The following is a 142268-nucleotide window of genomic DNA, read 5'->3' on the forward strand; positions in this document are numbered from 1 at the left end:
GTACATTTTGGCTCTCCATCGGGGAAAGGTCAAGAACCCCTCATAATCACCACGATCGAAGCCAAAGATAATCACCAACCTCCGCTCGACGATCCTCACTGCTCCAAGCCATCTAGGTGGCGGCAACCACTAAGAGTAACAAGCAAATCCCATAGCGAAACACGAACACCAAGTGCCTCTAGATGCAAACACTCAAGCAATGCACTTGGATTCTCTCCCAATCTCACAAAGATATTGAATCTATGATGGAGATGAGTGGGAGAGCTTTGGCTAAGCTCACAAGGTTGCTATGTCAATGCAAATGGCCAAGAGCGTGAGCTAGAGCTGGTCATGGGGCTTAAATAGAAGCTCCCACAAAATAGAGCCATTGTACCCGTTCACTAGGCACTGCTCGGGGTGACCGGACGCTCCGGTCATATCGACCGGACGCACCCTGCCAGTGTTCGGTCAATGGATGGCTGCCACATCACCCCTCTCTTCAAATACTGAGCGCCCGATCCCAACGGTCAAGTGATGACCGGACGCAGCACAGTGCCACGATCGGATGCATGACCCTAGCGTTCGGTCACTTCCAGTAAGGTTCCAGCTGTGATCGGACTCGTCAGTTACATCATGACCGAACATAGGACCCCAGCGTCTGGTCATTTCTAGTAAGCCTCCACTCGCGACCGGACGCGTTCGATCAAGCCCGACCGGACTCACCCAGTGTCCGGTCACACACTGTCTCCTCTGTGTACTGCCATGTTAGGAGGACCGAACGCACTCATCCAGCGTCCGGTCACAAAGTGACCCAGCGTCCGGTCACTCTGTGAAATCCTGTCTTTTCTGTATAGGGCGCCGGTGGCACCATTGGACTGTCTGCACTCTACGGGTGGACACTCCGCTGGTGAAGTTTCTTACCCTTGCTCAAATGTGCCAACCACCAAGTGTATCACCTTGTGCATATGTGTGTTAGCATATATTCATAAAACATTTTCAAGGGTGTTAGCATTCCACTAGATCCTAAATGCATATGCAATTAGTTAGAGCATCTAGTGGCACTTTGATAACCGTATTTTGATATGAGTTTCACCCCTCTTAATAGTATGGCTATCGATTCCTAAATATGATCACACTCACTAAGTGTCTTGATCACCAAAACAAAAATGGCTCCTACCACTTATATCTTTGCCTTGAGCCTTTTGTTTTTCTCTTTCTTCTTTTCAAGTCCAAGCACTTGATCATCACCGTGGCATTGCCATCATCATGTCATGATCTTCATTTGCTTCACCACTTGGAATGTGCTACCTATCTCATGATCACTTGAGAAACTAGGTTAGCACTTAGGGTTTCATCAATTCACCAAAACCAAACTAGAGCTTTCAACGGTCCACCGCTTCACCGGGATGTTCCGTCAAATCACAAATTTTGAGAAATTGATTTAGAGATAAGGGTTTTGGCATTGAGGCCATTCTTCATGTCCTTGAGGTGGATTAACACCCGTAGAGAGATTAAAGATGTTGATTAGCATCCTTCTTTCTCAGAGCATCTTCTCGAATTTGACCGTTGGTTGACCATGTTTGACTTTTAGTTGACTTCGGTTGACTTGGAGGATTTGATAAGGTTAATTAGCGAATTTGGAGTCCTTGTCCTAGTAGAGAGCACTAGGAATCCTTCGTATAGAATGATAAAGCGATCCTTAGGAGTTTGAGAGACCGTGCCAGGTTATAAAGGAGGTTCTAGTAAAAAGTTTTAGTTGGAACGACTTCGGGTCATGATAGACGTCAAGAATGCGACTCCTCTTCGTGAGGCACACCTGGCGGACGACTGCCTCAAGTTGGGAGCAACAGGGCACCGCGTTGGTGAGGCCGAGACGCAAGCGATGCGCCACGGTGTTCTTGCTGCTGGCGACGACGCCGTCAAGAACCAAACCAACACCGTCCTGTAACAACAATATAACTAGAACCGTCTTCAGGCGGAGAACTATATAGCTAGGAACCGTCTTTAGGCGGGGAACCAACGAATAACTGAATTGTAAACTCTAAACTTTATCTGAATATCGTCTATGATATTCCTTATTCTCGTTGTTCTTATCTGAAATTCCCTTTTCCACTAAGCCATCCGTCCACTAAGCAACCCGTTAGGTTCTAAACCCTGACGCTTCTCCATACTGAGAGTCCAATGGTAGAGGATTAGCTGCCCAGCGGTGGGCGAATCTTCAAGAAAGCCGTCATGGCTGTAGAGGAGGAGAAGCTACACCGAGCATCAAGGTCGCGTAGCGGGATGCCATACCCGCCCCTCCTCTCTGTGGCATTCAGACAGGCGTTGCGGATTCGCACCATCACACATCACCAGGCCGTGCTCAATCTCAGCGATGCTCTAGGGGTGTGCATTCTCTACGTCGTCAATCCTCCGAGCACAGAGTAGGAAGCGGGCGATGATGCCGTCAAGAACTAGGCGTAGCAGGCCATCATGCCAGTGAGTCCAACGCGCAAGCGATTCTCCCCGGCGTTCTTGATACCGGCTATTCTTGCGTACCACATCTCCGCCGGTCTTACTTGGGTTGTCAGAATTTCGATTTGGATTGTGCGAAATAATGGCAGACACAATTTTATAACATTAGGTGTACATAACGTTTTTAATTTATTTATAGCTATATCTAATAAATAAATGTTCATAAAATATATGACATTATAAATATTTTTAACAACTCGTTAATACGTATGACTTATGTACATTCATATATAGTGTCCAGTAGAAACATGACAATCTTGGCATACTAAAAATAAAATAAATAAGGTGACTCTCACGACGACTCTCTATTATTTATGGTGACTTGATATGAATATGAGTTGAACACACCTATTTATAACTTCTCATGGTTATTATAGTATTGCAAAAAAATTCTATATTTTTTCTTGATACTTATCCATTTCTTAGATATTTTTTACTCTACAAGATTATCTAGACCTAGAGTACTCTCTCCGTCTAGAAAAAAAACGTAATTCTAGCTTTAAACCTGGACACGACGCGTGTCCAGATTCAAAGCTAGAAGTGTTTTTTTTTTCTGAACGGAGGGAGTATTCTAGTTTTCACTATTAAACAACACAAATATATCTCATGTATGCTCACCATTCTAGAAAGTTCCACAAATATGTATTCTAGTTTGGCTATTAAATGAACTCAAATGAAAAAACTGTTAACAACAAAGTTTTAAATCTTGTCAAGTACTACAACTTTGGTATATAATGTATCTAGCTCCATTAGAGATAGTTTGAAACATTCAAAAAAATGAGTCTCAAAACATATGAATTTTAAACACATATTTGAGACTCTAGATGACTTTAAATAAAAAACTTGTCAATATCAAACATGTAGATCAGGTCGGCCACTAGAACTTTGATATTAACTATGTGAACATTTGAGTACATGCAGAAACAAAAAGCACGAGGATTGTCGCATTATCAATCAGCCTCCAAGTCTTGATCCTTACATGAACGAATTAGGTCTCCATGCTCATGTGACACTACTGCACAATGTTTAACGGAGGCGAACGGATTTTATTAATAGAGGCGGGCATCCCAGCCGCCTACAAACAGAGGCCTATGTTAATAGATACCTATGAAGGCGGTTGGCAGTTGCTTTGCTCGCTCACCTCCGTTAATCCCATTAACCAAGGCGGGCGCCTTAACATGCTTGCCTCCGTGACTTTGGAGAGCCGAACCACGGACTGCTATTCAACAGCAACACCTCTCTACCACTATACCACACAACCATTTATGATTATATATAACATGCTATATTTTTATATCAATATTTCATAACCTTATATTGGATATTTTGGCTACTAAATGAACTCAAATGAAAAAATTGTTAACAACAAAGTTTTAAATCTTGTCAAGTACTACAACTTTGGTATATCTAACTCCATCGGAGATAGTTTGAAAAAATTTAAAAATTGAGTCTCAAAACATATGAATTTCAAACACATATTTAAGACTCTAGATGACTTTAAATCAAAAACTTATCAATACTCCTATCAAACATGTAGATCAGGTCGGCCACTAGAACTTTGATATTAACTATGTGAACATTTGAGATTGTTTACGAATTCTTAATTTTAAATTTCAAAATCTATAACCTTGAACCCATATTTTGGACTCTAAACATCTTCAAATTAAAAACGTTTCAACTATAAAGTTGTAGATTCTGTTGAGAACTATAACTTTTGTATAGACCATGTCAACATCCGAGAATGTTTGATAATTTTAAATTTCAAATTTTAAAATCTGTGCACTTACAATAATATTTTGGATCCTAAACAGTTTTAATTCAAAAACTTTTCAACTGCAAAGTTGTAGATCTTGTCGAGAGCTACAATTTTAATATAAAGTTTGTCTTCATCCAAATTCATATAAAAAATTTATGAATTGTTATTTTTTGTTACAATAATTAACTAAGGTGGATGTCTTATACGTAAATTGATTTACGGAGGCGGACGCTTGGAACGTCCGTCTTTGAAAATAATCGATTAACGGAGGTGGATGTCTTAAATTGTCCGCCTTGATTAATGGATTAACGGTTATGGCGACCGCCTCCGTTAATATAGCATTAACGGAGGCGGACGCCTTATGCTACGTGCCTCTGTAAGCATTAACTGAGACGGGTGCTCGGCTGGCGGCCCTGCCACCGGAGGCGGACGCCAAGCCCGCCCGCTTTGGATAATAAAATCTTTTCTGTACTGGTGTGATTGATCAATCATTCAATTGGGTCAGTGAGAGATTTCATCTTTTAGATCAACACATGGCATCGATTCCGTAGTAAACTATATTTGTATAAAAATTGTTCCTACTTGCAAAGGGAATAATATAGTGATTTATCATACATTTGACCTTCTAGCTGCATCATTTTTCTAAAGCGGAAGCGGAACATGCATGGGCTGGTAAGATTCCTGCAGGCACATGACATGTATTCGACCTGCTAAAACTTGCTTAAATTTTAGTTGGTCACGTTGGGAAATACCAGGCGGACAAAAGATGCACACGTACAGAGCACTCCGTTAGCCTCTGCATCTCTGACTACTCAGAGAGCACGGCTAATAATAGATCTAACTGTAGACTTTATTCTATTGTCATATCATCTCATGCCAATAACTTAATAGCCAAATTAGTTACTCATATAATAGTTGGCTATAAATTTGTAATGTATCATTAATACTTGACTCACATCTTTCTTTTCATTCTCTATCCAACGGCCTGTTCGCTTGCTCGTAAACGATCGTAAATTTCCAGCCGGGAACAGTGTTTTTCTCTCACACCAAACCAGACAGCAGTAAATAATCCACGATACGATACGGCCTCCCGAACAGGCTGCAAGTTTGTTGAAGCCATGTGCTGTGCTGTAAATTTGCAGCTTGCATCTCGTTTCTCCCGCCAACATAGCACAAAATCAAACCTACAGCATGTTTGTTTCGGCTTATATGATCGTGGATTATAAGCTACAACAGTATTTTTCTTTCACACCAAACCAGCCAGCAGTACTTCTGGCTTATGTCCACGATCGTTTCAGCCGAAACGAACAGACTGCTAATCAGTAGTGTCGGTGTTTCGGAACCGGGGGTCCCTCAACCAACGAGTGAATTTGTGCTGCGTGCCCCTAATCCCGGATGGTGATGCAAAGAGACACAAGGTTTATACTGGTTCGGGCAATCGAGGCCCTACGTCCAGTCTTAGAGATCGGTCTTGTATTCCTTGCACCGGAGTGCTTGTGATAGGGGGTTACAAGCTAGGCGAGAGAGGGGGATAGCCCCAGGTCTCAGCGAGGGTGGTGCGGGCTGCTTGAGACGTTGTTCCCAAGCAGCGTAGAGGTGTGTCGTTCTATCGGTGTGTTCGTTCTCCTTTTTCTCCCCTAGAAATGGCCCTGGCTACCTCCTTTTATAGTCACAAGGAGGGAGTCAGAGGTACATGAAAAAGCTACTATTTGCTGACGTATTCCGCACGTATTCCGCTCCCTGGAGCAGCATGGCGTCGTGGGAGTTCCCGTCGACGTCTAGTCAGTATGGTCTTTAATGCTGGCGACATGCTGCGCTCCTGTACTTCTGTTGACTTGGTGAAGCGCCGAGGTCTGGTGGCTGCTGTAGTAGGCTGTGCCGAGACCTGCCGTGCTGAGGCCGAGACCTACCGTGCTGAGGCCGAGACCTACCGTGCCGAGGCCTACCGTGCTGAGGCCTGCTGTGCCGAGGCCTTTAGCAGGTGGCAATGTGAGGCCTGGGCGGCCATCGTCGATAGGATTTAGGCGGAACAGTGCGGAACGTGCGTATACAGGATACGGTACCATGCATTGTCAGTAAGGGATGGTAAAAAGGCGACTTGACCGTTGTCCTGTCGCTCCTGTCGCGGCGTACTGCCGATCGTGGCTTACGTAGTGGGGGCAGCTGGGCGCATTAATTGGATGCGATAGCCTGCCAGAGTGACTTTTGAGGCGGAGGCGACGAGGTTGCGGAACGAGCCCAGCCTCGGGCGAGGCGGAACATGGCCAGTTCGCCCGAGGCCCTACCGGGAGCCTCGGGCGAGGCGGAACTCGGTTAGTTCGTCCGAGGCCTATCGGGGGTCTCGAGCGGGGCGGAGCGGTCGGTTTGCTGGTCCCGAGGTCACAGGAACCCGGTTCTGACTCCCCACGTCGTGTTCGTCCTCGGTGCAGGAGTTTAGGCAGCACAGTAGCCGGTAACCCCTGCACAGTCCCGTCGTGGATGGCAGGATGCTGACGTGACGGACGTCTGGTCTGCCACTTCGCTGTACTGTGCCGTCGTGTGTTTTGTCGGAGTGGTCGAGCGCCTTGACGGGACGTGCGGAAGTGTCACGCTGGTCATACTCGGTCTTGTGCGTCGTGGGACTCCAGTACGGCTTGATGCAGGACATGGCGGGCGACGTGCTGGTTGTCGTGAAATGACGTCGTAGGGAGCAGCAGCTCTGCCGATGCCGAGGCCGAGCCATCGTGGGGGGCTCGGTGGTCATGGACCCTTAGGCTGCCGAGCTCGTGAAGCAAACTGTCGAGGCCTTGGTGGAGTTATTGGCCCTGGGTACTGATTCCGAGGCCACAGTAGCCCAGATGTGGCTCCCCACGCTGCATTGTCCTCGGTGCAGGAGTTGGCAGCATAGTGAGGTATGGGCGTTACGGTGGTTAGTACAGTGGCGGGTAACCCCTGCCCAGTCCTGCCTCCTGTCCCATCGGCCATTCTGCTGTACTGGGCCGGGCGTGCGGCTGTTGTCAGGGACAGCAGCCGGCTGAGTTGATGTGACACGACGTTTTGTCAGAGGGACGGGAGGAGGAAGAGGCAGCGGAGTGCTGCCGAGCCCGCCTCGCGCGAGACGGAGGATCGGTGGCCCAGCCGAGGCCTGCGACGAGAGAGGGGGTCGGCCGAGGCCTTTGGTAGGGGGTCGCCCGAGGTCAGCGGCGAGGGGGCCTCGGGCGAGTCGGAGAATCGGCCGAGGCCAGCAGCGTTTAGCTGGTCTCGATTTTTACGAAGTCTAAGCAGTCGTTTTTTGGATCTTGCTTAGGGTACCCCTTCTCACGGTATCCGACAAGTAGTATTAGTATAATTTTTTTTACGAGGAGTCCATAATTTTCTTAAACAAATGTTGAAGTAGTACCCAGGGTTGTGGGATTTACATGATGTCAAATGCCAAAATCCAACGAAATGGGTGATTTTTGGATTACATTGACTTTTGCTTTTGTTGACCAGTCAAAAATTCAGGTTTTAATGAGTTTTGGTTGAAATGTCCAAAATGTAACCGGGAGGCAAGACGAGGAACCAATTGATTAGGATTTGCTATGCTTGTATCTTTTATACCAACGGCGGAATTTGTGAGATTGTTTAGACTTTGGGTTTGACTGAGAGTTCAAACAGACCCATATCTTTTAACCGTTCTTCGGCCCTCACAGATATACACGGACCAAATTGAATACACATCGCTAGTACTTCCTCCGTTCTAAATTATAATTTATTTAGACCTTTTTTATTGCTATATATTTAGATATATGTTATGTCTAGATATATAACAAAAATTATTTAAAAAAATTAAAAGAACTTATAATTTGTAACGAGGGTGAGTACACGTCATCTTTTAGGGGCAGGGGCACCCACTATCAGGCCCGCTAGGCGTCGGTACCAAAGCATGCAAGTGATCTACACATTTGAGCAAAAAAGTCCATTGCTAGTAGTAACTCATTTTGAGCAAATGGAAGGTGTGGTTTTCTTTTCTCATTTCTTGGTTAATTACGTTCTTCTCTCAGTTCTCAAGCTTACCATCTGCATGCATGCCATTTTGATTTCGTTCACATTATATTCGATCAAGGCCTGATCTCTTGCTAGCTGCAGGCGTGCACGGTGTCTGCTACGGCTGGCTCGGCGACAACCTGCCGTCGCACGCGGACGTGGTGCAGCTCTACAAGTCCCACAACATCCACGCCATGCGCATCTACTCCCCGGACCACGGCGCCCTGGCCGCGCTCCGCCGCAGCGACATCGGCCTCATCCTCGACGTGGGCGGCGTCGACGCGGTCCGCGACCTCGCCAGCAGCACCGCCGCCGCGGCCGCCTGGGTCCAGGCCAACGTGCAAGCCTACTATCCGGACGTGGTCATCGAGTACATCGCAGTGGGCAACGAGGTGGGCGCAGGAGACGCGGGGCTCATCCTCCCGGCCATGCGGAACGTGCACGCCGCCCTCGCCGCTGCGGGGCTCTCCGGCGTGGTCAGGGTGTCCACGGCGGTGAAGACGGACGTGTTCACGAACACGTTCCCGCCCTCCAGTGGCGTGTTCCACCCCGACGTCGATCAGCACATGGTGCCCGTCGCGCGGTTCCTGGCCGACACCGGGTCGCCGATGCTCGCTAACGTGTACCCCTACTTCGCGTACAGGGGCAGCCCGGGCGACATCAGCCTCGGCTACGCCACGTTCCAGCCGGGGGGGACGACGGTGAGCGACGGCGGCAACGGGCTGGTGTACACGAACCTGTTCGACGCCATGGTGGACGCCATCTACGCGGCGCTGGAGAAGGCCGGGGCGCCCGGCGTCAGGGTCGTCGTGTCGGAGAGCGGCTGGCCGTCGGCCGGTGGGTTCGCGGCGAGCGTGGACAACGCGCGGACGTACAACCAGGGGCTCATCGACCACGTGTACAGAGGAACGCCCAAGAGGCCCGGGGTGCTGGAGACGTACGTGTTCGCCATGTTCAATGAAAACCAGAAGCCGGGGGATGCAACGGAGAGGAAATTTGGGCTGTTCTGCCCGGACAAGCAGCCTGTCTACCCCGTCACGTTCCCGAAGTAAGGGCCAGTTTGGATGCCAAAATTTTTGGCAAAACACTACTGTAACGTTTTCGTTGTTATTTGGCAATTAGTGTCCAATTATAGTCTAATTAGGCTTAAAAGATTCGTCTCGTGGATTTCATCTAAACTGTGTAATTAGTTTTATTTTTTATTTATATTTAATGCTTCATGCATGCGTCCAAAGATTCGATGTGACGGAGAATCTTGAAAAATTTGGCATTTTGGGGTGCAACTAAACAGGGCCTAATTACATGTCGATTCAGATTTGAGGGGGCAGATCGAAGATTCAGTGATGAATAATGCTGCTTTGTCAATTGTCAATGTACTAAGGTCTATGCTGTCACGTTAATATTTACAAATCTTTTTATGATTTTAATAAAATACTAAAGTTGTGTATTTATGTATTATACATATGTGTATGAACGTGATCTGCATACGAGAATGATTCTGCGTGCAAATATGCATGTTCTGATCATCTGATTGAAAGGAATCTTCCATCAGGTAGAACTCGGGGCTTGGAGTCAAAGCGGTGCCTAACAAGCAACAAGGCTTACCCTTCATTAGACCTGAGCATTTTGCGTGCCGGGCCAGGTTCGGGCCAGGCAGGGCCGAAAAAAGGGCCTTCATTGAGCTTGTTGTGCGAGTGTGGGACAGCGCATCCCAGCCCAACTCTGCAATAGTTTAGAGCTAATATTCTCTCCTTTTTAAAATATATAAGTTATCTTAGAAGGTTGGAACAATAACTTGAGAGGCCATCGACAACATTAGCAGGCTTCCTTTTCAGGCACATCGTCCTACGTTATAGAAACCTTTGTATTTTCTGATAACCTCCCATCCAGGTGTCTCCTAGCAATGTCTAGTGCCTTGGATCTTGATTGCCTTACATACTCTTCATTATTACCGTAGTGATTAGCTCGGTCAATAGTCAAAGCCTCAAGGTTAGGGGCATTTTCTACAATGTGTAACAACAATTCAACTTGACCGATGCACCCTGCAAATCCAGTGATACTAAGGTTCTTTAGATAGCTATGTGTAGAACCTGGAAGCCTCCTGATAAGCTCTGAGCCATGTGGGAGGGTACAAATAGCAAACTGCAACATTTTAGGAGGAAAAAAAAAGAATATGTCAGCAACGGTTGTAATCCAAGGTTCACCAACTTTAAAATATTCTGATAATTTATGTGGAAATAACCAAAGTTGTATACATGTGCAGTTTGACAAATTTATTAAACGAAAGCAAACCTTGATAGTGACAATGCATTTTTTTTCGCGATCGGGCCATTACCCGTTTTTCATTAAGAGAAAATGACAATGCATTTTTTGACTTATAAATGCCACTAATAAAGTACGAAATACAACAAGTTATATTTGCAAGGAAGTAAACCATTACAGTACTTACATGTATCTCTAAATTTTCAACGAAAGGAGCAGCACTCAGGAAAGAGGCCAAGGACAGAAGGTTAGTGAGATCTTCCACCGACACCAAAAACTTGAGTTGCAGATACTTTAACAGTGAAAACTTGGAACCGTTTTCTTGTGCCATGGCGTCTGAAGGATAGAAAAAAAAGGAGTCATAAAAACAGAAAAATGTAAGGAAACAATTCAATGATAATGGCTGTGGGATATGTTAGGAATTTAGGTAATTTCATTATCAGTTTAATCCAGAAAAATAACATCAGCAGGTTTGTGACGACATATATGTGCATGTGTATATTTTTTATGAACACTACAACATGCAGAGATGACATACTGGTGAATACAGTAAAAACACAAAGTACAGAAATCACAGAGATTAGACAGTATCCAGCGGAGGGTCCCATGCCGAGAGCATCGGAGGCTCCATTCGCACTAGTCGACATAGTGCATTGCTCGAAGTCGTGGACCACAGTCGATGCAGGAGGATGTTCGCAGTGCAGTCCCACGAACGGATCACCAGGAAGAAGACGGAAGAAGACGCCTTGACGTTCTGCAGACAATCACCGGGAAGAAGATGTACGTGGACGAGCAGTCGCGGATCGCTCCCCAAAAACCTAATCGCCGCTCACCCCGTGCAGGGTTCTCAGGCGGACGAGGGTTCCGGAGGCACCTGCTCTCCCGCTACTCCGTGCGCGCAGAGTTACTGGACGGGGAAGTCAGGAAGCTACTGATCTATGATTCTCTTGGGAGTGGTTGCCGGAAGGACCTTTTTTTGGACTGACGGAGGACTCGGATATATGGGTGCGACGGAGAGGAGAGAGACAGCGGAGAATCTCAGGAGACGGAAGCGGAAAGGACGGTAACTGCCGCCATCAGTTCACCTCCACCATCAAAGGGAGTAACTCCCGTTGTTATGTGGATTAAGTGGCAAAAGACTGGCCACGCCCGCTCGCCGCCCGGCCCGGCCCGGCCCATGCCCACGGCCACGGCCCGGCCCGGCCGGCGGCGGCGGCGGCGCGCGCGCGCGCGTGGCACGCCTTTATCTTTTCTCAGCTTCTCAATTTAGATGAATAATTTCCAACCATATAAGCTGAGTTAGCGTTCAGTCAAAATCACGTATGGTATTAAGCCATACAACACTTAATGTTACGTACCATAGAGTTTTATTTGATTTATTAAATATTATATGGGCCAAGCCCATATTATATCCAACAATCCCCACCAAACTCTAGGGTTTGTAACAAAGTAGTCTCAGAACCACATTTCTTTTATATACCAGTGTTTCGATGAAGACAGTTAAGTTGAACATCCATCTAAAACAATAGTTTCACTCAGTCACAACTAAACAGTGGACTAAGCCTTGAATTGATAGTTTTGTGTGAGGTGAATGTCACTAAAGTCCTTAGCTGATACTGGACAACAAAAGGCATCCTCTCTATTTGAAGCATATAAGTCATACTTCTGTGCCTTTCATGAGTATTTAGAGATCACCCAAATCTCATAGACTGTGACCAGCAGTCTGACTCATAGGTGTGTTCATCAAAAGATATTCTGTAGGACAACATCTTTGCTTTGACAAGCCACTTGGAACGCATTAAGGCAAAAGCCAGCCAGCCTTACAGAAAGGAAAGATATGCATCAGAAATGAGTCTTACTAAGGATCTTTCCTCATAATTTACTACTAGCTTGTTTCATCGTCCTACTTCACGGGATCTTCGATCACATAGAACAGGTTACCACTATAGTAAATTTTAAGTGGGTCTCAAACACATCTCTCTTGATGCACTTTCTATCACATTGCGTGATAGACCCTTAGTGAATTGATCTGCTAGATTGTTAGACGTGTGGACATAGTCCAACGCTATTAGTCTAGAGTTTCTCAATTTTCTGACAGATTTTAGTCGTCTCTTAACATGTCTTGTGGACTTCATGTTATCCTTGGAACTGTTAACCTTTGTAATCACAGTCTGGTTATCGCAGTTTATAGAAATAGCCGGTATGGGTTTCTCAACAACCGGTAAATCCATAAGGAGATCACGAAGCCACTCAGCCTTAGATCCAGCAGTGTCTAATGCTGTGAGTTCTGCTTCCATTGTAGACTTCGTTAAGATAGTCTGCTTGCAAGACTTCTAGGAAACAGCACCACCTCTAAGCGAAAACACATATCCACTTGTGGCATAAAGCTCATGAACATCAGAAATCCAGTTGGCATCACAATAGCCTTCTAGCACTTTCGGATGTCCGGTATAACAAATACCATAGCTCATGGTCCCTTTTAGGTAGCGCATCACTCTCTCAAGAGCTCGCCAGTGATCATCTCTTGGGTTTGACACAAACCGGCTCAGCTTGCATATAGCAAATGAGATGTCAGGCCTTGTTGCACTAGCACGATATATGAGTGAACCAATGATCTAGGAATATCTCAACTGATCACTTGCTATTCTCTAATTTTTCCTCAATAGCACGCTAGGGTCATAAGGTGTAGAAGTAGGTGCACAGTTACTGAATCCAAAGCGACGCAGCACCTTTTCCACATAGTGGGTTTGTAACAGAGTTACCCCACCATCACCTTCTCTTAGAAGCTTGATATTAAGAATAACATCAGCCTCTCCCAAATCTTTCATCTCAAAATTTTTAGATAGAATACACATTTGTCAGCTTCATTCACAACAAAGCCAGCAGATATTAAAGTTTTTTTGAACTTCTCATGCCATTGCTTAGGAGCTTGTTTTAGGCCGTATAATGACTTTAATAATTTACACACCTTGCCTTCTTGACCATTTGCTACAAATCCATCAAGCTAATTGAAAGCTCTAGTTTGGTTGATAATTGATGAAACCCTAAGTGCTAACCTAGTTTATCAAGATGATTATGAGATAGGTAACACTACTCCAAGTGATGAAGCAATGGCAAAGATCATGACAATGGTGATGGCATGGTGATGGTCAAATGCTTAAACTTGGAAAAGAAGAAAGAGAAAAACAAAAGGCTGAAGGCAAAGGTATAAAATGTAGGAGCCATTTTGTTTTAGTGATCAAGACACTTAGTGAGTGTGATCACATTTTGGATAGATAGTCGTACTATTAATAGGAGTGAAACTCGTATCGAAATGCAGTTATCAAAGTGCCACTAGATGCTCTAACTCATTGCATATGCATTTAGGATCTAGTGGAGTGCTAACACCCTTGAAAACATTTGTGAGAATATGCTAACACATGTGCACAAGGTAATACACTTGGTGGTTGGCACATTAGAGCAAGGGTGAAGAAGTTAGAAGTGAAAACGAGTTGGTCGCGAAGACGCTGGCGTCGGTCAACTGATCGGACGCTGGGTCTGAAAGCACCAGACGCTGGCAGCGTGCGTCCGGTCGAACTGGTCGGTCGGCACAGTACCTAGGGTATTGCACCAGATGCTGGTCTGGGTCCGGTCAAGGTGGGTTGGTTCTTGCGGTGTCCTATCGTGTGGACGAGGTTTGTGGAACACCTCTTAGCCGCCGAACCACCAAGTGTTGGTCGACACAACGGGGACTAGCGTGTTGGCAAGCACGTGAACCTCGGGAGAAAAATCAATTGTCTCTTGTCATTTGCATTCTCCCAGTGATTGGCATAATCTTCATCTTGTGATTGGTTCATTCCCTACACGGTGGTATAATCATCCTACTCACTTATTTACATTCTTGCAAACTAATTGATACAAGCTCTTTAGTGTAATTAGAACTGAGAGCTTGCTTTTTTATTCACATTCATCTAGTTGAGCTCTTAGTGAGTAGTTACATAGCAAGTTTGGGTGCCTAAGTAATCATTGCAACTAGAATTGTTGGATAGGTGGCTTGCAACCCTTGTAGAGCTAGAGCAAGTTTGCATTACGCTATTTGTCATACTAATCAAATTGCTCTAGTTGATTTGTAGATTTTTAAATAGGCTATTCACCCCCCTCTAGCCATATTAGGACCTTTCAAGTGGTATCAGAGCCGTGGTCACCGTTTGATTATAGGCTTAACAACCTCGGTGTCAAATTATGGCTCAAGTTGTGTTCAACCATGTGGGGGGCAAACCACCGTTCTTTGATGGCACATGCTATGGTTATTGGAAGAGAAAGATGAGGATGTATCTTGGTTCAATCAATGATCAAGTATGGGAAGTGACCGAAAATGACTATGCTATCATTGATCCTGATGATCCAACCAATCAAGATAAGATCAACAAGCAATGCAATACAATGGCTCTCAACACCATATACAATGTCATTGATTCCAAGGTGTTTGAGAAAATCATGGATTGTGATAGAGCAAAGAGGTGTGGAAGAGATTGGAGAAAACATATGAGGGCACACCGGCGGTGAAGAGTGCCAAGTTGTATATCCTCAAGGATAAATTGACAAGCTTCAAGATGAAGGAAGATGAGAGCATTCCAGAGATGTTCCATCGATTGCAAGTCATTGTCAACGACTTGAAGGTATTAGGAGAGAAGATCAAGGATGATGATGTCTCCCATCGATTCTTGATGTGCTTACCTCCAAGATTTGAGATGTTAAGATTGCTCATCATAAGAGGAGGATTGAAGGACATTACCCCCAACCAAGTACTAGGTGATGTCATGACACAAGAGACATACCGTGTGGAAAGGGAGGGTGATGACAAGGAGGACAAGAAGGAAGAAGAGGATAAGAAGAAGAAAAGCATAGCATTCAAGGCTAGTTCATCATCATACAAAAACAAGGGCAAATCCAAGAAAGAATCAAGTGATGATGAAGATCTAAGTGATATTGATGATGAGGCTATGGCTCTCTTTGTGCGCAAGATGGGCAAGTTCATGAAGAAGAAGGGCTATGGTGCAAGAAAGAGAAGAAATCACACCAAGAAGAAAGAGTATGTGAGAAGATGCTACAATTGCAAGAGCCCCGATCATTTAGTAGCAAATTGTCCATACAATAGTGACAATGATGAGGATGAGAAAAAGAAACACAAGGAGGATAAGAAAGAAAAGAAGGAGAAGAGAATGACCTTCCAAAAGAAGAATAAGGGTGGAGGCTATGTAGTCACTTGGGATAGTGATGGCTCATCGGATAGTGATGACTCTAGTGATGATGGCAAGAAGTCTATCAAGAGAGCACTAGCAAGCATCGCCATCAATGACAAGCCCTCCATCTTCGACACTCCATCAACATGCCTCATGACAAAGCCTACCAAGGTAAAATATGATGAGAGTGATGATGATGAATGTGAAAGTGACTCTTGTAGGAATGATAATGATGATGATGATGATGATGATGAGGAGTACTCCAAGGAGGAGCTCTTGGACATGTGTGAGCAAGTGTATGCTTGCAATGAGATGAAGAGAAAGGAGTGCAAAGAATTGCATAAGAAAGTAAAATTTCTTGAGCAATCCTTTGATGAGCTCAATGCCACTCATGAGGGGCTAGTGGATGCCCGTGAGAAGCTTGGCAAAGCTTACTCTAAGCTTGAAAAGGCTCACTCCTCTCTCATTGAGTAAGTCAAGAAGGAGGAAGCCAAGAAGGAGCAAGTGATAGTAACATGTGATGTGGGACTAACATGTGATCTTATTGATGAATCTTTTCATGAACCCACTATTATTGCTCCCACTAACACTTCTTGTAGCACAACCATTACCACTCCACCTATGAATGAAAAATCACTAATGATGGAAAATGAAACCCTCAAGAAGGAGGTGAATGAGCTCACTCGTGCCTTAGGCAATGCCTATGGTGGAGATGCCCGCTTGCTAAAGTGCTTGGGTAGCCAAAGGTTTTCTCTCAACAAAGAGGGATTAGGCTATACCCCCAAGAAAGGCATGGTGGCCTTTGTCACTCCCAAAGCTAGCTTTATGAAGGGCAATGGTTGGTTTTGCAATAGATGCAAGCAAGTTGGGCATATAGAGCAAAATTGCAAGACTAACAAAAACAAGCTACCTAATGTATCCTCAATCAAATTTGATTCTTGTTACATGCTTTATAAGGGTGCCAATGGTGTGAAGGCTAAGTTCATTGGTACACCAATTGTGAGCCCAAAGAAGGCCATTTGGGTACCAAAGACCTTGGTGACTAACCTACAAGGACCCAAGCAAGTTTGGATACCTAAAAAGAATTGATCTTCTTTTGTAGGTAAATTATAAAGCCGGAGGAAGGCATTGGGTGCTTGATAGTGGGTGCACACAACACATGACCAGTGATAAGAATGTTCAATTCAATCAATAAAAGCAAGAGCAATGGGATTGATAGTATCACATTTGGTGACAATGGCAAAGGTAAGGTCAAAGGGCTTGGTAAGATTGCAATATCCAATGACTTGAGCATTTCCAATGTGCTACTAGTAGAGAGCTTGAACTTTAACTTATTATCGGTAGCTTAATTGTGTGATCTTGGATTCAAGTGCATATTTGGTGTGGATGATATAGAGATCATAAGTGTAGATGGCTCTAACTTGATATTCAAAGGATTTAGATATGAGAATCTATACTTAGTTGATTTCAATGCTAGAGAAGCTCAATTATCAACATGTTTGATCACTAAGTCTAGCATGGGTTGGTTATGGCATAGAAGACTTGGTCATGTTGGAATGAAACAATTGAACAAATTGATTAAGCATGACTTAGTTAGAGGCTTGAAAGATGTTACATTTGAGAAGGATAAGCTATGTAGTGCATGTCAAGCCAGAAAGCAAGTTGGTAATACACATCCTAAGAAGAGCATAATGAGCACATCTAAGGCATTTGAGTTGATGCACATGGACTTGTTTGAACCAACCACATACACTAGCATTGGTGGAAACAAATATAGATTTGTGATTGTGGATGATTTCACTAGATACACATGGGTGTTCTTTCTTGTTGATAAGAGTGATGTGTTTGCAACTTTCAAATCATTTGTCAACGGCATTCACAATGAGTTTCAAACCATAATCAAGAAAGTTAGAAGTGACAATGGTAGTGAATTCAAGAACACTAGAGTTGATGAGTTGTGTGATGAATTTAGAATTAGACATCAATTCTCGGCCAAGTATACTCCTCAATTAAATGGGCTAGTTGAAAGAAAGAATAGAACCTTGATTGATATGGCAAGATCAATGTTGAGTGAGTACAATGTGAGTCATTCATTTTGGGCCGAAGCAATCAACATGGCTTGCTACTATAGCAACCGACTCTATTGTCACCCCATGATGGAGAAGACACCTTATGAGCTATTAAATGGAAGAAAGCCCAACATAGCATACTTTCAGGTTTTTTGTTGTAAATGCTATATATTGAAGAAAGGCACTAGATTGAGCAAGTTTGAAAAGAAATGTGATGAAGGTTTCTTGCTTGGTTACTCCACTACTAGCAAGGCTTATAGAGTTTGGAATTTAGCTAGTGGTACTCTTGAGGAGGTTCATGATGTGGAGTTTGATGAAACAAATGGTTCCCAAGAGGAAGATGAGAATCTAGATGATGTAAGAGGCACTCAATTGGTCAATGCAATGAAGAACATGGACATTGGTGAGATAAGGCCTAGAGAGGTGATTGATGTTGAAGATGACAAGAATCAAGTGCTCTCTAACTCATATGTGCAAGCTAGTGGTTCTCATGATCAAATCCAAGCAAGCACTAGTGATGGCAATGTGCAAGATCAACAAATGGCTAGTTCATCATCTCAACCAAGTGATCAATCAAATGCTAGCAATCAAGTGCAAGTGCTTCAACCAACCAATGTTGCAAGAGATCATTCATTGGACACTATCATTGGTGATATTTCAAGAGATGTGCAACACAAGATCAAGATTGGCTTTATTTTGTGAGCATTTCTCATTTGTGTCATCCATTGAACCTAAGAAGATAGATGAAGCTTTGAGGGATGTTGATTGGATCAATGTTATGCATGAAGAGCTAAACAACTTCACAAGAAATCATGTATGTGATTTAGTTGAGAGGCCTAAGGGTCATAATGTGATTGGAACTAAGTGGGTCTTTCGGAACAAGAAAGATCAAGATGGGATAGTAATAAGGAACAAAGCAAGATTAGTGGCTCAATGTTACACTCAAGTTGAAGGTCTTGACTTTGGAGAAACATATACTCCGGTTGCAAGATTGGAAGCAATTAGGATCTTGTTAGCTTATGCTTGTGCCCACAACATCAAGTTGTACTAAATGGATGTGAAAAGTGCATTTCTCAATGGGTACATCAATGAGCTTGTGTATGTTGAGCAACCTCCCGGTTTTAAAGATGAAAAGAAACCCAACCATGTGTTCAAGTTGAGAAAGGCTTTGTATGGATTGAAACAAGCACCTAGAGCATGGTATGAGAGATTGAGGGATTTCCTACTCTCTAAGGGATTTAAGATGGGAAAGGTTGACACCACTCTCTTCACCAAGAAGCTTAAAAATGACTTGTTTGTAATGCAAATCTATGTTGATGATATCATTTTTGGATCAACAAATCAAGAATTTTGTGAGGAGTTTGGCAAGATGACGGCAAGTGAGTTTGAGATGTCTATGATTGGAGAACTTAGTTACTTCCTTGGTCTTCAAATCAAGCAAATGAAGAATGACACATTTGTGAGTCAAGGCAAGTATATCAAGGACATGCTCAAGAAGTTTGAAATGGATGAGAGTAAAGCTATTTGTACACCAATGGGGACAAGTGGAAGCTTGGATAGTGATGCTAGTGGCAATATGGTAGATCAAAAGATGTATCGGTCTATGATTGGAAGTCTACTCTATGTGACCGCATCAAGGCCGGATGTGATGTTTAGTGTATGCATGTGTGCAAGATTTCAAGCCTCACCAAGAGAAAGTTATTTGAAGGCAACAAAGAGAATACTGAGGTACTTGAAGCATACACAACATGTTGGATTATGGTATCCCAAAGGAGCAAGTTTTGAGTTGATTCGATATTCGGATTCCGATTATGCGGGATGCAAAGTTGAGAGAAAGAGCACATCGGGCACATGTCAACTATTGGGAAGATCACTTGTGTCTTGGTCATCAAAGAAGCAAAATAGTGTAGCACTTTCAACCGCTGAAGCAGAGTATATTTTGGCCAGTAGTTGTTGTGCTCAATTACTTTGGATGAAGGCTACTTTGAGTGACTTTGGAATCAAGTTCAAGCAAGTGCCATTGCTATGTGACAATGAAAGTGTCGTGAAGCTCACCAACAATCCGGTTCAACACTCAAGAACAAAGCATATAGATGTCCATCATCACTTCATAAGAGATCACCAACAAAAAGGGGACATTTGCATAGAGAGTGTAGGTACCGAAGATCAACTTGCCGACATATTCACCAAGCCACTTGATGAGAAGAGGTTTTGCAAGCTAAGGAATGAATTGAACATACTTGACTTCTCCAATATGTGTTGATGCACCCCCATTATATGACATGCCTCTCCTTCGAGCAAAGCAAGGTAAAGTTGATTGACATGTCATCCATCCATTGCTAAGGAATTGTTTAGTGCATCTAGTCATTTCTATCATATACTAGGCTCATTCATGAAAATCAAATGAATTTGATACTTGTATGGTACCACTATTGCTTATATGTTTGAAATGATCTAGTGGTAGCATATGACATGTTTGTGGGCTTGTAAACCTAGTGTTTGATTTAGAAAATGGGCTATAAGTGTTTAACTCAATATGGTACAAGATAACCCTTATTTGGAGGTGTGAAGAAGCTTGTCCTTGGATCAAACCGAGTTAAATATCTTTTGCAAGTAATCTAGATTGAACCAAATTGGAAAAATGATCCTTATTTCACATAGTGTCACCCCAACCTATCCATAATTTGAGCTCACCTTTTGTGCTAATTGTTGACAAGGGGGAGAGAAACAAAGATATGAGTGTTAGGGGAGAGATATAATAAAGGAAAGGGATGATCAATTAAAATTTTGAGCACACAAGTAGGGGGAGCAAGCTCATAAACTTGTATGATGCATTTGAATGAACATTTCATATATTTGCTTGCATGTTACAAGTTCTTAATTTTAATATTCATGCTTGTGTGGTGTATGCTAGTTATAGATTTGAATGATGAAATGAAAAACTAGCATGCATAGGCTAAAGTAACTAGACTCATGCTCACATTATGAAAACTAGACCCTTGCTTTTAATGTTGATCTCATGGGGTATTCTAGTTTTTGTGTATATCTAGTTACTAATGATGCTAAGGATGGTATATTGGTGCACTCTGATTGGTATCACGCTTCAAAGGTCCATCTCTTATACCTTAGCATCATTTGGTAGAAATTGACTCCTATATTTCCTATCTAACATATGTGCAAGCTATAATCCAAACTCTTAGCACATATGTAGGGGGAGAAATTGCTACCATTTGGAGTTCATGAAACTTGTCCATATCCTTTACACATTGTAAATATGCTTGGGCAAGCAACATGGATTCAAATGAACTTAAATTCATATCTTTGTATAAGAGTTGTCATCAATTACCAAAAAGGGGGAGATTGAAAGCTCTAGTTTGGTTTTGGATAATTGATGAAACCCTAAGTGCTAACCTAGTTTATCAAGATGATTATGAGATAGGTAGCACTACTCCAAGTGATGAAGCAATGGCAAAGATCATGACAATGGTGATGACATGGTGATGGTCAAATGCTTAAACTTGGAAAAGAAGAAAGAGAAAAACAAAAGGCTCAAGGCAAAGGTATAAAATATAGGAGCTATTTTGTTTTAGTGATCAAGACACTTAGTGAGTGTGATCACATTTTGGATAGATAGCCGTACTATTAAGAGGAGAGAAACTCGTATCGAAATGCGGTTATCAAAGTGCCACTAGACGCTCTAACTCATTGCATATGCATTTAGGATCTAGTGGAGTACTAACACCCTTGAAAACATTTGTGAGAATATGCTAACACATGTGCACAAGGTGATACACTTGGTGGTTGGCACATTGGAGCAAGGGTGAAGAAGTTAGAAGTGAAAACGAGTTGGTCGTGAAGACGCTGGCGTCGGTCAACTGACCGGACGCTGGGTCTGAATGCACCGGACGCTGGCAGCGTGCGTCCGGTCGAACTGGTCTGTCGGCACAGTACCTAGGGTATTGCACCGGACGCTGGTCTAGGTCCGGTCAAGGTGGACCAGACGCGTCCGGTCGAAGAAATACGCCTCGGGGAGCTTAGTGGAAACGACCGGACGCTGGGCTTCAGCGTCTGGTCAGTTTTGCCGGTGCGTCCGGTTAGTTTCATAGCCGTTGGAATCTAACGAACAACATTTGAAGCAAGTGACGCGTGGCGTCCATCGGGCGACTGGACGCTGAGTCCAGGGTCCGGTCAGTATGACCGGAGCGTCCGGTCAGAGCGTGTTTTGCCCAGTGAAGGGGTATAACGGCTCCATTTGATTGGGGCTCTATTTATAGCCCCATGGCCGGCTCAAGGGAGCTCTCTTGCACATTTTCATTGACATAGCAACCTTGTGAGCTTAGCCAAAGCCCTTCCACTCATCTCCATCATTGATCCATTATCATTGTGAGATTGGGAGAGAATCCAAGTGCATTGCTTGAGTGATTGCATCTAGAGGCACTTGGTATTCGTGTTGCGCTGCGGATTTCGCTTGTTACTCTTGGTGGTTGCCACCACCTAGACGGTTGGAGCAGCGGTGAAGGATCGGCACGAGTTGGTGATTGTTCATGGCCGCCTTTGGTGATTGTGAGGGGAGTTGTACCTTCCCCGGTGGAGTGCCGAAAGGTAACTCTAGTAAATTGCTCGTGTCATTGAGTTACCTCACTTGTGGGTCGGTTCTTGCGGTGTCCTATCGTGTGGACGAGGTTTGTGGAACACCTCTTAGCCGCCGAACCACCAAGTGTTGGTCGACACAACGGGGACTAGCGTGTTGGCAAGCACGTGAACCTCGGGAGAAAAATCGATTGTCTCTTGTCATTTGCATTCTCCCAGTGATTGGCATAATCTTCATCTTATGATTGGTTCATTCCCTACACGGCAGTATAATCATCCTACTCACTTATTTACATTCTTGCAAACTAATTGATACAAGCTCTTTAGTGTAATTAGAACTGAGAGCTTGCTTTTTTATTCACATTCATCTAGTTGAGCTCTTAGTGAGTAGTTACATAGCAAGTTTGGGTGCCTAAGTAATCATTACAACTAGAATTGTTGGATAGGTGGCTTGGAACCCTTGTAGAGCTAGAGCAAGTTTGTATTACGCTATTTGTCATACTAATCAAATTGCTCTAGTTGATTTGTAGATTTTTAAATAGGCTATTCACCCCCCCTCTAGCCATATTAGGACCTTTCACTAATCCATATAGATCTCCTTCTCCAACTCTTCGTTTAGGAAAGCTGTCTTAACGTCTATTTGATGAACGATAAGACCATAAGAGGCTGCCAGGGAAAGCAAAACTCGAATTGTGGTCAATCGGGCAACCGGTGAATAAGTATCAAAGAAATCCTCACCTTCCTTTTGGGTATAATCCTTGGCCACAAGCCTTGCCTTGTACCTCTCGATAGTACCATCAGGCCTAAGCTTTTTCTTGAACACCCATTTGCAACCTATAGGCTTGCACCCATAGGGACGATCAACTATTTCCCAAGTTCCATTAGACATAACAGAATCCATCTCACTCCGTACTGCTTCCTTCCATAAGTCAGTATCAGGAGAGGAATATGCCTCTTCAATGGCCGTTGGTGTGTCATCCACAAGGTACACAATATAGTCATCACCAAAAGACTTTGCAGTCCTCTGTCTCTTGCTTTTTCTGGTGACTATAGTGTCATCCTTCTCAGGATTTTGCACATAGGGTTTCTCAATTTGTTCTATCGGAATAAAATTTTCATGCTCATGGGGAATTATAAATTCATGACCAGTTGTGCTAGGTGCATTTTTTATGGGAAACTCATTCTAAAAAAATATAGCATCTCTAGATTCCATGATTGTATCAACAGCCATCTCAGGAACACTAGAGTTTATAATTAAAAATCTATAACCCACGCTGTGAATAGCATAACCAAGAAAGACACCATCAATAGTCTTTGGTCCAAGCTTTCGCTTTTTGTTTATTGGCACATTCACCTTTGCCAAACAACCCCAAGTTTGCAGATAAGAGAGATTTAATCTCTTCTTCTTACATTCCTCGAATGGTGTGATTTCTTTGTTCTTTCTGGGCACTCTATTCAGGACATGACACGCTGTTAATATAGCCCCACCTCACCATTCCTTAGATAGTCCCGCAGTCTCCAACATGGCATTAACTAAATCAGTTAGAGTGCGATTCTTTCTCTCTACAATCCCATTGGACTGTGGTGAGTATGGTGGTGTCCTCTCATGAATAATTCCATGCACCGTGCAAAACTCATAAAATTCATTTGAGAAATATTCTCCCCCGCGATCGGACCGCAAACGCTTGATTTTCTTCTCAAGTTGATTTTCTACCTCAGCTTTATAGACCTTAAAATAATGCAACGCTTCATCTTTTGTTTTCAGCAAATACACGTAACAAAATCTAGTGCAATCGTCTATAATGTCATGAAGTATCGTCTACCGCCTTTAGTCAATTCGCCATTCATTTCGCATAAATCAGAATGAACGAGTTCTAATGGTGCCAAGTTCCTCGCCTCAGCAGCCTTGTGAGGCTTGCGCGGTTGCTTCGATTGCACACACACCTGGCACTTAGAATCTTTGACTAAGTTAAATTTTGAGATTAAATTTAGATTTGCAAGCCGCGTGAGACAGCCAAAATTAATGTGACAAAGTCGTGAATGCCATATATTCGACTCATCCAAAACATTAATATTGTTCACCACTTTATTACACACATCATCAAGCAAAGATAAGCGGAACAAGCATCCGCAATCATAACCTTTTCCAACAAATATTCCATGTCTCGACACAACATATTTATTGGACTCAAACACAATTTTAAAGCCATCGCGACACATCTAAGAAGCGCTAACAAGGTTCTTTTTTTATGGAGGGGACATACTGCACGTTCTTTAATAGCACCGTCTTTCCCAAAGTAAACTTCAAAACGGTCGTACCAGCACCAAGAACACGCGCATGCGAACTGTTTCCCATCAGCAAGGCTCCACTCCTGCTGGCCTGACAGGAAATAAACAAAGAAACATCAGCACACACATGAATATTAGCACCACTGTTCATCCACAACTCAGGTGAAAGACAAACGGAAAGAACAAAGGGTAAAAAATTACCATACCCAGATGTTCCTCCTCCAGTCTCGCTAATGACCACGTTTGCTTATTTCTTTTCTTGCTTATATTTGCGGTCTGGGCACGCACTTGCCCAATGCTCATCACTCCCGCAAACAAAGCAACCTCCACCTTTCTTATTGTTTTTCTTCTTAAATTGTGCAGTTTGCTTATGCTTTGCATTGTTGTTCTCTTGCATGTTCTTCTTCTTTTTATTACGAGATGCAAATGAGTTTTTCTTCTACACCATATTGGCGGCGGAAGACTCAACTCCTTTTTCACGATTGTCTTTTTCTCTCGCCCTCTCCTCAACATCAAGAGATCCAATAAGCTCAGCCACGCTAAACTCTTGTCTCTTGTGTTTTAGAGAAGTAGCAAAATCCCTCCAAGAAGGTGGCAGCTTAGCGATTATACCGCCGGCCACAAACTTGTTGGGCAATAAACATGGGAAATGTATCGACAGCCAAGAACTTTTTCTCCTCATTAGGAGTAAATTGTTCAGGCTTTCCCTATGCAGCGTGAAAGCAGTTTATCGCAGTCAACCACAATACCATCTTGGCACGCCATATCATGAAATTCTTGCCATCAAAATTATTTGACTTCAAAGCAGCAGCAAAACCACTGACAGAAAATTGTCTAACATTAGGTTTTTGGATTGTTAGGAATTTAGGCAATTTCATTATCAGTTTAATCCAGAAAAATAACATCAGTAGGTTTGTGACGACATATATGTGCATGTGTATATTTCTTATGAACACTACAGCATGCAGAGATGACATACTGGTGAATACAGTAAAAACACAAAGTACAGAAATCACAGAGATTAGACTGTACCCAGCGGAGAGTCCCATGCCGAGGGCATCGGAGGCTCCATTCGCACTAGTCGACATAGTGCGTTGCTCGAAGTCGTGGACCACAGTCGATGCAGGAGGATGTTCGCAGTGCAGTCCCACGAACGGATCACTAGAAAGAAGACGCCTTGACGTTCCGCAGGCAATCACCTGGAGGAAGATGTACGTGGACGAGCAATCGCGGATCGCTCCCCAAAAACGTAATCGCCGCTCACCCCGTGTAGGGTTCTCAGACGGACGAGGGTTCTGGAGGCACCTGCTCTCCCGCTACTCCGTGCGCGCAGAGTTACGGGACAGGGAAGCCAGGAAGCTGTTGATCTATGGTTTTCTCGGGAGTGGTTGCCGGAAGGACCTTTTTTTGGACTGACGAAGGACTCGGGGAGGAGAGAGGCAGCGGAGAATCCCAGGAGACGGAGACGGAGAGACGGAAGCGGAAGGGACGGTAACTGCCGCTATCAGTTCGCCTCCACCATAAAGGGGAGTAACTCCCGTTGTTATGTGGATTAAGTGGCAAAAGACTGGCCACGCCCGCCGGCCTCGGCCTCGGCCCGCAGCCACGGCTCGGCCGACAGCGGCGGCGGCGCGCGCGTGTGGCACGCCTTTATCCTTTTCTCAGCTTGTCTATTTAGATGAATAATTTTCAACCATATAAGCTGAGTCAGCGTTCAGTCAAAATCCCGTATGGTATTAAGCCATACAATACTTAATGTTACGTACCATAGAGTTTTATTTGATTTATTAAATATTATATGGACCAAGCCCATATTATATTCAACAGGATATACAAACCTTAAGTGGCAAGGAACAATGCAGAATCATATCCTGTGGAGAAAATTTTCTATTTGACACCAGAAATAATGTTGCTTTCTTATTTGACACCGAAACTAAAATTCTTTCCTATCTGTCCTTCACCCGAGTTTTTCTTTCCCATTTGACATTTCAGTCAGTTTGGACGGCTAACGGTGTTAAGTCCTAGGAGAAAAGTCCGTTTTACCCCTAGAGTTTTTTTTACCACATTCCATGGTTGACATTGATATCTTCTTTTTGAATGTTTTTATCTCGAACTGCTATATTTTTCTTTTTGCTTTTGTAAAATAAATAAAGGAATGAACATAATCTTATATAATTACTTATAATTATATCAGTTCAATATCAATCCGTTTAATCTTAGCCGTAGATCACGAGATGGATGGCTCAGTTTTGCTGCTGGTGTGAGACACGTATACGTGTATTCATAATATATAATGAATTTATGAGATTATTTTTCTAAAGGAAAACAGCCATATAACGCATATGACGTCATGATGACATCAAGCAAAGAAACACTGGGGCAAAACAGAGCACAGCTTGCGGCCGGCGTTCAGGGTTCGCAGGCACGCGGCCATGGCGGCCTCTCCCGCGGCGGCGCGGCCGGGGCCAGAGCTCGCAAGCGCGGCGACGGGATGGGCGCGGCCTCGCCGGAGCTAGCACGCGCGACGGCCTGCTGTGAGTTGGTGCTGTGTCCTCGGCGCGCCGGCCCTGCTCGTGCACGCCTTGGTCGCGCTGGCCGCCCTCATGTCCGCGATGGCCGGCCTCGAGGCCGCGGCGCCCAGCCCTAAGGATGAACAGCCACGACTCCCAGAGACTACCGAGTTCATTTGCTTCCCTCAAAGGGCATAACGGTCTTTTCTCATTGCCTCACTTGGACAACTAACGTTAGTTGCTAACAGAACTGACGGAAATGTCAAATAGGAAAGAAAAACTTAAGTGAAGGACATATAGGAAAGAATTTTAATTTCGGTGTCAAATAAAAAAGCATCATTATTTCTGGTGTCAAATAGGAAATTTTCTCTATTCTGTGCCCTTGGAAACAAGAAGGGAAGCGCGGACATCGTGAAGTTAAGAGTTATCTTGCCAATAAGATAGAGCTTCACGTCTTTCAGTGCCAAAGCAGGCCAGAGGAAAAAAGGAATCAACCTCCCCCGAAATACAAAAGTCTGCAGATTCATGGCTATGAACTCTATCTTGCTTATCTTACAGTATGCGACGTGCAAGTATAGCAAGCGGGGCAGCGGACGATGCACCCTCAATTCATCATTATCCACATGGCATCTAACTATACTCAACCATTCAAGATTAGAGCAATTTGACAACATATCTTCAAGAACTTTACGGGTGACGCTCACCACATGTAGATCAAGCTTCTTCAGGTTGGGGAAACCGCAGAATTGGGAAGATGATTCAAAAGACACAAAGCTAAGCTGTAGGTGTTGTAGACGGGATATGCTTTCGTCATCAAACAGCTCAATGGGAAATCTGTACCTATCAGGACGAAGCCCCCACCTGGCCGGGAGCAAGTCAAGAGCTAGATTCTTTGCTCGTAAGGATAAGGCAAAATTAACCCAACAGTCGTGATGTTCAGCTTGCCGTGATATTGTCCAGATATTGTTTCAAACTTGACCCCAAACTCTTCAACCACCTTGCCGTGATATTGTTTCAAGACTCCATTGACATTGCCAATAAACTTCCAGAGTAAGTGTTGTGTTCCAGCCACATCTTGGTCGCACATTGCGGCACCATCAAATCTGAGTTTGGGGCAAACTGTCCAGATATGTTTCCACTCATTTGATAAAACACTAGTTCTTACCATTTCCTTAGGTGGCAATTTTGACAGAATCGTGCCTAGCACATCCTGCAACGAAGGAGAACAGACAATTAATTCCACAGGTTGTTCTAGCACAACCTCCTAAATACATCCATAAACGTAATTCAGTACATACCACAGGAAGGTCCGAAACTGGATTTGTGCACTCCTCTGTCTGAAGACAGGCTTCTTATGGCAACGCTTCAGTCTTTTCCTTCTGCACATAAGATGGTCCTCCATTTTGATTCTGCAAGAAACAGTGCCATGTGAAAACATATTGCTGAAATCCTCTAGCATAATAAAACCATAAAAAAAAATCTCTTTTTGACAGATCGTGTATACACACGTACACGTATATATAGATGAAGGGGTAAACCCAAAGCAGCTCGGTGGGGAATACATACAGAAAGGAGAAAGAGAGTTTAGCTGACCTTCCGCTGCAAGAGACGCTACAGCCGCTGTGCTAGGACTACAAGAGGCGGCGCTACAGATTCCTCTGGAGACGCGATGTGCAGAAAAGAAGATGAAGCGATGAAGCCCCGGCTCGGACAAATATATAGCGAGGTGATCTGGAGTAGGGCCCGAGGACTCCGATTCATAAGAGGAGCGTAGCCGACTATGTATGATTCCGTAGTCTTCCGCTCCCTCCAAGAGAAACACGGATTCGGCCTGATACGCCGGCGATACGGTATCAGGAACGCGCGAAGGTCGCGGACTCGGACTCGTCGGCGACCGGGGGCGGACGGCGGCGGTACGCGCCGGCGGCCGTGGACGGTGGTGGAAGGCGGCGGCGGGCAGTGTCACGCCCGATACTCCGATTCAACCCTGCGCTTTCCCTGCCCCTGGATGCTGCACCAGCACCACTGCCGCCGGTAGCTTGGGAGGACGAGGAAGAGGCATTCGGCAGAAGATACGACGAGGTTGGAGAGGATGAAGTTTTTTTTTTTGTTTTTTGGATGAAGGTGAAACAGAAGCTAGTCGTGGGCTCTACACTCTATGTTGAGTGATGGGCCTTTTGGGCCGGGTGGCCTGTTAGTCATTTTGGCTTGACCGGCCTCCACTGCGATTTTTGGGCCAGATTGAGCTTATTCTGCTCCAATGGTGATGTAGAACTAGGCACCTTTTCTTTTTTGAACAAGGGTACATCGAACTGGGGCTTGGAGTCAAACCGGTGCTCATCAAGGCTTGCCCTTCTTTGATCATGTCGTAGGAGTGTAGGACAGCCCTACTCGCAATAATTTAGCGATAATATCCTCTCCATCTTAAAAGAACTTATTGAAATTCTAGTACATACTATGAGGTTAAACAAATGACACATGTAATTAACCCTCCTTTGATAATGGGAAACATTATACTTACCTTATTTTGAGGTTGATGGTTAAGTTGACAGTAGGTATATTAATGACTGATACATGTGTAATTGGTACTAGGACAGTTAATTCAACTAGAATCCTTTATAATCTAAGATAAATTTGGTTAAGGTTAAACAAATATTGTAACGTCTACTCACGAAGACATATAGACGACGACAAGGCTTGCAGATTGTTTCTTGGAATTTCATGTTCGCTGTTGGGCAGCACTGCATGGCTGTTTGGACCTAAAGTATAAAGAAAATGAGGTCGATTTGGTTTTTCCTTTCCCCTTCTACCTTTTCTTTTCCTTCCGATATCCTCTACACTTTGAAATTTGAAGGGCTCTCGACTTAAGCTAAATCAAAAACCCTCTCGATTACTGCTCAGTCTGTTCAAAATTATAAGATATTTTGACTTTTCTATATACGTTATTTTTGTTATGCACTTACTACGTTATATAATAAAATTAATATATTAAAAAATCAGAATGTCTTATAATTTGAAACTAATGGTGATAGTAATTACTATCGCCATGTTCTGCAATAATTTGTCTCTAGCCCCGGCAAAACTGAAATTAGATCTGCCACTTAATATTGACCATGGCAACAATTATATATGTGTGTGAAATGAGCATTGCCGTGATAGTTAGATAGACACGATCAGATTTTTTTTTTAATGATGAGACACGAGGGGGTTTCCCCCTACTGAGAAATGACAGTGACACGATCTCAGTAGAATTTGACGCGGGCAAGCAACGCATCAGCTGCTTCAACGCACACATTTGCTTCTATGGTTCCGTGTTTGCATGATCCATCCAAGCACAATGCAAGCCTCCAGTCAGTATCTGTCACGTTTTAAGATGGGATATCATCTGTCACCTTTGATTCCATCAACTTAAGCAGCCTAGACACATTGTACCTGTACATGATTATTATGATATACATACTCGATGTAGTAGTGGCAAGACGAGGTCGCCTTGAAAATACATATACTGCTACGTGTATTAATACGTTAAGAAGCTTTCAAGCAACTACATGCATGTCGACGAAAAAGTCAAACAGGATAACCAGACCTGTAGTTAACATTAAATTGGTACTAGCAGGTTACCAACCCAAGTAGCAGCCTCTCTAGTCTCTACTCGAACAAGTCGATTATAAATGTATCTCTCGGCGCACACTATATATAATAAGGTTGGTTGGTGTTCTTCTCTCCTGACCAGAAGCTAGAGTATAAGAGCAGCATTCGAGATATATCCAAGCGAGCACGCACGAGCCGAGCAAACTTGCTGCTAAGTACGACGTGTACAACATCTTCGAGTTCGAGCAAATGGGAGGTGTGCACGGTGTCTGCTATGGCGTGCTCGGCGACAACCTTCCCTCGCGTGCGGACGTGGTGCAGCTCTACAAGTCCAACAACATCCAGGCCATGCGCATCTACTTCCCGGACCAGGCCGCGCTCGCGGCGCTCCGGGGCAGCGGCATCGCCGTCATCCTCGACGTGGGCGGCGTGGACGCGGTGCGCGCGCTCGCCAGCAGCGCCTCGGCCGCCGCGGACTGGGTCCAGGCCAACGTGCAGGCGTACCAGCGCGACGTCCTCATCAAGTACATCGCCGTCGGCAACGAGGTGGACCCCGGCGACGGCGCCGCGGGGCTGCTCCTCCCGGCCATGCGCAACGTGCACGCCGCTCTGGCGTCCGCGGGGCTCGACGGCAGCGTCAAGGTGTCCACGGCGGTGAAGATGGACGCGTTCGCCGACACGTTCCCTCCCTCCCGCGGCGTGTTCGCGCAGGGGTACATGGCGGACGTCGCGCGGTTCCTGGCCGACACCGGCGCGCCGCTGCTGGCCAACGTGTACCCGTACTTCGCCTACAGGGACGACCCGCGGAACATCAGCCTCGAGTTCGCGAGCTTCCGGCCCGGGGCGGCCACGGTGACGGACGGCGGCAACGGGCTGGCGTACACGAACCTCCTCGACGCCATGGTGGACGCCGTCTATGCGGCGCTGGAGAAGGCCGGCGCGCCCGGCGTCAAGGTCGTCGTGTCGGAGAGCGGGTGGCCGTCGGCCGGCGGGTTCGCGGCGAGCGTCGACAACGCACGCCAGTACAACCAGGGCGTGATCGACCATGCCCGGCAGGGCACGCCCAGGAAGCCCGGGGTGCTGGAGACGTACGTGTTCGCCATGTTCAACGAGAACCAGAAGACCGGGGACGAGATCGAGAGGCACTTTGGCTTGTTCAACCCGGACAAGTCGCCGGTCTACCCGATCGCCTTCCGAAACTGACACGGCGATGCTTTCACTCGATCGCTATGTGTTTGCCACGAACTGTATTTTTATTTAGTATATATACGTCAATAAATAACCTATGCATGGTTTGTGTTGTGTAACGAGAAGTACAAAATAATGCATGCATTGTATGAGCGTGATTGTCAAAAAGTATCTGTGCGTGACACTGTCCATGGTATTGGCTTGTCGCTGTTATGTTGGTTATATCCAGTATTTGTCGAATGGGAGGCATATGGATATTGAAACATCTGGTCAGGCATTTGGCATCGTATCAAGTCAGCTATTATTGTTTTAGCTGCATATTATGAAATCAATTTTTTTTAAGTGATGGCGAGACATTTGCTTGAATTATTATTAGAAAAAGAAAAGAAATGGGGGTTAAGTTGAAAACAAGACAAGAAAAGAAAGAAGGAAAAACTACTCTCAAGTCCCCAGACTCCCAACACCCAACAACAAAGAGACATATTCTGAGGGGCTGTTTAGATTACAGGAATTCCAAAGGAATTCTAAAGGATTCACCATTCCTATATTTTTACTCCTGTAGCAGCGTTTGGAACGGAGGATTAATCACTTCCTTTCCAAAGGAATGTTACGTTTTGGAGGAAAATGAACATCCAGTTCTACCTCTTGGTTTTCTTTTCTTCACGAAGTCCAATGCAACTGAAGCACAATGAGGCATTGTTAGCATGTCTGGTGGCATGCAAGCTGGCCGAAATCTTGTATATAAAAGCCTAATAATATGCGTTAATATTTATACTCTCAAGTTTTAGCACGGCTTCCATTCCTGCGTTCCAAACGCCAATGTTTTAAAAATTCCCGTGTTTTTCATTCCTCTGTTTGAACGTACATTCCTATCTCTTTCCTATGTTTTGTCCAATTCCTCTGTTTTATATTTCTGCAGCCCTGAATTCTGATCCAGTATGTCGACAAAGCCGAGGTTGCAGCAAGAAAGCACCGTACCCCCATACATTGGCGGATCCAAGGGGGGGGGGGGGGGGGGCTGCAGCCCCCCCTGTGAGCCTTAATTCCTCCTTAAATTACCGTAGCATTAAGCATAAATCATCATTAAATCTTCATTATCAATCAACATGTCCATTAGTTAGCCCCTTTGATCTCATCCTGGATCCGCCACTGCCCCCATATACTTTGCTTCGTGTAGCTACGCTACAATCTGTGCAAAGGTGGGTGGATCGGAGTCCCCAGCTCAAGATTACATAACTTGCATATCGGGTCATGGGACCAGCCTCTCTTTGGAGCAGACTGTTAGCTGTTAGAATCCTGTTGCGTAGCAAATTCCAAGCAAAGAAGCGGCACTCTGGTTCCGCTTTGCCCTTTTCAGATGGGGAGAGTTTTAAGGTTGGTCATGCTGCGGTGGCCCGTGGCCCTGACCCTGACCCAATTCGATGGCCACGACCATCGGCTAGGAGTATGTACAAACAGTGAATGGAATCCTCTCTTTTGCAGAAGTCTAATACATATGCACAATATGGTAGCTACCTTGCTTGACCCGTAGGACCATACACTACATTACAACTGCAGCAGCAGATGGTTCGTAGATTTGGGCCGCTGTGGCATGATCATGCCCAGGGTGGAACACCTTTGAACTTGCGCCTGCCTAGAGAAACGTCAGGCCTGGCTCACTCTAGTCGCGATGGCAGAAGCATACTCGGAGATCGTTGGATCAGGTGACTGCCGCAGGTGGACGATGACCGGGAGCAGCTCTGAAGACCGGAGAAAGTTCCTGCAGATGGCGTGGTCGCACATCTTGCGCAGGGCGAAGAGCACAATTCTTAGCGGCGATTCAGTTAGAGCATCTCGTCTGCTGGGGCTCAGGGCAACGGTAGAGTAACTGCCGACCATCTTCAGCAGCGCCTGCACAAAGAAATTGGGATATAAGAGTTATATGTAACGAAGCCTTGAAAAAGTTATTCACCTGGCATTAATGTTATCCATCCAATCTTCATAGAACACGAGACAAGCATTTTTCAGCAGACAGCAGAGTATGAAAATGAGTACTGAGCAAGACTAGACGAACCTGAATTGCACCTTGGGAGACAATGTCTTCGCAAAGTTTGTCAGAGTTCCTCACTAGATTACTGAGCGCGCCTGCAGCGTTGCCTTTGGTTTTATCCTCCTCAGGACCAAGTAGTAAAGTGGTGAGTTGAGGTATGGACCGTCTCAATTCTTCATACAGCATATCATTATGATAAGCAGCATTGCCAACCTGACATGGCAAGAATTGAACAGGTAGCTCAATCTGACTCTCTTGAAACTGGACAGGAAAAAAAAATCAACTCTTTCAAAGGCAGTTTGCAAACTTACAGCAAAACATGCAAACTTTCGCGTGCGCTTGTCAGGATCAGAACACCTGTCAACCACGAGATGGATCACCTTATTTGCTGCCTGTTACCAGAAAACACCAAAGTTAATATTACTGGCATACAATTTCAGTCTGCAAAAGAATTAAAATATACATATTTCCTTACAAGTGGGCCATAAAAGTAGGAGCTATGGCGGCACATGTTGCCAATGGCACTGCAAGCTTTTGCCCTTATATCAGCGTCTCCATTTGATAAGAAGTTCTTCAAAAATCCAACAAGTCCAGCTTTATCAATGGGTACATAAAAGTCCTGTTGGCCACAAGCAAAATGTATCAGTTTGTATATCCAACAAAGTTTTGACATCACAATACAGAGATGACGGGAAATGACAAACCTTTGACATGCGAGCAAGGTCAGAAATAATCATGAGGAAATCAAGCAAAGTCTCCTTTGCTATACGACCCTCCAGTAATGCTGCTACTCTACTTGGATCTAGAAGACCTTCTTTATGAAGCTGCAAAGCAAGTGGCCTGTAGCCTGCCATTTTGGCCACAATGGCCAAGGGCCTACCTAGATCTTCCATGTCGACATAGTCAAGACAGCACAGCATACATCCAGGAATGCCAACCTGTACAAGGAGAGACAAATCACAGAAATGTTCACTGATAAAAAAGAAAAAAGTAGAGCCAACGAATCAGACCTCTAGTAGAACTTGAATGTACTGAGGCATGTTTTGCTCGATAGTTTTGAGCATTTCCTTATTCTCAGTACCAATGTGCCCACCAGGTGATGCAACATTAAGCAGGAAGCCACTATTGATGGATGCAGATGCTGACGGCATGTTTGGAGAACTCTGCACTGCAACAAATGGAAATGCCAAGATATCAACAACTGAGTTTATCAGTTCCCGAACTCCCCTCTTCCCACCACCAAGACCTGTCCAGGCTGCCAATGCCTTAAGGTGTGTATCAGACAACAAGTCAGTTAAGAGCTTTAATTGTTCCCTTCTATACAAAATTTCACGGAAAACTCCACCAGGAAGGCATTGAGATAAAGCAGAAAGAGTCCAGACAACTCCCAATGGAGACAACCCACTGCGGTTTGTTGAACTATCTTTCCCATCAGATATCTCTTTTGAGAAACCATCAGTAAGCAAGCGAATTAGGAGCTGTGGGATGCCAACTGAGCAGGCTTGTTCAATGGCCAATGGCCCGCCCCATTTCAACCTTGTCTCTAGCAATCCAATACTTCCATCGCGGAGTCCAAAAAGATTCAGAAGACCAGCATTATATCGACAGAGTGCTTCGCTTCCATCAGACAACCAAAGCTTCAGCAGAGTATGCAGTGTTGCCATACGAGGAAACAAAGCAAGGGCGGTTTCACAAAGAGAAGATCTGGTTTGTCCGCCATTTTCAAGAGAAACAAGTGATGAGAGCGCAAGCATTGCTGATGCACAGTGTGGCTGCAGGCAACTCTTCACTGTATCATCAACTGATGATAAGTGTGCAAGAACTGAGAGCCGGGACCGCTGTTTTTTCTGGGAACTTGTTAGGATAACTGATGCTGAAGACTCTCCCTCTGATTTCAAACATGCAGCTATTGTCGCTAATGCAAGGCAGCAGTGCACTACAAGAGCATGAGGGTTGGATAGTTTGCATTTCTGATTGCTATTCTGCTTGGATTCCTTGTTTAAATATGATCCACACAGTGACAATAAGGAAAACATGTCAGATACTATTGTTCCATCTCCACCATATTCTACTGCATCAACATCAGATGGTGAATTCCATGGACAACACATAATGGCACAGAAAGACACATTCTGCAGACAGGCCCTTGAGATAAGCTGAAAAGCAACATGTAGATGTAATAAGATTCAGTACTACAATAGAAAGATGTAAAATCAGTAAAAAAAAAAAAAAAAACTATGCTAGTATGCTGTATTATTTTATCGCACTTGAAAATGGATTTAGACGCCAACTTATCTATTTAGAACTGAAGAGTATGAAATGTGCAGTGTTTGTTTATTTAGACGAAAACTTATCCATCCAAAGAAATTTTGAAATGGGATTTTTCACAATGTTGCTGCAGAAAGTGCAAGTAACCAGAAGAGCCATGCCATGTAACACTGGGAGGTTAAGGCTAAGACAGTATTGATCAAGGCCAGGATTCTGATTCCAAGGTGGCAAGGAGTAACTTCAGCTAGTTCCATGTGCCACCCCACGTGAAATTGTTGATAACATATTTAGTTTAATACATATCCAATTGTCAATGCAATAAATTGCAGTTCCAAGATACAAAAATAAAATAAAGATTTTTCCTAACAGTTATTGGTGCAAAAGAATGTTGGGGTAACACCGTAAATTCTACAGTTAAGTTCTAGAAGAAACTAAAATCTACATTTGTTAAACATACTTCAATTCTGTGATAGAAAAACACACGATGATACTTACACCATGCCAGTACAAGTACTGAATGGATAAACACAACTCTGTATCGTTTTAACATTTCACTTGGACTACAGAAAGGATATATTCCACCATGGGAAAGAAACATGTTGAAAAACATATGGCTTCTAGTCAAACACATCTGAGAATTACCTGAAGACAAGCATGAATAGCTGATTCTAGACCATTATGCAAGCAGTGGTAAACTGCAACCTGCATTGGTCGTGAGGCGAGAAATGATTTGACAAATATGTTAATCAAATTGGTAGAGTTTGAATCTGCCATTGAACCTTGCTCTTGCATTGAGTGTATTTGTCGCCATGAATTAGCTAAGGGAAATGAAAAATGGTGTGCACCGATGGACATAATGTCAACAGCATGGGCTAGGTACCAAATAGCCTTGCATGCCTCACAAGCAGCAGGCACCATGTTCGTAGAACCTGATATTGTGTCTGAACCCGAAGCTATCAGACATTCACACAAGAGTTCAAGTAGTTGTGACGTCCTCGCGTGATCAATGACCTTGAGGAGACTTTCTTCCACTGGCTTTGGGTCTTCAGATGACATGCTTGCTTTCAACCCAGAGATAACCCGAGATAACATCAAAGCAAGGCAGGCAGTTGACTCACGAGATATTCTTCCAGATGGATCCACTGAAGAAACCAGGATCTGCATATTAAAACTCATAATCAAGGTAAAGAAGGGGAAATGTAACTGACAATAAAACCTGAAGTTGGCATCAAAGTGTTACCTGTGAATAAAGCTCATATAGGGCTAACCAGTGTCTGTCATAAGAATTTAAAATAACTTCATCACTTGTATCAAGTAGTTTCCGTGCAATTGCCAGGCACTGCCAACAAAAAACATAGTTATACATTGCAAGTTATATCAAGACATCCCTAATAAAGGAAGAAATAATTTTCTCTTTCCAAAGAGGAGACGCTGCTTTTATTTGATTTGCTACTTTACTTGGATGTTGCAATATTTTTTATTGTGAACACAAGAAAACACAGAATTACTGCCAAAAGTACCTTCACCACAAGTCCATAAGCATTTGAAAGCTTAGTTTTGATAATGAGATTTGTAAACTCGAGAAGCAGACTTATGTCAATTGCGGCATAAGATTGGCATGACCCGGCATCAATCAAATTTTTAATAACTCTGAGTGACTGATTTGCTCCATCAATGTTCAGTTCCCTGTAAAAGTTGAAGCAAGCACAGGTTGAAGTTAGGGAGTAGGCATGACGAAACCGGAAGAAAAACTGCTGAGAGGATGTTATACAGTTGTGTGGAGCAATGTTCCCATTCAAATATTCTATCTGTTGTCACACCTTTATACAGCCCAAATGCTTTTTAGATAAGAAATTACTACTGAACTACTGTAAAATTAGTAGAGTGCATACATGATAGTATGATAGTGATACAAGGGAAACTCTAGAATTACTCTAGTACCCATGACTACAATACCCTTAACAATACACTAATATTGCAACCATGTTACTCTGCAATAACCATTTTTTCCTTCGTATCTGATCTGAAGTTCTGAACAGACCACAAGGATTGGAAAAACAATGAATCTACCTGGGTGAACTTGGAGTATTAGTAAGCCAAACTTTGATAGGGCTGAGAATGGTTGACAGTGCTTCATTATCTTCAACAATGCTCTTTGCACCTTCTACTGTTTGTGAGGCTTTTTCCAGTTTATCCAAAGCAGTACACTCTGCAACGAAGTATTTAGAAAGTTCATCTAACTATGTACTTCCAGGGAAGAAACATGATTGTTCTGATCAACACCACTGCCCAAAAATACTACCAGAAGTCAGAATTTGGATATTAACTTGCCTGAGGGAGAGCAGCTTTCAGGAATAGCACCAGCAGGTGAACCATGACGGTCCTGAGTTGCTTGCATAGGGCCATCCAGTTTTCTGTTACCTTTAGGTTTATCGGAAGCATTTTCCCTATTGGTAGCAGTAATTTTACCTGACAAACATTAAAATCAGTTCAAGATACAGAACTTTTGGGAAAATCCCAAAGAAAAAGGATATAAGTTTATACTATTTAAATGCCTACTTTGGGGGCCAGCTGGGGAAGGTTGGTTCCTTGATGTTTGTGTTTCTTCTGCTTTCTGAGTATCTTCAAAAGGTGCAGGTCGAGACTCCTGAGTAATTTATGTGGTATTCAAGGCACTGATATCTTCAAAGACTAGGATTCCATAATTTATTTAAGCACGTGACCAAAGATACTTACAGGTGCCGATCCCATTGAATCATCTTTGACAAATGGGTGCTCCAACAATGCTGGCCAGGTTAATCTACTTTGAGGCACCTATTACATACCATGCAGCATTAGAAAAGAAAAGGCACAGATGAACTCATTATATGTGATCTGGTGGGGAAATGCCAGTTTATGACCTTGTTGAGTAAACCCTTCAGGAAGCTCTTAAAGTTTGTGCTCATATTATCTGGATATTTTACAGGATCCTAACAAATCGATGAAATCATATAAATCAGTTCTGAAAATTAAAAGACACAATCATAACAAACAGAATAACTAAATAAGCCTGGTAACCTTGACAATGTGCCGGATAAGTGCATAGACCGAATTTGTATAAAAAGGGGGCTGTCCAACAAACAGTTCATACCTGGTCACCAAACAACAAATTTAGCTTGATAGATAGATTATCAAACACAAAGCAGAGTAGATGGCACCAAATTGAACCATGTGCTAAAGGTTAGCAGTATATTAAGATTACAGTCGCACAAGGAATGTGATACAATAGCATCCAGAATGTACTAGTATGAGAAGATTGCAAAAGTAACCAGGTCTAGATAGGAAAGCGAAGATGTACGTACAAGATGACCCCAAGGGACCATAAATCTGCTGTGTGGTTATATGGCTGTTCCCTCACCAGTTCTGGAGCCATATATAAAGGTGTCCCTGCATAGGAAAAGCAAGCTTAGTGAAATGAAAGGTCGGCAAAAAGAGCTCGTCAAAATATATCTGTAGGATCAAACAATATCAATATAGCATATGCCTCATCAATGAGCTACAAATATGCAACAAGGACCAACACAATTCACAGACCAACACAATTCACAGTGTACAGCTATGTGTCTTGGAAAGTAGTTTGAGATAAACTCTCTACACCGAAAAAAAAAACTCCAAAACTTGAAGGAAACGTAGACAGAGTTCAGATTCATAAATGAGCTATGTACCAAAATAATACAGATTTAAGGAAGATGACAAATATAACAACACAGCTTAAATGCTTAATCACATAAAAAAAGGGCGTACCTAGTGCAGAGAGCTCCCGCTCTATGCGGGGTCTGGGGAAGGGTGTCAGTGACAAGCCTTACCCTCGCCTGTGCAATGCGAGGAGACCGCGACTCGAACCCGGGACCTTCCGGTCACAGGCGGTAAGACTCTACCGCTTGCACCAGGCCCGCCCTTCAAATGCTTAATCACATGATCATTAAAATTTGCTAATTGCTAAGACCTTAGTTTAGCAAATCAGAGTATCAGAATGTAGTAGATCTACCAACAGGTAACAAGTGGCTAGCAGAAGGCTTTCTATGACTCCAGAGATCTGTGATTGATTATGAAATGAAGTATTCAAATTGGCATATATAAACTTAATCTACAAGCTACAAGACAGGGAAACTATTTTTCAAAATGTCAGCTACCATGTGAAGATGAAAAATAGATACCTTTAATGGAGCGCAATACAACAGTGTTAGCTGACATAGCACGAGCAAACCCAAAGTCACAAAGCTGTAAATAGGCAAGAAACAGCATAAATGGAATTTCAACCATTGTAGCGCAATGGATAAGAATCACAACTTGAAGACAAACAACAGTGGATAAGTGAACATTAAAGGCAAGAATCAATGCCGTCAGAGGAAAGCTCAATCTAATAAAATGATTAGCCACATCATACTATAAGAAACTTAACTGAAAAATTGAAACATACCAGATGGAATCGCATTGAATCATGAAAAATAGGGTTGTGTGTACATTAGGTATAGCAAATAACTGACAATTCGACAATAGATTAGCTACAGCAATACCTTGAAGCGTCTACTGTACATTGCACACTTAAGAAAAACTTAAGACGGTCCTAATAAAAACTTCAGGATTCAGGAATGCAAAAAAAAAAACGATAACACATTGACAGATTATGTGTGCTAACATGGAACAGAAATTACCTTTACAATAGATCCTTTCCCGATAAGAATGTTCTGAGGTTTCATATCCCGGTGAATAATTCGATTGGAATGCAAGTAATACAATGCTTTCACCTGTAATGAAATGTGCTGAAACCATGAAGGGAAGTTGGCCAAAACAACTGGACTGCTATGGCGCGGGAAGAACTAAGTGCATACCAGCTGCTTAGCAATAGCCTGAACTTGTTCTTCTGGAAGGCATTTATCATCCTCGAGCACCTCAAACAGTTCTCCCTGAGACAAGCATTTTCACTGAAGTTAGCCAGCTCCAAACAATTGAAACCAGTCAAAGATGAGAAAGGACAAGGTAAGCAAACTGAGTTCTTGTGTACCTGAGCAAACTCTGTGACAACGCAAAACTCCTGAGGGGTTTCAAAGGCATCGATCATTTCAATTATGTTCTCATGCTTGAGTTTCCTTAGGATCTACAGAATTGTGTACGACAGCAAGCAGTGAGATGGTATTACTATAATGAGATAAGAAACACTATTGCTTAACGCTAATTTGCTATGTACTACAGTTGCAAGCACAGCCGAATCGCAAGCAGACACCACACCAGAATTATAGTTTTCATAGCCACTCCCAATTCTTTGTTTAACAACAAAACACCCAAATCCGAAGTACATGTAGAAGAAAATAGAAATGGTTTACCTCAATCTCCTGCCTAAGGTTGTGTATATCCTTATCGGTCTTCCCGTGCTTAAGAATGAACTTCATGGCGACCGTCTGAATTGGAAGCAAAACAGGAGAAAACAGCCTCTATGAAATCCAAATCACACAAAGGAGTTCATGTAATCATCAGATGGGCCCAAATCGAGCGGGTCCAGCACACTGGAGGAGAGGGGACGCTGACCTGGCGAGTGTACTTGCGCCTGCCCTTGTAAACCTTGCCGAAGGAGCCCTCCCCGACGAGGTCGATGACATGGTAATCCTCTATCCCCATCTCGTGCCCAGCAGGCGCAACAATCTTTGCAAAATCAAAGTTAGTCGGCAGAAGATGCTTGTAAATAGATCAGATCCGATTACAACTAGCCGTTAGGGTTTGGATGCTCGGTTTCGCACAGCGGGAAGGGGAGAAAAGGCGGCGGGCGTACCTGGTGGGTGCTCGTCGCCGGCGAAAGACCAGACGAAGGCCCGGGCACCTGGCGTAGGGCGGCGGCGGCAGTCGCCCACTCGGTTTTTTTGAAATTTTGCCCGCTCCTCAGTCGTCGCCACTCGCGGAGAGAGAGAGGCCGAGTGAAACAGAGAGAGACAAGCGAGCACGCGGCGGAGTGAACGGGAGAAGAAAATTTTGAACAAAGGTTAATTATAGTTCAGCAAGAACTGGGCTTGGAGTCGAACTAAAGCCCAATAAGGCTTGCCCATTCTAACTGGACAGCCCAGCCCATCTTTACAAAGATCACAGGCACCGTGTCCGTGAGTCCCGACCGCAAAATTCAAATCAGTTCAAGCTTCGAACCATTTCAATGGCGACCTGTTCTTCCCCACCCCTCCACCCCAAACCCTAGTACTCCCGATCCAGCAGCCGCCCCCCTCCATCCCGAGCCGAAAACCCTCTCGAAAATGGCGGCGCCGGCGCCGGCACCGGCGCCGATGCAGCTCAAGGTGCGTGTTCCGGAGAACGAGGAGGTCGCTCGCTGCCTCCACGAGAAGCGGCTGTCGATGAGGGAGCAGCCGGCCGGTTTCAAGGAGCACCTGGACCGCACGTTCGCCAAAGCCTACCGCAATGTGTGCGACGCCAGTGAGCCCATCCGGACTCTCAAGGAGTTCTCCAAGATCAAGTACCAATTCTTTTCTCCTACTTCCCCAATCCATTCTTTTTTGTCCGTTGCTGAGTGAATGCTGCATTGAGACAGGACAGGAGTTTGATTGAATTTTTTTTTGTGCGGTTAGTGTTGGTGGGAATTGAGATTCTCTTATTTGAGCTGTAGTTAGACAGGAACCGGATCTAATAAGCTGTGATTTCAGTAACATTTCAGGATTTCTGTGGTTAGCTTACTTTCATATTTTTGGGCTAATATCAGAAATTTGTGTCTGCATTGCTAATCAATTCTGTAGCTTTTGTTAGCCTACAAGCCACAATGTGCATTATGATTCTACATACATAAATTTTTTATAAACTCCTTTTTTCATGAAAGAAATATGCTACATTCTATTTGGTAATACAGTTCTGGACTTTTTGAATAATTTTGATTTACATAGCTGGATGTTTCTAATATTTTATCACTGTTTACAGTGGTGTGGGACCATGGTTAATACGTTGTATGAAAGGCTTCTTTCCAGAGTCCAACCAGGATTCTCCAACGAAAGGTAATGTAGCAGGAGAGTATGATAGCCATTTTCATGCTTAACTGGGTGTGTTTGAAAAGCCTTTCCTGCTTTTTCCTTTAGGCACCAATTCTCTCTTCTGTAGAATGTGAAATGGTTTTGTTTATTTTAACAGGAAAGAAAACAAGAGTACCAAAGTGCCCTAAGCCAAAGAAGAACACTGCTGCTGCTACTTCTCTTGGTAGCATTATGCTTGCTATTTCGATAGTATAATATCCATAAAAAAACATTATACTTCTTGTTTAATTCCAATACTTCTTTTGAAGGCAAGGGACCTCCTCCTAACTTAAATTGTCAGAATGTTCAGTTTACTCCATTTTCATCCCAAGGAACATTGGACCTGCAATCATATGGTGAAACGGTATGTTTGACTTTTCTATGGATAAACCATGTGCTGCAGTGCTGCACAGTACTGTACCTTTTAGAATTTTCAATCAGAATATACCGATTTTTTTTTGGTCCCAGGGTTCTTCTGACTTCAATATGCTAGACAAGGATGTTGTATCAATGGACAATTGTATACTGGCTATGCCACCTCGTCAATCAAGTGAAGAGTTTCTTGAAGCTTACGAGGTTGTTCTGATATTGGATGATCGTGAGAGTTTCGGGTTTGTATGACCGTATCCTACTCATATAAGCATTATATTTGTCCAGACACATCAAAATTTTGTTCTCATGATTGTTAAATTTTTGCATAGGTATTCCTCAAGAAAATTTGCTTCAAAAAAGGTTTCTGATAACATTGCTTCGCAGTTTAACGTACCTGTAGAGGTTAGTTATAAACTGACTCTGATTAAATTTTTCGTGGCCTACAATCCTACATACTGTTTCCTAAGTTCATAAATTTGTGGGGAACCTTGCAACTTGTATGATTGTAACTTGCTTATAAATATCTTGAACACAAGCCTGTTGGTGATGTACCAAATGTGTTTGTTCTTTTTTAACATATATAAAAAGAAGGGTTATGATGCTTATATTCATCATTTTGTGTTGTGTTCCGCAGAAAGTGATTATTCTTCTTCTGTTTGAACCTTGTCATCCAGGTTAAACGTTTGCCTGTAGGTGATGGCATTTGGATCGCTCGTCATAAAAAGTTTCTGACAGCGTATGTTCTAGATTTCATTGTTGAAAGGAAAAATGTTGCAGATTTAGGTAGCTCAATTAGAGATAATCGATACAAAGATCAGAAAACAAGGCTGCAGGTACTATATGAACTTGCATTGACTACTTGTTATTGTTATAGACAGTGTTTTCCTAAACGCTAAACGGTAAACAGTCGGTAAACTACCGTTTAGCCATTATTCGGGCAAAACGTCCTATTAAACGGGCTAAACGGCCAATTAAATGGGGTAAACGGGTGATTAAACGGAAACGGCGCACCACCGTGTAGCATTTACATGGTGTTTAAACGGGCTAAACGACCGTTTAGGCGAACAGTGGTTATAGACCTTGAATGTCATTTCCCTCTTCTCTGTACCTTCATTTTAAATTGTTAAATATTCCATGTCTCTGTTGTTACTTGTTTCTTGTGATGACCCCATTCGGTAGTTGAGTCTGGAAGCTAATCATTAAAAAAAACTTTAACTTTTTGTCGCTATTGTTTTTCATTTGCAAACGGTTCACCTATGCAGCAATGAAATTGATGGTTAATATCATGTGTGTGTTTAGCATCATTATCATTGTGGCAAATGTAGTAGTCTGTCAAAGAATTCTGTGTAACTTATTTTGCATGTCACGGTACTATCGTAGGTAGTGCTGTTATTAAAAATGGATGTTTTTTTAACTTTTGCTACGGTAGATGATGTGTAGAGAAATGCTGATAATGAGATGAGAGGGTATTTTGTCCCTTGGGGCAGTGTATTTGGTCTACCTTTTCTTGTGCTTTCTCTAATACAATGATGTACAACTCTCCTCCATGTTCGAGAAAACGATGATAAACGGCATGAGAAAACATATGCTTGGTCCTGGACAAAATGTTTTGTTGTCCTTATTTATTTGAGAAACAATATGATGAGATGCGTTCATTTGTTGTGCCTTGTAGAAATGCGGGTTAAAGAAGCTCATATATCTTGTTGAAGGTAATCCAAACACTTCAAAAGGATCAGCAGCAAGCATCAAAACAGCGTACAAGCACTGCTCATTTCACCTGAATTGATAATGTTAAATATTTCATATTACATGAATTATTTAAGAAAGCATATATGTGACCTTTTAGCTGTGCCATGTTGTTTATTTTCAGCTGCTTCACCACTGAGATTTTCGAAGGATTTGATGTTATCCGTACCAGTGGGTATACTGATACCATGAGAACATATGGTTATCTTACACTCTCAATAATTGATTACTACAGCATGAATTTCCACAGTCTTGCTAAAAGTGCATGTATATGCCCAACCTATGATGAGTTTGAGAGACAATGTCGTTGCCTTCAGAAGAAAACAGTGAGCCAAATATTTGCTCTGCAACTTATGCAGGTTACATGTCAATATAAGCCCTCTTTACAAAAGTTAGCCAGCTGCTTTATGTGATGTCATAGTTGAATATGAGATATTATCCTCATCGAACATACATGCAATGCAATGCAGGTGCCACAAGTAACAGAGAAAGTTGCATTAACTGTTATAGAGTTCTATCCAACTCTTTTCTCACTCGCAAGGGCGTACTCCATGCTTGTCAGTCTTCTCTTAGTTCTAATTTTCATTTTACTTTTCAAGTTACAACACTTACTCATTGTCATAACACTTGTGCATTGACATTTCTGTGAACTAAAATTTTACCTTTATGATTTTGAAGGAAGGTGATATCCATGCCCAAGAGGAGATGTTGAAGAACAAGAGCAAGATGATAAATGCAGGGGCTAGTAGAAACATCTTCAAGCTTGTCTGGGGTGATGGATGTCAATCTTCAGGGCTCAGTTTGGACTAACCGACTTAATTGAGTATATCACCACCTTGGTGATCTCGAGCCATATTTTTGTGTGGTTCACTAGCCCCTTATGCTCAGATATTCAATCGCAAGGCTTTCGTATTCTGAAGGCAAATGATCTAATTGAACATTGACCGTTTTGGAGCATGTAGTCACCATGAAAGTGTCTGAAAGTGCCTCCCTGTTGTGGTCTCCAGGTTGCACAAGATGCAATGTTCTTGGGATGAGATGTGTAGTGTTTCATTATCATCTGTTGACTTCTGCTCACTTGCTTGCATTATGAGATGTCTCTTGTTATCTTGTCGGGGGGTTTTCCTGTTTACACAGAAAATCGACCCTATAATATTGCAATTTGCATCCAGAGTTTTGATTTCATCCACGAGCTGAAAGCAGTCCTTGCCGGTTGTTTCAACTAAGTGTGCACATCTTTGCTTGAGCTGTTGAGCTTCTGATGTTGCCACGCCAGTAATGTAGCCTTGGAATTATTATTGTAATAATATGATGAAAATGTATGTGATCTGTAGAAATTACTGACAGCAGTACAAACTACTACCATCATTTTACTGCACTGGTATATTTGTTGAGCATGGCGGAGCATGTATAAGATTGAGATATCATAGCCTCGCGTCTTGTCATGTAATCAAATCACTAAGTAGCAGTCATAAGATTGCAAAATCAACAGCTGTGAAAGCTAATTGCTACTTCCCCATTGCAAATTATTATAGGTCTCTTTGGCTTAGGTTATAAATTTTATAATTTTGGCCAAGTTTTCTATACAAAAAATATCATCTACACTATCAAATAGATGCAATGTGAGAACATATTTCATGGTGCATTCAACGAAACTAATTTGATTGTAGACGGTTGTACACTTTTTATAAGACTTGGTTAAAGTCGGACCAGTTTGACTTGACAAAACTAAAGTGATCTATTAATTTATGTATTTAAAATTCTAATAGTAGCTCTTTCCTTTGTTATATGTCTTTTATTTAGTTCTTTTATTTGCTTTGAAAAAAGTCTATCTGACCTCCTCCACTTTTGTCAAAGCGTGAGCCACCTCCAACAATCGGAAAACCAGTTTTTTTTGTCATCGATTTTAAAATTGTCTGATTTTGCTTCCACGATAGTTTTGAAAGCAACTTTGGCTAACATGGCGCCACGTCAGTCACAAGTGAGATAGATCGACTTATATTGCCATATAGTCTTTAACTTATCAAAAAAAATATAGTTTTTTTAAAACTTATCTATTTTTTTCTTGAAAAAATATGCAATTAAAAAACGCAAGTCCGATTTAATCTTACAGCCCATTTGGGTCCCCAATTGAAATGCATTTCCATCATACTTGAGTAGGCACACTCGATAGTGCTCTTTCGATGGCGCCGTGGTTTAGGAACAAGTCTGCTTCGAAGGATGGGGCAGCGGGAGAGTAATAAGTAGTAGAACAAAATGGAAATGGACTCCACTTTTGAAGCCATGAATCTCACCTTGGTCTGGCGAGCTTAAATGGAATTGACTAGATTGTTCATTTCTTGTCTAAACAAAAAAAAAGGTTGCAACCATATCCACCTTCTGATCTTGAGTATAGAACTCAAAGTCACTTGGACCCGTCAACACAGATTAACTATAATAGATAAAAAGAATATCTACTAGTGGATTAACACAAAAAAAGACCATATAAGATTCAAATAGTTCTAAACTAGGCAACATAAGAAATAACATAATTTTAGAAAAAAGCTAAATTTGGTTTCGTACTTTTTTCGAGCCAAAGCAAGTGCCTGTTTAGTTCCCAAAATTTTGCAAAATTTTTCAAGATTCCCCGTCACGTCGAATCTTTGGACGCATGCATGAAGCATTAAATATAAATAAAAAACAAAATTAATTACACAGTTTAGACAAAATTCACGAGACAAATCTTTTAAGCCTAATTAGACTATGATTGGACACTAATTGACAAATAACAACGAAAGTGCTACAGTACCCTTTCCCAAAAAATTTCGCCAACTAAACAAGGAAGTTTTTTTAAGGAACAACTGAAGCAAGTTTTATATCATCTTTTTAAGATTAAATTAAGTCTAGGATTTTAATTGCATATCTTTCCAAGAAATATTTGGATATTTTTCTATGTTTTTTTGATAAAGTATATTTGACCTTCTTGAACTATCAATATGGTTTGACATTTTTTTTTCGTGGCTGACGTAGCGTCATGTTAGTCAAACCTGCTCTCAATCCTACATAGAGAGTAAAATTGAACGGTTTTGATAATAGAAGATAAAATAGCATAAAAATTCGATTTCTCATTCGAAGGAGGTGCGATTCAGATTTCAGCAAAGTCAGAGAGATGAAATGAACATTTTTCTTTTGTTTTTGATAAAAAGAGGCTGATGTGGTTCGTACTGGTGGGTTGGGTTTGAACATTGGGCCTGAAGCGTGAGCCCAACTAGGCCTGGCCTGCGATGCGTTGGAGTGAATGAACTTTGATCCTTGTCTGAGAAGCTCATCATCGTCATCAAAACTTCCAAAACCCGAAAACTCCAAACCCCCTCGAATCACCCCGCAATGGCGGGCTCTTCCTCCTTCCCGCTTAGAAACCCCAAACCCTAGCTTCGCGCACCGATTCCCGAATCCCCAATCCAGCTATCCGCCTCCACTGCCGTGCACCAATCCCCGAGCGATCACGATGCGGCCGCCGCCGAAGAAACCAAAGGAAGTGCAGCCGGTGCCGAAGCAACTCAAGGTGCATAACCCGGAGAATGAGCCCCTCTCTCGCTTCTTCCTGGAGAAGTGGCGGGCGATGATGCAGGAGCCGGACGGGCTCTCGCCGAACAACTACCTCGCCTTCGCCAAAGCCAACTGCAGCCTCTGCTCCTCCAAGGAGCCAATCCGGACCATCAAGGACTTCTCGAACGTCAAGTAACTATATACTTTTCTGAAATCCTTTCCATGAAAACCCCCGCCCCCCTCCTCCCTCTCTCTCTCATGGTATTGAAATGCCCCAGTTGAAGCTACCGTTTGATGGTTTTTGTTTCGTGCCAAGCGGATGCCTTGTTTTGGCGAGGATGTTTCATTTGGAGCTGACATTACAGAGAAAATGGTAGTTGAAGGCTCGTTTCTGCTTACTCCTAATGGTTGAATACCCTAAGACGAATGAATTGGTTTGTAATTTTCCGTGTAGACATGTTCATTTCACTAATTGGTATTCTAGGTACATCCGCAGTTCTAACAGGCTTAACAGCTGTATACTGGTAGACATGCGAATTTGTTTGTAGTTTTGGCATGTAGTGAATAGTGATGTAGCTGTGTTCTTATCTAATCGGAAGTGAGGGCTCATCCCCGTTCTGGTTGACTTGAACACCTCAGGAACTCGCTGGTTATTTTTAAATTTTAGAATGTAACATCGTATATTTGAGCCTGCAATGTTCAGTTACTATGGAAGGTCTGCTAGGCTGCTATATCGACATTGTGATTTCTCACCCAAACATAATCCATTAGAAACCAGAAACCACCATTTCTTGTTAGATTTGAAATTTCTTTTTTCAACCTAGTGCTATCTTATAAATGAGGGTCTGACTTCTGAACTTTGCTGTATCATAAGGCATTTTTTCAATGTAGTGTTGCATCATAAAGTGTATCTTTATTGTGCTTTACCATTGTTGTCAGGGGTGTGGGACCATGGCTCATACAACATATGAAAAGTTTCTTTGCAGAGTCGAATCAGGATTTATCTCCTGCAAAAGGTAATGTTTCACTATTTTTATGGTTGACCATGAGTTCTTTGAAAACCCTCTTTCTCTGAATGGCGTCATTTGTTGTTATAGGAAAGAAACCAAAAGGGACAAAAAGTTATTTACCAAGGAAGAACACTGCTGCTTATGCCATACTAATAACACTCCTTAGGTATGATTTCTTGAGGTATATACCGTATATGTTGTCTACAAAAGACAACTGTATTTTTAGTAGGGAGGTTGAATACTGATGTTTATTCATAGGGGGCAGGAGAAAAGATACCTAAGTTTTCAAGAAAATATTTAAGATAATATAACAATGGAATTTTCCCATAGGGCAAAGGCTAACGGGAAAGATTTTATGATGAAACAAGAGCTTATTGATGCTGCTGAAGCCAGTGGCCTGTCACGAGACGCGATTGGGTACTCTTTCTCAGTGATTTCCTGCTGTTTTGGTACTCCTGCTATGTTTGACGTTTTACTAAGTAGCTACTTTTCATTTTAATCAGTCCAAATAAAAGTAAAGCAAAACAGAGTTACGGGAAGGACTGGTACACTGGTTGGAGCTGCATGAAGACACTGCTCTCTAATCGACTTGTCACCAAGTGGAGTAACCCAGCAAAGTAATACACGACATTCTCATTTTCCATTTGTGTGGGTCCTATACACTCATTCCACAGTTATTAATTTTTTTGGCAAAGTAATACTTGACTGTACAAAAGGTTACACACTTACACATAAATCCTCATGATATAAGTAAATGTAGAGAAACAAACCCCACAGCTTGTTATAAGTACAAATTTCATATAGGTATATCTTTTGGCTCTGCAATTTGCTGCTGCATTACACAGCATGATGGCATCAATGCTAGCATTACACACTGTTAAAACGATCTGTAAAGAATCCAGCAGATTTGCTCCCAAGGGCTAGAGACATTATCACATCAATATTTTTTCTTTTTTGTTTGAAGGAGGAAACTCAATATGCTAACACAATAAAGTGATTTTGTATACTAGCAAATAAATTGGCCATTTCATATTAGATTTTGCTGTGGGCATTTGGAAGCCTAATGATCTCTTTCCTTCTGCAAATGGTATTGGAAGATTTTATTTAAGGTTAACTACAGTATAACATTAACTCTATCATGGGTTAGTGGACCTGTAAAGGCCGCAATAGGTGCAACACCAGCATGATTCTTAGACCTACCATCTTTTTTGTCATACAAACTGGATCCCATTCTGATCCATCTTGGTATTTAGTTATCTCCTCTGGTACAATGGTCTTTTATTTTGTGTCCACTTTTTATCATGTGCAGTAGTTGAAGGGGAAGGCACATTATGTATCTACTTTGGTTTTTGTTATAAGGCATCCACATTCTTTTGAGATGCTAAACATTGGTTGGAGCTGACTAGGTGAGTTTTGTAGGTATATGCTAACTCAAGAAGGGGAAGGCACTGCGCGTGAATGTCTTTCACGGTCTGGATTAGATGATTCTCACGACACATCTGCTATGAATCCTTCTGTTGCCAGGCACAGTCCTGAGCTTGTCAATGGCAGTTCTCTGACAAAAAAGAAGAGCAGTTGCTACCGTCAAGTTCAAACTACTGTAAGGACTACCTTTTTTCAAAACTGCTTTTGTTTCCCGTGCTAACAATAAGATACATACACAGACCATTTCACAGATTCTTCTGTATGTTTAGGTATGATGAAAGACATAAAGGCGTGCTCTGGTAGTCTTCTTCAGTTATTATTTGATGAAGTTTTCCGTTTTTATGTTCTAGCCTTCTGTCTTGGTCCTGGTCTGACACAAACAAAAGTACTTTTCAGTTTTCAAACATCAATAGCAGAGCGATGTTTAACTATCAAAACATTACTTAAAAGCACGTAGTCTTTCATATATTTAGTTTAGTCTACATACTTACATGCTCCGGCAGAATATTGTAGCTACAACAATAATGTGACACCTGACAAGGAAATAATTTCGATTCTTTAAAATCTTTTTTGTCCATGCGAGCTATATGTATTCCCTGAGGTTAAACCTTTTACAATTTATAAGGTGGTTTTCTAACTTTCTTTTTTTCTTAATTACAATTCCTTCTTATAATAAAATGATACCCCTCATCGAATATGTGACTGTAGATTTACTTGCACTAGTAATTTAAATATACTGTTTACACACAGTTGATATAATTTCAGCTAGTATTTCAATTTCTTGGTATATTTTTCCATAATTGTAGATCTACAATACATTCGTAACTTATGGTTTCTCTATCATGTGTAGAATTATGAAGGAATCATCTGCTGTGATTCAGATTCAGATTCTGATTCAGAAGAGCCATGTGGAAAGAACATTCCCCTAAAAGGTTTCAATTGGTTTTCTGTTCATATCACATAAGTTCTTGTAGAATTATGCTTACTTTTTTGTTCCACTGCTCTATTTTATTCTGGCTACTAGTTGCGTATTCTAAAAATTTTACCGAAAGGAGTGTTCTACCAAAACTGAAAACATGCAATCCTGTTCTATGGATATCACTACGTTTTCTATTTAGATTGTACAAAAATATCGAAACATTAGTGTCATTCCCTACCAATCTTCCTGGTTGATTCATATACTTCAATGCAGGCAAGGAGCCTATTACTAGTTGTGGACTGCCAGATATTCCTCTTCCATTCCAAGGAACACCCGAGCTGCAATCTTCTACAATGGTATGCTTGACTTTTGATGGAGAAACTTTCTCGATAAACCTTCTTTTTCCTTAAAATTTTCAATTCAAACATACTGTTATTCTGCATCTTCTGCTGCTAGGGTTCTGCTAAACTAGCTATGCCACCTCGTCGGGCCAATGAAAACTTCCTTGAAGCTTATGAAGTTATTTTAATATTGGATGATCGTGAAAAATTCGGGTCTGTATCATCATATCCGACTCTCACAAAGAAATTTTGTATCTACTTTTGTATAGTTGTAGTTATCTTTGATCTTAGGTGGGATATCTCATTCAATGATATTAAAAGAAAAATGGCCCTCTGCTGTTCATTTTCCATAATTTGTTCAAATTATCATGTGGAAGGTTACCTTATGCAATGTTTGTAACCTTGATACAAGTTTCATTGGTTATGACTGGTCTGGTTTACCATTCTACTCCCTCCGTTCCAAATAATAATACGTTTTGGCTTTTCTAGATACATTGCTTTTACTGTTCATCTGGACACAGTGTATATCTAAGTGCATAGCAAAAGTCATGAATCTAGAAAAGCCAAAATGTCTTATAATTTGGAACGGACGGAGTATTTTGTACGAAACTGTAATATATGACTTGACTTCCATAGGTTCATAGATTATTAGAGAAAAAAATGATGTTTTGTTATTTTTTTAAAAAATAATCTTGTTACGACTGCTCTGCATTGTTTTTTGTTGGAATTCAATATATTTTCTCTGCATGGAATTGGTTCTCATGTATTTTATTTGTGTAGTTGGATGTGCCATCATTGGAATTTAATGTGTTTGCTTTGCGTGGAATTGGGTTCTTATATTTGTTATCTGTTTGTGCAGGTCTCGTTCAAGAAAAGTTGCTGATAACATTCGTTCGCAGAGCCATTTTGGTGTAGAGGTTAGTTGGGATCAGAGTTTGCGCACTCTTCTATATCATGTCCTACTTTCTCTCTGCTGTAGAAATGAAAATGGGGGCATAGTTATACTGATTAGGGATATCTCATATATGATGCCAAACCTAGAGCCCAGAGCTTGACACGCAATTTCATTTGCCACTACATTTTCCCGCTTCATGTTTATGCCTCTATTACATAGTTTGTTTCAAAATGTGCCATTGGAGTCCTAATTCCTTCAGCCAAGGATCTTTGAAAAAATATTAAAAAACTCTTAGAAATGAAAAAAAGGGAGAATGACATTAAATACAGTGAAATTTTGGTAGAAATAAGAAGATAACTTGGTTGATATTTTTGTCTGTTTCAACCTCATGCTCGCAGCCTAGAGTGTTTGCTTCCTTGTGCTCAAGGTGGCAGGTGGCATCAATGTCTAATGTCACATTGTGGACAGTGTTGCAAGTCATTGGATTAAATTTATTTGTATAAATGTCTAGAATTTATCCTCTTGGATATAGTTTTTGTTCTTTTTTAACATAAGAAAGGTTGAGGTGTGATGCTTGATTGATTCGTATGCGTAATGTGCCAGAGAAAGTGGTGTTGATTCTTCAGTTTGGACCTTGTCCTTCAGGTTAGACAGTTACCTGTGGGAGATGGTATTTGGATTGCCCGTCATAAGGAAGATCACACAGAGTATGTTCTGGATTTCATTGTTGAAAGGAAAGAGGTTATGGATTTAGATGGCTCAATTGAAGACAACCGATACAAAGATCAGAAATTCAGGATGCAGGTGCCTTCTGAACTTGCATTTGCTTCTGCTGTTGTTATAACTTATAAACCTTGAACCTTCACTTCTTTTTCCTTATTTGTACATTCAGCTGATGACACTTATACTATTATTATTTCCTTTTTATTCTTTTATTTGTATTTTTTCCTTTCTGTTGGTGTCTCATGTTGGGTTTTATCTCTAGCCTACCCCAACTTTCGTAGGACTGAAAGGCTTTGCTGTTGCTGTTATGTTTATTGGTGAATTACCTATGCTGCAATTAGATTGATGTGTAAAATCATTTGTGTTTGGTGCCATGATCTCTTATGTGGCAGTCATTGAATTGAAAGACTATAATGTCATATATTTTGAACCGAAAGAAATGTCGAATTTGATAAGGAGTGCTCCAATTTGAGTTGCATTTTTGCACCTGCTGGATGTGAGGATGTCATTGGCCAGTCCAATATGTCCCTGTTCTAACCTTTCACAGAGGTTATGTTTTATTCTTTTGTTACCTTGAATTTAAAGGCATAAAGTATCTCATCCCTGGCAATGACATGACAAAGGGTATGGTGACTTAAACTTAAGCATGAATCTATAAATTGTAAACCTTGTCACTGACATTGTGTCTGTTACATAAAAAAAACATTGTGTCTGTTGTCCATGTTGATGGATCTGCAGAGCTTATCAAGTTCCTCTAGCATATATTGTTTATTTTAGCCACAGCTTGACGCGATACTTTCATTTGTTATTCCTTTGTAGAAATGCGGGCTGAGGAAGTTGATATATCTTGTTGAAGGTGATCCAAACCGTGCACCACAGAGGGTTAAAACAGCGTATGTACACTGCTCAGTCACCTGAGCGATCAATATAATGCTGACAGTGATACATTTAACCCTTAGTTTACACCTTGTTACTATTATTCTTCCCACTAATATGTGATGTCAATATTTGTTAACTATGGAATATAATATTTGGGGCATAAGATGTATGGTTTTTTTAATTGCTTTGCCATTTATTTTCAGCTGTTTCACCACTGAGATTGTCGATGGATTTGATGTTCAGAGAACTACTGGGTTTGCTGATACTCAGAAGAGATATATTGATCTTACGCATTCAGTAATAGCATACTATGATGCAAGTTTCTCGATTGTTGGTAAAACTTCTCATGTTTGCCCAACCTTTGATGAGTTTAAGAGAAAGTGTTGTGAGCTTAAGAAGGAAACAGTGAGCGACATATTTGCCCTTCAGCTTATGCAGGTAACTTGGCAATACTTAAGAAAGTTAGTCAGCTGGTTCATTCGATGTCATGGTTGAATGCAAATTTGTCATGAACGAATATAAATACAATGCAGGTGCCAAAAGTAACAGAAGAAGCTGCACAAGCTGTTGTAGAGCTCTATCCAACCCCTTTCTTACTGGCAAAGGCATACTCGATACTTGTAAGTCCTCTGCCTACTAAATGTTTTGTTTCCATTTATACAGGTCACAATTGTTACTCATGTTCAGAACAAAATGGCTGCAGTACATTCCATCTCCTTTTTGTTGCAGTGCTATTGTGTCCCGTAAAATACTTGTAACACATCTGTGAACCAGAGCTAACCTTCGCCATGTTGTAGGATGGTGATATCCCTGCACAAGAGAAGATGTTGAAGAACAAGAACGAGATGGTAAATGCAGGAGCAAGCCGAAACATATTTCACTTTGTCTGGGGTGATGGAGGAAATACTCTGGACCCAGTTCCGAACTAACTGAACTTGCTGGCTTATGTGTCACCGCCTTGGTGATCTTGGCGCCATCTTTTGTATAGCTCACTAGCTAGCTCTGCTATCTCCAAGATTTAGCCGCAAGGCTCTCATGTTATGAAGCAAATTATGCCGTAGAACACTAAAGATCTCGGAGGATGTAGTCACTAGGAAAAGCCTTGACATAATTCCACGTCGCGTTTAGAGTACTCTGCTGTGGTGTCGTGATTGTACAGTATGGGAGTATCGTGGAATGAAGTGGACTCTTCATCACTCTTGGATTATGTGGTCGGGGTTTCATAAATATCGCTTACCCGGTTGTCTGGATTATGTGCTGTCTCGAGCTACCTCGGGGCTTTGTTTGAGTGTTAGTCGACAGGATAGCATAAATATCGCAGTGTGCCTACAGCCTACAGTGTATGGGTTCACTTCATCATCCATGTGCTGATATCAACAATAATCCATGGTCGGCGCCTTGTCTGGTCGGTGTTTGATGTCTGTTTGGTCATCTTTGGCTGAGAGGCCCTCCTCCTACAATGATCAGGTAAACAGAGTGTTGTTTTGGTAGCTTTTGATTCGAGCGTGAATCTCACGTCGACTTGGGATGGGCGGGTGGCTGCCATGCCATTCGTCTTGGTGCAGTGCAGTGAAAGGACTGCCGCTGGGTGCTGGAGATGTAGCAAGGACACTGGCTGGCAAGCTGGGGCAACGGATGGATGCTACGTCATCGACTGATACATATACGGCGGCGCACCAGAATCAGGTTGCATTCCAGTATCTTATATATCCCTGTTGCAGCCGTAAGCAGTGCGTAAAAATGTACAGTTAGATAATATAATTGCTAATCTGGTCAGCATGCCTTGGTTGCCCCTCCTAAATTTTAGTCGTGGTCCCATCGGAATTTTGACACATGCATGGAGTATTAAATATAGACTAATTACAAAACTAATTATATAGTTTACGACTAATTTACGAGACGAATCTTTTGAGCCTAATTAGCCCATGATTTGACAATGTTTTGCTATAGTAAACATGTGCTGATGACGGATTAATTAGGCTTAAAAATTTCGTCTCGTGGAATATTGATGGATTATGCAATTTGTTTTTTTTATTAGTATCCGAACACCTTATGTAAAATTCTCCCGACATATTTCCTAAATTTTAGTAGCCGGATCCAAAAGAGTACTCGCTAGCAAAACGGCAGTAGCATGGACACCGGATGGCGGTTTTGAATGAATATTGAATATAGCAATAACGGCGGAAACAGAAAACAAAAATAGATCGCGTGCGAACAGCACCGGGCAGCAGCATACCGCTTTGGCGAGTGGCGGCAGGCAGACGCAGGCGTGCCGCGTCGCGACACCAGCCGGCTTTAATCCGGTACAAATCAACAGAGAGCGTAGGAATACGACGCCTGCTGCTGTCTGCTGATCCACGCCGCGCCACGGGTCCAAGCGAGCGACGCCAGAACAAAAGGATGCCTTGGCAGCTGCTGTCCGTCCAAACCAAAGCAAGAGCCGCTTCCGCTTGTCGCCGCGCCGCGCCCGAACCAACCCCGCCACACGCATCCAAGCCACGGGTCCGCTTCCGTTTGTTTGCTGCTGCTGGTGGCGTGCGTCCATGCCATGCGTCCCCGTCCGTCCGTCCAAGGGCATGGCAGGGCAGGACAAGGCGGGCGGGAACGAGAACAAGCCAGCGGTCGCGGTCGCGGTCGGAGGGCAATCAAAGCAAGCAGCCGAGGTCAGGTCAGGTGGGGCGGCGTGGAGCGGTGATGAGAATGGCAGGCCGTGTCCGATGTGCGCAAGCGCAAGCGCAGGGGTCCAAGGAGGTGCGGGGGGGCTGAAATGGCCGCGTGTGATGCGTCCAAGGCATCGGTTTCCGCGTGCCAACGACGCCCAAAGCCCCAAAGCCAAAAGCAAGCACCGCGACAAGGCGCAAGGCGCCACGGTACGGGCCAACTCGCGTGCACGCCTGCTTGTTTGCCACCACGAGTTGCTTGCGGTACCGCGGCCCATACCCATCCATGATCCAGCCATATCTACACGGCCTGGATGGACCTGACCTGCTCCCTCCTAATCCTAACTCTGTCTCGTTCTGTTCGCTTCTGTCTTGTTCTGTTCGTTTCGCTTGGCCTTTGGCAAACATATTCTATCTGCGATCTATGGAGACCATCAAACAAATAAACTAGCTTAACCTCACTCGCCTAGTTTCAGCCCATCATCACTCATCGGTCACGCTAACGCTATATCCTATGATTATCTTATTGCTAGTAGTAGCAGTAGCAGTAGGGTGTTAGTTGCTTCATGAATACTACTAACACAACGACCTAGCTACTACTATGCTTATGAAATTAATCATGAAGGTTATTATAAGCCGCGTCTGCCGCTGCCGGCCCCGATATATTCATTTGGTTATGTGTTGCATTCTCATCCCACGCATGTTAAGAAGAAAATATACACGCCAATTGTTTAAAGTCATCTCAGAAAATAACATGTTGCCGTACCCTGTACATATCTATTGCAGTTGCAGGCAGCGATAAATCCCAAGCAAGAAAATGCAAGTGACGACCTCATCGCAGATCGACTAATCTATTCTAGAACCTACCCACAAGAGATTAGTAGACGACAGGCAATATCTTTGTCTTAAGCCAGTAGTACAGAAAAACTAATGAGAACAATTGTGGCATGAAAGCAAAGATTGGAGCGGTACGTAGCTTGATGCCTTGTCCTTCCTTCCTGTTCCTGGGAGAAAAATCCAAGATCTTGGTTTGGTTCCAACGACGCCACGCGATACTTTGGACCAGACACCTGCGATGGGGACAAAATTTGCTTCAAATTAAACTTGAAGGTCGTCGTTGTTAATTACGCACACTATTCTACACCCCATGTGGTCAAAATCAGACACCTCACCTCACCGCCTGCAGACGACGACTTGCTGTTCCTGGAGGGAAATTACAGAAAAAACGGTGTGCATTCATACGAGAAGGCGGAAGACCAAAGAGGATCGGAAGCTAGCTAGCTAATACTCCAAGGAAGCTAAGTGCTGATAATTAAGGATTCAATGCATGTAACGTATACAGATCTAACAGATGATAGCCTGGACAAAGTTAAGTTCCACTAGGAAAGTCCTAGGGGTAGAACCGACGACGACCTTATAAATTGTAAATTGTAATAAACGAAAGAAAAGGCATGTGGTTAGTTAAGGTAGGCGTGTTCTTCCTCTCCAGATGCTAATAAAGTACTAATGACATCGTACAGGCGTCTGTACTGTGTGTATGAAAAGATGTTGAATTGCTTGGCTGACGACTTGTAGCGATCGACGGGTCGTTGCATGCATAGCATGCTGTTGGTTTTCACTAGTAGTGGACCTTGGACAGGACTAGAGCAGCACTACGTAGAGATGACGCACGCTCATGCGTGTGTGTCGGTGTGCAGGTGCAGCAAGCCACACGATGACACGTACGATTGCATTGCATTTTTTTTTTTTTTTGAAACTAAAACGGGGGGAGAGTTTCCCCACCAAATTCATTCCAAAACCAAGCCAACACTCCAGTTAACTGGAGTGAGCAAAAGCAGTAACAGTACAGGCAAGGAGGTAGTCCCGCCAGCCATCGAGGCTGTTTACAAGATCAGGTTTAAGGCACTTGCGCCAGATTACTGGATCATCACAAACTCTAGAAATAACAACTCGACTACAAGAATTCTCATTCCGGAAATTTTCACCGTTTCTATCATCCCACAGTCTCCAAAGGATCGTCAATTGCAAGCATGTGTATATATCTAGTACAGTAGTAGCGCAGTAGCCATCGCCGTAGACAGATGGATGGAGCATCGACGACGACACATGCAGGCAGTATGCACGGCGCGTCCGGCCGGTCCAGACCTTGGCCACACACGTGTGTTCCAGGCCGGCCCCTGCTTGGCCTCTGCCTATAGGATTTTTTTTTATTTTTAACGCATTTTTTAAACTAATTTTAAAACTAACACTGTTTATTTTTTTTTTCAAATCTAACACTTTTGGCCGCGTCTATTCGCACGGCGCGGCGAATTAACGCTGCCGCGCCATGTATGGGGGCGCGGCGAGGCTACCTACGTGGCAACGACCAGGACCACTGATCGGTGACGTGGCTAGCTCTGTCGCGCCACCGATCAGAGCGCGGCTGTGACGCGCCACGCATCACGGCGCGGCAGTGACGCGCCACTCGCCAGGGCACGGTAGAGCCAAATATAGGCCCGCGGCTCAGTCCCTTTTCTCCCTCTCTGTTTCACTCTGCGCCGCACAGCAGCCGCCTCCATGCCGCCCTGCCCCCGCCGCCGCGCCTCCTAGCCCGCACCGCCGCGCCATTGCCTCCCGGCTCCCCCACGACCGGCCGACGAATTTTCCTCCCTTGCCGTTCTCCTCCCTACCTTCCCCAAAGCTCCTCCTCGGCCTTGTCAAGGTAGTGAAGCTCCTCATCGGCCTCCACGGTGGATCGAATGATTTGAATGAGTAGTTAGGGTATGGAGAAAAATATGAGTTCGTTAGAACGTTTGATTGAAGGATTAGGATTAGGATTAGGATTGCCAATGTTAAGGTTTTTTGGTTAGTTAGAATTATGATTACCATGTATTTTGCTTGTTTGAGTTTGCATCTCAACTTTTATATGTGAATAAATATATGGACACACTACTGATGTACCAAATTTTATTTTTCACTGACCATAGTTTTTATATAGTTTTCATGTTTGCATCTAAGATAGAGTTTGCACCAAAGTGTAGGTTATATTTTATTTGTTGTAATGCAAATGGTTCTCATTGACATTAATTTGTGATGTTTTGATTTTTGTTTGTTAAATTACAACCGTTTTGTTAGATGCAAGAAATGTATCGGGAGGAGTTTTGGCGAAAACGGGGTTTTCTCGAGAATTATACCCCCGACGCGTTTAGCAAAGATGCCCCGTCCCTCCTGACCTCCCTGTCCCTAACTGTGACTGTGGTTTCCCGGCCGACGTGTTTCAATCGAGACATCCAGACACAGTGCGCGCGTTGCTTCTACACATACAGTCGTTTTAATATAAGTAATTATTTCCACTATCTTTTTTTCTTCATTTGTATAAGTAGGCGACTAATATTTTGTTGAAATCTTTTTGTGGTAGGACCATGAGAGGTGCCTTTTTTCAGTGGATTGACGGTGCAGACAAGTTTGACTCTAGGTACTTCCTTTTCGACGATTGGTGTAGAGGGAGACATCCACGTGAGCACTTTCAGCGGTGGGTTCCACCTCCTACCCCCCGCCAATGACGGCTAAGGAGAAGTACCTAGCCGCAGTTAGACGACTCGAGGAACCTCCTCTGTGCGAATGCGGAGATCGAACTGTGATAAACCCTAAGAATACGTTGGAGTTTGTATGTCCGAACAAACACGAAGTAAGTGGAAAGTGTATATGTTTAGCTCTATATATGTGCGTGTACTAATGTATTCTCTTGTAACGTTATGGATTTGCGAAATGTCGTTTCAATGAGTGGCTCTACGGTCCTAAGAATCAATGGTCGGAGCCACCAAAGGCAAAGGAAAAGAAGAAAGAAAAGTTAATTTACAAAGCACCTCCAGTCAAGTGCGAATGTGTTGTTAAATCCAACTACGGTCTACTCCCTTCAGAACTTGGAATATGCCATTATTGCAGCCATATGGTTGACTATGATGAGATTGGTTATTTTTGTGTTAAACATGAAATCGTATTTTGTTTCTTTTGCTAAGTCATATATGATATAATTTTTTGTTTAAACAGAGCACTAGGAAATGCAGGAGGGAATGTTATGCTGGTGCGGGCGCGTGCAGGCGCGGCGGGCGGGCGCGGCAGGCGGCAGGCGGCAGGCGACGGGCGTGGTGGGCAGGGCGGTGGCGTGGTGCGGCGGGACTGGGCCGTGGGCCTATATTTGGCTCTGTCACGCCCTGGCGAGTGGCGCGTCACTACCGCGCCGTGATGCGTGACGCGTCACAGCCGCGCCCTGATCAGTGGCGCGGCAGAGCTGGCCACGTCACCGGTCAGCGGCCCTGGTCACTGCCACGTAGGCAGCCTCGCCGTGCCCCCATACATGGCTTGGTCAAAAGTGTTAGATTTGAAGAAAAAAAATTAAGCAGCGTTAGTTTTAAAATTAAATTAAAAAATGTGTTAAAAATAAAAAAAAAATCGCCTATAGCTATGGAAGCTCATCAGCGTTTCTCTCATGTGTGCATAGGCGGCTGCGGCGCTCGCTAGCTCCATCTGACTGAAACCAAACGGGAACACGACGACGCGTTCTTGCTTCGGCGTCCAGATCTCGCTCTCGTCGCCCTGGCCTGCAGGTCGCTGGTCCGTGCGCGCGCATGCATGCGTCGCTCGTGGCTCTACACGTACCACCACGAATCGATCGATGGGAGATGAGCAGTGGAATATTGCATTGGAGCATCAATTATTTATTATTGCGTTGTTGCAGAGATTAAGAACACGAACAAAGCTACTCCTACATAGCATAACCGCTTGTTACATTAACTACAAGAAGAAGCGTGAAACATGTTGTTTGATTTTATTTGTTAGCTACTACTCCTACTAGGATATGGTCGACTAGTCAAACAGAGATCTGCATATATACATGCTCCTGTCAAGCGTGTTGTCTCAACCAGATCTGACGGATTCTAATTTTCTTTTGTGGGTCGTGTACATACCTTTAATAAGATTGTTTCTGACGGTGCTCTATCAGGCAATTTTTATTTTTTTCCTATTGGTCTATGCCTGTTGATGAATTTTTTTTTGTCGGTTTACTATTAAAAGATTGATTTTGAATTTTCGTGTTGGTACTGTTAAAGATATTTATCCATACTTGGTTAAACTTCGGACAGCAATTTTTTTCACATCCCTTGCCGTACGTACACATGTATGCCAATTGGCGCGGTCGTACGTACCTACTGCACGCATGTGTGCTAGTGCTAGCCATCCATCCATCCAGTACGGTACGCGCCAGCTGCCGAGACCAAGACGTTTTGAGGAGTAGCTAGCGCTTCCCCACGTTTCATGCATGTGTGTTGTATGCTAGCTATAGCTACGCATCACCAACCAGTACGCGCGTAGTCGCAGCAGGTATACCGTCTCTTCCAACAATTTCCTTGTGTTTTGTCGGCTTTAATTCTCCAAAATTGTGGACCACACTAGCAGTTTAGCTAAAAATGAAATAAGCATAAATGCACGAAAAGGATTGGTTCCAAGCTGGTTCAATTAATAATCGCGGTACGGTGGTTCCAAAAGAATTAATTGCACGATTGTACGTCTAGGCTCCTGCCATGGTAACACCATCTAGCTACGTGATGTTTTTATTAACAGTATTGGGAAAAGTAAGGTCTTCTTTGGATCCCTCTAGTTTTTGACATTTTTGGCTTTTAGAAACTGGGTGGATTCAAACACCTCCAGTTTTTGTTGGATTCTTAAAAACTAGGAAGCTGTTGATACCTAGTTTTTGTGACGTACAAAGCAATAAATGAAGCCAGATTCTAGAAACTATTAGAGACAAAAACTGATTTTTAAGAATCCAAAACTGATCCAAACATGCCCTAAATTAATAAGTATTATTTAGTCCATCCACGCGTGCTCTCGTATGAGCTAGTAGCACAAACTAATAGAACTGTATATAAATTTCTCCACAGCAATTGCTGAGCAGGCTGCTCTCGAGCCTATTCATCCTGTAGACATACGGATTCAGAACCTTGGTAATCCCGGTCACTTAAAAAATCTGAAAGAGAGAAATGCGAGAGTTTTCAACCGTATTGACATTATGGTTTGATAACCAAAATCGATAAGTACTGTCAATAATGATTAGTGTCGGTCGAATAGCAGTCTGTTCGGTTGGCTGGTTCATATCGTTGCTGGTTCGTGAAGAAGTACTGCTGGCTGGTTTGTGTGAGAGAAAAATATTGTTCCGGCTGAAAATTTACGATCGTTTACGACAAGCCACAGCCAAACGAACAGGCTGCTTGATTGATACATGCTTTATTCTTATTTTTATGAGAATTTCTAATATTTATTTATCTTTCTACCATGTCTTGTGTTGTTCAACATGGAGGCCTTGTTGAGACCCCTTCAATTTGTAAACAATCGGTAATATTGAATCGTGCTCCTTTTTCATGAGTAACAGGGTGAAAGGATACTAATCTGTTGTATACTGCTCCCTAAGGCCCTCTTCGGTTGCCTTAGAATGGACACCTAGAATAATTTCCAGCCGGAACGATTGTCCAATTTATATAACATTGATCAGCATGAATAATTTCTGGCCTCATTCCACACTAACCGAACAGGCCCTAATACATAATGGGAAATAATAAAAACACACGCGTTGCTTTCTGAAAACAATAAGAAAATGACACAAGCAAGATAGTGAGAGGGGAAAAAAAAACTTGGGCGAATCATGTGTAAACCGTTCTGATTCTCTGAAACCTAACGCCGGAAAAGAGGATCAGAGCTTACGTCCTTCTCCTACATCGCCAGTACTTTTCCACCTTGAATAAATTTGTATTGGTTTTCCGACGCTTTCTCATCTGACTCTGGCGGCGACTTTTGAGAGGCACGCACCGAGCGAGCAACAAGTCGCGCTCGCTGCAAACAGCACACGACACGGCACGACCGGCTAGCTCCAAAATGTGTGTGTTTGTTTCCGTGGCACCAGACATGCATGCATAGCTACCGCGGCGGCTGGTTTCATTTGTACCACACGAACACGAGAGCGAGTGGTACTACTACGAGTCAAACGAGTACGTATACACGGCTAACGTTTTGTGTTCACCATGCATCGATCGATCCATATACGAAATTGACTTTTAGCTTGTGCGGTCTACGTCGTGGGACCTGTCACCTGTGTGTATTTTGCTTTTAGCACACTGGCCTTTAATGATTTCGTTTGTTTCCTCGTGGATGCATGCTTTGGGCAGGCAAACAAAATACTCTCTCAATCCCAAATTATCTGTCGTTTTTTTTGTTTCCGTACCGCAAGTTTGACTCGATTTATAGAAAATATGTATAATATTTATATCTTCAAATAAATTTATTAAATAATTAGATTCAAAGATCTTTACAATGATATCAATTATGTATCATAAATATTAATATTTTTTAATATATATTTTGTCAAAGTTGTTTCTCGGAAAACGAAAACGATAAATATTTTGGGACGAAAGGAGTAGGTTAGTTGCAATTTTTTCTACAACGGTATGGTGCCCATATTTCTATGGATTCCCTCCGTTTCTATCTCAAAATAAACTAACTTCTGATTTTAGACAAGCATTTGTCAACACACGGTCAAAAATTAATTTATTTGAGGCTGGAAGGATATAAGTCAAATAAAATTGGATGAGGATGCGCAACAGAACCGGGAATGGATCTAGCGGGGACCCCTCCCGCCGTTGATCCCATAAAACCCCTTAGAGCTCATCTAAGAATTTTTTACCACGATTGCTTTGAGGAGGAGAGGTCGAAGGTTGAAGATAACTTTCAGCCTCTTCCTAAACTTTCATTTTAGATTCTCTCGATGCATGGTGTGGGCTACAGCTATTCAACTGCAAACAGCCATTCAAATTGCAGCTGCAGCTATGGCTACAAGCAAATCTACTGATATCTACTGTAGTAACAAATGCAAACAGCCACAGCTACAGCCCAAGAAGCCGCAGCGAGCAGGCTGATTGAACAGAACCCAAACGACCAAACAAAAAGAGTGTTCTGCCCTCCCAAAAGTTGATATTTTCTGCGCTTATTTCAAATTTCTTGCTAGTTGATGTGCACTTGGCAACACTGCCCTATTCGCTAGAGATTATGGTCCAGCTTTATGAAGTTGTTTTCATTTTCTTTTGCCAAACAACTTCTCCCTAGAGTGTGTGGGCGGAGCTATATTATCTCTCACAGAACACTATTGAATCATCCGAAATAATCCAAAATCTACTGCGTAACAGATCAGCCGAACACGATTAAGTACAGTGGGTGTGACCGCACCCACAAAAAATAAAAAAAAGTGATAAGTGACAAACTTTCATCCCTATGTCATAAATCCTTGCAGTCACAAGGTCCTCTGAGTTTGTTCTAGATCAGCCCCTTCCCTCCTAAAATATGCTCTCACATGCCCATAAACCCTAGGGAAGCTGAAAATACTAGCTTCTCCGAGCTTCATAACTGTTATCTTTCCTGAGAAATTATTTTACCAAATATTTCTTACAATTAGCTTAAACCCCGCCAGTGAAGCTGTTAATGGAACCGAAGCAAAAAAAAAAAACAAGAAGCTATTTTATTAATAAAGTGAATTGTACTAAATAGTCTCTTATTACTCCCTTTTACTCCATGCACGGGGTGGTACGGGCAGAAAGGGTGAGTGGGAAAAAGTGAAAAAGCAGTTAGGGCCTTGTTTAGATCGGGGTTATGAATTAGTATTTGGCATTGTAACACTTTCATTTGTATTTGACAATTATTGTTCAATCATGGTCTAACTAGGCTCAAAAGATTCGTCTCGTAATTTACAATCAAACTGTGTAATTAGTTATTTTTTTTATCTATATTTAATACTCCATACATGTGTCCAAAGATTTAATGTGATGGAGAGAGAGTAAAAAAACTTGCAATCTAAACGAGGCCTATGCAATGTTGCTGGTACTGATGTGATGGAGAGAGAGTGAAAAAACTTGCAATCTAAACGAGGCGTATGCAATGTTGCTGGTACTGGTAATTATAGTAGTCCAGTACTATTCGTACGGATATCTGTATGTTTGAAATTACAAAATTGCCCCTGCCTCTGTAAAAGTGAGGCCCTCCTTCGCCCGCGGACCCCGCCCACGCCTCTTCCTGCCTCTGTACAGAGGTTTCCACGTACGAGTACTCCCATCACTTTTCTGTTTTTCTATGGCTATTTTTTTATTTTGTTGCTGATCCTTGCATGATTGCATCTTCTGAACTGGCAGCTTTAGGCGCCTACGAACCCTACAGTGACCTTCGATTGTGGGAAAAATTTTTGAAACGTAGAGGTGCGTTTATTCTCAAGGTAGTAATCCCTCTGTCCTGCGTATCTGTCGTTTTCGTTTCCCGATAAATAACTTTAACTAAATATATATTTAGAAATATCAATATTTATTGTATATAATTAGTATCATAGAAAAGATCTTTAAATCTAGTTTTTTAATAAATTTATTTAGAGATATAAATGTTACATATATTTTCTATAAATCAAGTCAAATTTACTGTATGCGCCGACAGCAACAGGGGCAGTTATTTAGGCTGTGTTTAGTTCGCGAAATAAAATTTTTTGATGTCACATCGGATGTTTCGGGGATGTCGGAAGGGGTTTTCGGATACTAATAAAAAAACTAATTACATAGCTCGCCTGGAAACTGCGAGACGAATTTATTAAGCATAATTAATCTATCATTAGCGCATGTTAGTTACTGTAGCACTTATGGCTAATCATGGACTAATTAGTCTTAAAACATTCGTCTCATGATTTTCAATCAAACTGTGCAATTAGTTTTTTTAATCTATATTTAATACTCCATGCATGTGTCGCAAGATTCGATGTGATAGTTTGGGGTAAAAATTTTCAGAAATGCTATACAACACACATGTGTTTTAAGGGAAAAAAAAACACATGGATTTTTTTCTCTTTGCTTTGGCTGTATGTCTGTTGCTTTGGCTGGCTGAAACAGTCTGGCTGACGCTGACGGAGAAAAATAAGAACCTGTGACGGAGCATCGACGACGGGGACGATGGGACCACGACCCTCCTGATGTACGTGATCGATGTCCATACGACGTACTACCACTAGTGAATAATGCTATACCTCTGTCAACGATTTGTGATTTGTCCTTACGTAGAAAAAAATTGTTTCCTGTGATCTGTGGATTTATGATCTTGTGATTTGTGATTGTCTGGAGGTAGAAGAAGGCCGGATATAAAAGAAGGATGTAGGCTGTTGGATCTTAATTCTATGATGTAAAAAAATTCATGTGTTGAAACTAAATAAAACACATGATTGTCAAAATTTTTGGAAACTAAACCGGGCCTTAGTAACCGGTGGGAGTAGAATACACGAGAGGCGGGCAAAGGCAAGCATGGCAGATTTGCAGCGAGCTGCCACTGCGAGGCAGCGAGGGGGATGCGCATGCGCACGCGCGCACGGCATGGCAGCGGCAGACAGAACCCAAAACCAGCTTCTGAATGGACTTGGGACTCGGAGCCAGCCTGGGTCCCAGCCAGAGACGGCGCGGGTACCCGCGGACCCCAGGCAGGCAGGCGGGTCGCCGCACGTCCGCTTCCCAAAGCCAAAAAGCCGCCTCATCACTCATCAGCTCCCGTCTCGTCTTTTTACCAGGAGCCGACGCGCTACGCGACGGGCCGGGCCTGGACCCAGTTCTTCGGCTGCCTCTTGTCCGTGTCGCGTCGGCCTGGCCTGGGCGTGGGTGGGTTCTGGATGCGGCCGCGGGAGGCGGGACACCGGACACCTCCCTTTGTTTCGTTTGGCCTGGCGCGCCGCGCTTGGTTGGGTTGGGACGCACGCGCCCGCCCGCGTGCCGCTCTCGCGTCGCGTTGTGCGTGTACGTACTACCTGCCTGCCTGCTCTACGTCCTCTGCATTCATTCATTCATAGCTACGGGCTTGTTTGGTTCGTTAGACCCAATTTTAATCCTGTTTTATGGATATTTGGATATATATATAGAGTATTAAATATAGATTAAAAAAATAACTAATTACACAAATTACGACTAATTTACGAGACGAATTTTTTAAGCCTAATTAGTCCATGATTTGACAATGTTGTGCTACAGTAAATATATGCTAATGATAGGTTAATTAGGCTTAATAAATTCGTCTCGTAAATTAATCTTCATCTATGTAATTAGTTTTATAATTAACTCATATTTAGTCCTCCTAATTAGTATCCGAATGTCTGATGTGACATTAACTACGCTCTGGTTCAGTGGTTCCATTCAGACGCGTCCGTCCGTCCGTCCGTCGCCGAAGCAGATCATCGTTGTATTCTTGTGCTCCCGCCGCTACCGAAAGGTGCCGCGCCTGCCCATCTTCAAGGATGCTGATATATAGGAGTACTCCCTCTGTCTTCATTTCCGTGTCGAAAGTTTGACTCGATTTATGGAAAATACGTACAACATTTGTATCTTCAAATTAATTTATTGAAAAATTAGATTCAAATATCTATCTAATTATATTAATTATGTACCATAAATATTAATATTTTTATATATTTAGTTAAAGTTATTTCTCGAGAAGCGAAAACGACAAATATTTAGGACAGAGGGGGTATTTCTCGGCCAATAAATAAATACATCGATTTGTTCACTAGTACTACCTTCGTCCCTCCCAAAAATAATGCAATTTTAAGTGGATTTAGTCATTTCTAAAAAAAAATTGACATTTATGACTTAAAATAGGTATCACACTATGTCCCGAATCATAAGTTATTTTGACTTTTCTACGTACATAGGGCTGTTTGGTTTGCCGCCATAGCCTGCCTCGCTAGGTGTGGCGCCGCCGAAGCTTTTCCTGTCTACCCGTGGCTCGCCACGCTCTCCACAACGATAGCGCCGAAAGTGAGGCGACGAATTCCGGCGCCACAGCTGTGGCGTATTTTTGTGCTGGGAGCAGTGGTGGCAGCCACACCTTTGACCGAAACCAAACACCAGCCGCAGAATTGATGGCAGCCGCAGTCTGTGGCGTGGCGCACTCGGCACGGAACCAAACCCCAGCCTAGCTCTCCGTGGCTGCCGCAGCCCGCAGGTGTGGCCTGGCGGACGGGGGTGGGCAACCTAACAGCCCCTAGTCTTTGCGTAAGATTTGGGTATTAAAAAAACCAAAGCAATCTGTAAATCGAAGACGGAGTATATATATAAGGACATATTTTATGACCATTCTAATTATAGTTACTTGCTAAGAACATATTTTATGACCATTCTAATTATAGCTACTTGCTATCATAAATAATATTTTGTTTTATATATCTATTTTTTCATGAATAAGATAGATTGATTTGGTAAAAGGCTGGGCTTGTTTGTCTTTTAGTAACGGTGGGAGTAGTAACTAGTATGAACGGATTAGAGGTTCTCTGTTTGTCCTCTTTTTTTCATGGGCTTCTCGTCGTCTGTTTGAGCTGTTTTTGAGAAAGTACTTGGTGAGTGCTACCAATGTTCACAAAACAAGCTTTCAAAAATAAAATGTTCACAAAACAAAACTAGTAGAAAAATAAAGATAGTACTCCCTCCATCCCAAATTATAAGTCATTCCAAGAATCTTGGAGAGTCAAAGCTTTTCAAGTTTGACCAAAATTATAAAAAAAATTACAAAGATTCATGACATCAAATAGGTATGCTATAAAAATATAATTAACAAAGAATCTATTGGTACTTAGTTGGTATCATAAATGTTATTATCTTATTATATAAACTTGGTCAAACTTGAGATGCTTCGACTCTCCAAGATTTTTGGAATGACTTGCAATTTGGGATGGAGGGAGTACTTCGCATTATAGTCTACAGTACATTATAGTCGTGTGATAGGATAGCAGCTACACTGTATAGAGGAATAATAAAGTCATGGAGGCGGGCGAGAGCACGGGGCAGGAAACAAACAAGCGGGGAATTTTGTTTTGTTGCGGCACCGTCGTCGCGTTGCGGGCTCGGAGGAATAGCCAGGAGGCCTTATTCCGGCGCTCGCCACACCGCGACAAGCCCCGTGGATGCCCGGATGGGCTTTTCCCTAATTTATTTAGCCCTTGTTTAGTTCGCGAAAAGTTTTCCAAAATAATGCTACAGTACCTGTCATATCGAATCTTGTGGTACGTGTATGGAGTATTAAATGTAGACGAAAATAAAAACTAATTTACAGTTTGGTTGAAAATTGCGAGACGAATGTTTTGAGCCTAATTAGTCCATGATTGAACACTAATTGCTAAATAAAAACGAAAGTGCTACAGTAGCCAAATTTCGCACTTTTCGCGAACTAAACACGCGCTTATATTATGACGACCAGACGCCAAAAGCTACTCCGTACACATACCAGTGCGGCAGTGACCACTTTGCGCCTCCAGGGCCCCAGGCCCTTGTCATGCCCCGGAATAGCAAAAGACACCCCCTCCGACCCCTACTTAGAGTCCTCGTAGCCAAATTTAGGTGCCCAGTTAAAAAATCAACTGCAGTAGAGCCACTGATAGGGCTAACAATTTTGGGTGGACACCCAAATCCTCGTAGGGGCCAACAAACCTAGGGGCTCAGCTTCAGCCCCGATCCCACGGTTGTGGCGGTTTATCCCCCATGCTCGCATGGAAGCATGGCTACGCAGAGCTTGCTCGCATCTGCTAGACTCTAACACGCCACGCCGGTCACGGCTGGCAACATCCCCACGGACAACAACTTCATCGCTCCCCACAATCGTCTACCTCTCTGCGGCCTCATCCTCCGACTACCTCTCACATGGCTTTAGTCACAGTGAGCTCTAGCGGGGCAACTCTCTCCACTCCCGTGCGGCTTAGATGCGGCTGACTGGAGGGGTTGGGCAGCTAGATCCACGAACAGGGACGGTGGGCTCGGCGTGAATAGGATCCGCAACTCCTCCACGGTCATAGCTCCCTCCTCTAGACGCGTGGTCAGGGTCGCGTACTCGCGTCTTTTCAAAGGACGCAAAAGGAGAGGGGGGGGGGGCACGGAGAGTCCCACTTATAGGCGGATCACATGTGTCAGTGGCTATAAGAAGGAATTATATGGTATTTGTTTGGGTGCCACTGTTGGAGTGGATGCACAAGTTAGGCCAATAAAATTAGGGCTGAGCACCCAAATCGAAAACAAGGCTATGTTTTAGGTGCTCTGCTGGAGTTGTTATGATGGCCCACACGACTCAAGGTGTGAATAATTATTCCCTCTGCCCTTTTTTATCCGTCACTATGAAAAACGTGCTGGTTAAACTTTATCAAATATAAGTAGATTTATAGAAAATATTAGCAAAATTTATATCTAAATAATTTTTTTATAAAAGTAGACTCAAGGATCTATCTAATAATATTAATTATGTAATATTAACATTAATATTTTCTTGTTTATCTAGTCAAAGTTAAATACGTTTGAAGTGATAACGACGGATGGAAAGGGTTGGAGGGAGTACGCCGATAGGAATCAGCACCTCCTCACCAAATTGCAACAAGGGGCGCGTTTAGTTGCTGCCGGAGTTGGCGCCGCCGGATGGACTGTAGCACTGCAGCGCACTGTAGCATTTCGTTTGTATTTGGTAATAATTGTTCAATTGTTGACTAATTAGGCTCAAAACGTTCGTCTCGCAAAGTACAACCAAACTGTGCAATTAGTTTTTAATTTCGTCAACATTTAGTACTCCATGCATGTACCGTAAGGTTGATGTGATGGAGAATCTTCTTTTTGCATAGTGCCAAAGTTGGGAATTTTGGTGAACTAAACCAGGCCAAGATCTAGCCAGCGTCTGGGAGTGGGAGTCAGAGGAAACAAACAAGCAGAGCGGTTTTGGTTTTGTGCCGTAGCGAGCAGAAGGCGCACGCGCACCCGGCTGCGCAGCTGGGTCGAGTGAAGTCCACGCAGGTCACGGAGAATAGAAGGGGCCGGCAAGCACTCGCCCTCATAAATTCCTCGGCCGCTAGCGCTAGTCGGCGTGGCGTGGGGCGTGACGTGGCCTCGCTCGCGGGTGCGGACAAAAGCCCCCGCCTTTTGTCGCCACCCAGCGCTGCACCCCAAAAAGTCCAATGGAGTACACAGGCACACAGCAGCCTCAGCCTGAGCCTCCCTCTCCCTCGCTGCCTCGCTGGGGGCTGGGGCGTTCACGCCGTCCCCTTCCTTTCCTTCCGGTTCCGGCCTACCCCATCTGGGCCTGCCCGTCTCCCTCCGCGCGCTCCTCTTTATAAGCCCACCTGCCGCCGTCCCACCTCTCCCCTCCCTCTGTCGCCTCCCCTGCTGCCGGTGCCGGTGAGCGTATATGCGTTACTGCTGCGGCTCTTCCGGTTTCAAGCGCGCGTCGCGTGCAAAGGCTCCTCCCAAGGTGAGCAAGCATTTCTCCCTTCTCTTTTGTTCGCTTCTGCATGCAGCTTCGTTCTGAGCCAGCCATGGCATATGGCCATGGCGACGGCGGCGCTGTGCCTGTGCTCCTCCCTCTCTTTTGAGAATACAATAAAGCTCCGGTCCGACTCGCTGCCGCCCCGCACAGCCCTGCCTGCCTCTGCCCGTGCGTGATGAAAGAGTGCAGAAATAAATGGCGCCTCTGCTCCCACCCAGTACCAACTCAGTGATTTCCCTTTGTCTTCTTCCCCATCCGGCCATACCCCGGGCTTGTATTCTTGTCCCTCGAGCTGTTCCTGCTTGTTGCCACCTCCTTGGCCGTTTCGCCTTGGCGCCTTCCTCCTCCTCTGCCTGCCTCTCCCTCTTCTTCGTGTCCGTGTCCGTGTCCGTGTTCGCTACCGCTACGCTACGCTGCTGTGTGGACGTTCTGCGCTTCCATCCATTGCGCGGCCAAAGCTGGTCTGGTCCATTGTTTATTTATGATTATGGCTTCTCTTGATTTCTTGCTCTGTCTCCTTCCTCAGGCTCAGCACGCACCGCCCCACCTCCTCCTCCTCCTCTTTTTCTCTCCATGCGCCGCAGGCTTTGGCAGGTCGCCTCCGCCAACTCCCACTGACTTTACCTTCTTGGCTGCCCGCAGGCCGTGTCTGTCAGCGACGACCAAGCAGAGGTTCCTCGGCCATACCATTTCGCGGTCGTATAAATCCGCACCACCAAGCACACAAGCTTAGAGCTTCGCTTGCTTCACGGCAAGAGCAAATTAAGCAGCGGTGGTCGCGTCGCCGTCGCGTACTCGCACCCGTGCCAACAAGACGAAGGCGAGGGCGAGGCAGGCAGGCTGCCTGATGGTCCAGGACGAAGGCTCCTCATCGTCGGTCACATCGTCCCCGCTGCACAACTTCTCCACCATGCCGCTCCACGCATCCCCCGGCGGCGCGGCGGCGCCGTGGCTAGCGCGCGAGCTCCGCTCCGACGAGCGCGGGCTCTGCCTCATCCACCTCCTCCTCAACTGCGCCGCGGCGGCGGGCGCAGGGCGGCTGGACGCCGCCAACGCGGCGCTCGAGCACATCGCGTCGCTGGCGTCACCGGACGGCGACGCCATGCAGCGCGTGGCCGCCGCCTTCGCGGAGGCGCTTGCGCGCCGCGCTCTGCGCGCGTGGCCCGGGCTGTGCCGCGCGCTGCTCCTTCCCCGTGCGGGCCCCACGCCCGCCGAGCTCGCAGCCGCGAGGCGCCACTTCCTCGACCTCTGCCCGTTCCTACGCCTCGCGGGCGCCGTCGCTAACCAGTCCGTCCTGGAGGCCATGGAGTCGGAGAAGATCGTGCACGTCGTCGACCTCGGCGGCGCCGACGCCACGCAGTGGCTCGAGCTGCTCCACCTGCTGGCGGCGCGCCCCGAGGGACCGCCGCACCTCCGCCTCACCGCCGTGCACGAGCATCGGGACGTGCTCACGCAGACGGCCATGGCGCTCACCAAGGAGGCGGAGCGCCTGGACGTGCCGTTCCAATTCAACCCCGTCGTGTCCCGGCTCGAGGCGCTGGACGCGGAGTCGCTCCGCGTGAAGACCGGCGAGGCGCTCGCCGTCACCTCCAGCCTGCAGCTGCACTGCCTCCTGGCCTCCGACGACGACAGCTCCGGCAAGGACGGCTGCCACCACCACCACCAGAGCAGCAAAGGCAAAGGTGGGGACACGAACAAGCGGCAGCGGAGCCCGGAGTCCGGGGTGTCCCCGTCGACGTCGCGCGCCGACACGTTCCTGGGCGCGCTGTGGGGCCTGTCGCCCAAGGTGGTGGTGGTGACGGAGCAGGAGGCGTCGCACAATGCGGCGCCGCTGACGGAGCGGTTCGTGGAGGCGCTCAACTACTACGCGGCGCTGTTCGACTGCCTGGAGTCGGCGGCGCCCCGCGGGTCGGTGGAGCGCGCGCGCGTCGAGCGCTGGCTCCTCGGGGAGGAGGTGAAGAACATCGTGGCGTGCGACGGCACGGACCGGCGGGAGCGGCACGAGCGGCTGGACCGCTGGGCGGCGCGGATGGAAGGGGCGGGTTTCGCCCGCGTCCCGCTCAGCTACTACGCGCTGCTCCAGGCGCGGCGCGCGGCGCAGGGGCTCGGCTGCGATGGCTTCAAGGTTCGCGAGGAGAAGGCCGCCTTCTTCCTGTGCTGGCAGGACCGCGCCATCTTCTCCGTCTCGGCCTGGCGCGGCCGCCGCTTCGACTGATGGACGAACGCGTCGGCGTCGGCGGCGCCGGCGCCTCGACGGGCGGCGCGCCGTGGGCCGTGGCCTTCCCGAATTTGTGCGAAGAAGACGGGCCGTCCGTCGTAGCGTTGGCGTCAGGTGGCCGTCACGCACGTTGGCTTGTTTTGGTCATTTTTGTGTGTGTTCTGTTACTCCGTATCTAGTTAGATTTTAATCAGGTCCGATGGAGTCGATGATGATGTTTAGTTTTGTTCATAGTGTACCCCTCTTTCTCTCCAATTTGGATGGATGGAATGCGTGTTTGGATCCATCTATTTATTTAGACCTGCTAAGTATTAACAAGTAGAGCTACTAACAGTTAGTTCGTTGGTTGATTAAATGTTGCTAATTGATGCTAATAGTTAACAACACCTTCAACCATCTATCCAACTACTTATTAACTGGCATATCTAAATAACCATCTACTAATATTTAGTTAGCTAACAGTGTAGTAACTTTTTAGCTATTAGCTACTCCCTCCGTTTCAAAAGGTAAATTGTTCGACCTTCATAAGATATATAGCTTTTACTATATACTAAGATATATATATATATATATATATATATATATATATATATATATATATTACGAAGTAAAACTTATGTATATATCTAGAAAAGATAAAACAACTTAAGAATTGTAACAAACATAGTACTAACTATTAACAGGAATGAATCCAGATATGGTTTAAGAAAAGGAGCTCCATTTTCTTTTTCCCATCTTGTATGGTGCTCCATTTGATGGATGGATTAGATTTTCTTGATGCCCTTTTATAGCTCATCCACCATGTTGTACTCCCCGCAAGAAAGCGTGGCGTCGTTGTCGCTACACTTACATTTGGCAAAGTTAGCTAGGGTGTGTGGATATTTATGGACGCGACATGGATATCCATGGATGTAGGATGTTTGGTTTGATGGACAAGCTGAATCTGGATATCCATAACCTGTAATATTTTGGTTAGATGCTGGATATCCTGGCCCTAAAAAACTTGACGGACGAGGATATCCACATGTTGATTAGCGCATGTTTTGTGTGACAATTAGAGTAGTATAGTGCTAATTAACATATTTTATTTTTAATTAGTGATTATAATGACAAGATTAGTGTCATTGCATATTTATTAGGGTATAATTAGTTGTTATTATTTTTAAATAATATATATAATTAGTCAAGTATTCTCATCCCATGCAATCTCATCCATCTAACCAAACAGAAAAATAGCTCGTCCCATTCATCCAACCAAACAAACAATATAGGCATTCATATCCCGAAATTCATGGATAGCATATCCAATCTCCCATTGTCCTCCAACCACACACACCCGGTGCTCCTACAACAAGGTGAATCGACCTCTACGTAAAGGTGAGCATTTGGTGACCGGTGCGTGGCTGAGTGGAGGGGCATGTCGCCTAATCGCCGCTGACCGACTCTAGGCGTAAAGAGCTTCGCTGGGTGGATTGTGAATCCTCTTCAGACCTTGGCGCCACATTGGCATGGATTGTGAATCCCATGCGCTGTCCGCGCTGAAAAACCTCTGCATCCGCCATCTGGGAGCCGATCGATTCAGCAGCTCCGACCTTCCGCTTGGAAAAGCACGAGAAACGGGCGACAGACAGCGTGGACTTGGACGAACTTGGCGTGGAATTTCAACGTGTCGGAGGAGAGGAACCCGCCCAAAGGTCGCCTTGTCGGAACTTCCGCGGAACCATATACTATGGCATCAGGTGTGCGGTGTTAGGTGGGGTCGGTTCCAAATTCCAAAAGGAAGAAGAGGCTTGCTTACCCCAGCATGGCATCACGCGTGACATGCATGAGCATCTGCTCTTTTCTCCGGGATGATGATGATAGAGTGGAGGGGGAAAAATGCTCGCTCATCCGTCCTCCGCACCTCACGCACTCGTCTCGTCAAAGATGGAGTGGGCTCGGGGAATCGATTCGTTCGTCGGCAAGGAGGCAAGGCCGCGTTGGGCTGCCTGAAACTTAGGCCGAAAACACTGTTCCAGCAGTTTTTGTTAGGAGAGAACGATACTGTTTGACTGGTTTGATAAACAGTAACTGCAGAAGGGGGATCAGCCGGCTGGCTGAATCGAACCAGACCAGCAAACACCCCCCAAAAGTGGTGTGTTATTCTTCTGCAAAAAAAAAAGGCAGGACGGGGCAGACTGTACCGGGTCGTAGATGAGTGTGCTATTTCTTCCGAAAAAACCGCTAATAGTTTCTACGGCTGATAAGCCGACTAATATTATTTTATTATAAAAGAAAAATACTATATCATGGTTGATAAGTCGAAGTGAAAAGTTCAAGCGAACCGGACGAGGATTTCGCCGCCGCCTACTTTCCCATGCCGAAAACTGCCGCTGCCGGCGCCGGCACCGTACGAACGACAGAGCAGCGACGTTTCACTGTGTTCGGCCGGTGCCCTCAACAGTGAATTTTGGATGGCTATGGATGATTCAATAGTGTTCTGTGAGAGAGAATAAGCTAAAACAAGCCACAAGTAGACTAGTCGAACACGCTTTGTCTCGTCCAGCACAAACAAAAGAGATCTTTGTCTGGGCTTTTTTTGCGGCCGGGCCGGAAGCCCGCTCCGACAACTCCCAGGCCCATTTGATTTGTTTCCGCTGCTGTTCGTTCGGTCCGGTTAGTCGTTTCTTGCCAGAAAAAGTCCATATTATCTCCATCAACTTTCGCGAAAGTTCGCTTTTCCTCCTTGAATTCCAAAACCGGACAAAACACCTCCCTCAACTTTTAAAACCATTCATCTTACCTCCCTAACCCTGTTATAAACAGTTTTGAAGGCGGTTTTATTTTTATCTTTTTTATTTATTTCGGCTAAATCTTTGAAAAATCATAGTAAATCACAGAAAAATCATAAAATAGAATATCCAATTTTATTGGACTCCACATGAGTAGGTCTACATAGTGAACATATAATATGGTATGGTTTAGTACAAAGTTTTTGTTGTGGTTTTAGATCTATCCTTTTCTTTAATTAATTGGAATAATTCATAGCTGCAGTTTCTATGTTCTTATTTTGATGAAATTTTCATGGTGGGCAAATTATTGTATGATTGAACTGTAGTAAAAATTTCATACTCATTGAATCATATATAGCATAGTTATAGATTTATTTATATTTAACAAGCATAAACCTAAATAAAATATATAACTAAATTATACATGATTCAATGAGTATAAATTTTTTACTACAGTTTAAACATATAATAATTAGACCACCATAAAAATTTCACCACCATTGGATCATAGAAACTGCAGCATCGAATTATTCTATTTAATTACAGAAAAGCATAGATCTAAAGTTACAACAAAAACTTTGTGCTAAAGTATATCATATTATATATTTACTGTGTAGATCTATTCATGTGGAGTCCAAGAAAATTAGATTTTTCATTTTATGATTTTCCTGTGATTTACTATGATTTTTTTTTTAAATTTAGCCGAAATAAATAAATAAAAAGACAAAACCGCTTAGAACCGGGCCAGAGAGATAAGATGAACGGTTTTAAAAGTTAAGGGAGGTGTTTTGTTCAGTTTTGGAGTTCAGGGAGAAAAAACGAACTTTCGCGAAAGTTAAAGAGGTAACGTGGACTTTTTTTTCTTTCTGGCACATACAAATATGATTTCGGCCCATGACGGCTCTCTCTTTAGTTATTGTTTCTTTGAGCCAATCGATTTGTATTGCCTTCACCCTGTGCCGCGAGTATTCGCCGGGAGAAACGGCGTACTAATCCATTTTTCGAGAATATGTTTCCATCATGTGCTTGATCCACCCTTCACGTGTCTCATGTATAAAGAATTGCTTAGCCCTCGGTTAACTATGTCCACCAGTTGAACATGCAAATACAACACCACACAATTTTCAGCATATGTTGCGGGTCGACCTCGAACTCGGTGGACTGGTGGGTGGACCTGATTGAGGCTGAACTTGTCTCCACCACATATGTTGCGGCCAGCCCAGTTGTTGATGAGGCTGGACTTCATGAGGAGGATGAGAGCGCTGTGGAGGAACCGGTTTCTGTAGTGGATGCGGCCAATGATGCGGCCACTGTCATGGATGCGGCAGCCGCTGCACAGGCTGCGCTGGAGGCGGAGGTGTGCGTCCCCATGCACACGCCCCTGATCCGCGTGGGACCTAGGCCTCGGCGGGCGCGAACGCCGGTCTCCATCCCGTCGCTGCGACGGAGTGGCAGGATCGCAGCAAGGCCTAGGGCACCAAATGCAACGGTGCAGGCGCAGCTGCTGCTTCTTAAGAAGCTGGGAGTCGCTGTGGCGGAGGGTGAGCATGCCTCTGAGGTTGAGAAGAAGATCAAGCTGGCATTCAGGGGAGATATGTCGACCAGGAAAAGGGAGGCACTACAACTCTTCCTTGAAAATGGAATTGACCTGACAACTGTGGACCTAAACCTCCATGGTCTGGAGGACGCGACGCTCTGAGCGCTGCCATCACACACGGATGTCGCCCAATTGGTTATCCAATGTCGACGACCTTCAGTTGCTTCGTCTGGAACATCCGCGGTCTCAATGATCGCGCACGTCGTAATGTGGTTCGCGAATTGCTGCTGCTGCACAAGCCATCGTGTGTGTGTATCCAGGAGACCAAACTCTCCAGCTTATGTAATTTGCTTGCGAATGAAATTCTAGGACCTGCTTTCGATTATGACTTCCTACCCGCGACTGGGGCGGCTGGCGGGATCTTACTGGCCTAGGTTAGGGACGATTGGGTTGTCTCTGATATTAACAAGGGACGCTTCGCCATCTCAGCTCGCTTTCAGAAGAGGGGTGCCACGTCGACGCCATGGTGGCTAACTAGGGTCTATGGACCGCAGGAAGACGCCCAAAAGGTCGAGTTCTTGGCGGAGTTGAGGCAATTCCGTGACACTTCACCTGGGCCATGGTTAATATGTGGAGATTTCAACTTGATTTATCGTGCCCGGGACAAGAAGAACGACAGGCTTGATCGTCGAAACATGGCAAGATTTAGAAGATTCATTGACAGTGTACAGGTGGAAGAAATCAACATGGTTTGTAGATCTTTTTCCTGGTCTAATCGCAGGGACAGACCAACGCTCGAGCTGCTGGACAGGGCCTTTGCCTCTGTAGGCTGGCTTACTGAGTTCCCCTCACACACTCTAAGGCCTATGTCCTCTGAATGTTCTGACCACTGCCCGCTGCTGCTCACGATCATTGCGTTCTATGATGTCCAGCGCTGTTTCCGGTTTGAGACTTTCTGGACAAAGATACCAGGCTTTTCTGGTGTGGTGGAGAGTGCCTGGTCTTCAACGGTTGAGGGGGCTGATCCATTTCAAAGATTAGACCAAAAATTTCGCAAGGTTGCCATTGAGCTACGTCGATGGAGCAACTCCAAGGTGGGTAGCATTCGGCTGCAGCTTGCTGTGGCTCGCGAGCTCATATTCCGGTTTGATGAAGAGCAGGAGAGGCGGAATCTACATGACTAGGAATTAAACATGTACAGGTCCCTCAAGGCCAAGACCTTGGGCCTGGCCTCGCTCGCACGGACGATCACAAGGCAGCGCTCTAGGATCCTTTTCCTAAGGGAGGGTGATGCCAACATGAAGTTCTATCATTTGCAAGCCTGCCATCGGCGGAGGCAGAACAGGATTGACACACTTCGGGTACAGGGGGCCTAGGTTGTCTCCGATATATCCATGAGTCAGGCTCTCTATGATTACTATAATGGGCTTCTGGGAACCAACTTTGAGAGGTCCAGGTGCATTAACATGCATGTAATTAGCGTACCCTCTTTTCAGCTGCTTGAGTTGGAGGGGCTGTTTTCTGAGGATGAGGTGTGGAATGTGATCAAAGACCTACCAAATGAAAAGGCGCCAGGTCCAGACGGTTTCACTGGACTCTTCTACAAGCTGCCCTGGGAAACGACTAAGGGAGACATCATGCATGCGTTCAACGCCTTCTGGTCGCTTGATTTCAGAAGCCTGTACCACTTAAATGATGCTTTTATGGTATTACTGAAGAAGAAGGACCACGCACAAGAAATCAGGGACTACCGCCCCATCAGCCTTATACACAGTTTTGGCAAGCTTCTAACTAAATGTTTGGCTAACCAGCTTGCGAAGGTGCTAGACCAATTGGTGCAAGGCAACCAGAGTGCGTTCATCAAGGGACGGAGTATACATGACAACTTTCGGGATGTACAATTGTCGTGCAAGGAGCTACACAGGCGGCGTTCTACTTGTGTCCTGCTCAAAATTGATGTGGCAAAGGCGTTTGACTCGGTTGCTTGGGTTTTCCTGCTTGAGGTGCTCCAGCACATGGGTTTCGGCTTGAGATGGAGAAACTGGATTTCCGCTATTCTGTCGACGTCAAGCACCAAGATACTCCTTAATGGACGCCCAGGGAGGAGGATCTGCCATTCTCGGGGGCTGCGTCAGGGGGACCCCCTGTCGCCGATGCTTTTCGTCCTTGTGATGGAGGTGCTAAACCATCTTCTTGGCTGGGTGGAACGACAGGGGTTGCTGACACCCATCGCTGAATTACATGGCTCCCATGTTAGCCTATATGCTGATGACTTGGTCATGTTCGTAGTGCCAAATGAACAGGACCTGCTAACTGTCAAAGCGGTGCTGGGAATTTTTGGTCTTGCTTCGGGTCTTTTCTCCAACCTGGACAAAAGTATTGCCACACCTATACACTACTTAGAAGACAATATAGCAAGGGTTCAGGGAGTACTGTCCTGTACAGTTCAAATTTTCCCATGCAAGTACCTTGGAATTCCACTGTCAGTCTACAAACTCAAGCGCTCTGAGGAGCAGTACATCATTGACAAAGTGGCTCAGCGAATCCCAGGCTGGAAAGGAAATTTGCTCAATGTAGCTGGCAGAACGGCGCTTGTCAAAGCTACCCTTTCGGCCATCCCGATTCATACTTCCATCGTCCTTTGCTTGTCACCTTGGGCAATTGGCATGATTGATAAGCTGAGACGGGCATTCGTGTGGGCAGGAACTGATAAGGTTGATGGTGGTCTTTGCAAGGTGGCATGGGGGCGGGTTTGTTTGCCCAAGGAGTTGGGTGGCCTGGGTATCTCGGACCTGAGGCGTGTTGGCATTGCGCTGCGTGTACGATGGGTCTGGCATGATCGCCGACTCGGACGCCGGCCGGCGACTAAGGAGAAGGCGGCTCTGGCACTTTTCTAGGCGGCTACTGTCCTAAACCTGGGAAATGGTCGGTCAACGTACTTCTAGACGGACAAATGGATCAGAGGGGTCAACATCGAGTCCTTTGCACCGACCGTGTTCGTTGCTGTGCAGCAAGGAACAAGATGGCTACTGTCGCCGAGGCCTTGGATGGGAGTGCTTGGGTCCGGCACATTGCTGCACCGCCCTCTCTGTAGCTTCTGCTCGAAATCGATCTCATTTGCGACCTCATCGATGATGTGCAGTTATCATAGGAACCTGACATGTTCATTTGGAGACTGACCGCTGATCGATCCTACTCAGCAGCTTCAGCCTATGGTGCCATGTTCCTCGGATCCTCACCGGTTCTTGGCGCCAAGCAGATTTGGAAGACGCCGGCTCCACCGAAGGTTTGCTTCTTCTTCTGGTTAACCATGCACGGGCGCTGCTGGACTAGTGATCGCCGCTTCCGCCATGGCTTGCAACCCTCCAACGATTGCATCATGTGTGATCAAGAACCTAAAACGATGGATCACATTCTAATTGGGTGCAGCTTCAGTAGGGAAGTTTGGCACATTTGGTTTGCAAGAATTTGGCTGCAGGTGCCTTCAGCTGATGATGGAGAGGCAGCTCTGGAATGGTGGTTGCGGTCTAGAAAGACAGTTCAAAAATCGCTGCGACGTGGCTTTGATTCGCTTATTTTCCTGGTGGGCTGGATGTTGTGGAAAGAAAGGAACTCCCGCACCTTTAATGCTGTTGCATCCACGCCTGGGCTGCTGGTTCTCGCGATGCAGGAGGAGGCCAAGCGCTGGTGCTCGGCAGGGAACAGATGCCTGGGGCTGATCTTGGCAAGGTTGTAGTTCATTTTGCCCTTTGTCGCAAAATTTGCTAAAATGTAATCTTTGGTTGTGAATCCAGTAGTGCTAGGTTTTGGTAACCATGTCGTTACCATGGCTTGTTTTCAAAACTCTATCTGCTTAATGAAATATGCGCTACGGCGTGTTCTCAAAAAAAAATTCAGCATATGGTCATAGTGACTTTATGCTTTCCTTGATACCCTCTGCACAGTGGCATAGCCAGGATTTTAATCTAGGATGGTCCAGTTCAGTATATTTTTTTATTAGCAATATAATCTCGTTTGACACATCAACAAACATCTCCGATTTCTTGCTACAATACACGGAGGAGCTAGAACCAATAGAACAAAAAATAGCGATTTCAATGAATACTGATGCATTTTAAGAGAAAAAATAGCTCCTTGCTCTAGCGCATGAAGGAGTTGAAACCGAAGTCGAACGGAGCTCTACCAAACAAAGCCTATATGTAGCATGTCCTTATGCAGATATATAATTTACCAAAACATAAGACAAATAAATTTTAAAAGTCTTATTACTAGTATTTTTAAAATAATAACAAACTCTAAAAATTACTTAAAATAATTTACTATCTAAATACTTATGTACTGCACTTCCATGATACGAACTCATGACTTGGCGCCACCGTGCAGCTTGCTTTCCACCTTTCATAACATCATACCAAATGCACATAATATACATAATAGCCATTTATTTAAGATGAAACCATATTCAGTTAATTTCCCATATGGGAATAGTACTATATTCCACATAGGCTTATGGAGCTTATAAACTTTATTTGATTTAATTGAAATAAGGTTGACCGAAGTCCAATAAAAACCAACAAAGATGGTGTCGGTGCGAAAAGTGACAAACAAGTAAATATTTATAGTTTTGCTGTACGTTGTGATCGGATGTGGCCTAGCACTCAATGAGACAGGGTTTATACTGGTTCAGGCAACATACCCTACGTCCTATTTCAGTCGGTCGATGACTTTATTCCTGAGCCAGGTGCTTAAAGTTTGCTATGGGGTTATAAACGAGTGGGAATAAGATGGGGTGTTAGAGGTCCGGTCGGACTCTGGACCGAACGACCAAGAGTGACGGGAGCTCCTGCGTGTGTTAAGTATTGGAACGTGTGCTCTATGTAGCTTTAGAGTTCTAGAGCCATGGAGCTGTTTGAGTGCTCCGAATATCTAAAGCTAGCCGAGAGAGAGTCAGAATGACCGTCCTTGTTGGGAGAGAGCGCATCCCCTTTTATAGATGAAAGAGACGACCTTACAAGTTTTGGAGAGAGGGAGAGAGAGTGTGTGTGTTTCCTAGTCTTGTTGCCCACGCCGTCGGGTACAAGACAGTTTATCGGCGCCCATAATATTATTAACGCCCAGATGCATGTGGCAGGCTCCATCGTGTTCTTCTGGTATGGCAAATGTCGGTGTCCACAACACTGTTCGTGTTCTGACACGCCTGAAAGGTTGTAGAGCACCCTTCTGGCATAGTCTGGTGGTACTATCCTATAGGTGTGTAGGGTACGGTCCTTGGTATTACGGTTGACTTGAGCGCCTTGTCTTATTTGCTTTGCCTGATTCTTGAGTCCTCATCGAGCGGGCGTCTTGGTCGGTTGTTCCCAGTCGGCTCCGACCACGTCGGTCGGAGAAGAGCTATAAGCAGAGGTTCGATGTATTTCCAGTCGGAGAAGCGAGTCAGAGTCAGAAGTGAGTGTTGTCCCCTCCTTGGCCAGGCCTTCCGGTCGAAGAAGCGGGTTGGAGTCGAAAGCGAGTGTTATCCCCTCCTTGGCCAGGCCTTTCGATCGGAGACTGGATCGCTCCTCCTGCTAGTTGTTAGGTATCTGGGCTGGCCCAGGAGTCACGTGTTGTCGTAATGCTGTCTGCTGGGCTGAGCTTTTGCTGGAAAGCGGGCCCATCGGGGACCCTAGGTTTATGAACCCAATAGGAGCCCCCGAGTCCTTTTGGGACTTCTGCGGAGTCGTGAAGGGGCTATTTATACTCGTTGTACGAGAGCAACGGATGGGTGTAAAATCGTGAGTCGTCATCGGGCGTGACGGAGCGTGGACCCAGGCGTCGGGCGTGGCCGAGGGGTCAGTTTAGTTTCATGCGTTACCCCATCCGCGGTTTCCGCAACCGGGGGGGGGGCTGAGTTGACGTCGCTTGCCTTGATGGCTCGAGTGATGCGCTCAGTGAGCTCTCTAACGGGTATGTCTGAGTGGAATTCGGGTCCATCGTTCATAACGGGGTCGGCATAGTACTCATGTGGCATTACACTGCTCCTTAACCCGCCTCCTGGTAGATGCCCGAGCCGTTCCAAAGACCGACTCAGGTGGCCCGCTGGCCTCCCCTCGATGGAGATTCTATGGGCATGGCTCGAGGTTAGGATCAAACGAGAAGGTCGAGATGACCCTGTCTGCTTCTGAGTAAATCGAGCGAGGACCGCTGGGGCTCATCTACATTTTCTCCCCTAGATCGGTTTGACGCGAGGCGGCCTCGAGCCCTTCGTGGGCTAGCCTTTGAACCCCGATTGGTCATCGCTCATGTCAAATGAGGCGACTACCGCTTCATGATGCAACATGAAGCATTGTGATGTATCAATTGCATATGCAATGCTTTGGATGTGTGGGATGAATGAATGATTGTATGGATGAATGTGTGAATGCGTGTTATGAGAAAGGATGAATGAATGATTATGCATTAGAAAATAAAGTAAGAATGTTTGGTAAAGTTACCTTGATGACTCAAGTGACGGGTTTGAGGAGCTCTTATCGGACATATCCGAATGGGATCTGTGTCTATCATTCATGACGGAGTTGACGTAGCCTACATGGGGCATCCCATTGCTCCTTACCTATCTCTCGGCAGTCGCCTGAGCCGTCCGATCAGCTCAGGTAGCCCGTTGGTCTCTCCTCGATGAAGATCCTATTGGTGGGTCCTTCTAAACCCTGTTTGGGAAGGCGGAGGGTCACTTGCATGTGGTTGTGCCTTGTGTTCCTACGCCTGGGTTGTGGTAGTGGTGGGCCTAACCCAGGCCACATCCTGCTTTTACCGGGTGATGTTTCATTGGGCAGGGTGTGTCCCATCAGTCAGGACACATCCCACCGCATGCCTATCCGCATTAAATAGGGGAATGGAGAGGTTTTTTTCCCATTCCTTCACCTTTCTCCATCTACCACCTCTCCTCCTTCTTCCTTCTCACCTTGCCCGTTCGTGTGCCACGGCGGTTCCTAGGAGAAAGAGGGTAAAGCAAGGGAGAGGAGAACTCATAGATCCATTCGTGAATTCGGAGCGCGATGTCGAACTGGAGGCCATCCAACATAGATGAGGCGGTGCTAGCCGCCTTCACCGAGAAGGGGCTGCTCCTGTCGAAGGAGGTGGCGCATTGGAGGGCTCCTACTCCAGGGGAAGCTATTCTGTGACCTTGGGCCGATGAGGTTGTCTCCTTCCTCGCCTTCCATGAGCACGGGCTGGGATATCCCTCGCACTGGTTCTTGCGTGGGCTCCTCAGTGAGTGGGGCCTAGAGCTGCAGCACCTCAATACGACTGGGGTGCTGCACGTAGCCGGTTTCATCACCGTCTGCGAGGCCTTCCTTGGGATGGAGCCACACATGAACCTCTTTCAGCGGATCTTCACCAGGCGAGCCTTGTCAGAGGGGAAGCCACCTAGAACCGCACTGGTTGGGGCTTCACTTTGCATAAGAAGCCAAGGCCATCGGGCTGCTACCCCGTGTACTCCCCCTATGACTCCAATTGGGGGTGGCATAGGGAGTGGTTCTACATTAGGAACCCAGCAAAGGCGCCATTCCTGCCGTTCATTGGAAGAAGGCTGGAGAGGCAGGAGAGCTAGTCGTAGGGTCCCTCTAGTCGGTAGAACAAGCTAGAGGTCATTGAGGCAGAGCTCTAGAAGCTAGTGCAGCATAGTCTCGATGGGCTGAGGGTGTTCCACATCTTCTTGCACTATCGAGTCACCCCACTGGCGGAGAGGAGGCGGCCGATGTGTGCCTACTCTGGCCCGATGGATCCCAACCACGCATTGCCGGAGGAGTTGGCGGAGGACGAGGTCTGAAGCCGACTCGACCAGGTGCTGCAACTAAGGGACAAAGAGTCCCTTAAAGGAAAGCCCGAACCTCTCCACTCCATGAAGCTGTCCAATCTGGTATGCTCCCCTCTTCTTATTTCATGACCTTTTTTCTCTTGCCCTCATTTGTTTTGACTTCGAGTTGTCCGTTTCGTAGGGACTCACCAGCTACAAATCCCGGCCGCATCTTCTGAGGGGGGCGGAGGGCGCGGCTCGGCAAGCTGCCCTAAAGGAGGTAGCAGTTGCCAAGAAGAAGAAGAGAACTGAGAAGGCTTGGAAGAGGCACGAGAAGGAGAAGGAGATTGCCCGACGGGTGCAGGCCAGGGAAAACCAGAGCAATGTGGAGGTAGAGCTCGAGTCGGAGGAGCCCATGGAGATGAGTGGCGACGCGAGCACCTCCGAGGATGAAGGAGACAAAGGCATCATTACGACCTCGATGGAGAATCGTGAGCCTACGGCCGCGTCCATCGGCGGTGGGCGGGAGACGAAGAGGAGCGGCGATGTTCCTACATCAAGGAAGCATGTCGCAAGCTCGGACGCCGCCGTCATGCGAGAGGCGGTGCGGGTGCGGTCGCCGCGCCCTTCGGAGGTGTTGTTGGCTTCGCACCCACCTGCTCTGAGCGTGGCAGGGCACGCCGGCCGGTCGGAGGAGCGTGCTCGTACCCCTACATCTTTGGGGTCGGCGCGTGCGTGTGACCCACAACGGTGAGATGCCCCGTTAGTTGCTTCGATGGGTGCATCATGAGCCAGCGGTCGCGATGACTCACGGGCCAAGCGGGAACCGGCTAGGTCGGCTCCTCCCTTGGTTAATGTGAGGGGGTGCAGGTCACGACCCATGAGCGGTCCTTGTCTAGCGGGCTCATTGCCAGCGGGTCGGGGCTTTAGGGCCCTATCGCTTTTGTCCAGGTATGCATCTTTTTCGATCTCACAGTTGAGTTCTTTGAGCACGACTGACCTGTACTTATTTGATAGTGGCTATGGATTGATGGGACTGGGCATCGCCCCACCTCCCGTGCAGGAGGAGTGGAGACCCAGCCTACAGCGAGTCACAACGAGCGGCGGGGAAAGCAGACTGGTGGCGGTGCGACCTTCCCTTCTAGGGGTTGTGTCCTCCCGTCCGGTCATGAGTATGATGGTAGTGGAAGCAGCGGTGATGGAGGCGATCCTAGTGGTGACAATGGAGGTTGGGTCGGAGGTGACCCTTGCGATCCCTCCCCCAACAGCCACGGCAGAAGAGAGGAGGGAGACTGGGCTCCCTACCTCACATGACAGAGGAACATATGGCTCACCCTCCTGGTCAGAGCTAGAGGGGTCAGGAGGTGACGCGGCTAGGCCAGAGGCAGAACATCCACCGTTGGGCTATGGAGTGAAGATAGTGGAGATCCCCTGCTCCGGCGAGGTGGGCACTAGGGTGAAGCCGTCAGCCATCCTGCTGTCGCAGGAGTTGGCGATGGTCCGGTCGTCACACAATATCACAGCAGCTGGATCTTATAGCGGGTTGGGGGCGATCGGTGAGCTGGTGTGGCCCTACCTCGATGACCTGAGGAAGGCTTAGTTCGTCCTTCGCGACGAGGAGGAGGTGGGGCTCTAGCACATGCTTGAGGAGAGAGGACTATCGATGGAGTCCGATCTTGCCCAAACCAAGGCGAGGCTCAAGGAGGCCTTGGAGCGGGTTGAGTTCGTCCATCAGGCCGTCTCAGTTGACCTACCATGTGTCGTAGAGGTAATCTTTCTACGTTTTTGCATTTGTCCTTAACTCCTTGGTCTTCCACTGGTTGTTTTAGCATGCTTGCTTCTCGCTTTATAGGAGTTAAAGGCGACGTCGATCCACAAGTCCCATTTCCTTTGAGGGGAACACGGTCAGATGGAGCGGGTGTCGCAGCAGGTCGATGAGCTTGAGAGCCAGCTAGAATCTACCCACTGCGAGTCCCAAGACCGGGTGGCCGAGGCGATGGGAGCGCAGGCGATGGAACTACTTGCAGTAGAACGAGCGACTGCTACCGAGCGGGGACTCGACGCAGTGAAGGTCCACCTGGTAGAGACTGAGGCGATGCTCCAGAAGTCCTTGGAGGCTCTAGAGATAGAGCAGATGGCTCGGTCGGAGGCTGATCAAGAAGTGCTCACGCTCCGAGGGCAGGTGCTTGGGGCGAGGTGTCGAACGCTCGCCTGCTCGAGAAGGTGACTTAGCAAGAGGAGGGACTCTGCATCCTTAAAGGCACCTGCCTTGGTATGTAGCCATTCTGCCTTTGGTTGATGCCTTATTTTTTTCTTTCCTTCGCTTCTGAACTTGTCGTCCTTTTTCCAGAACTAGGTGGGAAAATTGATTCTCTAGAGCGGGAGCTGGAGACAGCCAAGGCGGTGATCGGTCAGAGCGCGGAGGTGCTAGACAAGTCCACTCGAGTGGGAGCTCAACCAGATCTGCAACATTGCCTAGGTGGTCATTTCTGAGGTGTTTGGATCGACACTGAGCACCAGCACGCCCGCTATCCAGCTGGCGGAGGTCCCGAACAAAGTTTGGGTGCTCATCTCCGATGGGATGTTCTACGGGATATCAGGGGTGCCGATCTCAGTGGTAACGCACCACCTAGACCTAGACTTTGCCGCCATCTGCAGAGGGTACGCCAACGGCTGGAGCATGGATGCTATCCATGTGCTTGGGGAGAGCTTGGTGCCATACGCACAGATGGTTGCCGAGTAAGTCTCCATGCAATGGGTGACGGAGGCTTGCCATTCGAGCGTGGCTGAAGGCGTGCGCCAGGAAGACATCATCTAGCCTGTGGATGGAGTGGAGACTGGGCCGGAAGCGAGCGTCATCCCTCCTCTCACCGAGCGAAATGTCATCCTGTCGGAGAGCGAGCAGCCCTTATCCTCGTCGACCAAGCCATCAGCCGATGCCATCGGGCGACCACAATAGAAATTTAGATGTAGAAATAATTAGTATATGTAAAGGATAAGTTCATGGGGGAGCCCCCATGTGAACATTTTTTTTATATTCATGAATACTTCAGTTTTGTTTTGTGATGGAATCACTCATAAGGGGAAACATGTCCCATCTGTTCTTTGTTTTTACCCTAGCATAGCTTTGTTTTTTATCTTTTCTTTTTCACACCTGCCCGTTTGACTCGTAGGCTACAACCTTAAGAACCCGAGCATGGCCCACGAGGCTCAGCTGCTTGTAACCGTAGGTCGTGGCAGGGTGTGATCGGTCGGGAGTTTAAAACAAAAGTTACGTAAGGTAATCAAAGGAACGGAATGCCCTTTCGTTTGGGCAAAAAGTATTACTAACTGATAGTAAAAAAGAGAGGGGTGGTATCACAACCTCGTGGAGCCCCCAAGTGACCCAGGCCGAGAGTGCTCGGGCTAGGGTGCTTGTCGGAGCAAACGTTTGAAAGAAAGAAAACGGTAAGACCGAGCTTTAGGGGAAGAAACGGCATAACTGTTTGATGTTCCATGTGTTGGTGAGAACATTGCTGTTGTTGTCCTTTAGTTGGTAGGTGCCCAGTTGGATCACCTCGATCACCGTATAGGGTCCTTACCATGGTGGAGAGAGTTTATGTTTCTCCTTGGTTGATTGGGTTCTTCGGAGCATGAGGTCTCTGACCTCGAGGATCCTCCCTCTGATTTTTCTTTCATGGTACCTACGGAGAGTTTGCTGGTAGTGAGCGGAGCGGATGACGATCGTCTTACGAGCCTTCTCGAGAAGGTCAACCGTGTCCTACTGAGCCTCCGTGGCTTAGTCTCAGTCGAAGGCCATCACTCTTGGGGCACCGTGGTTGAGGTCGGTGGGCAGCACTACTTTAGCTCCGTAGGCCAGGAAGAAAGGTGTGAACCCTATGGATCGGTTTGGGGTCGTTCTTAGGCTCTAGAGGATCGCTGGGACCTCTGCAACCCATTGCCCGGCATACTTATGGAGTTGGTCAAAGATGCGTGGCTTGAGTCCTTGGAGGACCATGCCATTGGCCCGCTCGACCTAACCATTAGTACGTGGATGTATGACCGAGGCCCAGTCGATCCTGATACCGTATCCATCACAGAAGTCCAGGAACTTCTTCCTAGTGAAGTTAGTTCTGTGGTCAGTGATGATACAGTTAAGGACACCAAAACGGTAGACGATGTCAAGGAAGAACTTGACCGCCTCTTCTGAGCGAATGTTGGTGATGGGCTTCGCCTCTATCCACTTGGTGAATTTGTCACCCGCTACAGTAGGTGAGTGAAGCCACCCAGGCCCTTTTTGAGGGGTCCGACCATGTCGAGGCCCCAGACCATGAATGGCCAGGTGATGGGAATGGTTTGAAGCTCTTATGCTGGCAAATGAGTTTGTTGAGCATAGAACTGGCATCCCTCACACCTGCGGATGACATCTTCTGCATCTCATAGCGCAGTGGGCCAGTAAAAACCTTGTCGAAAGGCTTTTTATGACCAGCGACCTCGGGGCCACAGGATGTTCGTAGACTCTGGCATGGACCTCGAGGAGGAGCTATTTCCCTTGGTCGGTAGGGATGCACTTCATGAGTATTCTCGACGGACTTCGCCTGTAAAGTTCATTACCAAATGTGACGGACATCTTGGCGTGTTGAGCGATTCGTCGTGCTTTAGTTCTTTCTAGTGGAAGAATCTCCTCGAGGAGGTAGGCGAGTAGCGGCGCTCTCTAGTCGGCTTGACCGAGTGCTACCACGGTGATGTCGGCCGACAACGTCGTCATGAAGGCACCAAGGTCGGAGCCCCCGAGTGGTGAGTTGGAGTTGGAGTGTGTCTAGATCAGACCTTCTAGGATGGGGCATATGACTTGTGAAGATTGTTGATGAAGACCCCATCCAGAAACGGAACCCGCCTGTCAGCCAATTGTGCGAGAAAATCAGAGGTATCGTTGTCCTTTCGGGGGACATGATGTAGTTCGATCCCTTAGAATTTGTCATCGAGCTTGTGCACCTCCTGGCAGTATGCTGCCTTAAGGGGGCTTTTACAAGAGGACTCCTTCATGACTTGGTCAATGACCAACTCCGAGTCACTGTGGATGTACAACCATGTAGCGTCGAGCTCGATGGCGATGCATAGTCCGTTGATGAGGGCCTCGTATTTCGTGGTGTTGTTTGATGCCGAAAAATGGAGACGGATCTCATAGCAGAGCCTGCTCCCATCCAGGGACATCAGAACCACTCTAGCCCCTAAGCCGGGTGCCATCACTGACCCATTGAAGTACATCATCTAGTACTTGTGGGTGACGTTTGGGGTCGGGAGTTGGACCTCTATCCATTCAGCGACAAAGTCCACGTGAGCCTGAGACTTAATAGCGGTGCGGGGGATATACCTGATGTCGTGGCCCATTAGTTTGAGTGCCCACTTGGAGATCCGTCCCATGGCATTGCGGTTGTGGACGATGTCTCCCAGCAGGAATGAAGTGACGACCATGACTTCCTGGTCGATGAAGTAGTGCAGGAGCTTCCGGGTCGCCATCAGCACGGTGTATAGATGTTTCTACACCTAGGGGTACCGAACCTTGGCATTGGTGAGTACCTCACCGATGAAGTAAACGGGTCGCTGCACCTTCAGGTGGTGTCTCGGCTCCTCCCTTTCGACAACTAGGGTGGCGCTCACCACGTGGTTGTCCCATTCGGGAGCGACGAGGATCGAGGCTGACGTCAGCGATGCTTTGAGGCTTTCCAAAGCCTACTGTGCCTCCTCAGTCTAGACGAACATGTCTGTCTTTTTGAGAAGCTTGTAGAGAGGCATCCCCCACTCGCCTAGCTAGGAGATGAACCGGCTCAGGGTGGCCAACAGTCGGTGAGCCTTTGTACGCCCTTAACGTTGCGTATAGGGCCTATGTTGGAGATGGCCATGATTTTTTCAGGGTTGGCCTCGATACCGCGTTCGGACATGATGTATCCAAGCAGCTTCCCCTTCGAAACCCCAAAAACATATTTTTGGGGATTCAATTTGATGTTGAACCTTTGGAGGTTCACGAATGTTGCGGCCAAGTTTGCGATCAGGTCGCAAGCTTGAGCCGTTTTGACCACTATTTTATCAACATAGATGGCGATGGTTGGTTTTGGCCGCTTGACTTGGTCTGGCTAGTCGAGCAGGTCGATTTGGTCGGTGAAGCATTGCTGCATGCACCATTGATAGGTGGCGCCAGCATTCTTTAGACCGAAAGGCATGGTTACATAGCAGTACAAACCATACATGGTGATGAATGAAGTTGCGAGCTGGTTGAACTCTTTCATCGCAATCTAGTGGTAGCCTGAGTAGGCATCTAGAAAGGAGAGGATTTGACATCCTGAGGTGGAGTCGACTATCTGGTCTATGCATGGCAAAGGAAAATGGTCCTTCGGACACGCCTTGTTTAGGCCAGTATAATCAACGCACATTCTCCATTTCTCAGTCTTTCTTTTAATAAGAATAGGATTGGTAGGCTAGTCGGAGTGGTATACCTCTTTGATGAACCCAGCTGCCAGGAGTTTGGCGACCTCTTCACCTATGGCCCTGCGCCTCTCGTTGTCAAAGCGACGTAGGCGTTGCTTGGCGGGCCTTGAGCCCAGGACAAGGCGTAATGCATGCTCGATGACCTCCCGCTGTATGCCTGGCATGTCAGAAGGTTTCCATGCGAAGACATCACAATTGGCACATAGAAAGTCGGCGAGCTCGCATTCCTATTTGGCCAAGAGCTCGGCCCCGACCCACACCATCTTGGTTGGGTCGGTGGGGTGGATCCCCACCGTCTTAGTTTCCTCGAGTCAGTGGAAGGCAGTCGAGGAGGTTGGCTCGTTGTAGTCTAGGACCACTGGAGTCAATGAATTTTTGAGCTAAGGGAGCTCGGCTGAGTTGATGATGGCAGTGGCGAGCTCGTAATGCTCATGGTTGCATGTGTAGGCATGTGAAAAGGTGCTACCCGCAGTGATGACGCCGTTCGGTCCCGACATCTTCAGCTTGACGTAGGTGTAGTTGGGGATCGCCATGAACTTGGTGTAGCATGGCTGCCTAAAGATGGTGTGGTAGGACCCTAGGAAGTCCACCACCTCGAAGGTGAGGACCTCTGAGCAGAAGTTGGTTCGGTCGCCAAACAAGATGGGCAGGTCGATCTGCCTGAGCGGGTATGCCTACGTCCCTAGGATCACACCGTGAAAGGGAGAGCTCACTGGGTGGAGCTCTGACTAGGGGATGCATAGGGCATTGAGGGTGTCGACGTTGAGAATGTTGAGGCTGCTACCTCTGTCCATCAACACCCTAATGAGACGCTTCTTTCATACAATGGGGTCGACGATGAGCGGGTAGCGACCTGGTCTAGAGACGTGGGATGGATGTTCCCTCTGATCAAAAGTGATCAGAGATTCTGACCAGTTAGGGAAAGAGGGGACGACCATTTCGACGACGCATGCCTCTCTGTAGTGCACTTTGTGCTGGCGCTTGGAGTAGATGGCATCAGATCCATCGAAGATCATGAGGCATTCCTCGAGATTGGGGGAGCCGTCCCCATCCTAACCCACCATGCCTCCTTTATTGGCTGCTGCCTCCTTGCCCTTTCCTTCTTTCGGTCCGCTGGCCTATCATAGAAAGTGCTTAAGGAGTTCACGGTCCTTGTAGAGCTACTTGATGGGGTAGGCATGATTGGTGCATGGGCTTTCCATGAGCTTGTTGAAGTGATCGGGCTGGCCCTGCTGGGGCTGCTTGCTTGCACGATCGGCCACGACAACCAAAGCAGAGTTGGTCGGTCGGCGCTGATCCTTCTTGTTCTTTTTGCCCCTTTGCATGGAGGGGCCCTCATCTTGATCCTCGTGCTTGGCCTTGCCCTTGTCCTGGCCTCCCCTAAAGACCGCTCCGACCGCCTCCTCACTGGAGGCATGGTTTGTGGCGATGTCGAGCAGGTCGTAGGTGGTATGGGGCTTTAGACAGCTGAGCTTGTGGATCAAGGACTCATAGGTTGTCCTAGAGAGGAACGCGTTGATGGCGTCTGCGTCAACAACATTAGGAAGGGATTTGAATCATTTTGAGAACCTACGGATGTAATCCTGTAGGGACTCGATGGGCTCCTATTGGTAGCTCTTGAGGTCCCAGAAATTCCTAGGACAGACATACGTCCCCTAGAAGTTCCTGATGAAGATTCTCTTGAGATCTGCCTAGTCGCGGATGCTGTCAAGCTGGAGGAATTCGAGCCATGCTCGAACATGTTCCCCCACGCAAATGGGGAGGTATTGAATGATGAAGTGGTCATCATCCACTCCTCTAGCTCGATAGGCAAGCCGAAAGTCTTTGAGCCATATACCAGGATTCATTTTCCCAGTGTATTTGGTGATGTTGGTAGGTGGTCGGAAGTGTTGTGGGAATGGCTCCTTCTGGATGCGACGACCAAACCCTCATGGTCCTAGGCCGTCTGGACTGGGAGTCCGGTCATCTTGTCGGTGACCATGCCTAGGGTGCGCTTCCCCGCTCCCCTCGATGGTCTAGCCAGGGCCCATGCCGCCTGCTCTCACCACCCCTTGATGGACGTCATCATCACGTCAGGCTTGATGACGATTGTTGATGACGCTGCAAGCATCTCGATTCGGCCCGAGCTGTTCGCGCACCGGTGGTCGGTGTGGAGCGGGCGCCGGGTCAGGCTGTGGCGCAGCTATGGCCTCCTGTTCCACGCCTGGCGACCGTAGTGGTGAGCGGATGGAGCGATTTGACTGGTGCGCCCCCATTCCCCTAGTAGGCAAAGAGGCCGTGAGCTGGTGTCACGATGCGGTGCTCTCCGCCTGTTGAACGGCGGCAGTCTCCACCAGCTACCGAAGGTTTCAGTGGATCGCCTGTTCCTAGGGTTAGGTAGGCTCTAGAAGGCCGCGCAGAAGCATTGTCGTAGTGGCGATGTTCTAGACAGCCCAAGCGAACTATGGGGGATTATTTCCTCCATCCAGGATGTTGCGCTGGACCTAACGGGCGTGACAATGGGCACCGCTCATCAGGTTATGCGTGCGTGGCATAGCGTACTGCGCCGAGCGCGCCGACGTAGGTGGCGGCTGGCTCTGCCGCCTTTGTCGTAACTCTTTGCCATGCTTCTACGCACGAGCGAGGGCCTCCGCACGAGGTTCCAGAGGGGTATGAGTCTATAGAGACTCGGCTACCCCCGGCGGCTATCCCAGAGCGTCTACCATAGCGCACTCCCAAGAAGGAGGGTGGCTAGGTGCCATGACGTCGCCGATGCTGGAGCCATCGCTTTCAACCTTGTCATCCACGAGGTCATGGAAAGAGGCGGGAGCGTAGCTCGCCATCCCCACAAATTTGGATGTGAGAGGGGGCGGCGTCAGCATTTTTCGGAGCCCCCACGTGTACGCGTCCGCGAGGGATGTAAGGCCATAGGGGAACCGGTTGCATGGCGGTTGTGGTGGGGACAACGGGGTCCCTCTGGAGAGTCGGCAGAAGATATTAAATTGCGAGTAAGGAACAATATGTACGTTACTCATAGTGGGGTTTGAGCCCAGCGTGGGCTCAGAGCGTAGCGCGGGTGTCTCGTCATTGAGGTCATTGGGCAGCCCAGAGCCGACGAAGGGCACTTCTCCTCTGATGGGTGCCGGGACAAGTGCCTCCTCGTGGAGGCAAAGCACGCCGAGCTAGTCGGTGATAAAGTTTAGGCTTCCGAAGAGGAAGGCCTAGAACGGCTCGAAGACGGTGTGACAGAACCACCCAATTTATACAAGATCAAGTATGGCTGTCCCCGCTAACACGTTGACACACACATACTTTCACTTATATAAACCCGGTAGTCCGCCGAGTGTCCCAAAAGACCTCGATAAATCAACATCACAACCAAGATCATATGATTAAGCAAATACACATCACATACTCAGGGTTGCAGCAGAAATAATATTACAATTGGGTTCACAAATAATAGTACAAGTTTGGGTTTTAAAACCAATTAGTGAAAACAACATAGCTTTCAAAAGATTACATTAATACATATTCCAAATACATTGCTAGCATAAGTGACATCCTCAGATAAAAGCATATAGATGAGAGATAACATAGTCACCGAGCCCACCGGTAGTTAGCCACCATCTTCAGTAGGCCAAAACCTCACCTGCAACATGGTGGGATAAACCCTGAGTACTCAAATGTACTCAGCTAGACTTACCCGTTATAAACCAAAATAAATGACACCAAGGATTATGCAAGGCTTTTTTAGTGGGCTAGCTGACTCATTTACGAAAAGCATAAGCTATCATGAAGAAACCATTTTAAGTACTTTGCATCATCTTTATTATGACCTATCCATCTAGGTAAGCACTTATACTATAGCAATCACTTAATTAACCAATAACATCCAGTTACCAACTTAGATTTAGCATATCCCATACCATCTAGATAACCATTAGTGTTCCATCATAATTACTACGATGCTGTAGCTCGAGTCAAGTGCTCACCATCCAGGAGCGATGGCAATTCGAATCGATTCCTAACCAGCTAGTGATTTATTCCTCACACAAACCACACTCACCGATCAAGTGAGCTACAGATCACCAATGACACTTTTCAAGTAGCCGCGGGATAACAGTCAGGGACCGCACTACCCAGGGACCGCCCGATAGCCAGGACGCACCTTAGGCTGACTCTTTGCGTCCCCGTCATACCCCCTTCAGCACCAGTCTACCAATCCGAGTTTATCCCGGCTCGAATAGTGTCACTAGCTTCGCGGTCGAAAGGTACTTTATTCGGCCAGCTAAATGTGAGGCATGCGTTCAACATGACAAGAGGGGCGAGCAACGATCGGTCCTTAATTGACACAGATGGAAAATTAACAGCACCCCAGAACCCTGTCTGGTTGCCTTCAACTTTTTCCGTCCGGTCTCCAATTATCCATCACACATGGTTAATTCCAGGATATCATTCTTTCCATAGCTAAATTCTTCCAGTAACCACCTATAAATGTCGGTGACCGGAAATCACCGATCACTACCGGTCTAAGCAAGGCTAAGCTGTTATTCGATCCCGATCTAACAGGGTAAAAATGTAATAAGGTAGGCAAGGATAGTAATAAATGCATCAACGGTTTCAATCAACTCCTACAACTTAATGCAACAATATATAAACTCATATATAGGAATAATTGCTTTTATAAAGTAGGATACTTAGAATGCTCCGGGGCTTGCCTAGGATCCGACACAAGTCAGTTCAGTTAGCTTGCACCGTCTTGGTGACATCTCCGGTTCTAGCACTTGCTTAGTCCTTCCATCTTCGGGATATATCCGCCAAACCCAATCTTTGAGTTCGGCCCCACATCACATCCTTCACGTGGTTCATCTAGCATACCTAAATGAGATGCAAGATGCATGTGTATGAATGTGAAGAATGGTAATACAAGATGCATCACATAAACGTTCAAGACAAACACAAGATTATACAAGACATAGGCACCAATAGCTATTTAACTAACATCACACAACTAACTATAGAGAGCAAGCACATCAAGCATGACACAAGTTTAACAAGGTCACAAGTATCATAACTTGACCATCAACAAGGGCATAAGCCACACTTAGCAACATATGGAGTAAACAACCACAACTAGCATATGTCTATTTCTAGACTGGAACAACAGCTTTATGTTTGGATCATAACTATAGTTATACAAATCCAATAGCCATGCAACAATACATTCTAGAAAGCTTATGGAATTTTCTACAATTCATCTTTAATCATCTTAGCATGATTCTCAAGTTAACTAATTCAAATATACCCATTTACAGAAACGGATCCACAATTGACAGAGAGCAGCCATTTCTGAAACCCAACTTTAAACAGGCATAACTCACAAACCACAAGGCCAAATACCACCAAATTTTAACAAAAGCTAGATACATGAATTATCTACAACTTTGTTATTATCACCAAAAGCTCATTCAAATCCTAACTAGATCAAACACTAGCATCTTTTAGATCTGCTCAGAACACAATCAAAACCTGACAGAAGACTTAAAAGTCATGTAACTCCTACACTATCAGGCCTATGGCCTTATAATTTGAACACAGGCAAGATCATGAAATTTTCTACAACTTTTGTATTCACTACAACCATAGAAAACATCATTTGCACCATGAAAATAATTGCACAAGCAAAACTACAAATGCAACCCAACAACAGTGGTACAGAAAACTGATAGGAACTTCAGAGAAGCATAACTGGAGTTCTAGACCTCCAACAAATATGAACCATAACTTTTTGAAAAGCTTAGGAAGTTACCTACAACTTTCTTATTCTCATTTTCATATGTTTGACCTAACATCTCCATCACCACTTAACATGCCATGGTTGAGCTTAAACCCATTGCTTAATTGGTGACAAACACCTAGGGTGTTGATGCTTAGGAACTTTTGTCTAAGTCTTGACCGTTATGTACAAGAGTGAAGATTTGGAACCTTTTTAGTGTTGAGAGCCAACCGATTAGTTACCAGTAGGAAGGTTAATTTCTAGCTAGGTAACGACTCTTTGGTAGCCCCGAAGGCTGTGTCATGCTTGATGTGCTTGCTCTCTATAGTTAGTTGTGTGATGTTAGTTAAATAGCTATTGGTGTCTATGTCTTGCATAATCTTGTGTTTGTCTTGAACGTTTATGTGATGCATCTTGTATTACCATTCTTCACATTCATACACATGCATCTTGCATCTCATTTAGGTACGCTAGATGAACCACGTGAAGGATGTGATGTGGGGCCGAACTCGAAGATTGGGTTTGGCGGATCTATCCCGAAGATGGAAGGACTAAGCAAGTGCTAGGACCGAAGATGTCACCAAGACGGTGCAAGCTAACTGAACTGACTTGTGTTGGATCCTAGGCAAGCCCCGGAGCATTCTAAGTCTCCTACTTTATAAAAGCAATTATTCCTATATATGAGTTTATATATTGTTGCATTAAGTTGTAGGAGTTGATTGAAACCGTTGATGCATTTATTACTATCCTTGCCTACCTTATTACCTTTTTACCCTGTTAGGTCGGGATCGAATAACAGCTTAGCCTTGCTTAGATCGGTAGCGATCGGTGATTTCCGGTCACCGACATTTATAGGTGGTTACTGAAAGAATTTAGCTATGGAAAGAATGATATCCTAGAATTAACCATGTGTGATGGATAATTGGAGACCGGACGGAAAAAATTGGAGGCAACCAGATAGGGTTCTGGGGTGCTGTTAATTTTCTGTCTGTGTCAATTAAGGACCGATCATTGCTATCCCTCTTGTCATGTTGAACGCATACCTCACATTTAGCTGGCCAAATAAAGTACCTTTCGACCGCGAAGCTAGTGACACTATTCGAGCCGGGATAAACTCGGATTGGTAGACTGGTGCTGAAGGGGGTATGACGGGGACGCGAAGAGTGAGCCCAAGGTGCGTCCTGGCTGTCGGGCGGTCCCTGGGTAGTGCGGTCCCTGACTGTTATCCCACGGCTACTTAGAAAGTGTCATTGGTGATCTGTAGCTCACTTGATTGGTGAGTGTGGTTTGTGTGAGGAATAAATCACCAGCTGGTTAGGAATCGATTCGAATCGCCATCGCTCCTGGATAGTGAGCACTTGACTCGAGCTACAGCATCGTAGTAATTATGATGGAACACTAATGGTTATCTGGATAGTATGGGATATGCTAAATCTAAGTTGGTAACTGGATGTTATTGGTTAATCAAGTGATTTCTATAGTATAGGTGCTTACCTAGATGGATAGGTCATAATAAAGATGTTGCAAAGTACTTAAAATGGTTTCTTCATGATAGCTTATGGTTTTCGCAAACGAGTCAGCTAGCCCACTAAAGAAAGCCTTACATAATCCTTGGTGTCATTTGTTTTGGTTTATGACGGGTAAGTCTAGCTGAGTACATTCGAGTACTCAGGGTTTATCCCACCATGTTGTAGGTGAGGTTTCGGCCTGCTGAAGATGGTGGCTAACTGCCGGTGGGCTCGGTGACTCTATGTTATCTCTCATCTATATGCTTTTATCCGAGGATGTCACTTATGCTAGCAATGTATTTGGAATATGTATTAATGTAATCTTTTAAAAGCTATGTTGTTTTTACTAATTGGTTTTGAAACCCAAACTTATACTATTATTTATGAAACCATTTGTAATATTATTTCTGCTGCAACTCCGCGTATGTGATGTGTATTTGCTTAATCATGCGATCTTGGTTGTGATGTTGATTTACCGAGGTCTTTCGAGACACTCGGTGGACTACCGAGTTTATATAAGTGAAAGTATGCGCGTGTCAACGTGTTAGCGGGGACAACCGTACTTGATCTTGTATAAATTGGGCGGTTCTATCACAGACGGGAGGAACCCACATCCCAACAGGTGGGAGCATGGGAAACTCCAGCGAGCCAAAGCGAATCGTATCGCTTGAGCCCGGCATGCCGAAGATGGCAGAAAGGTGGGCCATCCGATGACCAAAAGTGTGAACGTACGGCGTCCTCCCCACGGACGGCGTCAACTGTCGGTGCGAAAAGTGACCAACAAGTAAATATTTGTAGTTTTGCCGTACGTTGTGATTGGATGTGGCCTAGCACTCAATGACATAGGGTTTATACTAGTTCAGGCAACATGCCCTACGTCCAGTTTCAGTCGGTCAATGACTTTATTCCTGAGCCTAGGTGCTTGAAGTTTTCTGTGGGGTTACAAACGAATGAGAATAAGATGGAGGGTGATAGAGGTCCGGTCGGACTCTAGACCGAAGGGCCAAGAGTGACGGGAGCTCCTGCGTGCGCTAAGTATTGGAATATGTGCTCTGTGTAGCTTTAGAGTTCTAGAGCCATGGACCTGTTCGAGTGCTCCAAATATCTAAAGCTTGCCAAGAGAGAGTCAGAATGACCGTCCTTGTTGGGAGAGATCGCATCCCCTTTTATAGATGAAGGGGACGACCTTACAAGTTTAGGAGAGAGGGAGAGAGAGAGAGAGAGTGCTTTCTTGTCTTGTTGCCCACGCTGTCGGATACAAGACAGTTTCTCGGCGCCCACAATGCTGTTGACGCCCAGATACATGTGCCAGGCTCCATCGTGTTCTTCTGGTATGTCAAATATCGGCGCCTACCATACTGTAGGACAAATGTCGACGCCCACAACACTATTTGTGTTCTGACACGCCTGGAAGGTTGTAGAGCACCCTTCTGGCATGGCCTGGCGGTACTGTCCTACAGGTGTGCCGGGTACGGTCCTCGATATTGCGGTTGACTTGAGCGCCTTATCTTATCTGCTCCGCCTGATTCTTGAGTCCTCACCGAGTGGGCGTCCCGGTCGGTTGTTGCCAGTCGGCTCCGACCGCGCCAGTCAGAGAAGAGCTGTAAGCAGAGGTTCGATGTATTTCCGTTCGGAGAAACGGGTCGGAGTCGGAAGCGAGTGTTGTCCCCACCTTGGCCCGGCCTTCCGGTCGGAGAAGCGGATCGAAGTCGGAAGCGAGTGTTGTCCCGTCCTAGGCCAGGCCTTCCGGTCGGAGACTGGATCGCTCCTCCTGCCGGTTGTTAGGTATCTGGTCCGGCCCAGGAGTCGCGCGTTGTCATAATGCTGTCTGCTGGACCGAGCTTTTGATGGGAAGCGGGCCTATCGGGGATCCTGGGTTTATGAACCCGATAGATGGCTAGCTGGTTATAGTTAGCATGGGCGTGCCTAAGTGATCGCGCAACAAGTTTTTGTACCCGCTACAATTTGCTCCCTCCATCCAGAATGATAAGCGTGTTTTGTATAAGGGAAAAAAAGAAATTTTACAAATTTTAATCCGTAATTAGTCAAATTATATAGAAGCTTAGGATACAAAATTTATATTAATAGTTTTGTATTCGAAGTGCTTTTTAAGATTTTCATTCTCGAATGAAGAAAGTACAAGCATGTTCTCGGCCAGTGAAGGAACAAGGAAAATAGCGGAATGCCGAAAGGACAAAGCCAATTGGGCCTGACGAATTAATCCACTGGCCAGAAGAAGACGGTCGCAGCCTCGCGGGCAGAATAGAAAAAAAGAGAGAATGGCCGGGCCCTGGGCGTGGCGGCGACCGGCGACGTGAAAGTGGCGTATGCCGTATGCCCGTATACAATATTTCTCCACGCGGACAGCGAGGACTGTATCCAAATCCAATGCTAGATCTGCAGATTGATATATATGAGTATATATATATAAGGGAAACGCCAGGAAGTTCTTCGCCGACCGCCGACAGGACCTGCCAGCCTCCATCCACGTCGTCGCCGTGTTCTTCCCGGGTGCGCAAAATCTTTCCCCCTCTTGTCTTTTTCCCCATAAACGTGCAAGGTGAGATGTCTGCGAGCCTAGTCTCCCCTCGATCTCTCACCTTTCTTTCTGGCCAACGATTGGGAGTTGTAGACACTAGACACGGAGGATATAGTCGACCAACACTTGCACTCCTTTGATGTCACGAACCCACTGCCGATCATGGAGCACATTCTTCGTTGGCGAGACGTTTGGGAATCGCACGGAATCGCCATGCATGGTCGTGATTAGCTCCACAGATGCAGACTGCATGTACTACTTGTTGACGTGATTAGCTAGGACTCATCATCCGAGGCCACACACGTGAGGCTGAGTAGCAAGTCGGCTACTATGCAGTTTTGACATTCGTTTTTCGTCCGAAACATCCACGACAAAACCGGCCTAAACCGGATTGGGCTGGTTTTCCCAGGACTTTGCAAATTCGGCCTAGTTTTGATGCTTTTCAATTATATTTCATTTCTCGATCTATGTCTTGACTTCCTAGTCATATTTTTGTTGTCAACACTACTATATCTTAAGTTCCCCGTACAGGTTTTGTTGTTACATCTCTTTTGAGGTACACTTACATCTAACATGCAGGTCGCAACGAGCAAACTGGACACATACTGCAAGTGACGTTCCGTGAAATCCATATCGGTAGCACACACGATGGATTCCAGACAGCCAGAGGACGACGCACAAGAAGGCGCGACACCGGTGATGACGCCTCACGCCGACGTAGTCGGGATCATCCCTTCGGCGCCGCCCCTCGAGACCAGGTGGCCACCATTCGGGCTCCGCCGGTACGCCGGCGGCTTCTGGTTGCCGGAGGTCACAGCGAAGGAGGGCTTGCCAGCCGTCCATTCCTGCTTCGTGCCAAGGCCCACCGACGTGATCCTCGCGAGCTTCCCCAAGTCCGGCACCACCTGGCTCAAGGCCCTCGCCTTCGTGACGCTGAAGCGGTCCACGCACCCGCCGTCCGACGGCGACCACTGCGCCACCGCAGCCCCCACGAGTGCGTTCAGTTCCTCGGGATCGAACTCAACGACAGGAACAAGGACGAGTTCGAGGCGCTCCCGTCCCCGCGCGTGCTCGCCACGCACCTTCCCTACTCCCTGCTTCCTGGCAGCATCACAGGGGAGAGCTCAGGGTGCCGGATCGTGTATGTCTTCCGGGAACCCAAGGACGCGCTGGTCTCCTACTGGCTGTTCACGAGGAAGGCGGTGTCGGCGAGGGGAGTCGACGCCCGGTCGTTCACAATCCAGGAAGCGTTGGAGCTGTTCTGCGACGGCCGATGTCCGGGCGGCCTGCAGTGGCAGCATATGTCCTCCAGTACTGGAAGAGAGCGTGAGGAGGCCTGACAAGGTGCTGTTCCTTAGGTACGAGGAGATGCTGCTTGAGCCTGAGGCGCACGTGAGGAAGCTAGCGAAGTTCATGGGCTGTGAATTTTTCGAGGAAGAGGAGGAGGGCGGGCTGGTGAGCGCCATCGTGGAGCTGTGTAGCCTGGGGAAGCCGAGGGACATGGAGGTGAACAGAAATGGAAGCACTAGGTTGGGGAACAAGAACGAAAGCTTCTTCAGAAAGGGTGTTGCTGGGGACCGGAGCAATCACATGACGCCGGAGATGGCGCAGAGGCTGGACAAGGTCGTTGAGGATGCACTGCAAGGGACTGGAATCGCCTTCTCGAGCACAATGTGAACAACTCTTGCCTCTTATACAGTACCGGTTATTGCAAACTGCATAATGTCAAAATCAACTAGTTTTATTTGAATTGCCGGTTCAGAAATACTCTGCTCCTCAGTGATAGACGAAAAATGTGGACCTAATCAATCATCGTACCGGAAATTAATTCATGTACAACTCATTTGTAGCTGTAACATCTTGTCACATCGAGAGTATAGATGCATATATGAGTACCCGTGCTATGTAATAAAAAAAGTACGCGTTACTATGTACTCCTAAATAGTGCACCATAAAGTCTTGTGTCATCAGATTTTTTTATACTTATCTTCTTTTCAACCTGAGAGAAAGAAAACGCCTACAGATTTTTCTGTGCTTATGGTTGATTCTGGCATTCATCGAGTTAGACTATCTCCAAAAATAACACTCAAAATATAAGATTTATTTAACGTTTAGGTAGCGCTACAGTCAAAGGATTCAATACTCATTTGACATCCTTTTCAGTAACAAGACCCAAAAGAAAATTCTTTCTGCAAATGAATTTTCAGGAGAGAGAATACTCATATTTAGATTATGCCTCTCAGATAACCTAAAATAGGTCTTCTGTATAGTACTCTATTGAAGCCTAATTTTAAGTCTCCAGCTACTTATTTTGAGGTTCGCTGTCCACGCAGGTCACCTATCGGAGACCGTCTCATTGTCGTGCTGGGTGGGGCTAAGGTCCCGTTTGCTCGCTTCTCATGCAAAGTTGTACGGTGCCGTGAGCATTTCGCTCAAGTGCTGCCCTGCAAAGTCATTGTTCGGCCTCTCCATATTTCTTCAGAAAACTCCCTCTGACCTCACTCAAGTCTCAACTTTTGTTGGAGTTCGATACACCTTACCTTCTTCAAATTATAAAACTGGATATTTTGACGCAAGGGAGATAAACTGGACCTTGTTAATAGTTTAGGATAGTCAAATAGAGTTCACCAAGAAAAAGTTACAAACATAATAATTAAAAATCTTCCTAAATATTTTTTTTGAAAATATATGGAACTTAAAATCTCAAAATCTAGTTTAATATTAGAAAATTCCTAGGAAATTTATTTTAGCTTAGAAAAATATGAAACGAGTTTCAGATTTCTTCTAAAATCATGATAAAATATTATAGCACATAAATTAAAATTATTTGGGTCTTATATGGTCTCGTTTGTTTGGGTCTAACCTATGCACATCAACTACATGAATTTTTTTAAAAAAATCTAAAAGTCCTTCATATTTTTCTGAGCTTAAACAAAATTTGTATAAAATTTCTAAGATTAAACCAGATTTTGGAACTTATTTCTGTAACTTTTTTTTTTGACAAAACTCTATTTGATCCTGAACTATCAATATAGTTCCCTCATAGTTGATGTGGCATCACATAGGGCATCTGATGCATGTTATACTAAACTGTCTTAAAACTATTTTTCAAAGAAAAAATCGGTTTCAATAGTTAAATCGGACTATCGCAATACGATAGTGCTCTGTCCAGTCCGTCCGTCCAGATGGCCTTGTTGGTGGGCCGTGATGCCCAAGAGGTTCTGTTATCCGCTCCTCTTTAGGTATCACAATTTCTTAAAAAAAATCGCCGCAGAGTCGCAACTGCTCCGCGACCGTGCTCTGCCACACCTCCCACCCGTCTTCCTCTTCGCCGCCGCGCCTGGCCACATCTGGCGCTGCTCCGCGCTCTGCACCCCGCGCCATGCCCCCATCCACTTTGCTCGTTGCAGAAGGAGAGGCAAGGGAGGCCTGCGCCAGCGAGCCCGTCTGCAGGAAAGGGAGGCCTTGGCGCTGCGTCTGGGGACCTGGGGTGTATGCTGGACCGTCGCTCTCGACGTCCCTCGGACACGAGCTTGCTGGCTACCGGAGTTTCCCACCAGGTAGGTTGTGCCCACCGGCGACACTGTGTTTCAAGTGTTTCAGGCGTTTCAGCCTTATGTTTCAAATGTTTTATCTGAATGTTGCAAGTAGATCTTGGATGTTGCATATGTTGCAAGCCTATGTTTTAAGTGTTTCACGTGTTTCATACATATGTTTCAAGTGTTTCATCTGGATGTTGCATATATTACTTTGGCTCTATACACATGTTTGAAGCGAACGTTTCAAGTGTTTCACATGTTTCAGACTCATGTTGTAAGTGTTTCTTCTGGATGTTGCAAAAGTAGATCTCGATATTGCACGTGTTGCTATGACTATACATGCATGTTTCAAGCGTATGTTTCAAATGTTTCATCTGTTTTAGACGTATGTTGTAAGGTTTCATCTGGATGTTTTAAAAGTAGATCTGGGAGAGCACATGTTTCATCTACCGCAACCGCCCTGCTGCTGCTACTAGGGGCGCCGTTGTGGGTCACCGTGCGGGTGCCTGAGTCCGGCAGACGCCTCCAAGGCACGCATCCGCAAGCGGGACAGGTGACTGAGACCCACGTGGGGCCTAGGGATGGGCGAGGGGCACGAGATGGGCGCGGGTGCGGCATGCGGACGTGGGGCACTGACGTTGGATGGGATGTGGACTCGGGTCGTGAGATGCGGTGAGGGATAACACGCGGGAGCTGGGTTTGGACGCGCCGTCCGCCCGGACGTCCAAGCGTCGGCCCTTCCGCAATAGTTAAGGGGTTTTGAGGATTTTTTTCCCTTTCCATTCTTGCGCAAACCGCAGCCAAGACGAAAAGGGAATGAGATCGTCTGCAGATGGCCAGAGAACTTCTCTCTACGGTTGCTGGAAATCTGGTCGCCCATTCCTATCTAACGGTGACCAAAGCATATTCAGATGGCCCCTCAACTCGCTGGGCCTGGCCCAATATCACATAGCCTTTCACGTACTAGAGACGCGTTATTTTATTTCCTGGCTCGGCTTCTCACCACTTTTGGCGCTGGGACTACGTTTTTTTTGCGCGAAAGGGCGTGCGGCGGCGATCAGACTATGCTGCTGTGGTGCACTCCATCCATAAGCAGGTGCCACAAATCTTTGCACTCATGTCATCTCTTGATGTGTACTTGAACTAGTGTGGTTCTAATTTGATTTTTTTTGTCCTGCCTCTTTGGATTTTGTTGGAATTGGCTGATTGAAGGAGATCTGACATGGAAGCTTGAAGGGAACATCAACTTTCTTGAATGATTTTTTTTGCATATTTAAGGTGGAAGAAAATAGATGTGTAATTCTATAGTAATTTTTTGTGGTCCATCTAATTAGGGGATAGATTGTTGTTGTTCAGTTCGCCGCCTAATATCATGTCATCTTTATTAGTTTTCTTGTAGAGAGGGCTTGCTTCCTAGTCTTTTACCTCAAGTTGGCATGGAGTTCAGTACTACAGATGAGGCTTGGATGTTTTGGATTAGCTATGGGGGTCAAAAAGGCTTTGAGGTGAGAAAAATGTACACAAACAAAAGAACGTTAGATGGGAAGGTTAGTTCCTGCAGATATGTTTGTGCAAATGAGGGTCAAAGAAAGCCAGATAAAAGAGATCATCTAGCCAAGTGTCCAAGAGCTAAAACTAGAACCAACTGTCAAGTTCGCATGAGACTTATAATGGACAGGAATAAATGAAATTATAAAGTGACTGATCTGTTTTTAGAACACAATCATACCCTTCAGCTGCCATAAAGTGACGGTCGATGATGGCGCAGCAGCACAAATGTCATCTTTACCTGAGGAAGGGATTTCTGAACGATACATGGCCATTAATACCTTCTCTGAACTATTGACGGTAACATTTCAATGTAACAGACATTTTCTCTAAACCATACATGACTATGATGTTAAATTACTTTTCTTCTATTTTCAGGGATCAACGACAGATGGTCTTATTGGTGAATTCTAGTAGCACAAATCATGCATGGAATATATGGCTTACCAAAAGCAATGTCAGGCAGTTTGCTAGCAGTTTTTGTTTCAGGCTGGATGACAGAAACATATAATCAGAAACAACTTTTGTGCATTCTATTGACAAATGCATTCCAAGAACATTTATGTATAAACCAATGTCATCTTACAGTGGGTGACAATTCCTAATGAGTGACAATTTACATTTTGCTAACATTTACAGTATGGTAGCACAATTAACAGTAATAAGCATCTTCTTGACCACCACACGGCTGACCATGGGGCGGCATCATCTGCGGCCACTATGCAGAGCGTCGCGGTGGCGGGGAGGTAAACACCGGCGTGGTGACGAACGGTGTCGACAAGACCAGACACGGCGTGGCAGCTTGCTCGGCGGTAAGGCTCGTGCGTGGTGGCGTGGAGAGGAGTGCCGACACCAACGATGGGTGCGCCGAGCCTGCGAGGGCTGCATCACCAGCCCGGTGTCGCGCATAATGTGGAAGGGAGCGCCGCGCTGATCTGGTGATGCGCCTGGTGAGGATGGGGCCGCCGCGCTGACCTACTGCTTGCAATGGCAAGGATGGTGCCGCCGCGCCGACCTACTACCTGCAGAGGAAACGACTGCCCTGCTTTGCCCGCTTCGTTGTGCTTGGAGAGGACGGATGCGCCAGATCTGGTGTCGCACTTGATGAAGACGGGAGGACTGGAGGAGCGGGCGCTCCGGTAACGCTCCCGACGAAGGAGCCGCGACGCCGTGCAGCCTGGGGAACGAGAAACTGCGGCGGAGGTTGGAGTCAGGAGGGGAAAGTGTTGTGCGGGATGGTCGGATGGGCTGATATGGGCCTGTTGGAGGCCTGATAGTTTAGTTTCTCTGGAGCTCACCCTTGGATCCGATATCAACGGCTTGGATGAAGAACTACAGAGACAAGTCCTCCAGCTCAACTGCAGACGATCTCGTTCCACGAAAAGATGGGCCCAGTGGTCTAGCCTGGCCACACCACGCGACGGCGCCGCGAGTCGGACAGAAAAGGGGGCACTAGAGCTGAGTTGTGGCCTATATGTGTGGGGTACACACAGCGGAGGCCATCTAGCCGACGGCGACATGCGTCCGGCGATCTCACCAGATCCACGGTCGTACCTGCCCCCGGCTTCTCCTCTCCCAAGCCGACCGCGAGGACAACTCCGTGCCCTCGGACGCCTTCTTCTCTGTCTCTAAACTCTAGGAGCTGCTGCATCTGGGGAGGGAAACGCGCCCAGTTTGCCGGGCACCAACACGGGCTGCCGCCACGTCGCCGGCATCTTCTTTCCTTGTGCGTGAAATCCCTCCTCCTTTCCTGTCAATCTCTCCCCTCTCCCACCGCTCCGCATATTGGAGATTCTGTCTGTGCGGATTGAAGGGTAGTACATTCTGAAAACTTTCGCTGCTAGTTGGGGTTGGGGACACCTGATGTTATAAGCATGACGCATGAACCTTCCGGCAACGATCGGTCCAGCCTACTTCTCGTAGTCGCGGCTACTTCATAGCTGGGCATCATGTGGATGGGCTTGCTAGTGGCTAGTGTATATTTCCTGCATATGAATTAGATTATCTCAACATATGAATTAGATTAAAAATTATCTCAAGTATTTGTAGATTATGTTTTTTTTCATAAATGTTTTCTTCAGTGGATTGGATGCTATAGTATGCTAGCTTTGGATCTGTTACTGTCCACATTTTATTATGTTTTCTTTCTCTCTCTCTGAAAAACTTCAAAGATAGCTTGTTGACAAATATGGATCAATGTATCTCATTCTTTTTGAAAGATGCTAAGTATCCAACTCAAGTGAACTTTGCTGCCGGGGTGAAAATGGTGTATAGATTCTTCATTGAGCAAAATGAAACTGTATGGAGTCTGCCCACCGTACGGACTAGTAGAGAAATAAAGTAAATGGTCACAACTGTGGGGTACTGCTGATCCTTTTCCGTTCAGTGGAAGATACATATAAGAATAGAAGTTTTTTTTTCCCGAATAACAATAGAAGGTTTCAAGTATGGAGAATAGTATAGTATAGAATAAAATTAAGTAGTGACAAAGGAACAAACATAGAGGTTACTGGTTGAACATTATTCTAAATTGGAGTCAAGTCGGTGAATAGAATAGCAGGCACAGTTACAATATCTCATTAGCTGTTTAACTGCTTCAAGCAATAATTGTACTAGTCCCTATATTCTGGTTCAGATGGACAGTTGGGCTGTGAGAAGTTACCACAACCAATTCACTTTATTCTGTTCTTCATTTGACGTTGAGTCACGACAAAGAGGATTTTTTTAGCCAAATGGCCAGGTGCTCTGCCGCTTCATTAGGTAGATAGCTAAAGCAATATTTACAGGAGGTTAACAATTAGGATTTTGGTTGTGCCCACTGCCAAGTAACAAAAATTGCTGCCGAACTCTATACATCACTTGAAACAGGTTCAGATTGGTAGCTCGCATGAATGATATTTGTGCCTTATGACGAACTGCTCGGACAGGTTAAGAAATCTAGCTCAGAATAACCTAATGCTTGACCTTGGCTTGAGTCGGCTTGCCTTAACTTGGAGCAATAATCCAATCTTGAGCAAAACTAGTATAGTGCACTACTTCTGAACACCTTTAAAGCCTGAGCACTCTGTAGTTGTCCTTTTTAAACGGGTTCCTCTTAATGTGACTTGTGACTTGGAGATGTAGTATTACTCCACTGTTTTGCAATGCAATCAATTTCTTTGGTGATGTTCATTGAATGATTTCTGATCAGATGATAACTTGTGTACCATCGTCTTTTAGTGTAACTTGGTTTCTCTGTTACCTAAAATTGAGATTAGGTTTTCCTCATGCAATCCTTTTTGTGCACCCTCGTCCACATGCAGGCTGCAGCAAGCAACTGGACTGGACACGCAGCACCAGTTTCCTCGCTTTTGAGATTCACCAATAGGATGATGGCCTCCAGCCACTCAGAGAACAATGCACAAGAAGGAGCAGCGCTGTTGACGACTCCTCACACAAACATAGCCATGATCATCCATTCGTTGCCCCTCGAGACCAGGTGGCCAACGCTCTCGGTTCGCCAGCATGCTAGCTTTTGGCTGGCTGAGGTAACATATTGAAGACAGGCTTTCCACTTGTCCATTCGTGCTTCGAGCCAAGGCCCACTGACGTATTCCTTGAAAGCTTCCCCAAGTCTGGCACCACTTGGCTCAAGGCCTTCATCTTTGCAACGCTCAAGCGGTCCACACATCTGCCATTCGATGGCGATCATCCACTGCGGCATTGCAGCCCCCACGACATCATCAGGTTCCTCGAAATTGAATTCAACACAAGGGATGAGTTTGAAGCGCTCCCTTCCCCGCGTGTGCTAGCCACACACCCTCCCTAGTCCTTGCTGCCTAACTGCATCACCGGGGAGCACTCAGGGTGTCGGATCATGTACATCTGCCGGGAACCCAAGGATGCTCTAGTCTCCTACTGGTTGTTCGCGAGGAAGTTGGCGCCTGGACTTGACTTCACGATCCAGGAGGCTTTGGAGCTGTTCTGTGAAGGCCGTTGTCCAGGTGGCCCTCAATGGCAGCATGTCCTCCAGTACTGGGAGGAGAGTGTGAGGAGGCCTGACAGGGTACTGTTCCTTAGATACGAGGAGATGCTACTTGAGCCAGAGAGTCACGTCAAGAAGCTAGCAAAGTTCATGGGTTGTGAGTTTTATGAGAAAGAGGAGGAGGGAGGGGTGGTGAATGCCATCGTGGAGCTGTGTAGCCTGGGCAAGTTGAAGGACGTGGAGGTGAACAGAAACAGAAGCTCTAGGTGGGGAGTCAAGAATGAAAGCTTCAGGAAGGGGATTTCTGGGGACCGGATCAATCACATGACGCGAGAGATGGCGCAGAGGATAGACAAGGTTATCGAGGATGCATTACAAGGGACTGGATTCACCTTTGCGAGCACAGCGTGAGCCACCCTTGGTTTATATACAGTATTGGTTGCAACTGTAGAATGTCAAGATCAACTAGTTTCGTCAGTATTGCTGCTTGCTGGTCGCAGATATCATACCACCTATGGTGAGCATTGTGCTTCAGAGTGATTGTTGGAAAATATGGAATCCATCCTGCCGGGAGTTACTTTATGCACAAATCATTTGTATAATAATAACTTCGTTGCAAATCATAGTTTGTGGCGTCTTGTCGCACAAAAACAGTATGGATTATACTATGTAAAATTCATGCAGTTGGCCAAAACGAGTATTCCACGAAAGAATAAGTAAAAAACATTTATAATTAAAAAGAGAAGGAAGAAAAAGAAGCAACCCAAATGAAACCAAAGAATAAATTCATGGCGTGCGCGGATTCCCAATTGGGCCTGACGGGCAGAATAGAAAAAGAGAGCGTGGCCGGGGGCGGCGAGTACAATATTGCCGCACGCAGACCGCGAGGACGAGGACCTCTCCGCGCCCGCCGACGCCCTCAGCAAGCAGGCCAGCCCCCTGTTCTGTTTCCAAGCATTGCGGGTTTGCAGTTGCAGCTGCATCTGGAGAAACGCGGGAAGTTCGCCGGCTGGCGACAGGCCCTGCCTCCACGTCGTCGCGGCGTGTGTGTTCTCGCCAGGTGCGCAAAACCCTTCCCGTCCCCCCTTCTTGTCATTCTCATCTCTCCCGCATTTCTATCTGGGGGAGGTCTGCCAATTGGGTTCGGCCCCCGCCCCCACGCCTCCACTGCCTGGCCGCCGCCGGAGCTCGACGCCGGAGGCCGGCGGAAGGCAAGGATGGCGGCGGCTGGGGTTCTTTCTCCTCCCTCATCCTCCTCCTCGTGATGGTGGGGGCATGCGCCTCGTGGCTGTTGGCGGCGTTGTCAGCAGCGACGGCGGTGGGTGCCAGAGCCGGCGACGGTGGTCGTTGACGGCCTCGACGTGCGGCGGTGTTACGCGAGCAGCGGAGTCAGGTCTGGCTCTACGTGGCCTGTTCGGAGGGGGTGGCGGCCGACGTAGCTGTGCGGCCGCCGCGTGCAGCCGCCGCGTCGATGCCCTTCTGAATGGGCTTCTGTGGGGCTGCGGGACAACGGCGATGGCGGTGCTGGTTGGCAGGGGTCCGAGCTTCTCGGTCTGATGTTCGTGCTTGAGGGTTCTTGGGCGAAAACCTTGGCGACGGCGACGCCGGTGGCGCCGCTTCCCTGTTGGGGGCGTCGTGCTTTCCCTCTAGCACTGATTATCGTTGCGGCTTCGATGCGTGGTGCGGGTTCGTGATTGGAAGTCGGAGCTGCTCTTCACCGGGTGTTTGAGGTTGGTAACGATGACCGGTGGCGGCCCGTCGGTGGATGGCTAGTGGGTGGCCTGCCATGGGAAATCGGAGCTGCTGGCAGCTTTTCTGCCATGCTCGGCAACGATGACCCATGGTAGTGTGTCATGTTTGTGCTCAGCTGCGTCGTGTGGGTTGGTTAGCCCTTTGGGTGCGTTTTGGCATCTCGTCTTCTTGTACATAATATTCTTTCGTCTTAATTGAGCAGTAGAACTCCTACCCTTGTTTCAAAAAAAATTAAGAGTCTATTTGTTAAAGTTCCAGAGAAGCTTTTAGGCTGAATGCAGGAGCTCTATCAAACAGTATTTTATACTTTTATAGTGAAGTGATTTTGTACCAACAGCTAGGACATGCTTTTATAGACGTATTTGCAGATTAAGATTTCTATTCTTGTGTTTGCACTATATATATGCTAGTTTTTGCAAAGGTTGAATCAAATGGACAGTGTTGGGTTGCCGAGAAATTGCCAGAACTACAGCTCACTGCTCTGCTTGACGCTTGGCCTTTCATTTGAGCCGGCTTGCCTACTTCGGACTTTGGAGCAATAATTCAATCTTTTGCAAGAACTAGTGTTGTGCTAAATTTCCGAACACCTTTGAAGCTTTATATCCTAGGATAGGATCCTTCCTGAGCAGTTCGGAGTGCAGCCTTGTTTCTTTCTGGGTACTTCTTAATGTGACTTGGACCTGTAGTATTGCTCCACTGTTTGGTGACTTGCAATGCAATCGATTTCAGTGGTAATGTTCATTGAATCATGTCTGATCAGATGGTGATGATTATGTGTGTCTCCGTTGCTCTTTTATATCTCAGTTAACATCTTGCTGTTATCTATTTTAAGCTGAGATCAGGTTTTCTGATTACATCCGTTTTGTGCACCCTCGTCCCATATGCAGGCTGCAACAAGCAACTGGAGGTGACGTCTCTTTTGAGATACAGCAGTAGGCCAGTAACACGATGGCTTTCAGGCAGTCGGAGGACGATGCACAAGAAGGTGCAACGCCGGTGACAATGCATCACGCCAACGTAGCCAAGATCATCCCTTCGCTGCCCCTGGAGATCAGGTGGCCACCGTTCCGGCTCCGCCATTACGCTGGCTTCTGGGTGCCAGAGGTAACAACATTGAAGATAGGCGTCCCGAACGTCCATTCCAGGTTCCAGCCGAGACCCACCGACGTGTTCCTTGCAAGCTACCCCAAGTCTGGAACCACTTGGCTTAAGGCCCTAGCCTTCGCAACGCTGAAGCGTTCCACACATCCGCCGTGCGACGACGACCATCCGCTGCGCCATTGCGGCCCTCATGACTGCGTCAAGTTCCTCGAAATTGGTATGAACACAGGGAATGAGTTTGACGCGCTTCCTCCCCCCCGTGTGCTGGCTACGCACCTTCCCTACTCCCTGCTACCCAACAGCATCACAGGTGAGCGCTCAGGGTGCCGGATCGTATACATCTGCCGGGAACCCAAGGATGTTCTGGTTTCTTACTGGTTGTTCACGAGGAAGGCGTCGCCGGCGTGGGGAGTTGATGCTTAGTCATTCACGATCCAGGAGGCATTCGAGCTATTCTGCCAAGGCCGCTGTCCTGATGGCCCCCAATGGCAGCATGTCCTCCAGTACTGGGAGGAGAGCGTGAGGAGACCTGACAGCAGGGTGTTGTTCCTTAGGTACGAGGAGATGCTCCTTGCGCCGGAGAGTCACGTCAAGAAGCTAGCAAGGTTCATGGGCTGTGAATTTTCCGAGGAGGAGGAGGAGGGCGGGGTTGTGAGCGCCATCGTGGAGCTGTGTAGCCTGGCCAAGTTGAGGGACATGGAGGTGAACAGAAATGGAAGCACTAGGATGGGGATCAAGAACGAAAGCTTCTTCAGGATGGGAGTTGCTGGGGACTGGAGCAATCACATGACGCCGGAGATGGCGCAGAGGCTAGACAAGATTGTCGAGGATGCATTGCAAGGGACTGGATTCACCTTTGCGAGCACAGCATGAGCCACTGCAGAATGCCAATGTCAACTCATTTTATCGGTATTGCTGGTTGGAGATCATACCACCCATGGTGAGCATTCATCTTCAGTGATGATGGAGGGAAAACATGGACTTCATCTAATCATCTTACCGGAAATAAATTATTGTATACAATTCGTTTGTATAACTTTGTTAAAAAACATAGTCTGCGGTGTCTTGTCACGCCAATAAAGCCATATCTGTTACTCCGTCCGTCTTAAATTATACGTCATTTTGGTTTATGCTATGTACCTAGATTACTCCCCCTTGCGTCCCAAACGACCTATAATTTTGTTCGAAGGGAGTATTATGTAAAGTTCATCATAAAATATGTGCCGTCACTGGTTACATTTGTCTTAATAAAATTCGTCATAAACTGATGGATCAGTTTGGGCAGACCTGAAGAAGTTGTTTGCTGTAGGGAGGAAGCTGTCCTTCTTAGTTAGGCATGTGTCTTTGGCCAGTAGTTTTACCTGGCGGTTTGTTCCCGTCGTTAGCTTGCTTGTTGATTTAGACGTGATACCTGTTACATGTATTGCTGTAATGCATGGGCTTTCACCTTGGATGCTGTAAACTGTTCCTCGTCTGATTGGAAGTTTGGAACGGCCTCGAACTGGTTTTTTCTCCCTAGTAATATTATAATATACTCCCTTCATTCTGAATTATAAGTCGCTTTGATTTTTTTATACATAGAATTTGCTACATTGAGATGTATCTAGGTGCATAGTAAAATGGATATATCAAAAAAAAGTCAGAGCGACTTGTAGTTTGGAACGGATAGAGCAGCAATACATGTCCTATGCTAACATATACTCCATTGAGATGAACCGTGGGAGCAAGTAAAGTTGCTTCCAGGTAGTAAGGTAGCTATTCCTTTTTCTAGAGCTATAACTTTAGTGTCGATGTCGATATCTTGCTTCTGTTTAAAAAGTTATTGCTGTAGAAAGGAGAACTGTATCACTCAATGTCGATTAGTCACTGTAACTAACTTATTATCCAACCTAAAGATAAAAAGTTATTGCTGTAGAAAGGAGAACTGTATCTGTTAGTGTCGATTAGTCACTGTAACTAACTTATCCAACCTAAAGATAAAAAGTTGTTGCTGTAGAAAGGAGAGCGGTATCACTCAATAATGTCGATTAGTCACTGTTACTGTCTTGTCGATAACTTGCATGATGCCTAGAGTATCATTTAGACTTCTTTCCTTCCAATAAGAAGAAATATATTTTTTTGTTTATTTTTAAAAAAGATGAAACATCCTCGAAGAAAACTTAAACCTAGCTGGCTAGCTACTGCGCAGTGCGCTCAAACCGCATCATCGGACACTGATTAAGCGAGGCGTACTTCCTAGAATCACGGGCCGAGCATTGTTATGGGCGGGCGAATGGTGGAACGGACACTGATTTCCGCAGCAGCAGCAGCAACAACCAATTGGGCCTGACGGGCAGAATACAAAAAGAGAACGTGCGTGCACGCCCGGCCGCCCGGGGGCTGCTTAGCGGCGACCGGCGAGTACAATATTTCCGCACGCAGACCGCGAGCGCGAGGACCTCTCCGCGGCCGCCAACGCCCTCCAGGCGTTGCAGCTGCATCTGGAGAAACGCAGCAAGTTCGCCGGCCGGCGACGGGCCCTGCTTCCACGTCGTCGGAGCGTGTGCGTGTTCTTGCCAGGTGCGCAGAATCCTTCCCCTTCCCCCCCTTCTTGTCATTCTCATCTCTTCCGCATTTCTATCTACTATACTCCTACTAGGGGAGGTTTGTCAGTTGGAAGCTGGAGACACTTGATGCAGTTCTCGTCGACGCTATTAGTTCATATCTGGGGCAGCATGCATGTATTTGTTACTAAAGTTTTACTTATTCGTGCATATGTTTACCTATACAATGATGATTGGCCTTGCTACTTATTAAGGGTCCGTTTGGCAAGAGTTCCAGAGCAATTTTAGGCCGAATGCAAGAGCTCTGTCAAACAGTATTTTATAATGAAGTGATTTTGTACCAACAGCTAGTACATGTTTTTATAGACGTATTTTGCAGATTAATATTTTCATTCCTGTGTTTGCACTATATCTATGCTAGTTTTTGCCAAAGGTTGGATTGTGACTTTTTAGCACCCACATTTTCTGATGATATATATATTTTTTTCCACAAAGATGAAACAATGTTTCACATATTCACATTCCGATACAAAAAGTTGAGCATCATCTGCAGCGAACCCTGCTGCAGGAATGAAAACAGTATGGAGTCTACCTACTGTAACTACGAGAGAAATAACTTTGGGTACTGCTGCTTTCCAAAAAATAACTATAGGGCACTGCTCATCCCTCTCCAGTTGGGTGGGAGATGCGTGTCTATAAAAAAAATCAAATGAAGGTAAAACTAAAATGAAAATTAAGCAGGGACAAAGGAACATAACATATGAATTACTGGTAGGTAAAGTCACTGAACAGACTAGCAGGTACAGTACATCTTTAGCTATTTAACGGCTTACATGCAAAATTTGTAGTAGTCCCTATACTCATACAATATACATACTTATGTGGTTCAAATGGACAGTTGGGTTGCCAAGAAATTGCCAGAACTATAGCTCACTGCTTGACGCTTGGCCTTCATTTGAGCCGGCTTGCCTACTTCAGACTTTGGAGCAATAATCCAATCGGCTGCAATACTAGTGTTGGGTTGAATTTCCTAACACCTTTGAAGCTTTGGGCGCAAGGGTTATGCGATGCGTGTGGGTTTCTCTCTCTAGGTGAGAGAGCGCCCCGCTCCGCCCGTCGGTGGCCACCGGCGACCACTCCGGTCCCGGCGTCCACCGCCTCATGCCACCGCCAAACGCTTTGCTGCTCAGAGCGGTCGCGCCATCCACCGCTGCCATGGAGCATGGCTCCTGCTCCCGCCGCTCCTAGGCTGACGAGGTGAATATGCCTGTTTAAAAACAAACTCGAGCAAAAGTTAAACTCTAGGTGCAGCACTGCCTCACTTGAGTGCGGTAGTGCCTCACTCCGGCTGCGGCACTGCCTCGCCCCTGCAGAGAGTTCAACACAAACCAAACTTGGTAGAGATGTGCTAGAGATATTCAGTGACGAGTTCACTAGGTACCTGCACTCACAAACACTCACAACCAAGTAGATCGAGTGGAACACAAATAATGGAATTCAAAACATAAAAACACAAGACACAAGATTTATCCCGTGGTTCAGCTCGCCACCAAGGCTTGCCTATGTCCACGTTTGTTGAGGCTTGCCACTAAGGCTTAGGGCTTTGCAACCCTTCCTCGTTCTCAAGTCAAGAGAGTGAACTCTTGAGATGAGGGGTTTCCACTAGATCAATTGGGGTAATACAAACTTTTCCGCGGCTCACCACAAGCTTCGGAGCTCGTCGGACAATGCCTAGCCGTCTTGGAGGCTTCACCTCCAAGAGTAACAAATGCGCAACGAAGATTGACGAAGCCCGACAAGTGCTCAAGGATTGGCTTGCTCTTAATTGCTCTTTAACACTTAATCAATCACTAATCACTCACTCTCACAAAGAGAGGGATTAAAGAGAGCTCACAAATGGCTTGGGAAGGGTTGGGAGTGATCTGAGCATCAGCAGCAACACTAGGAGGCGTGTGATGGGTATATATAGCCACCCCACTAAAACTAGCCGTTGTAGTTCAAAAACTAGCCGTTATGGTCTGTAAGGTGCGGCACTGCCGCACTTGACGCGCGGCAGTGCGGGGGTGCGGCACTGCTGCGAAAATTCGCGGCATTGCCGCAGTTCCCAGAAATAGTACAGGTCACCTCACGAAAAAAGCCATAACTTTGTACTCCGAACTCCGTTTTCAGTGATCTTAGACTTTTTGGAAAGCTTGTTTCAAGGGCTATCCAACCCAGCAGAGAACAAGCCCCAAGATCAACAAGTGCAAGTGTTGTGCTAATGTGTTTATCTCATGTTAGCACTTGGGTTTGGTTAGTTTGAGCACTTGAAACTTGTCTATGATTCGTATTGCATCTCCCTTGATAGTATGGCATACCTATACTCAAGATCAAGAGAATATAACCATTTTAACCACTTGAGTCTTCAATGTCTTCATATGCCATTTCTTCTCCATATCACTTCATAAGGGGTTGCAATCATCTTTATCTCATATATTCGAGCAAACACAACTTGAGCATGTGACTTGAATTATTTCTATAAATATGAGTTCACCTCAATGGTTTCAAGTCACTTTCACTAATGATTTGATCATCAACACAATATAACTCCTCATAGCTTGATTAGTTCCTCGACTCAATGCAAGTACTCTCTTCTTCACCTTAGCCATGGTACCTCGGTCCTCAAGCCATTGCTTGTCCTTCACCTTCGCTTAGTCCCTCAAAACCATTTCCTTGCTATCTTCACCTTATCAAGCCATACTGAAGTCACATCATATCAAGCATCCATTGAAAAACTATTTCTTCAATAATATGATCTTTGCTTAAATATCTTCTAGATATGAATGTTGAGATCAATCAAGCTTTAGTTTGATTCACATAAAGACATATATGAATCAACATCAATATGGTCAAGCCAATTCATGATTCCTTATATCCTCTTTATTTTGGCTTGACACTCCTAACACTCACTTCAATCTCTATCTTCATACTTCTAGCTTGATCATATTAATACAAAGTGATTTTCCAAATCTTTATCCATACAAGCAAACCAATGTAGAGAACATCTTACATCCATTATACATTGTCTCCTTCGTCATTTCACCATTGCTTGACATTTCCTCACTTATGCACTCTTGATTCATTCTTCAATCCTTGATCAAAGCTAGTCCACTATCCAACTCTTCTTGTTCATGCAAAGCAAGTCATTATAGAGACCAATCCAAAATCTTTAACTCATGTCTCATTTGCCATTTGCAAAATATGCTTGCTTCCACATGATGCTACGATATCCCACAACATAAAAGCCATTATTTCATTGATTCCTTTTACATTGTTGTCTTTTGCTTGAACTAGATTGTTTCCATAATCTTTCAATACAACAATATACAATGTGGCCTTCATTTCAACACTATGTGGCATATCATCAAGTTTGCCTTCTTGTTGAACCTTTGATGCACTTCTTATTACACAATCCACAAGTGTATGCAATAAACTCAATTTCCTATTCAACACTTAGCAAACTTGTTAGACCTTTAATGGTGTTGTCATTCAATTCACCAAAACCCAGTAAAGGGATAGATGCACTTACAATCTCCCCCTTTTTGATGATTAATGACAACACAATTAAAGCTTATAAGAGATTGATAAACAATAAGATTTTGAATCTTATGATATAGTGAGCTCTCCCTAAATGTGTGCATTAAAAGAAATTCAAATTTTGGCCTCAAATGTCAAATGCACATATTTAAGATGAAGCGTGGGATCTCTCCTATATCTTAACATCTGTGGGGTGCAAGGTGTCATCAAGATAAACATGATGCTCATGGCAGTTATGCACTCAAGAAGCTGTCATGTGCGACACTTCCACAAGTGCATGTGGCACTACCGCACAAATGGCAGTCAGAGCAAATAAACAATACACCATTCAAGGCATGAATGTCACACACTAGCATAAATGGTCCTTATCAAGAGCATTAATTTAAACTATCCTTGCACACACCACATAATAAAAAATAAAAAATCTTATATGTCTCTCTTTTACCCCTTTAAATCCACAAATCAATCTCTCCCCTTACACTCTCTCCCAATATTTCTCCCCCTTTGGTATTAATCTCCAAAAAGGATCTCTCCACCAAAAGGAAGAAATGGTGGCAGACAAGTGAGGGCAAGCGGTAGGTAAAAGTTTAGCATATAGGATTTCTCTCCTGAGTTTTCTACCAAACAAAGTATGCAACACTTTAAGTCAAGATTCTTGAGAAGTCAACATATTTGGCTCATACCTCACTTAGATGACACTTTTAATATGAGACTAACTCATGCCATCACCACAAGAGATATCAACCAAATATCTAAAGAATTCCCTAATCATCACCACAAGAACAAACTCATGGCGTGACTCAAAATATTGCATACACATGCACACACTAGCATGTAAGGGCCTAGATGCACAAAGGTAATATAAGAGTTCATGGAGCGATATACCTTTGTTCTAAGCCTCACAATCTCCATCGTGATAATGATTTCAATAGTTGGATTTAGTGCTTTGATGGGACTAGTACTTCTTTATGCAAAATAATTTCATTTGTGCCCATCTCTCTTCATCATCATCTTCAAGGAGATATCACAAACTTGTGCTTGATCTCAATTGAAAGTCCATTGCTAGCTCTTGTTTTCATTTTGATATACCAATTGAAGACATATTTCTTGATGTACCAAATTGAAAGATTGTCCACCAATAACAATTGAAATATTAATTTCATAATTTTTGACACCAAATGAAGGAGTCTTCACAAGTTGATGCACTGATCCTTGTCAACTTGTACATTGTTGTTCTTCTACTGGTGATCGATCTAAGTGGCTTTCCCATGAGGTTGGTCATTAAAATTCTTCCTTTTATTGTTCTTCACAAGGTTTGCAGAGAAACCCTGTGAGCTTTTAAGCCTCTCCTCCTCTTGCACACACATTGCAATGAGCTTCTCAATGTCCCACTTATCGGGCTGCATGTTGTAGTTAACAACAAAAGTTTTATACTCTTTCGGCAAGGAAGCAAAAACCAATTGAATCAGGAACTCATCTTTGAGCCCCAAATCTATTGGCTTCAGCTTGGATGCCGTATTGCTCATCTTCAATATGTGTTCTTTTATACCTCCACCAGATTATTTCTCATTAAATAATTTCTTTATCAAGGTGCTTGCATAAGTCTTTGAAGAGCCAGTAAACTAATTCTCCACTTTCTTAAGATACTCGGTGGCGGTATCACAATCTAGGATTGATCCCCTTATAGCATCTGAGATAGTGGACTTGGCCACCATCAAGCACTTGCGGTTTGAGATATCCCATTTCTTCCGATCAAGATCGTATTTCATTCTAACTTCTGTATGATCTCGCTTTCGAGCATTGAAATCAGCATTAGTCTCATTTTTTGACCTCACCGGGTCCTCTGGCTCAGTAGGACACGGAGAGATAAGTGCTAAGTCATCATCGGACAACGCAAGTGCGAGCTCATACTTCTCTCACCATACTCTATAGTTGCCCCCTTAAAGAAGCAGAATATACGAGATAAAAGCCATTGGATCGAGTCCTGAAAAACAGTGTCAGAGAAAGTGAGAAAATATAACATAATGATTGCATGCCTTAATTTAACGTTGGTCAAAAATTAAAACATACAACTTCTTTTATATTAATCCTACATCACCGTTGGGCAGAAAATAGAATTAATGCATAAACTCATAAATCAAACATTTATAATATTGCTATCAACAATTTTGGTCAGAAAATAGCAAAATCATAAATTTACTGAAAATTATAACTACTCCTTAAAATTAAATCCTCCCGTTGGTTCGAATTTAATTAGAAGATTATAAACATCATCATTTACAGCGAAAACATGAAAGATAAATTTATCTACTTTTCAGAAGCATTTTACTATACTCATCTACTGTCTGAAAAAATTATCCCGTTGGTTCAAATTTTGACAGAGATTTAATCGTCAAAACTTAACATAATTCATAAAAAATGCTTCTAAAAATAATAAAACAAAATGAAAAATGGTACTGTGCATTGCAGCCTAGTGCGGCAACAGCAACCCAACAGCGCGCGCGGCCCAACACAGCTCCAGCGCAGCCTAGACCAAACTCGCGCGCGCTCCCCGCGCCCAGGCCACAACCTGGGCCTGGGCCGGGATTTCGACTTCCCGCCTGGGCTGTTTTCGGTCCAGTGAGCGATGACCGTCGGATCTCATCCGACGGCTGCGCGCGTGGATCGGAGATACAAAACCCAATGTCACGGCCACCCCTCGAAACCCTATCTCATTTCTTTCCCTCCCCTTTCCTTTCTCTTCCTCACGCCGAATCTAGAGAAACGATGACGTGACGGCGGCCCATGGCAGCCGGAGAGGAAGAAGGTGGCGGAGTAGCTGCGGGTCCCCTCGTCGGCTCGCGCGCTCGCCCTAGGCTGAGTGCGTCGCCGTCGAGCGGCCTTGTGGTTGTGCTCTATATCTCGAAACCCACACGTCGGCGTCTCGGCGGCGAGCGGCTGTTCGGCTACCCACGTGGCATGAATGCCAGCCGTTGGTGGTGCTTTTCAGCGAGTAAACCAAGTAGGTTCCTCCCCGTCCATCCGTTCTCCATTAAGGTTAGGGTTAGGGTTTGAAGTTCAATCGGGATTTGCTTTTCTTCCGAATAAAAATTCGTGTCATCTCCTTTAATTGCTAACTCGGTCTAGATCTATGTCTAGACTCGCATCGATGATACCATTGATAGAAAGAACATGACCTTAGCCATAGATCTAGCAGGTACTACCTTTTCTATTCAGGATAAAAGATTTTAGAACATGAACAATGATGAGGAACTAGAGAGAGAGGGGTGCGGATGTGAGATGTCACTGACCGTCGGAGGGCTTGGCGGAGGAGCTAGAGCCATCCATGACGATGTTGGTGTTGCTGTGGAGTCCAATGGTGCTATCCAGCAGTGGCGTGGTGTCCCGATGGTGAAGTCCGGTGACGCAGTCCGGTGGCGGCGAGGTAGTGGAGCTTCCCATCACTGGCTACGCACCCTCTAGATCGGATTAGGGTTCTGTCGGTGGGGCGACTATGGCTGCTCATGGTGAACCTCGTAAAGAGAGCCGCCCGCCCCCACCTCTCTTTATAGCATAGTGTGACGGGGGCCCACCAACCATATAGGGTTGGGCGCCCCTGATCAGGGTGCGAGGTCAAGGTCCAACTCGACCGTTAGGCCAAGCTAGAAGAGAGCACCACTAACAGAATCCTCTTCAGACGTTGGCGCCACATTGGCACGGAAGAAGAAAACTTTGGTCATCCCATGCACTGTTCGCTCTGAAAAACCTCTACATCTGCCATCTGGGAGCCAATTGATTTAGCAGCTCTGACCTTCCGCTTGGAAAAGCACGAGAAATAGGCGACAGACAGCGTGGACTTGGATGAACTTGGCGTGGAATTTCAATGCGTCGGAGGAGAGGAACCCGTCCAAAGGTCGCCTTGTCAAAACTTCTGTGGAACCATGTACTATGGCATCAGGTGTGCGGTGTGAATTTTTTTTATTTTTAACACTTTTTGTAAACTAATTTAAATCTAACACTGTTTAATTTTTAAAAAAACTAACACTTTTGGTCGCGCCTATTTCCCTGGCGCGGTGAAACACCTGTGCCACGCCATGCATGGTGGCGTGGCGAGGAGGATGATGTGGCGACGACCGGGCCACTGACCGGTGATGTGGTAGGTTCTGTCGCACCATTGATGCACCATAGCCCACGGCGCGGCACTGACGCGCCAAAACCCACGGCGCGGCAGGACCTGGACGCAGACAGAAGCCGACCAGCCTCAATTGCAATTGAACGGGAGCTGAACAACTACAAGTGTCACGACACATTGAAACAAATATGAAGCAAATAAATGGAGTCCGTGCACAAGTTGACAAGTTGTCATATAACATTTTCATTGGTTCGACATAAGTTCGACATAACCAACTAAGTATGCAAGTTTTGGACGACAATATTCGTTCAACATAACCAACTAAGTCTCAGGAGTGTAAGGATCCCTCGGACGCCTCTGTCTCTTCGGATTTGTAGGCAACACATTGGGAGTGTAGCCAACATCGGTGTGGTCGCGTTGCCGGTGCTTATGGCTTGTACCCTACAAGTATATGACATGCACGATTACTTATAATCTTTATGATCGTTAGTTCATGGAGCTTACGTATTTAAAGAAACTACCTTTGTTACTACCTATGAGGCTCCTTGGGTACCAAGTGGGGCACCACCTAGCTGAGACATGCCGATCTCGTCGTGCTACCAATCGTCCCACTGGTGGTGATGTATGCGGAAGCCTGGGGGGTCATTGTTGTGGTCGTCGTCATCGTCGTCCTCGTTTGCAGGGTCCTTCCCAGCGCTATGATGTGGTGGTGTACGTACTACAGAAATGGCACATGTCATCGGCTGAGAAGAGCCGGCTGGTGTCCTCAAAGAGCTAGAAGACGTGCCACCCGACCGCGCCGGGTAATCGAGTTCCACCCAAGGAGTGTCCATGCAGCTCAACTTCTGAGCTAGCTTCCTGCAGCTCTGCTTCACCTTCTACATAAATAGACATTAAAGTTAGTGCATTTTCCAAACGCATATACACTAAAGAAATATTTTCGGAACAGACAAGTTTATGTTTACCTCCATAAAAGCTTCGAGAACGTCTGACCCCTGCCCTCTAGACTCGTGAAGCCGAAACACTGCTCCGTTGGACAGTCCTGACAATTGTGTTGTCTGGGTACAGAAACGCGGTTGGATAGTTTTAGTACACATACTTAATACCAAATGGATGACAAATTATACCATTCGAGTATCTTACCACGTATCTTTGAAGCGGGGCTCTCTGTAGTTGTGTGTCGTCCCTAGTGGCAACGTCGTACACATCTTTAATCACATCTTCCTCATCGTCCTCGTCAATCGTCTCCTTAGTGTATGGGGGCTTGATTTGTCCTCATAGACCTATGAAGCCACCATAGGTACTCATCGAAGGTGTGCTGGTCGTGTGGGGGACCCACATGGACCTGCTGCTCGTCCCTGGTCTACCACGACTAGATGTACGCATTGTGTGTCACGTGTCAATCCTTGGTCATGTACCTCTTCCCGTGGTCATACCTGCAACAAAACGATTGTTGGTTGTACCATACACACCTCTGAATTATAGCTTTGTTATTAATCAATAACGCACCCGTGCAATTCTTGGTTGGTGGAGTAAAGCGGTGGTGGGTAGCCTGTCATTCTTCCAAACTGCCTGCAAACCCTGATGGATAAGTGAATCTCGACCATGTGGAAGAAAATAAGAGGGACATTGCAGCGATACTCGTCTGACTCATCCCTAGTGATAGGACTCAGATAGTCCTGGAGCTCCGAATATCCCAAGGACACCAATGCACATTTCGTAATTGAGTTATGTTGTGATATAGTATACATCGAAAAAGACACATGTATGATAGTAAAGAGAGCGTAACCTGGTGCTATGTCAGGACGTCGAGACAGTTAGTGTACTCCCTGTACTTGTGCCTCGCATTCCCTCTAACTAACTCTGCTTGTGTTCAAATATACAGAGCTATAGGGAGTGTATCCTGCCCGTTCCAATGCTGTATTGAACACGATAATGAATTAGTCAATAATAATTTCATCATATGTAACTGCCTCGAAGAATATAGTGAACCGAAGTACTTACAGGGAAACCAGTGACAAGGGGCCTCCCAACAGGCCATCGTTCCCAATACCAAACCTAGAGTAGGTAGGACCAACCCCTAAGGTTCGCATACCCTAAGGTGCGATGGCAGACAACACATAGCTATCGATACGTCCATGCCAGGACTGCGCTGCCCTAGCTGTACGCTGCTATGTTATCCCACGGTTGGCGTAGTATGTCAAGAAAGATCCAGTTGATGGCGGGCGGGTGTGCGTGGCTATGGGCAAGCAGACAGAGGGAGGGTGGCTCGCGGGCGATATTTACCTAGGACCGTCGCGCTGTTAGGGATAGCGAGGCACTACCGTACCAAGATCGGTAGCGCGATAGAACCTGCCACATCATCGGTCAGCGCCCCGGTCAGCGCCACATCATCTCCCTCACCGCGCCACCATGCATGGCGCGGCACAGGTGTTTTGCCGCGCCAGGGAAATAGACGTGGCAAAAAGTGTTAGTTTTGGAAAAAAAAACAGTGTTAGATTTAAAATTAGTTTACAAAAATGTTAAAAATAAAAAAAATCTGCGGTGTTAGGTGGGGTCGGTTCCAAATTCCAAAAGAGGAAGAGGCTTGCTTACCCCAGTGATTTTTTTTTAATTTTAACCCTTTTTTGAATATAATTTTAAATCTAACACTGTCGGGTTTTTTTAAACCAACACTTTTGGCCGCGCCTATTACCCTGGCGCGGCCAAATGCCTGTGCCGCGCCATGCATGGTGGCGCGACAGAGGGCTGACGTGGCATGGGCTGACCTGGGGGACCGATGACATGGTAGGTCTTGCCGCGCCACCGACCTTGGCACGGCAGTGCCGCGCCCTGATCCGTGGCGCGACTGGACCAAATATACCGCACGAGCAGCCACACCACCTGGCCGCTGCGCCTGCCACCGGCCCAGGCTACCTGGATGGTTGAATCGAAACGCGCCACGCTCGTATTTTGTTGAGTTTTTTTTACGGCCGAATAGAGAATTTGATAAGCCAATGATTAGTTTTCGTCTTTCATAATACGGTTATGCACCATTTTAACTAATCAATTACAAAAAATTACCACCGGCGTCCAGATACGCCGGGACTACCGGTTCCCGAACACAGGGTACTTAATCTTGCCGGCAGTGCTGCCGCGACTCAAAGAAACGAATACGAAGCAAGTTGACAAGCTGCCACATAACATATTCATTGTTTTGACATAAGTTTGAGATAACATAACCAAATAACCCCGCAAGTTTTGGATGCCAATATTCATTTGACCTAACAAACTAAGACCCAGGAGTGTAAGGATCCCTTGGACGCCTCTGTCTCTTCGGATTTGTTGGTAACACATTGGGAGTGTAGTCAACATCGGTATGGTCGCGTCGACGGTGCGTACGGCTCGTACCCTATAGGTATATGATACGCACGATTACTTATAATTCTTTATGATCGTTAGTTCATGGAGCCTACGTATTTAAATAAACTATCTTTGATAGTACCTGTGAGGCTCCTTGAGTACCAAACGGGGCACCACCTAGCTAAGACATGCCGATCTCATGCTGCGGCCATTTGTTCCACTGGCCGTGCTGTCCGCAGAAGCCCGGGGGGTCGTCGTCGTCATCATCGTCCTCATCCTCATCCTCGGTTGCAGGGTCCTTCCCAGCGCTATGATGTGGTGGTGTACGCACCGCGGAAGTGGCACCCTGCATCATCGGCTGAGAAGAGCCGGCTGGTGTCCTCAAAGAGGCTGAAGACGTGCCACCTGACCGCGCGGGGAGTGGTGGTTCCTCATAAGGAGTGTCCATGCAGCTCAACTTCTGAGCTAGCTTCCTGCAGCTCTTCTTCACCTTCTACATAAATAGACATTAAAGTTAGTTCATTACCCAAACACATATACACTAAAGAAATATTTTCAAAACGAACAAGTTTATGTTTACCTCCACAAAAGCCACGAGAACGCCTGGCCCCTGCCCTCTAGACTCGTGAAGCCAGAACGCTGCTTCGTTGGACAGCCTTGACAATTGTGTCGCCTGGGTACAAAAACACGGTTGGACAATTTTAGTACACATACTTAATACCAAAAGGATAACAAATTATACCATTCAAGTATCTTACCACATATCTTTGAAGCGGGGCTCTCTGTAGCTGTGTGTTCTCCCTAGTGGTAACGTCGTACACATCTTCAATGACATCTTCCTCTGAGTCCTCGTCAATCGCCATGTCAGTGTACAGGGGCTTGATATGTGTCCTCGTAGACCTGTGAAGCCACCGTAGATACTCGTCGAAGGTGTGCTGGTCGTGTGGAGGACCCGCAAGGACCGCATGTGGTACCCTGGTCTACCACAAATGGATGTACGAGTTATGTGTCACGTGCCAATCCTTGGTCTTGTACCTCTTCCTACGGTCAAACCTACAATAAAACGATGTTAGTTGTACTAAACACACCTCTAAATTGTAGCATTGCTATTAATCGATAACGCACCCGTGCAATGCTTAATTGGTGGAGTAAAGCGGTGGTGGGCAGCCTGTCATTCTTCCAAACTGTCTGCAGACCCAGATGGGCAAGTGAATCTCGACCACATGGAAGAAAATAAGAGGGACGTCGCAGCGATACTCGCGTGACTCGTCCCTAGTGACATGACTCAGATAGCCCTGGAGCTCCAGAGAATCCTAAGGACACCAAAACACCTGAAATTTCATAATTGTGTTAGGTTGTGATATAGTGTACATCAAAGAAGACACTGCTACGATAGTATAGAGAGCGTAACCTGGTGCTATGTCAGGACGTCGAGACCATCCGTATACTCTATGTACTTGCACCACGCATTCTCTCTAACTAACTGTGCTTCCGTCCAGATATATAGAGATGTAGGGAGTGTATCATGCCCGTTCCATCGCTGCATTGAACACGATAATGAATTAGCAACAAATAATCTCATCATATCTAACTGCCTGAAAGAATATAATGAACCGAAGTACTTACCGGTAAACCATTATTAAGGGGCCTCCCAACGGGCAATCGTTCCCAACACCAAACCTGGAGTAGGTAGGAGCAACCCCCAAGGTTCGCATGTCCTGAGGTGGGACGGCAGGCAACGCATAGCTGTCGATACGTCCATGTCAGGACTGCGCTGCCCTAGCTGTACCCCGCTATGTTCTCCCACGGCTAGCGAAGTATGTCAAGGAAGATCCAGCTGATAGTGTTGCCCGAGGCGTCTGGGAAGAGGAAAACACCAAGAAAGTGCCAGAACCACACTCGAGCGAACCTGTTGATCTATGCCTGCTCAGCTTGTGGGTCCAAGTACTCAAAGCGCTCTATGATCCAGGACGATGAAACACCAGAACTTTTCCTATAATTGATCAAAGAAAATGAGACCCGATGCCAGCTGTAAAGCAATGCAAGTATTAAATAGGCTTGAATTACTCACTTATTTTTCTTGGAAGCATCGTTGTTCGGTGGAAGAAAACCAGTAAACTGAGCCACCAGCTCCCTCCAATGATCGTTGTCAACTATTCCTGTCACTGGAAGTCCCCCCAACCAAGGCCTAAAATAGCCTTCACGTCCTGCAATGTCAAGGTCATCTCACCACAAGGTAGGTGGAACGTGTGGGTCTCAGGCCTCCACCTGTTATAAGAATAGAACGACTGTTAGTTGCATCCAATTTGTTACAAGAAAGTTTACGTACAAAGAATGCACTCACACCTGTCTACGGCTGCAGTAAGTAGTGCTGGGTCAAAAGGAGAAAGACCGTGGTTGACAATACGGACAAGCTCGAGTAAGTCGGCACGTCATATGTATGGCGTATAACGCTCATCCCATTGATGCGCCCTGGTGTGAGTGCGGGGCCTCAAATGAGGCAAGGACACCTCTGCGTCGTTGTCACTCAAGATGTGTGCTCGATGCTGGTCGTCGTACTCCACCTCAAGAACGGGGTACAACGGGTGCTGCGTGGGAGGGGTCATCCTGTTATAAATTAATAAACAAAGCGTTGGAGTATTCAAATTAATAAAATTCAAGTTAACATTAGTAAGTTCACAAACAAATTCACTAACCTAACTAGCCTAAATCCCTAAACCCAAAATCCTAACTATACTAGATAATAAATAAATAATCAATCCATATAAAACTTTGGTTCTAAAATTACAAGTAATCTCTCCGTCTCAAAATAAATACACATCTTGCTTCTCGAATAGTCAAATATGTTTAAGTTTGATCAAAACTAAAAAAACGGTATCAATATTTGTATCTCCTAATAAGTTTATTACGAAAGTATACTCTATGCTTAATGTAATAGTACCTATTATGTATCATAAATATTAGTACGCTATTATATAAATTTGGTCAAATTTTTTAAAAAATATAACTTCAGAAAGCGAGATGTGCAATTATTTAGTATGGAAGGGGTACTTCCTCTGTCACATAACAATAGTCGTTCTAAGATATCGCAAAGACACTAATACTCAATGAAAATAGCATCGATGCCCCTACATGCTCCTAGAAATGCTAGCACTAGCAGACCATCATCAACTCTTTTGCTTCTGCGCCGGCCGCTCGAGGATTGTAAGGGCACGTGGGGGTACCATAGGGATACAAAAAATACTAACTATACTAGATAATAATAAAAAAATATGAAATCGAGAGGGAGGTACCTTAGGAGCGGACGACCTTGACACGCCGGCGTTCGTGGCGCGGCCGGCTAGGGCGCGGCGTGGGCGAGCTGCCGAGGCCAGGACGTGCGGGCGCGGGCGGGGCGAGGCGAGGCTGGGCGGGCGCGTGTGGCCACAAGCAGGGCGCTGGTGGCGGGGCGCGTGCGGCTGGCGGCGGCGGCGTTCGGACGGGCGGGCGGGCTCGCACGCGGTATATATTTTGTCCAGCCGTGCCACGGATCAGGGCGCGGCACTGCCGCGCCAAGGTCAGTGACGCGGCAAGACCTGCCACGTCATCGGTCCCCTAGGCCGGCCCACGCCACGTCAGCCCTCTACCGTGCCACCAGCACAGGCATTTGGCCGCGCCAGGGCAATAGGCATTGGCGGACCTAGTGGGTGGTCAGGGTGGTCCACCGACCACCCTGTGGCCCACCCATCAACCATACATAATACAAATAAAAAATAAAAAAAAAACAAGCCGTCCGGCGTCCAGTGCCCTTCGTATTCGCAACTGACGTGGTCACGCGCAGCGGATTCCCTCCCGTGCGCGTGCAGCTGGGCTGGCCCAGCTCCAAATCGATCGAAGGCAGGTTGGATAGCGCGTCGTCTAGACTGCCGCCGATCCCGTCGCCTCATCGAGTCTAGACTGCCGCCATCGGCGAATCGGCATCGCCCTTCGCTTCGCCTGGCTTGGAGCCCTGGACTACCGCCATCGCCTGCAGGACTGATCGCCAGTCCTTCCTTAGTTCCTCAGGTGATACTCCCCGTCCATCCCCGTCCTTCCTCAGTTCTAGGTTTCTTTCGATCGTTAGTTTTGCTAATTGGCGAGTGTTTTTTCCAGAACTCTTGAGTCTTGAATTATGAAAAGAAACGGAGACATTCGATCCCTTTTTCAGAAAGCAGCAAAGAAGGCGGCTGCTATTGACCCACCTCCGGATGAAAATATTGTGGAAGAGCAGAATCAAGAAGAAGATAGAGTACAAGTTGAAGAAATTGCAGATCATTTGCCCTCGCCCCCACTAGCATCACCGCCACCGCTCGCATCAAAGCCGCCGGCGTATGACATCAATCGCCTACCATATGATCTAGGTGAAAGGCTACCCATTGAAGATTATCCTGTTAATGATCAAGATGCAATCCGTAGAGCATATATTACTAAAGGTGCTTGCAAACCTTATATACATGATTTTCCATACCGAAACATTGGAGGCGTACCTCGTCGATTCAGTATACAATGGTTGTATAATTATGAGTGGCTTGAATATAGTGTCAAGAAGGATTCTGTATTTTGCTTCATATTCTACTTGTTCAAGAAGGGTAGTGGGTCAAAAACTTTTATTGTTGATGAATGGAATAATTGGAATATAGGAAACACAGCACTTCTCAAACATTCTGGTTCTAGGGCACATAAAGCAGCTCAAGAGAGGTACATTGGTTTTATGAATCCCAAGGTAGCAATTGATTATAACATTGACAAGTGGAGTGAGGAGGAGCTTCGTCTTTACAAGAAAAGATTGACATATTCACTTAGATGTATTAAGTTTCTTTTGCATCATGGATTGGCATTCCGTGGACATGATGAAAGTGAAGAGTCTAGCAACAGAGGCAACTTCATTGAACTTTTAAAGTTTCTTTCAGGAAATAGTGAAGAAGTGAACAAGTATGTCTTGAACAATGCACCAGGTAATTGCACTTTGACTAGCCCAAAGATACAAAAATAAATTATTCACTATTGTGCCATAGAAACTAGAAAGAAAATAATTGAGGAACTTGGTGATGAGCCCTATGCAATTTTAGCTGATGAGTCTAGTGATATATCACATAAAGAACAACTAGCTCTTTGCTTGCGTTATGTTGATAAACTTGGAAGGCCATGTGAGCACTTTATTGGAGTTGTTCATGTAGATGATACTACCTCTTTGTCACTTAAGAAAGCAATTGAAGTTTTACTTGTTAGTAATGGATTGAGTATGCAGCAGATTAGAGGTCAAGGTTATGATGGGGCTAGCAACATGAAAGGAGATATTAAAGGGCTCAAAACTTTAATCATGCAAGAATCACCTTCCGCTTATTATATTCATTGCTTTACACATCAACTCCAACTAGTTCTTGTTGCTGTTGCTAAAGGAAATACTGACTGCAAGACTTTTTTTGATCAAGTATCTATCTTGTTGAACATTGTTGAGGTTTCTTGCAAGCGTCATGATATGCTTCGAAATGCTAGGCTTGAGAATGTCAAGAAAGCACTAGAGTGTGGTGAGCTTGAATCAGGGAGTGGATTAAATTAAGATATGGGTTTGCCTAGGCCTGGTGACACTCGGTGGGGCTCTCATTATAAAACTATATGTAGCATCATCACTATATATTCCTCAGTTCATGATGTGCTCATTGAACTTGGTGCTGATAATGCATATAAGGAAGATTGGACAAAGATACATTTTGTGCTTGGAGCATTTAAAACCTTTGAGTTTGTTTTCTTTGTGCACTTAATGTATGTTATTCTTGGATATACAAATGAGTTATCCGAGTGCTTGCAGAGAAGGGATCAAGATATTCTTAATGCAATCTCACTTGTTAATGTGGCAAAGAGCAGAATGCAGGAGTTGAGGTCTAATGGTTGGGATAATTTTCTTCAGAAGGTCACTTCTTTTTTATTAAACATGGTGTTGAAGTTCCTGCTATGGATGATGCTTATGTGCCTTATGGAAAATCAGCACGGTATGCTCGTGCCCGAAACCAAACAAATGATGACCATTTCCGAAGAGAAGTATACATTGGTGTCATTGATCAAATTAGTCAAGAGCTTGATAATCGGTTTGATGAGATCAATATGGAGCTACTCTCTTGTATGTCAGCCTTCAGTCCTTCCAACTCCTTTGCTTCTTTTGATGCACGGAAGGTACGTAGATTGGCTGAATTTTATCCTAAGGACTTCTCCAACAATGATTTATTAAAACTTGAATTGCAACTTGATAATTATATTGATGACATGCGACAAGATGCTAGCTTCCAAGGTCTAGACAACATTATTGATCTCTCAGTTAAGCTTGTTGAAACAAAGAGGCACAAAGTGTATGATATGGTGTGCTTGCTTCTCAAATTGATATTGCTTTTACCAGTGGCAACTGCGAGTGTTGAAAGGGTATTTTCTGCATTGGTTATAGTGAAAACAAAGTCAAAGAATAAGATAGGTGATACTGTTTTGGATGATTGTCTAGTCACATTTATTGAGCGGGATATTTTCTTCCAAGTTAATAAAGATGATATAATAGAGACATTCATGTCATTGAGAAAGCGGCGGATAAACAAGTAATATTGTAAGTCTCCTATTGTTATATTTCGAAGTATTTGTATTTCATTTGAACAATTTATATTAAGATTTGACGTCGTTTTACGGAATTATAATATGGTTTTACCGAATTGTGAATGGTTTATCGAATTGTATAAGAATTTTTTTTGCGACGCATACCCTATGCAAAAATCCTGGGTCCGCCACTGGCAATAGGCGCGGCCAAAAGTGTTAGTTTTAAAAAAAACCGTCAGTGTTAGATTTAAAATTATATTAAAAAAAGAGTTAAAATTAAAAAAAAAATTCACCCCAGCATGGCATCACGCGTGACATGCATGAGCATCTGCCCTTTTCTCCGGGATGATGATGATAGACTGGAGGGGGGGAAATGCTCGCTCATCCGTCCTCCGCACCTCACGCACTCGTCTCATCAAAGATGGAGTGGGCTTGGGGAATCGATTCGTTCGTCGGCAAGGAGGCCAAGAGTGGTGTGCTATTTCTTCTGGGGAAAAAAATGGCAGGACGGGGCAGACTGTACCAGGTCGTAGATGGAGTGTGCTATTTCTTCTGGAAAAAAAACGGCTAATGGTTTCTATGGCTCAATTGACTAATATTATTTTATTATAAGAGAAAAATATTATATCACGACCTAATAAGTCGAGTTCAAATCCAGGATTTCGCCGCCGCCTACTTTCGCATGCCGGAAACTGCTGTTGCCGGCGCCGGCGCCGTACGAACGACAGAGCTGCGCCGTTTGTCCCGTCCAGCACAAACAAAAGAGTTCTTTGTCTGGGCTTTTTTGCTGCCGGGACGGAAGCCCGCTCCGACGACTCCCAGGCCCAGTTGATTTGTTTCCGCTGCTGTTCGTTCGGTCCGGTTAGTCGTTTCTGGCTGGAAAAAGTCCACGTTGCCTCCTCAACTTTTGCGAAAATCTAGTTTTCCTCCATGAATTCCAAAATCAGACAAAACACCTTCCTCAACTTTTAAAACCGTTCATCTTAGCTCCCTGACCCTGTTATAAGCAGTTTTGAAGGCGGTTTTATCTTTATCTTTTTTATTTATTTTGGCTAAATCTTTGGAAAAATCATAGTAAATCATAGAAAAAATCATAAAATAGAAAATCCAATTTTATTGGACTCCACATGAGTAGATCTACATAGTGAACATATAATATGGTATGCTTTAGTACAAAGTTTTGTTGTGGTTTTAGATCTATAATTTTCTGTAATTAATTGGAATAATTCATAGCTGTAGTTTCTATGGTCCAATTGTGATGAAATTTTTATAGTGTGCTAATTATTGTATGATTAAACTGCAGTAAAAATTTGATACTCATTGGATCATATATAGCTTAGTTATAGATTTATTTATATTTGACAAGCATAAACCTAAATAAAATCTATAACTAAATTATACATGATCCAATGAGTATGAAATTTTTACTATAGTTTAAGCATATAATAATTAGTCCACCATAAAATTATCACCACAATTGGATCATAGAAACTGCAGCTATGAATTATTCTATTAGTTATAAAAAATCATAGATCTAAAGCTACAACAAAAACTTAGTGCTAAAGTATACCATATTATATGTTCACTGTATAGATCTACTCATGTGGAGTCTAAGAAAATTAGATTTTCTATTTTATGGTTTTCCTGTGATTTACTATGATTTTTCAAAAATTTAGCCGAAATAAATAAAAAAGACAAAGACAAACCCGTCTTCAAAACCGCTTAGAACTAGGCTAGGGAGGTAAGATGAACGGTTTTAAAAGTTGAGGGAGGTGTTTTGTTCGGTTTTGGAGTTCAGGGAGGAAAAACGGACTTTCGCGAAAATTAAGGGAGGTAACGTGGACTTTTTCCTTTCTGGCCCATACAAATGTGATTTCGGCCCATGACGGCTCTCTCTTTAGTTATTGTTTCTTTGAGCCCATCGATTTGTATTGCCTACACCCTATGCCGCGCGTATTCGCCGGGATAAACGGCGTACTAATCCATTTTTCGAGAACATGTTTCCATCATGTGCTTGATCCACCCTGCACGTGTCTCATGTATAAAGAATTGCTTAGACCTCGGTTAACTATGTCCACCAGGTGAACATGCAAATACAACACCACACAATTTTCAGCATATGGTCATAGTGACTTTATGCTTTCCTTGATAGTCCTCTGCACAGTGGCATAGCCAGGATTTTAATCTAGGATGGTCCAGTTCAGTATATCTTTTTATTAGCAATATAATCTCGTTTGACACAACAACAAACATCTCCGATTTCTTGCTACAATACAGGGAGGAGCTAGAACCAATAGAACAAAAAATAGCGATTTCAATGAATACTGATTCATTTTAAGAGGAAAAAATAGCTCCTTGCTCTAGTGCATGAAGGAGTTGAAACCGAAGTCGAACGGAGTTCTACCAAACAAGGCCTATATGTAGCATGTCCTTGTGCAGATATATAATTTACCAAAACATAAGACAAATAAAATTTAAAAGTCTTATTACAAGTATTTTTAAAATAATAACAAACTCTAAAAATTACTTAAAATAATTTACTATCTAAATACTTATGTACTGCACTTCCATGATACGAACTCATGACTTGGCGCCACTGTGCAGCTTGCTTTCCACCTTTCTTAACCTCATACCAAATGCACATAATATACATAATAGCCATTTATTTAAGATGAAACAATATTCAGTTAATTTCCCATATGGGAATAGTACTTTATTGCACATAGGCTTATGGACCTTATAAATTTTATTTGATTTAATTGAAATAAGGTTGACCGAAGTCCAATAAAAACCAACAAAGATGGCTAGCTCGTTATAGCTAGCATGGGCGTGCCTAAGTAATCACGCAACAAGTTTTTGTACCCGCTACAATTTGCTCCCTCCATCCAGAATGATAAGCGTGTTTTGTATAAGGAAAAAAAAGAAATTTTACAAATTTTAATCTGTAATTAGTCAAATTATATAGAAGCTTAGGATACAAAATTTATATTAATAGTTTTGTATTCGAAGTACTTTTTAAGATTATCATTCTCGAATGAAGAAAGTACATGCATGTTCTCGGCCAGTGAAGGAACAAGGAAAATAGCGGAATGGCGTGCGTGGATGCCGAAAGGACAAGGCCAATTGGGCCTGACGAATTAATCCACTGGCCAGAAGAAGACGGTCGCAGCCTCGCACGGCGACCGGCGACCGGCGACGTGGGAACTGAAAGTGGCGTATGCCGTATGCCCGTATACAATATTTCCCCACGCGGACCGCGAGGACTATATCCAAATCCAATATTTCCCCACGCGGACCGCGAGGACTATATCCAAATCCAATGCTAGATCTGCAGATTGATATATATGAGTATATATATAAGGGAAACGCCAGGAAGTTCTTTGCCGACCGCCGACAGGACCTGCCTGCCTCCATCCACGTCGTCGCCGTGTTCTTCCCGGGTGCGCAAAATCTTTCCCCCTCTTGTCTTTTTTCCCATAAACATGCAAGGTGAGATGTCTGCGAGCCTAGTCTCCCCTCGATCTCCCACCTTTCTTTCTGGCCAACGATTGGGAGTTGTAGAGACGGAGGATATAGTCGACCAACACTTGCACTCCTTTGATGTCACGAACCCACTGCCGATCATGGAGCACATTCTTCGTTGGCGAGACGTTTGGGAATCGCACGGAATCGCCATGCATGGTCGTGATTAGCTCCACAGATGCAGACTGCATGTACTACTTGTTGACGTGATTAGCTAGGACTTATCATCCGAGGCCACACACGTGAGGCTGCCTAGCAAGTCGGCTACTATGCAGTTTTGACATTCGTTTTTCGTCCGAAACATCCACGACAAAACCGGCCTAAACCGGACTGGGCTGGTTTCCCAGGACTTTGCAAATTCGGCCTAGTTTTGATGCTTTTCAATTATATTTCATTTCTCGGTCTATGTTTTGACTTCCTAGTCATATTTTTGTTGCCAACACTACTATATCTTAAGTTCCCCGTACAGGTTTTGTTGTTACATCTCTTTTGAGGTACACTTACATCTACATGCAGGCCGCAACGAGCAAACTGGACACATACTGCAAGTGACGTTTCGTGAAATCCATATCGGTAGCACGCACGATGGATTCCAGACAGCCAGAGGATGACGCACAAGAAGGCGCGACACTGGTGATGACGCCTCACGCCGACGTAGTCGGTATCATCCCTTCGGCGCCGACCCTCGAGACCAGGTGGCCACCATTCGCGCTCCGCCGTTACGCCGGCGGCTTCTGGTTGCCCGAGGTCACAACGAAGGAGGGCTTGCCAGCCGTCCATTCCTGCTTCGTGCCAAGGCCCACCGACGTGATCCTCGCGAGCTTCCCCAAGTCCGGCACCACCTGGCTCAAGGCGCTCGCCTTCGCGACGCTGAAGCGTTCCACGCACCCGCCATCCGACGGCGACCACCCGCTGCGCCATCGCAGCCCCCACGAGTGCGTCCGGTTCCTCGGGATCGAACTCAACGATAGGAACAAGGACGAGTTCGAGGCGCTCCCGTCCCCGCGCGTGCTCGCCACGCATCTTCCCTATTCCCTGCTGCCCGGCAGCATCAACGAGGACGGGGAGCGCTTGGGGTGCCGGATCGTGTACGTCTGCCGGGAACCCAAGGATGCGCTGGTCTCCTACTGGCTGTTCACGAGGAAGGCGGCGGCGGCGAGGGGACTTGACGTCCGGTCGTTCACCATCCAGGAGGCGTTGGAGCTGTTCTGCGATAGCCGGTGTCCGGGCGGCCCGCAGTGGCTGCACGTCCTCCAGTACAGGGAGGAGAGCTTGAGGAGGCCTGAAAGGGTGCTGTTCCTTAGGTACGAGGAGATGTTGCTTGAGCCTGAGGCGCACGTTAGGAAGCTAGCGAAGTTCATGGGCTGCGAGTTTTCTGAGGAAGAGGAGGAGGACGGGGTGGTGAGCGCCATCGTGGAGCTGTGTAGCCTGGGGAAGCTGAGGAACATGGAGGTGAACAGAAATGGAAGCACTAGGTTGGGGACCAAGAACGAAAGCTTCTTCAGGAAAGGAGTTGCCGGGGACTGGAGCAATCACATGACACCGGAGATGGCGCAGAGGCTGGACAAGGTCGTTGAGGATGCATTGCAAGGGACTGGATTCGCCTTCTCGAGCACAACATGAACCACTCTTGGCTCATCAGTACTGGTTGCAAACTGCATAATCTCAATATCAACTAGTTTTATCAGTATTGCTGGTTGTAGAAATTTTCTGCTCCTCAGTGATGATAGAGGAAAAATGTGGACTCCATCAATCATCATACCAGAAATTAATTCATGTACAACTCATTTGTAGTTGTAACATCTCGTCACATCGAGAGTATAGATGCATCTAACGCATATTTCAAACGTTTGTTTTCAAGCGTTTCACATATTTCAGACTCATGTTGTAAGTGTTTTGTTCTGAATGTTCCTAAAGTAGATATCGATGTTGTATGTGTTTGCTGGCTATACACGCATGTTTCAAGCGTATATTTCAAGTGTTTCATCTGTTTCAGACGTATGTTGCAAGTGTTATATCTGGATGTTTTAAAAGTAGATCTGGAAGAGTATATGTTTCATCTGCCGCAACCGCCCTGCTACTGCTACTGGGGGCGCCGCTGTGGGTCACCATGCGGATGCCTGAGACCGACAGACCCCTCCGCGGCACGCATCCGCAAGCAAGGCAGGTGACTGGGACCCATGTGGGGCATGGGGATGGGAGCGGGGCGTGGGATGGCTGCTGGAGCACGGGATGGGTGTGTTGCGGCTTGCGGACGTGGGGGCACGAATAGGATGCGAACTCGTGTCGTGAGATCTAGTGCAGGATAATACGGGAGGCTACGTCCGCACGTCCGGGTGCTAGCTGCAATAGGCCAGTAGTTAGGGGTTTAGGAGGGCTTCCCCCCCTTTCCTTTCTTCCACAAACCGCATGGCAGCCAAGGCGAAAAGATGGGCCCAGTGGTCTGGCCCGGCCACACCACGCAACGGCACGAGTCGGACGGAAGAGCACTAGAGCTGAGCTGTGGCCTGTGGCCAGTTGGTGTGGGGTAACACAGCGGAGGCCATCTAGTCGACGGCGACATGCGTCCGGCGACATCACCAGATCCACGGTCGTACCTGCCCCCAGCTTCTCTCCCACGCCGACCGCGAGGACGACTCCGCGCCCACGGACGCCTTCTTCTCTGTCTCTAACTCTAGGAGCTGTTGCATCCGGGGAGGGAAACGCGCCCAGTTTGCTGGGCACCAACACGGCCTGCCACCACGTCGCCGGCATCTTCTTTACCGGTGCGCGAAATCCCTCCTCTCCTTTCCTGTCAATCTCTCCCCTCTCCCACCGCTCCGCATATTGGAGATTCTGTCTGTGTGGATTGAAGGGTAGTAGATTCTAAAAACTCTCGCTGCCAGTTGGGGTTGGGGACACCTGATGTTATAAGCATGACGCATGGGCCTTCTGGCAACGATCGGTCCAGCCTACTTCTCGTAGTCGCGGCTACTTCATAGCTG

General features: G+C 45.5%; 8 protein-coding genes, 1 long non-coding RNA gene and 3 pseudogenes across 13 annotated transcripts; 10 read left to right on the top strand and 2 right to left on the bottom strand.

The window, feature by feature from the left end:
* The first annotated feature begins 3616 nt into the window (after window positions 1-3616).
* LOC136461352 (glucan endo-1,3-beta-glucosidase GV-like) lies at window positions 3617-9306 on the top strand. Its single transcript, XM_066460684.1, has 2 exons — window positions 3617-3638; window positions 8351-9306. The coding sequence occupies exon 2, from the start codon at window positions 8449-8451 to the stop codon at window positions 9304-9306; it is 858 nt and encodes a 285-aa protein (XP_066316781.1). The 5' UTR covers window positions 3617-3638; window positions 8351-8448.
* Window positions 9307-27572: 18266 nt separating this feature from the next.
* On the bottom strand, window positions 27573-29242 carry LOC136457127 (uncharacterized). The gene is made up of 3 exons (XR_010759678.1): window positions 28790-29242; window positions 28495-28605; window positions 27573-28406 (listed from the first exon to the last, which is right to left on the bottom strand). It is a non-coding gene; the product is annotated as an uncharacterized lncRNA (long non-coding RNA).
* A 1532-nt stretch (window positions 29243-30774) lies between these two features.
* Window positions 30775-32237, top strand: LOC136457126 (glucan endo-1,3-beta-glucosidase GV-like). Its single transcript, XM_066457170.1, has one exon. It carries the CDS (start codon window positions 31037-31039, stop codon window positions 31988-31990), a length of 954 nt encoding a protein of 317 aa, XP_066313267.1. The 5' UTR covers window positions 30775-31036; the 3' UTR covers window positions 31991-32237.
* Window positions 32238-33428: 1191 nt separating this feature from the next.
* On the bottom strand, window positions 33429-42238 carry LOC136459882 (serine/threonine-protein kinase TIO). Of its 2 annotated transcripts, XM_066459735.1 has the most exons (23): window positions 42079-42238; window positions 41838-41951; window positions 41636-41710; window positions 41317-41409; window positions 41144-41218; window positions 40967-41059; window positions 40469-40532; window positions 39614-39698; window positions 39330-39402; window positions 39173-39241; window positions 39009-39086; window positions 38832-38919; window positions 38604-38741; window positions 38343-38481; window positions 37793-37958; window positions 37513-37611; window positions 36915-37430; window positions 35015-36160; window positions 34709-34942; window positions 34480-34623; window positions 34316-34396; window positions 34029-34217; window positions 33429-33865 (listed from the first exon to the last, which is right to left on the bottom strand). In XM_066459735.1, exons 2-23 carry the CDS (start codon window positions 41925-41927, stop codon window positions 33620-33622), a joined length of 3981 nt encoding a protein of 1326 aa, XP_066315832.1. In that variant the 5' UTR covers window positions 41928-41951; window positions 42079-42238; the 3' UTR covers window positions 33429-33619. The 2 variants fall into 2 exon arrangements, with proteins under 2 accessions (XP_066315832.1, XP_066315833.1); XM_066459736.1 differs by lacking the exons at window positions 40469-40532; window positions 40967-41059; window positions 41144-41218; ... (2 more) ...; window positions 41838-41951; window positions 42079-42238 and adding an exon at window positions 40056-40393.
* A 203-nt stretch (window positions 42239-42441) lies between these two features.
* On the top strand, window positions 42442-46840 carry LOC136459883 (crossover junction endonuclease MUS81-like). 2 transcript variants are annotated; one of them, XM_066459737.1, is made up of 11 exons: window positions 42442-42765; window positions 43221-43294; window positions 43428-43493; window positions 43579-43673; window positions 43778-43920; window positions 44011-44083; window positions 44356-44514; window positions 45354-45436; window positions 45552-45786; window positions 45898-45984; window positions 46106-46840. In XM_066459737.1, the coding sequence occupies exons 1-11, from the start codon at window positions 42548-42550 to the stop codon at window positions 46235-46237; spliced, it is 1365 nt and encodes a 454-aa protein (XP_066315834.1). In that variant the 5' UTR covers window positions 42442-42547; the 3' UTR covers window positions 46238-46840. The 2 variants fall into 2 exon arrangements, with proteins under 2 accessions (XP_066315834.1, XP_066315835.1); XM_066459738.1 differs by having other exon boundaries at window positions 45552-45753.
* Window positions 46841-48782: 1942 nt separating this feature from the next.
* Window positions 48783-56385, top strand: LOC136459884 (crossover junction endonuclease MUS81-like). The gene is made up of 15 exons (XM_066459739.1): window positions 48783-49147; window positions 49895-49971; window positions 50053-50131; window positions 50296-50382; window positions 50469-50582; window positions 51385-51565; window positions 52241-52322; window positions 52583-52665; window positions 52766-52863; window positions 53510-53567; window positions 54191-54349; window positions 55088-55161; window positions 55351-55585; window positions 55681-55767; window positions 55945-56385. Exons 1-15 carry the CDS (start codon window positions 48915-48917, stop codon window positions 56074-56076), a joined length of 1779 nt encoding a protein of 592 aa, XP_066315836.1. The 5' UTR covers window positions 48783-48914; the 3' UTR covers window positions 56077-56385.
* A 16476-nt stretch (window positions 56386-72861) lies between these two features.
* LOC136459885 (scarecrow-like protein 3) lies at window positions 72862-75751 on the top strand. Of its 3 annotated transcripts, none has more exons than XM_066459740.1 (2): window positions 72862-73113; window positions 73655-75751. In XM_066459740.1, exon 2 carries the CDS (start codon window positions 73976-73978, stop codon window positions 75341-75343), a length of 1368 nt encoding a protein of 455 aa, XP_066315837.1. In that variant the 5' UTR covers window positions 72862-73113; window positions 73655-73975; the 3' UTR covers window positions 75344-75751. The 3 variants fall into 3 exon arrangements, with proteins under 3 accessions (XP_066315837.1, XP_066315838.1, XP_066315839.1); XM_066459741.1 differs by having other exon boundaries at window positions 73771-75751; XM_066459742.1 differs by lacking the exon at window positions 72862-73113 and adding an exon at window positions 73144-73589 and having other exon boundaries at window positions 73771-75751.
* Window positions 75752-104340: 28589 nt separating this feature from the next.
* LOC136461353 (cytosolic sulfotransferase 5-like) lies at window positions 104341-105369 on the top strand (annotated as a pseudogene).
* A 5284-nt stretch (window positions 105370-110653) lies between these two features.
* LOC136459887 (cytosolic sulfotransferase 10-like) lies at window positions 110654-113154 on the top strand (annotated as a pseudogene).
* A 708-nt stretch (window positions 113155-113862) lies between these two features.
* On the top strand, window positions 113863-116816 carry LOC136459888 (cytosolic sulfotransferase 5-like; annotated as a pseudogene).
* Window positions 116817-133318: 16502 nt separating this feature from the next.
* LOC136461354 (uncharacterized) lies at window positions 133319-135771 on the top strand. The gene is made up of 5 exons (XM_066460685.1): window positions 133319-134141; window positions 134364-134450; window positions 134565-134714; window positions 134832-135074; window positions 135173-135771. Exons 1-5 carry the CDS (start codon window positions 133319-133321, stop codon window positions 135769-135771), a joined length of 1902 nt encoding a protein of 633 aa, XP_066316782.1.
* Window positions 135772-139905: 4134 nt separating this feature from the next.
* Window positions 139906-141015, top strand: LOC136459889 (cytosolic sulfotransferase 5-like). Its single transcript, XM_066459743.1, has one exon. The coding sequence runs from the start codon at window positions 139921-139923 to the stop codon at window positions 140905-140907; it is 987 nt and encodes a 328-aa protein (XP_066315840.1). The 5' UTR covers window positions 139906-139920; the 3' UTR covers window positions 140908-141015.
* Window positions 141016-142268: the final 1253 nt, after the last annotated feature.

Source organism: Miscanthus floridulus, chromosome 6, assembly GCF_019320115.1.
Source record: "Miscanthus floridulus cultivar M001 chromosome 6, ASM1932011v1, whole genome shotgun sequence".
Classification (NCBI taxonomy): Eukaryota; Viridiplantae; Streptophyta; class Magnoliopsida; order Poales; family Poaceae; genus Miscanthus; species Miscanthus floridulus.

What these genes read in the sequence shown, in the direction of transcription:
- LOC136461352 (XM_066460684.1), top strand. Translation starts at nt 8,449, where the DNA reads ATGCGCATCTACTCCCCGGACCACGGCGCCCTGGCCGCGCTCCGCCGC.
- LOC136457126 (XM_066457170.1), top strand. Translation starts at nt 31,037, where the DNA reads ATGGGAGGTGTGCACGGTGTCTGCTATGGCGTGCTCGGCGACAACCTT.
- LOC136459882 (XM_066459735.1), bottom strand. Translation starts at nt 41,927, where the DNA reads ATGGGGATAGAGGATTACCATGTCATCGACCTCGTCGGGGAGGGCTCC. An exon ending in TTGTCACAGAGTTTGCTCAG is followed by an intron (nt 41,219 to 41,316) that starts GTACACAAGAAC and finishes TGCTTGTCTCAG; the next exon opens with GGAGAACTGTTTGAGGTGCT. An exon ending in GGAAAGGATCTATTGTAAAG is followed by an intron (nt 40,533 to 40,966) that starts GTAATTTCTGTT and finishes GCCTATTTACAG; the next exon opens with CTTTGTGACTTTGGGTTTGC.
- LOC136459883 (XM_066459737.1), top strand. Translation starts at nt 42,548, where the DNA reads ATGGCGGCGCCGGCGCCGGCACCGGCGCCGATGCAGCTCAAGGTGCGT. An exon ending in CCAGGATTCTCCAACGAAAG is followed by an intron (nt 43,295 to 43,427) that starts GTAATGTAGCAG and finishes TTATTTTAACAG; the next exon opens with GAAAGAAAACAAGAGTACCA. An exon ending in CAAGGGCGTACTCCATGCTT is followed by an intron (nt 45,985 to 46,105) that starts GTCAGTCTTCTC and finishes ATGATTTTGAAG; the next exon opens with GAAGGTGATATCCATGCCCA.
- LOC136459884 (XM_066459739.1), top strand. Translation starts at nt 48,915, where the DNA reads ATGCGGCCGCCGCCGAAGAAACCAAAGGAAGTGCAGCCGGTGCCGAAG. An exon ending in AAGGACTTCTCGAACGTCAA is followed by an intron (nt 49,148 to 49,894) that starts GTAACTATATAC and finishes CATTGTTGTCAG; the next exon opens with GGGTGTGGGACCATGGCTCA. An exon ending in AAGTGGAGTAACCCAGCAAA is followed by an intron (nt 50,583 to 51,384) that starts GTAATACACGAC and finishes TGAGTTTTGTAG; the next exon opens with GTATATGCTAACTCAAGAAG.
- LOC136459885 (XM_066459740.1), top strand. Translation starts at nt 73,976, where the DNA reads ATGGTCCAGGACGAAGGCTCCTCATCGTCGGTCACATCGTCCCCGCTG.
- LOC136461354 (XM_066460685.1), top strand. Translation starts at nt 133,319, where the DNA reads ATGAAAAGAAACGGAGACATTCGATCCCTTTTTCAGAAAGCAGCAAAG. An exon ending in TGTCTTGAACAATGCACCAG is followed by an intron (nt 134,142 to 134,363) that starts GTAATTGCACTT and finishes TTGTTCATGTAG; the next exon opens with ATGATACTACCTCTTTGTCA. An exon ending in GCAGGAGTTGAGGTCTAATG is followed by an intron (nt 135,075 to 135,172) that starts GTTGGGATAATT and finishes ATGGAAAATCAG; the next exon opens with CACGGTATGCTCGTGCCCGA.
- LOC136459889 (XM_066459743.1), top strand. Translation starts at nt 139,921, where the DNA reads ATGACGCCTCACGCCGACGTAGTCGGTATCATCCCTTCGGCGCCGACC.